Source organism: Chroicocephalus ridibundus, chromosome 2, assembly GCF_963924245.1.
Source record: "Chroicocephalus ridibundus chromosome 2, bChrRid1.1, whole genome shotgun sequence".
In the NCBI taxonomy this organism is placed as follows: Eukaryota; Metazoa; Chordata; class Aves; order Charadriiformes; family Laridae; genus Chroicocephalus; species Chroicocephalus ridibundus.
This window is the reverse complement of record NC_086285.1, coordinates 137,883,180-138,027,358: the sequence shown is the minus strand read 5'-3', so window position 1 is coordinate 138,027,358 and position 144,179 is coordinate 137,883,180. Positions and strand designations below refer to the sequence as shown.

The window sequence follows — 144,179 nt, the reverse complement described above, 5'->3', positions numbered from 1 at the left end:
TGGAATGACTATGAGAAAAGCAAGTGGGAAAAACACCTGTCCCGGTGGTCATCTCTCCCCATCAGAAAAGACTGACTACGTCTGAAGGCATAATTAAAAAACATCACATAACCAGCGAAGCCCTGAGGCTTGTCAGTATGAAGTGAAGTATCATTAATTGATACAAGTTGTTTGTTAAGGAGTGAGTCATTTGTCGTGGCTTGCACAGTGCTTTGGATGAAGAAAATCCTTAAAGACGGAATAAAGCCATTTGCTGTAGTTGTGGAGGAGTCTCTGGAAGAAGCTGCACATATGCTTTCTAGCTCTGCTTGATGCCTGCCAGAGCAAGGCTTTAATCATTCATTTTCTGGTACTAGTAGGGATCTGAAATGAGCAACCATCACAGTTGGTAACTGATGCCAGTTCCGGCTCTGGGAAGGATGCAAAGAGCTCTAGTAGCAGAATCAGGGGTGCATTTATTGAAGCCCTCTGAAATTGATAGTGACATAGGCCTTACTGGAGGGCAGCATCGACAGCGATCCTGCAGAGAAACAGAGGGAATGGCACTGCCCGGGTGCAGAGAGCTGGGGGCGACAGCCCAGCCAGCCGGGCAGTGTTGCACTGATGGGGTGCTGTCCCCCAGTGCCCAGAGAGGACCAGCATGGCCAGTCATGGTGAGCAGCTCAGATGCAACCCAGGGATCACCAGACACATCTGTATTGAGCAGGCGTGGGGGAAGCAAGGAAGTCACGCCAGGTAGAGGGCTGAGCACAGGCCCACCTCAGCTCAGGTATGAGCCTTGTACTGCTCAGAGACCCAGGGGAAGGCTGCCCTGGCTGCGAGTGCACAGGTTACATTCCTCATGTCAGCGCTTGAGTCGATGGTTAGTAGAGAAGTTAAGCAGCTGCGTCATAACCCGGTCTTGGCACGTGCAGGATTACACCAACGCATTGCCTCCTGCTGGGAGCAGGAAAGGTGTAATTTTATATCTATACCTTATTGCATGCTGTCCTACCAGCTGTAACTCTCTCTCTTTGCTTCGCAAAGAGCAGCCTTCACAACAGTCATCTTGGTTCTTCTTGCGCTGTGGTTGTTTTAAAAATTATTTTATCGAATTAAACAAACGGGAAATATTTCTTGATTGCTCGTGTAGAGCATGGCTGAAAGGCAAGAATATATCCTGGTCTTTGTCATCTGTAATAGAGAGTGAATGAATGGTCTTGAGGCTAATGCCTTGTCCTCAGCTGCTGTACCAATTCAACAAAACTTGTTCAGAAAATACTCCCCACAGGATGAGCCTGAAACGAACATCAAGAATTGGGTTTTCCCACAAATGGTTTTAAAACAGGGCAGAAGATTCTGTCACCGGGTTTTGAACCATCTGCCTCAGCTCCTATCTTCAGGACAGCACTTGCCTGCAGCCCTGTTTTGTGGCAGGAATCAGTACGGGAGTTGGGAGTGAAGAGTGAAGTGACATGGGGTGACATGGGAACACCTTCTGCAACAAGGGATGCAATAATCCAAAATAATCCCACTCCTCACTGCAGAGAGAGGAGACTTGCTAAGTACTTGCCAAGTAAGGAGGAATGTAGGATAGAGACTACTTTGGAAAATCATTCATTGCAGTCTGGCCGAAAACACCAAGGTTTTGAAGCAGTGAACTCGCTGGGCAGCCAGCCTTAGTCATAGGTGTTTGTTCACACAGGACAAAATACTGCCCCAGCACCTCATCCTGCTCTTCACCCTGAAAGGCAAGTCTGATACTGAGGGCAGTCATTTTTTTTCATGCAATTCTGCTTCAGCTTCCTCATCTGACAACCAGACGTGCATCCTGGAGGACTCTACTAACCAGCAATCTTTTATCATTTCAGCCATACACCTGGCATTTTTTGCAGGTGAGTCTTTCAGGTCTGCAATCCAGCCGCTTCGCTGGTTTGCGTTTGCGAGGCGCAGCCTGTCTCAGGTGGTGGGGGGTCTGTCTAGTCAGTCACCGCTTTCTGCTGGAAGCAGGCAATTTTACTTTGAAGACTGCTCCAAACACACAAAAAATGTTGAACTAGTGTAAAACTGGACGTTTTAAAATTTCTATCGGTACACTGGATAGAGGCAACTGGCAATGTAAGTTTTGTTACTGACTTAAGGAAGAGCAGGAGCAGGTATTTGCATGGGAGTCTGCTCTGTTATTGCCAGGTTGTCCCCGTGACAAACTTGCATGCATTTATGATTAATCTGGAACTTGCGGTTGCCCCTCTTTAGCTGCTAAGGAAGTTTCCAGAGCCATGTTTTCCCAGAAACTATTCTTTCTGCAACAGCTGTCTCTTTTTCTGTCTGTGAGGGATTGCTTTCAGTTTCCCATCAGTGTTATCTGGTTCTGAGTAAAGAGAATGGGGAAGAGCAGAATGACTGAGGATATGGTGTCCCAAACCATTTTCTCTGTGGCGAGGCTGTTGTAAGCAGTTCCTTCTTCTCCCTCTCAGTCTTAGCCACGCCATCCCCTCAGCAGTGTCACCACAGGTCTGTCTGGGTGGACCAGGCGGACAGATGGACCGGGGAAATGATCAGAATTAAAAATAGCCTTTTCCTAGTGAGACCGTTTCTGCCGCACCAGCTCACACTGTCCTGCCTGCCAGCGTGACCGAGGCTGCCTTTGCAGTCAGTGCACACCCACGCGTGCCTGCCCTGCTGCCACCAGCAGTTGTGACACCCCTCTCCCTGGTCTCTGCCCTGCATCCTCACCCCTTCCCTTCCCTCGTGTCAGGGGAGTGATGGGAAGGTGCGCACTGGGCTGAGCCAGCCCTGCTTTCCCATTCTCACAAAGAGGGATGGATGGGAAGTAGTGGTAAAGGCCAGGAGTGAAATGGAGGTTATGCTGATATTTGGTTTAGACCCCTCAGGTGAGAAAAGCATTCAAAGAACCGTAGAATCACAGAACAGTTCGGGTTGGAAGTGACCTTAAAGATCATCTAGTTCCCACCCCGCTGCCATGGGCAGGGACACCTCCCACTAGACCAGGCTGCTCAAAGCCCCATCCAGCCTGGCCTTGAACACTTCCAGCGGATGGGACATCCACAATTTCTCTGTGCAACCTGTTCCAGTGCCTCACCACCCTCCCCTCACTGTAAAGAATTTCTTCCTAATATCTCATCTAAATCTACCCTCTTCCAGTTTGAAGCCATTCTCCTTGTCCTGTCTCTACATGCCCTTGTAAAAAGTTCCTCTCCAGCTTTCTTGTAGGCCCCCTTTAGGTACAGGAAGGCTGCTATAAGCTCTCCCAGAGCCTTCTCTTCTCCAGGCTGAACAACCCCAACTCTCTCAGCCTGTCCTCATAGGAGAAGTGCTCCAGTCCTCTGATCTTTTTCGTGGCCCTCCTCTGGCTTTCTGGTCTGCGAGCGCATATTGCCGTTCTTCGGCAGTTTAGGGCAGAAGGTGTGAGTGATAGGTTTCCTCTCCCCTCGCTCACGGACTCTCCCTGTGTGTACCCACAAACCTGACACAGGAAAAAGAATTGCTTTTTGGGTGAGGCAGGCATTGCGCAGAATAACTGGGACTGTGCAATAAATGAGAGATTTCCATCACAGATCTGTTCTGCGTAACATGCATAACATACTGAAGTGTTTCTCAGATTTGTGCTTTGCTGGTTGTAGAAAATCAGAGATAACACACCAGGGTTCAATATATTCACTTGATCTTGTGTGGGTGAGGTCAAGCTTCCATTACTGGTCAGGAACAATTACCGCTGCAAAGATAAAACTCATTTCCATCTACGGAGCTCTCTGTTGTTGTAAGTTAAGATCGTGGTTTGGACTTAAATTGAGCACACCAGCAAGAAACACGCGTTGATATAAATCGGTCCTTATAAGCCAAATACAAATTATTACAACAATCATTAAAGTGACCGAGAGTAAGAAAATATTACAGCTATGAAACTGCATGTTGTAATTACTAGTGTTATCTCAGTGTTTTCTATTCAAAGTTCTTTGTTCTGTATACTATTAATGAATATTGATTTGGAGAACAGAAAAAGAACTTCTCAGTATTAGAAGCAGTTTATCTGTATTTAAACCAAGACAGTTCCTTTTTTTCTCTGCCTTGGCTGTATCTTTGGACCCCCATCTAACAGCAGCTGTGATTTATTTTTAGCTTTTTTTCTTTGCATATTTAAAAGGGTGTTTCCGTATGGTGTGAAGCATAAGCTAGTGTGGCAATTAACTGGCAAAGAGACTGAGCTTTACAATTCCAAGTAAGTCAGAAATTAATTTCTGCTGTGAATCAAAGACATCTACACAAAGTGAATAGTACGCCTCTACCGTACGCATATACTGTAGATCTGTCCATTCTAGGGACTCAGTGGAGTATACAAACCGAATTCAAAAGAAGACATCTAGCAGTGAGTCTAAATGCATATAACACCACAGTACTAGCTGAGTGTTGTAGGGTTGTCTTTTTCATTCATGTTATATAAATTGCATATTGCAGAAATCAGCAATATCCTTTCAGAAGCACTACCCTGTACATCTAATGGAGCATGATCCAAAGGCTACATTTGCATCTAAATACAATGATCCATGCAGAAAATATCTGGCTTTTATTTATAAATTACAGTGAGCTTTTCTTTTCCTACTCAGAATGGTTCTCTTTAAAGAAAAGGAAGCTCCATCTTCCAAGAGATGATGAACAACTGGTTTCATATTGTTTGGATAAGGTACAGTGATCTTGCCAGTTCAGACATGTTACACATAAGGAGTTATAAAACTGTGACTATATAAATGATTTTGCTCTGCCGTTTTTTGCTAGGGAAGCAGCCTTCAGTAAATAAATGATGTGGGTACAGAGCAAACTCTTTTTACAACGCATCTTAATTAAGAATTAATTAACAAGTCCTCATGAAGAAATAATTAATTTCCAGATCTTCTTGGCTTTTCTGTTTTGTTATTCAAAACAAATCTCTGGGGTTTCTGCCCTAAAAGACACAAAAAGCCCTCACAACTAGATAGCATCCTGCGTTCTTCTTTGTGGACATTAGAATCTTAACAATATAAATCAGTGTATTTTTTTTCATATGTATAAAAACCCTTGGGCTTCTCTGTCCAGTACAGTTCTCTTTTGGGTAGTTAGTTTCTGACCTCAGTGCCCTCATCAGCAGGGATGGGGAGGAAGGGCTTTGCTTCCCTATTCTGTTTTGCTCATTTATGGTGGTTTACAAGGCAGGTGCTTTAAATTAGTCAAGCATCTTCTCAAGGCAGACTAAGATGACCCGAGGTCTCCTTCAAGCCTTTCCAAAGAGGGCACCCCTTTACACAGCCAATTAATAACACAGCAGTGAAGCCTGCAGACACCCAGCCAGACACGGAAACCTGCCCTCTCAACGCGTGGTGCTCTTTCCACTCGAGTTCCCTGCGCCCTCCGCTGTCACTTCTGCTTGGCCCCTCTCCAGGCGGGATTATATGCACCCAGCGGAGACAGGCTGTACGCAGCCAGAGCCCCTCTGCTGCTGTCTAGCTCAGAAAAGAAGGGACAGAAAAGCCAGCTGCCTGCAGTGCTTAAAAATGAGGAACACGTTTGGGAAACACCTCAGAAAATACTGGGTTTTTAAGCAATTGCCTAGCGTCATAGCAAATCTCTGGCATGTGGGATAGACCCTAACTCCTCTTCGTCACCCGCAACCACTCCTTCTCCTGTTCCTTCAGAGTATGTCTGCATTGCAGTCGCTGTTGGCAGAAACACCGCCAGGCTGGGTTAACCTCGCTCAGCTCCTGCTAACTGCTGCTGTAGCAGCAAAAAGCCCTCTTACAAATTCTGTTTCAGCAGATTTTTGCATGCCTTTGAGTTTTGAACTATCCGCAATACAATTAGTCAGAACTTTTAAAAGTCAAGGTCTGACTGAGCACCCAGGAATTCAGAGGTTCAGTCATTTATTTAGGTGCAGGTATTTTGGCATCCACTTTAAAAAAAAAAAAAAAAAAAAAAAAAAAGGAAAGAAAAAACCAATACAATGTTGTGAATTTCTGGTTTTGATAAGGTAATAATTATAATTGGTAATTAAAGATTTCCTTTCTGCTTATCTCTGCTCAAATACATTTTTCTATACAAAACAAAGCTCACCAATCTTTGTCCTCTCAGTACTCAACAGTTTCTAGTATCCACTTTCAAGGATAAAGCTGAATTTGTACACAGCACTCTCCAAGGACTCTTTCTGTCGTTACCGCTGTGTTTATCCCAGGCTCTCCAGAGACCCCTTCCCTATTTTACTCCCAGAACTGCATCTCTGATAGTGTCAGGAATGGGAGAAACTCGAGGTAGGGAATTGGGATTTTCTACCCCAAAGCAAGGACAAGTTTTGATCAAGCTTAGACAACTCAGGACCAAAGCCTCTGTGCTCTGGCTACAATACGAGACACTTCCCTTACCACAGCAGAGGGATCCCTACACATTTCTCCAAGTTCTGCGGAGGATCAGGTTCCTACATACATACATCTCTGGCAGATTTATTGCATGCTGAAATTCCTGCACCAACACCCCACAATGCTGGGGCTGTGTTATGGGACACACAACCCAACCTCCATTCACAGTGCATCAGTGCCCTGACTCGCGTGCCTTAGCCTTTAATGCATTTGGTGTCTTCCTGACATTCATGCAGATATAAGGCATGAGTGTGTTGATCCTAAAGGCATGAATCTTCAGGCTGCCATGAGCCGAGGCCGCTCTGCATTTAGTATTCCGTTTGTTTGAATAGCTTCTCCTCCTCCCATCTTTCTCACTACATGTGGTCTTGAGAGAAGTCCTTCGGGCGAGCAACCAACCTGTGTAACAGCTGAAAAGTGCCACTGCTTTCTTCATCTTTTTGTGAAAACACGCAGCATTCAGGGCCAGACAAGGATGTGGAGGAGGAGGTTGCTACCACATTGCAGGATTAGGAGTACAGCATGTGACATGGGACAGGGGCTGGCAGGAGGACAAGGAGGAGAGGAATTCCACCTAGTTCCCTCGGTGAAGCCAAGTCAAGAGCACATGCATCTTCGTACCAAGGTGGGTGCTGCATACCAGCTACTTCAAGCATTCACATCATCAAATAATGATGGCCTGACATTAAAAATGTGTCTTCATAACATGGGTGTCTGGTAGCAACTTGTGTTGCATGGTGTAACTCACTCCTTCTGCTCCTTGATTCAGATGGCCAGAGCAGCGCAGACTGGAGTTTTTTGGAGAGCAAAGGAAGCCAAATTCCTCTGCTCTTCTACCAACCAGCGCCTCCCACACAATGTCTGTGGCACTGGTACTAATGCTGCTGTTGCTATGTACCGATGGGCTTGCTAGGGAAATGAAATCTCTGGACTTTTGGGAAAGCTTTCATTGTTCATTCATAGGTGATTAATTGTTTACATGGCCATCAAATTGCCCTCAGAGGGTTCAATGGGAAAATAAGTCCCGATGATAAAGTACACTGTCAAAATTGCCCTCATGTAGTTTTAATTACTTTGGGTGTTAGGCATAAACTCTACACCAGCAGATAATTATTCCACATATATTTTATTGTGGGTCTAGATATACATATAAAATTAATTGATTCAAAATGGAATACACTGTTTTGACAGCCAGCTTTTGTTAAGGCGTGTGCTTCTATCATTAAAAGAGGGAATATAGCTGAAGTAATTTATGAATGACAGCTGGAACGTAGTATTGAATAGCAATGTGCAGAGCAAGCTAGATATTGAAAATTAAAAATATATTTTTAATCATCTCTTTGCATATAGGTGGTGGCACTATCAGGAGCTATTCTTTCATCCTTGTAGGCACAAACTTAATATGTGAGAAATTAATTAATATGTTGCTACACAATTTCATCTGTGGGAGAACCATGCCTTTGCTAATATAGTAAGAAAAGCCTATCTTTCAGTGTTTTTATCCACAGCTTAGTCTGGGAAGGTGAAAATGACACTAGTTCTCTGTGAGCTATGCTCTCCTAAAAAAAAGAAGAGGTGCCAAAATATGTGTCCTTGTCAGAGTAGACACGTCCTGCCCATTCAGAATTTTACCAGCCACTACAGCATGGCTTCTCCTTGGTGAGGTGTAGGTTGTACCCAAGCTACTTCTGTCTTTGTTGGGTTTGTTGTCTTTCAGCCTCAAAATGAAAATTTGAAGGTAGCATCTTCCAGATGTCACCCTGGACATAAGAGTGACCATGTTGGGCCAGATCAAAGATTTGTCTAACCCAGCTTCTTCTCTCCTTAGGGACAAAGAGCAAATGCCAAAGGAAGGGCATGAGAGGACAAGCATGTAATGATATTTCTCTGAAAGTCTCTCCCAGCTTCCAGCGTGTTGTGGCTTGGGGACTTCCTTAGCTGGAGGTGGCATTTAATAGCCTATTAAAGGCACTCAATGGTAGGTACTTAATAGGTAGCATGTACTTAATAGCCCTCAATAGATTATTCTTCCATTAATTTATCCCAGTTGCTTTTTTAACCCATGAACATTTTTAGCATTTCACATACCCTGTGGCAAAGCATTTCATAGCTTAAACAGTACCCTGTATGAGAAATATTTCCTTTTGTTAGTTTTGAATTTGCTGCCTGCTACTTGCATTTGTTGCTGCTTCTTATACTGAAACAAAGAATGATCATTCCCTGTTCACTTTCTCTGTCACTCATGACTCTGTAGACTCCATTATGTTTCCCCTCAGTTCTTTCTTTTTTCTTTTTATCCTCTCTTTCTCCCTCTGTACATCATTTTTAGTTCTACTTTATACATATTGAGATAGGGAGACCAGAACTGCATACAGCATTCAAAGTGTGGATTAATATTCTGCATAATAATAATTTCTGATTTGTTCTTTATTCCTTTCCCTAGTAATTCCTAACATTAGACTTGCTTTTTTGACCACTGCTGTGTATTGAGCTGACATTTTTTGAGAATTATTTATTTTAAAAACTTATTCCTGCGTGGTTCAACTCATTCAGTACCCATCATTGCGTATATAGAGTTGTTTTTTCCCACGTTCATCACTCTACATTTACCTGCATTGAATTTCATCTTCCGTTTCATTGCCCAGCTTATTCATTCTGTATCTATTCAGAGCTGGCCTTTTCCTTTCCTACCTGAGGATCATCACACAACGATACCCTGCATTTCATCACTCAGATCAGTTATGAATATCTTGAACAGCACAAGCTCTCACAGAGATCTCTTCAGGGCTCTATCTCCTCAGTGACCTCTCCCGTCTGTGAAAACAAACCATTTATTCCTACCCTTTGCTTCTTATCTTTAAAATAGTCATTTATCCAGGGAAAACCAACTTTTTTCACCCCATAATAGCTTTGCTTTTTTAGGAGCTTTTGCTGAAAAGCTTTCAAATAGCTTTTGAAAGTCTAAGCAGAATATATCAACATGAGTTGTCCACATGCTTGTTGACTTATTCTCATTCTCTAGTACATTTTGGAGACACGATTTGCCTTGCCCAGAGAAGTGTTCACTCTGCTTAACGTATTAAACCTTTTGATGCAGCCACTGATTCTGTTCTTTAGAAAAGCTACCATAAATTCATTTTGTTGACCTCTTGTATAATCTCCTCCACAAGCCCAGCAGTGCCATCAGCATGAACTCCCTATCTGTGATTTTCCTTTGGGTCTCTTGCATGAGCAATGAAATATTTGTCAAAGCTGACAGTTAAGCATTGACCTGGACACCTGGATATCTCACTGAATGAATGGTCGTTTCTCAGACTGATTTTTCCAGGTTTAATGCAGATTTGCGCAAGAATCTGTGCAAAGACTGCAGCCACTTCACCCTCTTCAGATTTCTCTATGGCTCTAATAGACATACATCTTCTCCGACCTCTATCATCAGAGTGCTACTGGCATACCCTACTGCGTTCAGTCTGGGTCTGATTTATATAATTTCCTTCTTAACCTGTGTGTGGGTGTGCTAGCGGCGACGTGCTGGAGTGATTTCTGTTGTGGGCAGTGGCAGCTGAGGGCTTTGAACACACCTCACGCAAGTGACAGTGTCTCAAGGAGCCCACGCCGAAGCTGGGTTCACAGCGTTCTTCTGCTCCCATCTCTGCGAGAAGATTTTGGGACAGCAGCTTAGTTACTCCTGGCTCACTGGATCCTATCACAATTCTACAAAAAAGCAAGAATTGCTTTTCGGCTGCAAAAAGCAAGAAGGAGGTTAGGTCCCTGGAAAGTCCCATCCTGTGAGAAAGAGTACCAGGAGCTGTGGATAACGGTATTATGTTTGCTAGGCTTACCTCCATTTTCATTAATAGATCAAATATTATACCCCCTTCATCTCCATAACTGTAGACCTTACCAGAAGGAGGTGGTTTGTTTCTTCAGTCCTTTAAAAATAACCTTCTCCACAACTCTACTAGAAAGTTTGGTATGTTATAATGGTAGTGTCCACACATCTACATTACCATTTCAGTTCAGAAGTGGATCTTCTGATCGCACTCAGCCAGCTGGTTTGGTTATCATCCTGGAGCGGCCTTGGAGGGCATGAGGTGAACTCCTTTCAGTCGCAACTAAAACAGAAGACACCTACTGTGCTCCAACCACAAATGGGCATGCAAACCACAGGAGCAGACTAGACTGCCTGAAAGATGCAAACTTCTGGTTCCACTACGTAATCGTATGGCAAACCCTGTAAAAATGCAGCTTCCTCGTACGGTATGGACACTGGGTCTTCAGCGCACAGGTCACTCTTATTGACCGATACGACAGTCCGTAGCACATGGAGAAGTCAGCTGCAAAACACTAAAATCTGCTGTGCTCAAATGACTGAGAGGAGAGATGGAAGTAGATTAAAAGGAGCCCTTATATCCAGAGCTCTGAGAGAAAAACCACAAGCACCGTGTTCCCCAGTACGAGATCATCGGCCGTCACCCCCACCTGCCACCACCCCTGATGAAACCGCCTGTGCAGACTGCTTCTCTTACTTCGCTGGAGGTGTTTGTTTGTGGTTACACCCACCTGTACCTCTGCTATGAGAATCACACCAAAAGCATTAAAAGGAAGGAAGACAGAAGCGACACTGCTACTTCTAGACTAGGGATTCTAGTAACAGAGACCAGACAGCAGTGCTGCAATTAAATTTGACTGAACGTATCTCAAGATGAGGCGTCTTACAAGAATTAGTCCAGAAAACTCAACAGTAAATTTATTTAGCTGACAATCAGTTCCATTTATATGGTGAAATTATTGGTATATTCCTCTTCAGTAATCCATTTTTAGATTACTATCACTTTGAATTCTTTTGTACCTAAATTCATAAGAGCAAGTCAGAACATTAAGCCTTTCTTATACAGTTAGGCTATTGATTTGCATATAACCACAGCCATCCAGTTCCCTTGCTGCTTATTCTCAATTTTAAATGTTTGCAAAATTGCAGCCTGTTTTACTGCATTTTGAAGTAGCCGCAGCTGTGTAATTCAGCGACAAAACATGTTAGCAAAGGGCACCTCTAAAATAACCAAGTAAATTTTAAAAACATGCGCATCTTTCAAGCTTTTCCCGTTCCTCTCAGAAATCCCATGTGCCAGAGCCCCAAGTGGAAGGAGGCTCACTGGCGTCAGTAAAACCACCTTGATTTGCACCAGCTGTGAAGCTGCTCCGTCGGCACCCATCCTGAACTGCTCCCGGCCGGCTACTGGTTTCACATGCAACCGTCCGCTGCCAGCACACAGTCGCGTGGCGGTTGGTGTGGCAATACAGCTTTCTCCGACCCAATGCAAGCCTGCAGCGGTTGCTCAGTATACATTCACAATGCAGATGAGGTGTGGCAAAAGTGAATTACCAGTGACGCCGTGGAGGGGCTTATGTTCGCAGGCAGCGATCTGATGAAACTGTTAAGAAAAACAGGAAGCTCTGGTGAGCAGACAGCTGTTATGGTAAAAAAGACTTTTTAAAAACACACAGCCAAGGTAAAGATCAGTGAGATCCACTTCCTGGCGGCAAAGGCAAATCGTAGGCGTTGGCAGCCACCGGAGCGTTTGGTAACTGGGCAGAAATATGGAGAAAATCTCATATGTGAAGTAGACTTTCTTAGTGAATTGCTGCTGTGTGCAGATAGGCATTGTTTCCTGCTTGATACTTTGAATAGAGATGGGTGAAAGAGCAACAGCAATAACATTTACACAAATTCAGCCACAAGTTCAGAGCCCCATAAGAAGACTCCTACATTCTAACCTAAAGCCAGTAATGCTGTGTAACTGGTTGGATGCTTCGGCCAGCTGATGGTGTGACTGTACATGTAAAATCCCTCCAATAACACACAAAACCTCTTTGTCTGATGCTATTCATTCTGGTAACCATTCCCGGTCAACCAGACAGATGTCAATCAAACTAATGCCTCTCAACACAAAGCCAATCTATGGTTGCAGGGTTTGAGCCAATTTAATTTAATTTATTAGAGTTGAAAGGAACCTTTGCCTCTGTGACAATGGGTGAGACAGTTTGTAATGATTCTCATTTAATTGATGAATGTAGACTTGGCACTTGACAATTAACCAGATGCATTAAGACACTAGGGGTGAAATCCCGAGAGGATTTCACAAGCATCTACATGCTTCTAAGGTTTGCTTTCCTATAGCAAGCTCATCTGCATCCTCTCTCAGCTGGGCAAAGCTGGAGCCGTTCAGCAGTGTCCCACAGAAGGCGATATCCTCCACTCAGAGAAATAATCTTGCTGTGCAGGAGAAGGACCCAAGTCCCATCTCTGCTTCCACTGTGAGACTGTGCTCAAAATATACAGCCTAATGGCAATTCTGTAACCCTACGTAGCCCTACACTACATAGACCTTTTGGAATTTATGCACCTATGCACAAATGAGGAGCATTTTAAGTATGCATTAGCCACAAAAAGCCTACAGTAAATTAATCATCCTACACAAGGCTGTTTCAAAGCAGAAATGTTACTCTCTAGAAACACTTTTCTTTCCTATATATTTTCCTAGCACTGGTACTTAACTTGTTTCTATACTTTGTCCTTTATGGTTGCCTGATTCACCAACCCACTTTGATTAGCTTTTCAGTGTTAATTAATACACATTTTCAACCCTTCTAATCACATATTGCTCAAGGGTGATTATTCTAGAGTCACAGACTTTAAGTCCAGGGTGCATCATTGCAGGCTCCAGGATTTTACCCTTTTACCCCGGGAGCACAGTGCTGAATGCCTCTCGGCTGACCGAATGAGACCTTTTTTTATAGAAGGAAATCTAATCCTGATTTAAAGATTTAACGTGAGAGAGAAGCTAACCACATCCTGTCACAAGCTGTTTCACTGGTCAAGATCTACATTTTATTTTTAGCTTGAACTTACCCAGCTCCAGCTTCCATCCACTGAATCTTTGTTAAGACTTTGTTTTCTGAACCGTGTTATTTATAGGCTGTGACAGATAACTTCAGAATCCCCTTGTTTACAAGCTAATTAGATTTAAAAAAAAAAAAAATATAGATATTTCTATCTCCTTCACCAAAAGAGAAGCCCTGTCGAACAGCTTTGGTCCTCTTGCTCACACTTCTACCTCTCAGCAGTCTCCTCATCTGCACAGAACCTGCTCGTCGCCAGCGCAGTCGCCTCCTCATCAGAAAAAAACCTTTGGGGCCGTTGAACCATTGCTGCCTTCACCACTGCCCGCTCTGCCGATGGCCCCAGCAGCACCAGCACCAGCGCTGGTTGCTGCTGCCCTTCCCCGGTAACCTTTCTGATGCCTAGCCTTCGAAGCCTGGATGTTATCCGAGTGATGGCTCTGTCACTGTCATGTTTCTTCCTGTCCATCTCCTGCTTCTTCAAGCCCCCTGTTGGTCCTCTGAAGCCACGTGTCCCACCAGGAGCTCGTGTTCACCCATCACCTAGGAGGCCACCTAAATTCTTTGCACAATCCCTGATCTCCCCCCATCAGTCCCCATTTTAGTCAACCTATAGTTATTTGGATGTTTCTATTTTTATTTTTAGCTATTGACACATAATTTGTCTTTTTTTTTTCCTCACATTAGTCCAAGGGTTTATAATTCAATGGGAACTGTTCTGAGAGCACCTCCATGCCATACGTGCAAGCCTAGTTAGTGTGTTTGTCCCTGCTCTGTCCCCTGGTGTCTGCTCTGTCCAGAAGGGTTTTAATATTGTTTTTAAAAAGAGTTTACAAGTTACATTATGTAATGTAATGTTTATATTTGTTCTGATGTATTTCAGGTTTGCTCTCCCTCCTTCCCTCCTTTTCCCTACCCATCTCTCTCCCTGCAGCCTACGCTTTCTGCCTGCCAGCTATAAAGAGATTTCAGAATTTTAAAAATAGCTATTTAAAAGCAACAAACCAAGGCTGAAATGAAATACAGCAGGGAAGAATGGCTCTGGGGAAACTCAGTAAGTTAGAATTCGCCAGGGCTTTCCTGCAGGATATTAACGGTGACTTTGTATAGCTGCATATACCTAGATCTATACATTTCATTAGCTGACCCATCACTCTGAGAGGTCTGCCCTTTATCTGAGTATAGCTAATTGCAGATTTACTTTGGGAAGAGGAATTCCAGATACAAATTAATTTAAACTAAGTTTTATTACGTATTCTTCTGTTTCCACGAATTCTTGCTCTCCCGAGAGTTTACAGGCTAAATCTGGATTTAGATGCCTCTGTTCAAACAAACAAACTGAACAGGTTTTGCCCCGTGGTATTTAATGAAAAAGAAAATGTCATGAGGCCTTTCCCTTTAGAAGTAATCAGTTGAGAAAAGATTAGTGAAGATACATTTATGTTCAGACTGTCCCCTGCAGTGAGGTTAGGGGGTGTAGTCGTCGTATACATCAGGATTAACTCAGTTTCTGCTGTAGCACTGCAGTTCTCTTCAAAATGTATAGCCACTGACCTACTTTTCAGGTGGCTTGGTGAAAGTCACTCTGAATCCTTCTGGCGTTTCAGCACCATAAAATTGTGATGTTTTAGTGGGGCATAGCATCTTCCTGAAATGGCAAAAAATACAAAGGTGAGTCACAAAATGAAATTTGGAACCTTAATGTTAGGAAAACAATGATGGTTTTCATAACAAGCACACCCAGGAAGCGAGCTGACATGGAAGGTCCCTCCTAAAATGCCCTACGGGAGTTGGTCTCACAGGGCAGTCTCTGCGTCCCCAGAGATGTCATAATCTTTGATGACCACCTTCTTCTGCTCTTCTCATTTTTGTAAGAAAGTTACTGTAAGACTCTGGGGTGTTTTGTCCCCCATATTTATTTTCTTTCTTCCTTCATGCAAAATAGCAGCTTTGCTAAAACCAGGCTTATATGTATGTAGAATTACACCAGCTACATGCTGCACAGCACAGCCTGTCTCAGCGGAGGATACAAATTCTTGAGGTTGGAGTTAACACCAGCTTCCTCCATAGCCCTTGCTCCCTGCTAAGGCAGTTTCTCAGGAAGGCAGTGTTGGAATATTTACCAGCCCGAGAGGGAGGTGGTGAAAGCCCAGGACAGGCGTGTTTGGCACCTTCCAATGCTGTTCGCATTCGTGCTACTCAAGCTGTGCCCATGGTAGATGGAAGCTGTCAAACGAGGTGCTACAGAGCACCAGGCCAGGAGACATGGCACCAGGTCATAGAATCATAGAATGGCTCAGGTTGGAAGGGACCTCAAAGATCACCTAGTTCCAACCCCCCTGCCATGGGCAGGGACACCTCCCACTAGACCAGGCTGCTCAAAGCCCCATCCAACCTGGCCTTGAACACTTCCAAGGATGGGCCATCCACAACTTCCCTGGGCAACCTGTTCCAGTGCCTCACCACCCTCCCCTCACAGTAAAGAATTTCTTACTGATATCCAATCTAAATCTACCCTTGTTCAGTTTGAAACTGTTACCCCTCTTCCTATCATTATAATCCCTCATAAAAAGTCCCTCCCCATCTTTCCCATAGGCCCCCTTTATGTACTGGAAGGCTGCTATAGGTCTCCCCAGAGTCTTCTCTTCTCCAGGCTGAACAACTCCAAGTCTCTCAGCCTGTCCTCATAGCATAGGTGCTCCAGCCCTCTGATCATCTTCATGGCCCTCCTCTGGACCACCTCCAACAGGTCCATGTCCTTCCTGTGCTTAGGACTCCAGAGCTGGACACAGTACTCCAGGTGGGGTCTCACGAGAGCAGAGTAGAGGGGAAGAACCTCCCTTGATACACATGGACTCTTCACCCTAAAACAAAGACAAAGGAATACCCGACTCTGATGCCAACAGAGACGGGTAAGCTTATATGGAGCAAATCCTTAATCGCTCTCTCAAACACAAGAGAGACTTCTCATAAATTAAACCCAACCAGATTATTATCTTAAGCTCTTTAAGGATTTGCTTCTGATTTTATAATATCAGCCTCAGTAAAAAGTGGAGCAACACTTTCTGTAGCTGCGTTAGGAACTCCCGAAGTATGTTATTTTATAGCAGAAGCTGGGACTGACATTGTAACTGCTGTACCACTAGCACTAGAATGGTAAAATGATCTGCATCGCTTTAGTCCTTTTGAGGACTTGGTGAGGTTATTAGAGAGCATGTTTCTGCTTCCCTGCGCTGGCTGTACAAGGGCTGCCCCAGAAAAGAGGGCAGGAACATAACACCCAGGAAGTTCAAAACACACATTGATTTGTCTTGCCCAGTAATTACATTAATATCTCTGTGGTATGGTTACACAGTATAGCCAGTGGGGAAGGAAAGAAGAAGGACTTGGTGAAAGAAAAAAGGACACGAGTCAGCAAATTAGCTGTTACACTGTAGCTTGAAGGACATGTAGGGTATTGCATATTGTTTCTTCATCAGCTCTTTCAGATGTGGTCACCAGTTCAAGGAACTGAGAACAATATTCAAAGTAATCTGCATTTCTATAGATAATGCTGGGTGATAATTGATATAAATGCTACGATAAGTCAAAAAGTGATGGCACCAGCAAAGCACTGAATGAGGGAGCTGGGTGTTTCGGCACTGCTGTGGTACACTGGACAGTGTAACACACAGTCGGTGCATCCCTGTTGCTGTGTCCCCGTTGCTGTGGTGAGGACCACCAACTGTGTGAAGGAGGGAAGGATTTCTGCCCCTGTGGCACCATCCCCCCCACCCCCGCCCCATCATTCCCAGGCCCTGTCCAGGCTAATGCTGCGTGGGAATTCATCTGCCGGCGTAGGAAAGCTGTTTGTTAGGCGGAGAAGATAGAGGGGGACAACCATGGCAGATGCCAATCAGATCACCTGGTTTTATGAGCAGGTGCCCTACCATATAAGTTAGAGATGGGGAGATCAGCTTTTACTGGGGTTGAAACACCCACCTGACACCCCATGGAAGTATCCCAAAGGACAACTCACCATGGAGCGTGCAAGGTCGCAAAGGCAGGAATGGGCTGTGCAGCCAACAGCTTGACCGACCTGGGAGAAAAAGGTGTCTGAAGATGGCAAAAAAGGGTTTGCATCCCAGGATTGTTCCAGTCAGCATGGGACAACTGACCTGCCTTTTACAGGTAGGTCACTTGGAAGTGAACTAGTGCTTCCAACCAAGCTATGAATTTGGCTTATTTTCTTTTATACTTGCCTTGTTACAAATAAAATAAAAAAATAAAGTAGCAGACATTTTGGAGAGTGAATGTTGCATAGTAATATAGGGTAGTATCTGCCAGTAGTTTAAAGAGACTTCAGAAAATCAAGGATTAAATGTCTTTCCTAACATTAACACTGTACTAAATCAAAAGCTTTACTCTCCCTGAATTTGAAATAGATTTAGCTATATAACTGAGAAGATAGATAGCCTTTGAAACAGAAAGGCCTTTTTATCAAAAAGGAAATAGTTCCAGAGTATGCCTGGGGCATTTTTCCTTCCACGAGATTTGAAAAGGTGGGAAAAGAAAGTGGAAAAATCTTTCATCTAACTTATTTTAAAACACATACATTACATTTTTGCATTTCAAATAATGACTTGTTTAAATTTTATTCTGTCTGTAATTTTTCTCTATGTAATGGATTTTGTTTGCTTCTTATTTTAAATACATCCCTGTCTTTGGGCACCTGAAGTATGCATTTAGCTCCAAATTAATTTCTGCAGTTTTAATTAATTATGATGCCTGTATTAAAACTGAACTTCAAGGTTATTTTTAAAATCCTTTTTTCTATTTTGTAAGACACCAACAGAGAAGGGAGATATACATAGCCATAGAAATCATTCTTGAGGTTCAGAATGTATTTATTAATTAATTAAAAGAGAAGTCTTCCAGGCTTCTCTTCTCATTGCCTGACAACTCAAAGCCATCTGGAGAAGCCTGAAAGAAAAAAAAAAAAAAAACTGTTACAGAAGAAAAAGGTAAAAGGCTGCACGGGAGCTGGACTGCTTGGTGCCACAGCCCACCTCCCCTGGGCTGCTGCTGCTGCTGTCAGAGGAGCTGATGCCCCTCTGGTCATTTCCCCCACCTGTAGCCCTTGTGATGGCATTTCTTGTAAGGTGGACAAGCCTGTCCCCCACACTTGGCATTTAGCATGTGGTGCAACCCTAAACCTTTAATTTGACCTCCAGCTTCCTGGTAAGGGAGGTGGGAAAGGTCAACCGCTTTAGGCTGTAATCCTTCAAACCTCTTCCTAAATGCAGTCAGCTGTGAAAAAGTCATACATTGGTGAAGCATTTGTCATTCAAATCGAGCATTTGCCCAGACTCCTTCCACCCCCCAGGGCTGGACCCCTCCCTGTGGCGGAGCTCCTTGCCCAGACCATGAACCAGGGAGACAGACTTTACACTTTCCCATTTGAGGTGGGAATGGGCTGCAGTGCCTCCTCCACTCATTTCCGATCTCACAGCAGGACAATTTTCACCTTGAGAAATGTAATTCACCTCCTGCACCACCACAGCTCTCGCTCTGGACTCTGACTTCAGCCTTTCTCCTTCCTGCTCTCCGTATTTTTCTGGTGTCTTTGGGAGTAATAATTAATCACTCTCAGCCTAAAGGCAAAGACGTTTTTCTAGCCTTTATAAGAATCAACCTTTTACCGCAGCATGTGACAGAGTGGCAAAAGTACTGATTTTCCTTTCAATAATTTGTCTGTTGGGGTTTTTTTTTTGGCAAAAAACTACTTTTGAGCATTAATGGCCACAATATGTTCAGGTTCGTTACACTTGGCAGGTGGGCTATTAATTGAAATGAGCATTAGTGAATTCGGAAAATGTTTTTTACCCAGTTGCTCAGGCAGGTTTTGATTCGTTTCCAAACACTTGCTCTGTGGTCTGGCTAGGCGTTGGTAATGGGTTCCTCTATGGTAATGGCTTGGATTTCTTGATGTTTTTTTTTTTATGTGTGTGTGTTTTTAAGAATCACTTCAGCTTCTCTAGCCACGATGCAGCAGCATCTCTGTTCATATTTAGCAATCGGAAATCGATCCTTTATTCACCAAAGCCAACAGTGTGCCCTGAACTTTGCTGCAGCAAACTGAAATTGTGTGGTTATCACATTTTTAATACAAAGAGTGGGAGTTCAGTTAGACTAAGTAATTTGTAGATTCAAGCATGATGTCTGTGACTGTCATTAGAAGCCAGTCTGCATCCTAGTAATTACATTCAGATGGGTTTGGTTCAAACTCATTTACTATACTGTTTCTCCTAGAAAATGAACACTATGATCCTACATGTTCTTGAATGGCAGTTTAAAAATATTGATGGAGGATTATATATCACGGCAGCCTTAAAGATTTTATTTAAGGTAGTTATGCAAAAAAAGAAAAAGAAAGGACTTTGTAACTCTGAATGGAGATTGTCATTACTTTTAATACTGGCAACCAATTTTCTGACTGAATAATTCATACCCAGATTTCTAATACTTGTGGAAAAAAAAATGATTTTGCTGTGATTTTCTGAACCAAAATATTTTCTCAATCAGTTACGGCCATTAGTTTTAATTTACTATTTTTGTTCTCTTTCCCAACCATCATCTCCAATCAGTGCTGCAGACGAATCATTAGTACCATTTCTCCAGTTTCCTATCAGTATGCTGGAAGACTGATAGATGAAAGTCAGTTTAAGGGTGCAAGTGTTTTCCTTTGTCCCCCATTCAGGCCACTCCCAAAGCTAAAAACAAGTAAAGTGGTAAAAATAACCTTATTTTTCAGTAACAAGTTAGGATATAAAGAACAACCAAGTGCTCCTGAGGAGCAATACTGCAGCACTGTCAGCTAAAATGCTGCCATGGACACCTGCTCACTCCCTCTAAAAATAAATTGCTGGATTGTGTCACCAGAATTGATGAGCCTAAAAAAACCTAATGTCTCATGACAATAGGATTCCTGGGTGGAAAGCTGTGCGTGGAAAAGCGCCGGGCAGATGGGCCGCAGACCTGTAGCTGTGCTGCTGGAGAGTGATCACAGCCCAGTCAGGGCATTCCAACGCTGGCAAATGGAGTCAGAAGCCACAGACGGGCTCCCGGAGCCCACCTCGTGACGGAGAAGACTAGTCATTTGCTAAAGGTTGATCGCAGGTCCAGGTGCTGCACAGCAGGTACAGCAGCTCCTGTAGTCTTCTCTTCCTCCTTGGTGAGAAGCATGGAAGCATGGAAGTGGGCTTCCCCAGTGGTGGCGTCACAAGGAATGACTTAGTCCTTTTAATAAATTGCACTCCTTTGGAGGAAGCCTAGGCCCAATGCTTCTGTCAGAAGATAGCTTACTTGCCCACAAGGCCTCAGCATTAACCAGGAAGCAGAACGAACAATGACCGTCTCAGATAAACTGGCCACGCTAGAAGCCGTTTCTTTGACAGAACTATTTTACGCGCCTCAACCATAATGCGATTTGTCATTGATTTCAGAGATGCGGCATGTAGCCATCCAGGCTTTCACAGGATTTGTTTGGCCTGTAAGAAATTTCTATTAGATTATTTAATCTGTCCCCTTGCCGGTGGCAGCTTCTTACTGATGTGCTCCTTGAATGGAAGCAATGCTTTTCTACCAGCCCCCACGCCTCCTTTAAAGTCCCCTTCCTATCCCTAATGGCTTGATTTCCAGAGGTGATGGTACCCTCAGGTCCTTTTGCTCCTTAAAGAAGTAGGACTGCTCAGACCTTTTAAAAACCAGGCCAACAATGTACTTATACAGGGGTAATCGTTATCTTTGTGGGCAGCTCTGGGCAATTCCATAACACACTCTGCTAAGTGAGGCCAAAGTCCACACTAGATGGAGTGGCTGGACGAGAGGCTAGGAGTGAGGCAGGCCTGGCATGAAGAAAGAAACACACTTCAGCCCATTCGACTTATTTTTTTTTCAGTGCGTGGAGAGAGGGAACTGAGCGAGGAGGAGCCTCTCCCCTGTGGCAGGGCGGGTAGAGCACATTAAACCAGACAAGGTGGCATGGGTGAGGGACGCTGGAAGGGCTCGTTTAAACCCACGGTACTTCTCTGCATTAATCTCCCATGGGAAATTTACACCTGTGTAGTTTAAAGTTGCATTCTATTTATATTAGGTTTGCTTATACTATACACAAATGATAATTAGGGGATATACCTCTATGTATCTTCAAAAGATACTTCAGTTTCCTCAAACCACAGAACCCTGCAGGCTGAGAACTCAGATTTTCCCCCCAATTACTTACTAAAACTTCTTTAATGAGTATTTCTACATGAATAGGAGATATGGAACTAGGACCATGCTATATATTACATAAAATAGGAATGAATTTAGGGATTGCAGCAAACTGCAGAGCTGCCTGCTCCCGCAGAGTTTGCGCATTCCTGGGTTAACACCTGTAAATTGACTTCTAAAGCTGCATCTTTGGGCACCTAAGCCTATCTAATGGCTTGCTCTTGCCATAAGGGGGAAGTCTTGTTCCTTCTCCTCTTTTTCTTTCTCCTCTAACCCAGACCTCTCACCAGCCAAACACCCTGCATCCTCCCTTGTGGTGCCTCTGGAGCTTATTTGACTTGCCTGTGAGCTGATTCAACTCACTGACCCAGCAGAAAGCCAGGCACCTGCTTCTTTCTGGGTCACGTTTCTGCTTGGCTAGTGAAGAGCCCTGGTGAGTGAAGGGCTTCATTCATTCACAGGTAGCAGAGCTGATAAAAGACAAACAATGGGACGGCGCAGCTAGAAACAGGACCTCCTCATTTTGGTGAAGATGAACTGTTGGCTTCGTGCATCCTACGAAACTGAAACCTGAGGTGTCTAAATCTGAGCACCTAAATCCGCTTTAGACATCTGAAAATGCAGTTTGGTAAAACCACCTGCTTTGCACAAGCGCAGCTGAGGCCAGCACAGTGCATCTGGAGCGTAACACCTCCAGCAGCTCCGACCAGCCCCACCGCTCCTCCCCACACCGGGCGGCCAGGCTGTTTGTGTGCCTTCACCGGGAGCTGGGCTGGCAACTGCCCCAGCTGGAAAATAACTCCTGTATGCAGCTCACTTACAAAGAATTGGGCTGAACAAGGGACAGAGTGAACATGTTCATGTCCAGCTGCTCACCCAAAACATTACAAGCCAAGGGCTGTGACCTCCAGCAGCTCGTACGCCTTTTGCTTCAGCTCTGGCTGTGTTAGCCTGCTGCCCTAACTACTACCAACAGCAGCCGTTTGGGCAGAAGGTTAAATCAGGTGCTTGATTTTTCCTGGTTCTTGACTGGGAAAAAAAAAAGCAATGGAAGTGCCTGAGATGGAGGGTGGGTCTCTACTATGTATGCACATTATTCGTATAGTATTTACACAAGATTATAACCATGAAGTTGCGTAACATAGGCTGCTATGTAGGCTTGCAAGGTTTCAGCTGTCCTTCCCCTCCTGGTCCCTGATGCTGTTTTTCACATTCCTTTGTTGCCTTTTGGCTCGTGCTGAACTGTAGGGCCCTTGTGGCAGGGACCACGTCATTTATGTACCGGCGCAATGCCTCAGATAATGGAGCTCTAGCAGCGGCGGGGGCCTTTGGGAGCGCCTGTCACAGAAATTACAGGAGGGAATAGTTTCACTCTTGTGGAGTGCAGAATTAATCATGTCTAAGAGTGCTTGATTTTTGCTGGCCTTTTTGAAGGAGTTCATCTTCGCCTCTTGCCTACCCTGTTCATTTCCCTCCATCTCTGCCAGCTGCCCATTGCCTTTACGCCCCTCACATACCCCTCCGTTTTGACTCCATGGCCGATCTTTCCCTTTTGCCAAGAGATCCCAGGCTGCCTCCTTCCCTGCACTCTCTGCATCTCTCCTTTCCCTCCCGATCTTTGCCTGTGTGCTGAACGAGGGCTGCAAATACAGGTTAGTTAATGAGCAAACCCCCACTTCCCTAGGTTTGAGAGACACATGTAATAATTGTTTTCTTCCTAAATACAGAGGGAGATAAATGAAACCAAATGGTATTTGGAGCTGGAGGGCAAAGGGGAAAGAGGAGATGGGAGAGAAGAAAGGAAAAGGCAAAAGAGAGCCGCCCCTCTCCTTTGGAGCTGTCTTTGGCTTTGTTTACATTTCAACAGGAATATAGGTTAAGATGAGAATATAAATTGTTACAGTAATACCGTTTTTATACCATACACAGTGACTCTTGCTCAAAAGCAAGCATACAGTCTTGATTTAGCTTATGTTTTTTGGAAGGTTTTTCAACTAATTAAATCCAATTAAACTAAGTATCTGGAGGACCAGGAATGTCTACAGTAGGTTTAAAGAGATGGGAAGTTCCTGTGGGTTTCGGTGTACTGCCATGCTTTATACATCTCTTGTGAAGACTCGAAAACTGCATTTTGCTGATGACATCAACCTGTGCCAAAAGATACAGCTGAAGGGAAGTAGCTGCTAGAATATCGGTTCCCAGTCTTTTTGGACCTACACACTACTGTTAACCTTCAAAATTTCCTACAATCACAATGTGATTTTACATTTTAAACTGAAAACACTACGGAGGCTCTGATGGCCTACCATGGCTTTATAGGACATCTACAGTCCCTGAGCAGAGCTAGGGAACCACTGGTCTGGAATCAGGGAGGATGGAGGTAGAACAAAAGTGCTGATTAAAGACTCCACATGTACAAACCTTCATTGATTACACGAACAAGAAGCCAACACAATCAGAGGGGAAAGATTTAAAGTCTTTCACATAGTTGGGTTCATCGCAGAGTCACCAGGTGGGATGTGGATGCGGACGCTTGTTTGTGGTTTCACAAAGCCTGCTTGTTACTCATGGAGGGATTTGATGTGAAGTCTCCTCAAGAAGGACGAGCAAAGGAAACCAGAGAACAAAGTCTGAGAAAAACATCATTAGGTCAGCTACAATGTGCCAGTATAGTGGCATGTTTGGAACAGAGAAGAAAAGCAACACCAGATTGGTAAAATGACAACTATCAGCTGGATACTGTAGCTGGCAGGCTACGTAGAATAACATGAATAACATGCATTTTGTTGCAAGGGCCACGTGGATAAACTCAGATGGGCTGGACTCTGCTAGACATGGACTATGTTGTCCACTGAGGACAGAAGTTGTTGGACAAAGAGCTTAAAGAAGGCTCAGAAGAAAGAAAAAAAAAAAAAAAGGCAAACAAATCATCAGAGGAACCCAACAGCTGGCAATACTGAAAGATGATATGAAGAAAAGATCAGCTCTGAGGATGGATGGATGTGCATGGAGATAATAAACTGAGCTATAATCTTGCCAAAGATTAGGTGAAGATGAAAATGCTGATGGTACTGCTGTATTTGGATTATTAAAACAAACAAACACACAAACAAACAGAACCCCAACACTTTCCTGCATAGGTAAATGCTTGTGTGGTAAACACCAAATGCAGATTCAGGTGCAAACCTTGAGCCAGCCACGCGTCACATCAGTGTTACTCCAGAATGGACTATGAGGTTTGAACTTGTTCTCAGGAAGTAAGAACCTCACTGGGTGTTAGGTCAGTTCTTACATCTGGGTGGAAACTTATAGTAATTGTGCAATTTCCCTAAAAAATCCCCAGAGATCTAAGTTAGGCATTTTGCCTTTGCAGCCTTTCCTGCCTTTTACAGTGCTTTTCACTCCAAGTCCTTGCACTTCCCTGCATCATGTAAAATACGGTTCTAATTCTTCCACTTAAAGACCTTGGTACAACATTAAAAAGCCACCAATAACTATGCAGATGTCCCTTTTGTCGTAATACCTGTCTTTATTAGTCATGCTCGCTTAAGGGGGGGGGATATCAGGACGCCTGGATTCATCTTTTTTCCCCCCTCCTCTTCCACGTTCGCCACCGCAGCATCCTCCAGCCGAGCATCCCGCTGCTCGGGGGCGGCCCAGACTCCCCCCTCCTCCTGCTCCCGGGGCCACCGGCAGCGCGACAAGGTGGGCAGCCCGGCTCCGGCTGCCATGTCCGTGTGTCCGTCCCCCCCCTCCGCCTCCGCGGAGCGAGGGGATGCGGCGGCAGCCGTGCCCGCGCAGCCTCCGCAGAGGCGCGCTGCGGTGCGCGGGTGCGGGGGGGGTCGCACAGAGGGCGGCGTGATTGCGCTGCTTTGCACTGCCCGCCCGCCGCATCGGTCGCCTCTCGGCGCCGGGCGCGGAGACATGCGCGCTGCTGCGCGGCCGCGCTGCGTCCCTCTCCGCCGCCTCCCCCCGACCCTCCTGCCGGGCGGAGGAGGCGGAGGGAGGGAAGAAGAAGAAGGAGGAGGAGGAGGAGGAGGAGGAGGAGGGAGGGGAGAGAGACGCGCCGCAACTTGCCGCGGCTCCTCCCTCCCCTCCCCTCGCCGCGCCGCTGCCCGGCCCCTGCGGGCTGCGCTCCGCGGGCAGCGCTCCGCGGGAGGCGGCATCCCCGGGCGCGCCTCTCCGCGGGGCACGGCGGCTCCCGGTGAGTTGGGGGCGGTACGCGAAGTTGGCGTGTCTGTGGTGGGGTTTTTTTTGGGGGGGGGGCGGAGGGTCGGTGCGCTGTCGCTGCGCGGCTGCGGGAGGCTGGCGGCGGGGCCGCCGCAGGGCTGCGGGGCTGGGCACCGCCGGGCTGCCCCCTGTCCGGCCGCGGCGGCCATTTGGTTATTTGGGCGATAATTTGGGCAGGAGCGGTGACAGGTGTAGGGCAGGGTCCGGGCAGGATCCGTCCCCCGGTTGGGGTCATTGTGCGGATCGGGGCGGATGGGGGGGGAGGGGGGCATCGTGCCGGCACTCCGCGGCCGCGGGGCTCTCCGCTGCTGCCACTCGGCCCCTTAACTATATTTTCATTCAAATCCTATTACATGGTGCCGGTCTCCAGTTTGTTTCGCAGTGGCATCTGCTCTTGGTCTTGGAAACTCTTTAAGAGAAAGGGGGTGGCCGGGGGAGGGCAGGGGCTGCTTTTCAAAGCCTTGCGAAGGGAGCTGCGAGCACCAGTTTCTCCTAGCACATCATTTGCCGCCTGTGCTGCTTGGGGCATTTATTTCCCTTAGTGCTTCCAAGAGGGGACAGAAAAAAAAAACTGGCAAACGGTCATAGCAGAAAGTTGTGTGGCTCGAATGTTACATACGCTAATGGACCCAATTATCTAAATAAACAAAGGTAGTGATTTATAGGTGTCTGAACTATAATGCTTTGAATGATAGCGCTCTTTAACCTTTGGTTCTAATCTGTCCCTCAGAGATTTGGTTTTAAGGAGAGTAATATATCATCCGTGGTGCTGAATACTTGAGTTGATTACATTTGTAAAAGGAATGGCCTTTGAAATAATACTGTGCCATTAAGCAACAAATGCAGAAAAAGAGTGAGAGAGGGAAAGAGCAAAGATAAAATTTTGGCAGAAAATATTTTTCCCCTTCCTAGCAGACATGCTCGATTAACTTTTATCCAGAGTTCTTATTTTACTAAATTAAACTTCAAAAAAATAAGCGCGCTGTGTGAAACCAGAAGCAAATCCTCCTTAGTCCTCTTGAAGTCTGTCTGCGTTGTGGTTAAATGATGACTGGAGCAGTGTCTGTTAAGAGAATTTGCAGAAGCAAGCACTGCTAAAGATACCCAGTAGGTAAATGGAAGTACTTTGTTACCGTATTTGTTTCTTGTAGATAATACAGAAGTAGAAATTACAAGTTCTAGGGTTTCTTATTTTATGTCTTTAAAAATTTTGCCCTGATAAATGTACCTATATGTGAGGTGTGCAGCTTCAATATGGCAAAAGCGCCTTCCCTTAACTGGAAAAGTGATTATTTCAGGTCTTAGCTTATTTAGCAGCGGGCAAATTCTGCAGCCTGTGGAGCACCTCCTGTAAGGGATGAGTGTCTTCTGCCCTCATTGAAAAGAAATCGTACAGTATGCACAACATCTCGCGGGCCTGAAGTGCAAGAGCAATTTTATCTTTAACCAGTATTTCAACACAGGTTTTATTAACATAAAATCAATATTCAGGTCAGCAATGGGGATCTGCAACTTTCGAATGAGAAGCTGATCTGAAGGCAACACATTGCTCATATGAGTAAAGGTTGTGCGATATAACACTCAGCAAGCTCACCTGTCTTTTGTTCAGTTTCTTTTATGAAATGTCATTTAATGAGGAAAAGAAACAAGTAATCCATTGCATTTTAAGGCACCGTGCTCCTCATAAGCTTCATCGCCAGGCAGTTGAACATGAATGTGGCTTTAGATCATGTATTGTATACAAATGACTGCTACTAGATAACTTAAGCTCTAAATTTATCCTACTATTGAGGTTATATTGATCAGAAAGCAGCAACTGGATTTCAAGTCCTAAATAAGAAATGCTCAATAATCTAGAGCTAATTTATGTTTTAAGAAGCACTGCTCTGAGGAATCCACAAGAAATGCAGCTTACTGGCTGTGCAGTGGCATTTAGTTAAGGAACACTCTTTCCTGGGGACTTCATTGACATACAAAGGAGTTAAATCTGTTTATCAGCTCATTGATGATGATGGTAAAGGGCTGTAGAGTTCAATGGTGGGAACAGGACACAGTCTTTTTCCTTCCAGTAAGGATGGGGATGGAGAATGGAGGGGCTTTTTCAAAGTAGTTCCAACACTGTATCATTTGTAACTGCAAAATGTAATGTAAGAATAAGATTAGTAGACCAAGAAGGCTTGAAAACATTGTTTAACACTTAATTGAAACAATAAATCATTCAAATAACATTACCCAGGCTGGTATCGCGATGCCTCTGCTTCCAGGTGTTGAGAAGAGAGCAGATTTCGGGCACGAGGTGCGAGGGTAGCTCAGCCCCCGAGCGGCGGCCGGAAGGGCAGGCGCGTTGCAGCCTGGTGGTCATGCTGTGGCCAGGAGGGAGCCCAGGCGGGGTGAAGGGGCAGAGCATGCTGGGGCTCACCCTCACCCACATGCAAGTTGCCAGACTGGGGCTGTGGGAGCCCCCTCCCAAATTGGAGCGTCTGCTGGATGAATGGCAGCTGCTGGCCAGGGAAGATGTGGTGGATGAGGCCCTGATGGTAGAGCTGTAGCTTGCAGGCAGGCTGCCCTGGCTACTCCCTGCATCCCAAGGATGCTGTCAGTTGCAGGTCTTATGTTGTGTGTAACGATGCAAAAAAACTTCTGGTGAGTGAAGAAGTTCAGGACAGCTTCTTCCTTGGGAAAGTGGTGTGTTTCTAAACGTTCGTATCATCAGATGCTGCTTACATTGATTAAAACATGGAAACAGCAAGCAGTGCATGCTCATTTGTGTAAAACTGCTAGTAATAAACTCTAGATTTTGAAATCGCTGTGCATTCCTGCGGGCTCTTGGAGGCCCTGTAAAATCCTCCTGCGCATCTGAGGAAGCTGAAGCCTGAAGGTCCGGCTGCAAAGTTACTGAAGGGAGTTGAGATGTCTTTGGTTGCTGTTCCCACATCTCCATCCTGGTATCCCTCACGCTCTGAATTGCCGTGGCTTCTCCACAGGTGTCTCATGGGCGCATGCCATGTCTGACCCACCTTTCCCCAGCCCCTCACCTCCTGAAAACCCTGTGTGCCACGCAGGCAGCTCTGCCCGGCTCACAATACCACCATAAATACCACCCCGCAGGTGCTCGGTGACTCACTGGAGGCCCCAAGCTGCAAACCCCTCAGCAGTTTCACTGATTTTCTTCTGTGGGGAAGTGGTTTTTTTACAATGCTGTGCCCATGGTTACCTGGGCTGGGGAGGGCGAGCTGCAAGTGGTGGGACCCCCAAAAGTTGCTCCTGCAAAGGTGCACCAAGCACAGCTGTCAAGTGAAGATGATGAGTGACGGGATGGGTTCCTTCCCTTCGTGGATGCGATATAACCAAGTTTTAATTAAAGCAGCGGCGGTAGATTATTAGGGCAGATAAATACTGCCTTGTTACAGCCCTCTTGGGTCGTATGTAAGCAGTATTCGTTTTAGAAAGGATGAATGAACAGTCAGTGTGAAGGATAAAGATCAGCATTGTTAATCACTCTGGAAGTCTTCCGTGGGAAAGGGTAAACTCATGAGCAAAGATACTGTCCATAAATGTCATTCAAATATTTACATAACTTGGGGATAAAATTTTGATATTAAAGGCATGCAAGTACCAAATCATGTTTGGGTTCCTGTCGGCGATAACTAGGACCTGCACAGCTGGGGTTGGTCAGCGGTGGGCTGTATTCCTACGTCATGCTTTGCTAGCAGTTAACAAAGAGCTCTTCTTCAACATCACCTATGAAAAAAAAGTAATTGTTCTTGTCAAAGTGCAGATAAAAAAAATAGAAACTTGGGAGACCACACTTGGCGTAAACTCTCCTGCTTCAGGTGGGGCTGATTCTTCATTTCTGGTGTCCCTGGGTAAGCAGTGCGCCAGTGGCCACTATCTGGGCTAGGGCCATGGTGGTTGACCATCCACTTACAGTTTGTGGCTGTTGATAAGTCTGCGGAGTGAGAAAGAATGACTCCAAGTGGGAAGGGGTGGGTAAACTGGAAGTGGTAGGAAATGTTCCTGTGCAGATCCTTGATTTTGTAATTCTCGCAAAAGTTTCTTTTGTCCTTTTCCAGCTCTCAGAATGTGATGCAACCCTTGAAAAACAATCTGTGTGCTTTCATGTAAATGCAATGAGGATGAGCCTTTGAAAGCATATCTTAGCTGATGTTGATGAATAAACAAACTTGGCCACAGTAAATCTTTTCATCTAACTTCAAGAGCCACACTGTAATGAAGTAAATATAGATGTACTTAATGGGCTCCTTTCATCCAAATACATAACAAACCCTCCAAAGTAATGCAAACAAATCTAAAAGGGATTTCTAAGTGCCTTTTTTTTTTTTGGTACTGGAGCATTTTAGTCTAGCTGGGCTAGGAAGGGAGTGGAGCTTGCTCCCAGAGGTGTGGAGGGGCTGGAGTGTGTGCCAGACTAAATGGGAAGGGGCAGAGAATGTACCATAGACCCAGCTGTTCTCCTACAATTGTTCTGCAAAAAGGGCAGAACGTGCTTGTTCCACGTGAGGTTTAAAACACCTTATTTGATGAGCTTCTCCCTGAACTCATCCTTTGGAAGGCAGCTTGCAGATGAGGTTCTGAGAGGCAGTGGCACCTGAACTGGCTGCTGTCTGCTCCCCCTTGGCTGCAGCCCAGCTCTGTGCCCCATTGCTGCACCAAGAGAGCCCCTCCAAGTGCGAGACGGCTGCCAGCCCACCTTCGGGACAGCCTGCGTGTGATGTGCCACCACTTGGCCAGATGATAACCTGCCTGGGGGGCTTGCTCTACAGGGCACATCCTGGCTGTGCCCCAGTCTGGCTCCTGGGCTCACAGAGTGCTTGAATTCAGGGTTAGAGGTGGCCTCGAAGCCATCGTGATCGCTGCTGGAGACACAGTCATTGAAGCATGACTGCGGCAGTGGCGTGGACTTTGGCAGCATCTTGTTGGTTGGAAGCTGTGGGAAAGAGGAGCTCAAAGAACAGGTCTGCGGATCTGGACGTTCACTGCGTGACAGTGAATGTGGTTTCATTTCGAAACTTGCAGGATGGCTGTTTTCAATGACAGCGTTTGTAAATAGATTAACAACTTCTTGTTGAAAGCACGCTTAGCAAATACAACCGTCCGGTTTCACTGTCCTTGCTTCGTGAAGAAGGCCAACGTGTAACGTTTGTATTTTCCATGTCACAGAAAGTTTTTGGATCTTCTCTTTAAAAAGCACAGTTATAAAACAATTTAAAGATGGATGCTTTGCTTTGGAGAGGGTAAACCCTGTTTTGGAGAAAAAGACCTTAACTTGGTCTTTTCTGTTCTTAGTAGGGAAACTTCAGGTCCACTTCATTCCATTGTGGAATAAAATTCCATTCTAAGCTGGGTGATATGCTTCTAAGAGTTTGAATATTAAACTATTTGGACAACTTGTGATTAATGGGGTGAAATCCTCTTGGCAGCTGGTCACCGGTGGTGTCCCTCAGGGCTCTGTTTTGGGGCCAGTTTTGTTTAATATCTTTATCAATGATTTGGATGAGGGGATTGAGTGCACCCTCAGTAAGTTTGCAGATGACACCAAGCTAGGTGGGAGTGTTGATCTGCTTGAGGGTAGGAAGGCTCTACAGAGGGACCTGGACAGGCTGGATTGATGGGCCAAGGCCAACTGTATGAGGTTTAATAAGGCGAAGTGCTGGGTCCTGCATTTCAGTCACAACAACCCCAAGCAACGCTACAGGCTTGGGGAAGAGTGGCTGGAAAACTGCCCGGCAGAAAAGGACCTGGGGGTGCTGGTGGATGGCCAGCTTAACATGAGCCAGCAGTGTGCCCAGGTGGCCAAGACGGCCAACAGCATTCTGGCTTGTATCAGGAATAGCGTGGCCAGCAGGAGCAGGGAAGTGATCGTGCCTCTGTACTGGGCACTGGTGAGGCCTCACCTCGAGTACTGTGTTCAGTTCTGGGCCCCTCTGTATAAGAGGGACATTGAAGTGCTGGAGCGTGTCCAGAGGAGAGCTACCAGGCTGGTGAGGGGTCTGGAGACCAGGTCATATGAGGAGAGGCTGAGGAAGCTGGGCATGTTTAGCTTGGAGAAGAGGAGGCTGAGGGGAGATCTCATTGCCCTCTACAACTACCTGAAAGAAGGTTGTAGAGAGATGGGTGTTGGCCTCTTCTCCCAGGTGAATAATGACAGGACCAGAGGAAATGGTCTGAAGTTGCAGCAGGAGAGGTTTAGATTAGATATTAGGAAGAATTACTTTACTGAAAGAGTGGTCAGGCCCTGGAACAGCCTGCCCAGGGAGGTGGCTGAGTCACCATCCCTAGAGGTGTTTAAGAAACGTCTAGATGTGGCACTTCAGGGCATGCTCTAGTGGCAGAGATTGTAGGTTGTATGGTTGCGATGATCTCAAAGGTCCTTTCCAACCATGAAGATTCTATGATTCTAACTATGTCAGCATAATTACAGAAATTCTTCAATGTGAGCTTTCTCTTTGCTGAGATCTTGATGAGTGGGAAATACTATAAAGAATGACTTCTGTCAGCATTGGAGGAATTTTGTGAAGGAGCTTTAAATCTCGCAGACTCTTGTACTTTAAAAAAACGCAACAATGATTTACTGAAGTCCACATTCAACTCACTATTTGACACCACGGAGAGTCAGACATCCAATTTAGGTAGTGTCTGGTTGTGTTGTGCCATGTGTACAGGAGTGAAACGTATTAAAAACTGTTCAGCTTCGGATGTGTTCATCTGGGGATTTACTCATAAATAATTGATAACCCTCTGAAACAAAATCTCTTCATTACTCCACGGATTGCTCACCTCTTCCCTCCTGCGCTCATTGTTCTGGCAAGCGGGGGAAAGACGGAGGCGCTGCTTTAATGAAGGTGTACGTCAGCCTCCACTGCTCCTTTCAAAAGGTCACCCAACTAAACAGCGGCAATGAAATGCATGACAAAAGATAAACATTTTATTGTCCTACGGAGATCTGCGGCATTCCAGTGTTTTAGAGGAACCAATTAGCTGCTGTGTTTGAGATTTCTTCTCATCCTAGCATAGAAGCAGTGCTTATGATGAATTACAAAATCAATGAAATGTTCGCATCTAGTGCGCTGCAGGACAGGACGTCAAATTAAGGGCTGTTTGATGTGCGGTACCAATTACAACTGTGATATTTGGGCTTGATCTTTCAAGATTTGACTGCGGTTAAGTATCCTTGCTCAGACTGTTGACTGCAATGGGACAAGCCATCGTGAGCAGTGATTTCTCATTTGAGCATGGGTTTGCGTGATTGAGCTCCTATTTACCAGGCATTGAAGCCTCGTGATGAATTTCCTTTCCTGCAGAAAAGAAGAGCCATTCTGCTACCTACTGACTTAATAAAGTGTATTTGAGTTGATCTAACAAAATCTCATTTTAATGGAAGAAGTGTCTCAATGTAAGACCAGTTCATCTTTCTGATGACTTGATTGCTTTCGAGTTATTAGCCAAGTTCTGTAACAGTCTTTATAGGTGCTAATACTTGCTTGCAGTTTAATAGCCCTAACTATTGCTAATGTACAGAAAATGTTCAAATCACATCATTGAGAGAGATCCCTAACAAATTTTACAGCAATTTTAATGTGAGGTTTCAGATGTTACTCTTGTTTAATTGAAAGGTGAATGCTATAAAGGCTTTGTCAGTCTGCTGTTTCCAGATGACAGCACTTTCTATGGAATAACTGTAAGTCTCAGAGCACTGATCCCAGCTTTCAGCTTCAGGATTCATAGCTCAAACTCTTCCTTTTTGACCTGGGAGAAGTGTGCATCTGTGGTGTTGTCTGGATTTGTGTCTTCCAAAAAAACCAAACCTGTTTTCAATCAAATCAAATGAGAAAAATGTTCTGAAATAATAGTCACATTCTGCCCGATACTGGAGAAAAGGGGGCCTTTGCTCCTGCTTCTATAAACCAAAAGATTAAGCTTGCTTATAAAGGATTAACGGAGCTCTCTTCTGTTAATTCGTAGTGGTGTAGTCGAAATGCCCGATTCTACATCAGTGGAAAATTCATTATCAATCAATGGGAATTTTGCAGCTGAAGCCAAAGGGATTAGAGACTTGCTGTTGGAAGTGACTAAAGGAGAGAAAGACCTGGATATGCTTGTTGCCACATGGCTGTGGGCCACCAGGGGGGTGCGACCACAAAAAAATGGCAAAGGAGAATCTTCGCTTGCCTAAGGCAAGCTATTTCCAGAGATGTATGAAAAGGTTAGTGCGACTGCAAAGGGCTGTAGAGAAACCTTACCTGGCGTGCTGCTGATAGCCAGGTGTTACTTGTGTCCAAGCTCGAGGATTTCAAAGTGGAAGAGGTACACAGAGAAAGATGACCTGAAGTCCTCTTCAGGGATCGTGCCATGGTGAGAGAGAGTTGATGAGGAGGTCAGATGTGCAATGGGAGCAGGAGTTAGGAAGAGCAGTGGAAGAGGGGCACAGATTTGGGGGTGAGTGGTGCGGAGGCGCACTGGTGCCAACACCATGCTCTCATACCTGCTGCCCCTCAGGGAGGTTGGTTTGGGAGACTGGGGTATAAGGGAGGTGCAAAAATTTGCATGAAGAAATTGCTAAAAGAACTTGCTAAAGAATTTGCTACTGATGGTGTTGAGGGTGTCCTAACAAATTGCATTGCCCATAGAAGTTTCTTCCTTTAATAAGTAATAGCTATTTTTCCTTCTAGTAGAGTGTGTAGACCGGGGTTCAGACTATTAGAGCCTGCAAACTATAAGAAAACCTGCAGTTCCAGATTTACTTTAGAAAGGGATATTCACCCAGCACATTCCAAAATATAATTTCACTTCCTTTTGAAATGCTGTCATAGAGCTTAGTTTAAAACTAGCTCTGATCCAGAGCCTAGTTGGGGAGAAAAGCAAGGTCTCCGTGACCTCTGCTGCAACATTTGGTAGGTACTTTTCCAGGAATGGAAGCTAATAGATCATCACGGAAGACCTATCCAGAGTAAAAATTACACCCTTTACAGTGATTTGGTAAATGTAAATGTATTGTTTTGATCTATTATAATAGGCAAGATTGTGTCATTTAGTTTGGCAATTACAGAGATTAAATTAATTTAATTTTCCTTTACTCTTGTTAAATGCAAAATAATTGAGCCCACATCATGGAAGGTTGGGGCTCTCTTGTTTGTAGCTTCATCATTTATTAATCTCACACATTAGATGAGAGGCTTTATAGATTTGCTTGCCTAAGGAAAAAGAAGAAGAAAATACGCAGAGGCCAAACTAGATATGTGTATTCTGTCTCCCACTTTGAGGTATGTCAAATATTGCCTCATTTTTAGCGCATTTTGTGAAAGGAGACTGGTTTTCTCCCAGAACAATAAATTGTGACCTAATGCTTAAGTAGTCTGGATAAGCTCATATTTGGATAGGCAAGGTCGCTTCTGCAGTTCCTCCCCCTCACGCTCTTCACGTAGGGATATAATGTTGTAACCGGGCAGGCAGAATAAACTACAACTGAGCACGCCGTAAGAAAGCTATGTTTTGGCACTCTCTTGACCATCTTAATTGGCTGTCCTAGTTACGGGAGGAAGCCGTTTGTGATGTGTGCCTTCCTCTAATTTAGCCTTTTCAGAAAATGGTGTTGGCCTAATACAGGCAGCGGTGCAATAACAGCTCAGTGGTGGCAGAAGTGCTCTTCTTTCTTACCTTTACGTAGCTGGAGGGGATTTGAAAATTGGATATTTCTCTCCATCTCTGCAGCTCCAAGTAGCCCCGACGCTGCCAGACGTGGATTAGTGAAATAAATCCCTCACGTTCATAGTGAAGTGGAAAGTATAAAGAGCATTTTCTGCCTTTTTTTCCCCCTTTTTAATGTGTCATTTGCTAGCTGACACAGTGACCTCCATTTCGTGTCTCTTGTGATGTGACTTGTCACAGAGCTTTTCTGGGGGGATTAATTCATCACTCAAGGGAGTAGTAGCATGTGACATTATCCATGTGGACCTGAGGTAAACAGTAACTTACAGACCACCTATAATGAATCTGTACTTCAAATATTATCTGTTAATGCAGTTGGATTTTTCTAACGTGATTTTATTTCCTTTTTATTTTACCTGTTTTCTTAACTATGTGCTTGGTAGTCAAATAAGATGCATACATATAGTCACATTTTGGTGTTGCCAGTGTAGCTGAATTTGGAAAAAACTATTCCTGGCAATTTAGTGTATGAAATTTGCCAGTGCATTGGGAAGTGGTTTTATGCTAGTTATTTAGAAGTATGGTACAACAGTTCAGTTTTCCAGGCTATCTTGGTGGACAGTCTGTCAAATCTTTTAAATCGTTGTTTCAGTCAGTTTTATTGACTGAAGTGAAAGCAAGATTTAATCTTTTTTTTTTTTCCATTCTTAACATGAAGATTTAATTTCATACTCTTCACTTACATTTCAGTATCAATTGTGTATTTTAATCTGTGTGAGTGAACCCTGAAGGCCTTACTCACTTGTGACTCCGTCTTTAATTTTGCCTAACAAGTCCATCTCGTTTCTGGAAAGCACATACACCAGGAATTGATTAGTGTTAACAGTTCGGGAAATTGTAGGGAAAGAAGAGATGTCTGGGTCTGGTTATGGGAGTGTGCTATGGTGTCAGATATGACGAGTTACGATGAATTGATGGATGCTGGTTTCCAGGTGATTCCTGTTATCATCCTCCTCAACAGTTTTGGTTAAAAATAGCTCTAGAGAAGTATTGGAGAAATCAAACTAGCCCGGAAGCAGAGGATTGATTTCCGACCAAAATGGGAGGTCATTATTGCGAGGAAATTAGCTAAATTATTTACTTGCCAAAGCAGGCAGGTAGCCAATAACTCAGCATTTATTTGTTTCCCATTTATTCAGTGCTCAGGCACAGCGTGCACAAGTAATGCCGTGCAGCTTGTTCCTGACCAGCACATCGACACCCGTAGTTGCAGTCTGTGTTGTGCAGCCTCCAGAGGCAGCTTGGGTGGCCTGGGAGGAGAAGTCTGGTCTGTGAAAGAAGTGATGGGACCCCCAAACTCCCACGGGAGTGTGGGAGCCAGCCTTGCTGGAGCTGCCTGGCCGTGTCCTGGTTTCCAGAACCTGCAGAGATGTTGGCAGACCCTGCGCCATGGAGCAGCAGGAGTCCTCTCTTAGGGGTTTTCTGGAGACAGACAACCTGAGGGTTTCATCCGCAGCTGTGGACCACAGAGCCTGGAAGCGCCGGAGTCATCTGGCACCACAGGACATGGCTCCGTGCAGAAGCGAGGTGGCCCGAGGAGCTACTCTGGGATGCCAAAGCCCTGGAGGTTTGGACCTCATGGTCAGCAGTCTGGGAACCTGGAAACCCTTGGTTGGTTTTTGTCGCTTCTTTGCTTCTCCCAGCTGTGGGAATTACTGAAATATTAGTTCTTGGACAGTGGTAAAATTAGCATGAGCTGTCAGTTTTAATCAGCAGTAAATAATATTTTATTCAGGAAATGCAGTAACCAAGAAAACTTGTTTTCACTTGGTTTTCTGAACTAAGCAGAAGTTATACGTTGCAGTGCTGTGATTCCCTGGGAAGGAGAATTTCCAAGACACTGCGGTTTCCGTGTTCCACCCGGCACGATGTGAGCCCTGCTCCACACTGCAGTTGTCTTTTCTATATTAAGTATTAGCCTGTATAATTAATTACACTGATGCTTAAAAAAACCGTCAGCTTTAAACAGAAAGGCTTGCTTTCACTGGACTCCAGAGGAATAAATAAATAAAAAAAAACACCTTCAGGAATTTCTGTGCTTAATCTATCTGTCAATAGGTAGTAATAGATTTTCAGAGGTGTGACTCTGAAATGTTAGTGTTCATTATTTAACAAAAATCACCCTCCTGCAATTCATCAGCAGCTGGCACTTAGAAAGATTGAATTCAGAAAAAATAAGTGTGAAGATTGCTGTAGGAAAATGACCAGAAGCTGAGAGATTTATACCTTTTGAACACCTGGCTACCGGGTTTTATTAACACTCCCGGTACCTGTGGTGCGTATCGGCATCAGCCTGATTTTATGCAGCTAGGAGCAAGCTCTTGCAAAAAAAAAAAAAAAAAAAATTAGTGCTATTGAGTCAGTTGCATGCTAAAGAGCAAGGTTTCGGGTTTCGGTGTCAGGGAGAAGGGCAGTGCTGCTTTCTCTCGCTGTTTCAGTTTAGCGGCAGAGCGGCGTTGTGGCTGAAGGCACACACTGCAAACGTGAACCTTGCCTTTTCCTCACTCTCCTGCGTGATCCTCTAGCGGATTTTTGTCCCTCAGCCTTGGCAGTTCGATACAGGAAAGGGTTAACTTCCAAAAGCATGGTCTGGCAATTCGGTGTGTGTCGAGCTTTAAATTAGGGGATGCTGATACAGTGCGGGTTGTACAGTGGACCTTGCAGGAGGATGTAGCCAACATGGGATGGAGGACCACCGGCTGTTTATCTCCTGACAAGAGTCTGGCTTCTGGCGAGGCAGCTGTACCTGTGGCCAGCCCCAGCTGATCAGTGCTGTGTGCAGGGGATGTCACCTTCGGCCCTGCTACGGAGAGCAACTAGGAGTTATCCCACATCCCAGATCTGAACTTGTGAGTGGTAGGTACCATGAGCAAGGGGAAATGCAGAGTCCTGCCCCTGGGGGGCTGACTGGCTGGAAAGCACCTTCGCAGGAAAGGACTTGGGGTCCTGGTGGACACCAAGTCGAACATGAGCCAGCAGTACGCTCCTGTGGCAAAGGTGAATGCTACCCTGGACTGCACTAGGCAAAGCATTGCCAGAAGGTGGAGGGAGGTGATCCTGCCCCTCTGCTCACCACTGGTGAGGGCACACCTGGAGCGCTGGGTCCAGTTCTGGAATCCCCAGCACAGGAGAGAGACGGACATACTGGAGGGAGTCCCACAAAGGGCCAAGAAGGTGATTGAGGGACTGGGGCATCTTTCCTATGAGGAGAGGCTGAGAGAGCTGGGACTGTTCGGCCTGGAGAAGAAGGGGCTCAGGGAGAATCTCATCAGTGTGTAGAAATACCTAAAGGGAGGGTGGAAAGAGGATATAGCCAGACTCTTTTGAGGAGGCAAGGGGCAATGGGCACACACAGGAGGTTCCCTCTGAACATCAGGAAACACTTTTTCACTGTGAGGGTGACCGAGCGCTGGCACAGGTTTCCCAGGGAGGTTCTGGAGTCTCTCTTGTAGCAGATATTCAAAAGCCACCTGGACATGGTCCTGGGCAACCGGCTCTAGGTGGCCTTGCTTGAGCAGGTGTGTTGGACCAGATGACCTCCAGAGGTCTCTTCCAACATCAGCCCCTCTATAATTCTGTGACGGCACCAACTGCACTCTTAAGCAGCGGTGCTGGATAGGTGGTAGAACCACCTCTGTGCCATCTTCTTTACAGACAGGCTTTTTTTAAGAGAGCCTGTTCTAAAATAACAGTTCTCTAGTTTGTTCTTAAAAAACTTGAGAAAGGTTATCCATTCTCACTGAAAAAAGGGTACCGACATATTCTTGGTACCTTGCATCTGCTTCTCAGTTCACTCCCACTTTTTCACCTCCAGTTTTTAAAACAGAAAAATCTCTTATATGCTCCCTGGATTGTACAGCAGGGACGCAGTATCTGTCATTGTCTCCTGTTCCTGCAGGTTGTGTGTGAAAGAACAGTTACTTCATCCCAGTTCTGGCCACGTATGTGAAAAATAAGGAAAAATCTCATTCTTTGCAGTGACTTGAGCCTGTAAATATTGGACAAATAATATTTATTGTGCAAGCCTCTCGCCTTTTCTAAGTATTTCCTTTCCTATAAAGCCCGGTTCTTACTAGCTCCGTTTCCGAGCCATTGGTAGCTAGCGTTGTGTCCCATGTGCCTCCACGGAATAGCAGACGGGTGCTGAGTTTCACTGTCATACTAATAGGCCTTAAGCGGTATCATATCCAAGACTGAAGGCGGGAGGCTTTTATCAACACAAGCCTACAGAGGGGCCTTTTGTTGTAAACCACAACGGTACGGTGTGCCACTGCGTTTCCTCCTCCTGGCGAGTTAACAGCTGCCTGGAAACAAACCCCTCCAAATACGCTGCTTTTTATGCACGTGGGAGCAGTGGAGCTGTTATCGGTGACCTTAGCCTTCTTGTTTTGGCTTGCAAGCTGATTTTATATTAATTACAGGCATAGCTTTAATCTTTGTCCAATAGGGCAGCAACAGTAGAGTTATCCTTTGACTATTGATGTTCCGTTTGTTTTTATCCCGTGACTCTCTGTTTGCAAAATAAAGACTGAAGCATTTTTCATATAAATTTATTTCCTATTCATGTTTTTTAAAATAAACAAAGAGCCTGATCTTCGATATACTGATGCTGCTTTCTCAGTGTAAATACTGTTGCTGTGGTGCAGTCCTTGGAGACTGTAGGAGGTTTTCCAGGTCAGGGATAAAGTTTTTTGAGGTGAAAGAGGAGCAGTCTTTAAATAAGTTGTTCGATTTTTCCCAAAGGAGAGGGAGTGTTCCCATTTTAGGAGAGGGTGAAATTCAAGGCTTTACACAGGTCCTCCCCAATTAAAGGCATGCACGAGAGCTTAGGTACCGTTTAAGATTTGAGTAAACTTGCAATATCAGAGACTTCAAAAGAGAAACAGCTGCATGTGTGGTAGAGTGGCTAATACCTTAGAGAGCTGCAAAATAAACAAAAGTTTCCTCTTTTAAAATCTGACCTGGGAAGTGGTTGTAGGCTTAGGTAGGAACGAGTTTAACCAAGAGAGATATTCCTTCCTACAGAAAAGAGATTTTGTTCTTTGGTTTGGTCTGTGGTGTGGGAACAAAAAATGCTTGGGAGGATGGGAGTTCGTATGGCATTTTAATTAATTTTAAAAAATATTTAGGAAGGTTCAGAAACAAGCCTCATTGTTAACGAAAAGGTTGCAAAGGTTGACAGGTCACAGTGTACGTGAACAATAGCTATTGAGAAGATTTCCATGATAACAGAAAATGTAGATTTCTTGTCATTTTGGAATTTGCATGTTCGTACCCCGTTGTGGCTTCAGAGGGATTATACATGCAAACCCCTGGTGCAGAGAGAGATGACTGCATGGATAAAGTGACGGTGCTACATTTGCTCTTTATTAAACAAGAGGTATGTTTATTTCTAGTTTTGCTCATGTGAAAAATGTGACACTCCTAAAACTGAGGAGAAATATTCTGGTATTTCCGTCTTTTCATTGCAGCTAATTGATATGAGACAGTGATGCTAGTATCTGTAGCTAATAAGAAACCAAATCAGGTTTGGTTTTTTTTTTCTGTTGTACATTTTATTTGCCTTATACTGCACATGTGGCATGAGCACTGAACTCGAGAATTACACTCCGGTTGCATTTAGGCAAACTTACCATTTGTAATGCAAAGAAAATGCACATCAAGACTCTGAAGAATTTTAGAAAAGGTTTGAATTACGTGTGTACGTATCTATCTTTTAACTTTTAGGGATTTTTAGATACTGAAGTACCTTTCCCACACCTGAAGAATGGCAGACCAGTTGAAAACAGGAGAAAGTCAGGAGGGTGAAAATTAATATCCTTAGGCTCGGCATGGAAGGCTGCTTAAACACATTGTAAAAGTCACATAAGGCATCTGTATTTAAGCAAGCAGAAGCAGTGGTCTGCTGAATGCACAAATTTTAGGAGTTACTTGGACTACAAAGATATCCTTGAGCATATGGGTATCTGCCCCTAATGATTACAACAAAAATAAACCAACCAGACTATGTTGAATTGAATACAAACTGAGCGTGAAAATCTGAAAGGGACTTTGAAGAGCAAAGAGTCTGCAACATAAATGATGAACTGTGTATCTATCTATCAAAAGGTGGATACCTGTAAGAGCACTGGTGGTCACCAGGCAGGACGTTCAGGCAGGTTTTCAAGCCACTTAACAAAGTGGCAGAGCTCTGGCACGGGCTGCCCAGAGAGGTGGTGGAGTCTCCGTCTCTGGAGACATTCAAAACCCGCCTGGACGCATTCCTGTGCAACCTGTTCTTGGTGAACCTGCTCTGGCAGGGGGGTTGGACCAGATGATCTCCAGAGGTCCCTTCCAACCCCTGTCATTCTGTGGCTCTGTGTGATTCTATGACATCACAAAAATGAGAAATGAGATGAATTGTTGGAGAATTTGGGTTGGTGCTGTGTTGGGTAACGAAAATGAGAAGGCATCAGGCTGCTGAGGTACCACAACAGAAGTGCCGAAGGAAGCTGGAGAACTGAATACAGAGGTGTCCCCGTGTGCTGTACAGAGGCAGCGCTGCTGACAGAAAACACACCATGCACATGGATGCCACAGCTGTGATTTGTGAATCTGAGTGCTAGATTTCACTTTTTAAAAAAAAAAAAAAAAGAAATTTTTGGCGGAAAGCAAGTGATGATTTTGCAGAGGCTGTCAGTGACAGTCCTGGGAGGTTTGAGATCCCAGGGGGACAGTTGCCTCTCCTCAGCCCGCTCCAGCTCCCTCCTTTTGGCTTCTGCTGCTTTGCTCCCAGGTGGGTGGGCACAGCAGTCCTCCTGCCTTCCGTTCCTGCTGTCCTGTCTGCAAGCCCCTAACTCACTCCACCGTCTTAAGTCCATCCTCCCCCAAAACTAGCTCATTCTTGATAAGATATTCATCTTCCGCTTCCCTCTGATCTGTGAAAGTGGAGAAAAATAATGGGAGAAATGGGTGCTTGGCCTTTTGGATATTTCATGAGAAGGCTGTATTATTTATAAATAATTTATGACTTTGAAGCTACACACTTTCTCCCCAGGTTATATGTCTTGTATAACCGAACTGTATGATTTACCTTAAATTGCCCATCTGCCATGCATCGTGAATCTCCGTACAGCGCTGTTTCTCCTCTCCTGTACGGCCTTCACTCGTGGAGAAGAGATTTGCATAAAATGATTTCTTCATGTAAATGCGATGGGGCTGCGGCTCCAGCATCTTGTTATAACATATGTACCAATCCCCTTGAATTGGGCTATCGCCTGCCTCGGTAATTGAATCTATTTGTTTGTTGCTGTAGTTTTGGGAATTAGCGGGGAGCAGGATGCACGCACTGACGTGCTTTTATTGCAGTCTTGGTAGCCTTACTTTATCCTCAAGGCTTCCTGAGAAAAAACAACATGCAAGGGTGGGGATGGGGGTCGGTGGTGCTGAAGGGGGCTCCCCGGGGACACCCCGGCTATCTGCGCTGGCCCTGAGCCAGGCAGCCGGGTGTCCCCCCCGAGGGACAACCCGCCCAGGGCCCGCACAACCGGCGTAATTAAAAAGGTGTGTAAGCCAGAGAGATAAGGAGCCCTGCCGCTTGAGTCGGTGTCATTCAGGCTCTGACACGAGGCCTGCCGGGGGTCCGTGAGATGCCGGGGGCTGTGAAGCCCCTGCCCGAGAACGGAGCAACCAAAGCACCTCACAGGCCTTTCCTGCCGCTCTCCGCTCCCAGCAGTCTTAGCCTTGCATTTATACGACACGGAGTAGGTTTTTTTTACCACCAGTCACTGGTTTTGGCTGAACCTCTTCATTCATGGTCTCTCCTCCCTGGGCTCACTTTCAGTGCTCTGTTTGACTTCTCTTTCTATTCTTCCATCTCCTTTTGTAGCCGTCTTGTCCCGGCTTCTGTGATCTTCCCGGCACCTCCTTGTCTCCCTTTTACCTGAAGCATGAATAAATGAGGTAATGAGACACAGGCCGGCCATCCCAATTACTTTGTATACGTATGCATATGTATGCCCTAACCCGTTCCCTTGTCTCTCATTTTTCTGTCCTTTGCTACAGCAGCCTCTGGAGGATGGGATTATCTTTTGGTGTGTATATAGCACGTTGGTGCTGCCGCAGTATGAATAGCATTGACTAATGGTATACATATTTTGAAAAACTAAAGCTGTATTATAATGTGTTCATTTGGGCTAGTAACGCCCAACAGACTGCCATGTAGCCTAGCTTGTCATCACCGTCAATAAAATGTTTTCCTGCATTCAGGGTGTCGTTGCATAGTTTTATATTTTTGAAGTTGGAAGGGAAGATAAAATATAGCTGGTATGGCCTCTAATAATTACTTAATGCTTTTTATACGAATGTTAATGTGTCCTGACTAACGGTTTATAGGAAAGATCTGCTAATTTAGGTAATGGTGATAGTATTTTGATCAGGTGTGTAGTAAATGCAGAACTTGGAGGGTATTTTTTTGAAGGCTTCTCCATCTTTCTATAATTACCAGATAGATAATATGAACTTGCCAGATCCAACATGCTAATGATTGCCTTCCAGCTTTTAGAGAGACAGAAATTATACACTAGCAGTGTCTGAACGAGATTCTGCTTTGGTAGTGTAATAAAACCTACAATACTGTGCTCTCTTGCCATTGTGTAAACATCCATGAATTTGTCCCCAGTCTTTCAATACAGAAAATAATGAAGATGAAGCTAAATTTACCTCAGGAGTACTCAAACGGCTATTGATGGCTTGGGAATGCTGGGTTATCAATAGTAGATGAACTGCTTTGCTGTTGTCTGACACTTTGTAGGGGTGTCTCATGAATCATTTTCGTATAAAAGGTATATGCTCTTCCTGTCCAATTTTGCTCCTTTTAAATTGGTACATTTTTCAAGCTTCGTCTGCAGATTTCCTGAAGCAAGCTCTGTGTGGCTGAGATGCAGGGTATTTTCTTAGCGAGGCGCCTTTTTCTTGAACTGGCTCTGAACTGTGCTGCCTGATTAAAGGCGAGTTTGATAAGATCGTAGCGTGCGATGATCATCTGCTGTGCTCTCTGTTCCACAGGCAACTTAGCGCTGGTCTGTGCTGGGCCATTAGGAGGAAAGTGGAGAGCACTGTGTCTGGGTAATATTCTTAAATATGTCGCGTGCCCTTGGTGCCTTGCAGTTGGGCCTAGACTAATGGGGAAGAGAGCACTTCGCCTGTTGTGCCACTAGCCATTTTATTAGTTGCATCTTGCTGTATCTCACTTTTAAAGGAATAATTTGCAGCCCACGAATCCCTCTGTGGTGAAGAGGGTTCTTTCCAGTATTTATTTTCTTCTAAAATGCAGTCAGTATGGAGGATTACTGCAGAGGAACGTGGAGACCCTTAGTCTTTCATACTTGCTACCGTTACGTTGGGACAGTGTAGGCAAAGGAGCAGCCTGAGGATGAAGAAGGAAAAAAAGCAAAAAGTGGTAGAAGCTGTAGCAACAATATTCCTGAATCTGCAGGAAATCATCTAATTCCTAGTTAACATAAAGCACTCCTAAAATTAGCAGAGCTTTTGAAATCAGTTTCTTTGTTTCGGAAGTAAGCAGTGCAGCCCCAAGGCAAGGAGTGGTGTGAATTTACTGGGATACTGCTACAGAAAGGTCCCTGTAGATAGGAGACCGTAACCTCACCTCTTTGTTTGGCTCAAGAGCTGTGAACCAAATCACACGTTGTTGGAGAGTACGCTGCAGGATGTGGGGAAATTATGGGAGAAAGCTTTTATAAGCTTACTCTGTTTGATTTATTCTGAAAATTCATAAATGAGATATTGCTATTAATAGTGTGTATGTTATACTGTTCAGTGTTCTGAGTAAGAGCTGAGGCTCAAGTTCTACTGCACTTCTTTCAAGGTCCATATAGTAAACTCTTTCTGGATATCTTCTTGTATCATAAGTTTTAGAATCTGTAACAGTTGGACTTCTCTAGCTAAAAACATTGCCTGAGGCTTTAAGGGTGCTTTGGGCACAGAACCCCCAGATCATGGGTAGGTGGAATACCAGGAAATCATGTTTTATGGTTTTGGGTGACTGCTGCTTATTCTCTTGCCTTTCCTATCTCCCCACCATCCTAGACCTTCCCTTCAACTTGCTCTAGCCAATTATATGAAATTAGACTTTATTGGAATGCCCGCGTCAGGCAGCGGTGAAGTCTCCCACACATACTTTCTCCAGAAGCTAAGAGGCTGCTGTTGACATCTAAGTGTATTGCTGAGTTACTTTAAAAACTGCTTCCGTACTGGGTCATGGGAAAGGTTTTCAACGCAGTATTTTACCCTCATGCATCTATAACTCTAGCAGCAGCAGTACTTCTGCAGCTTTTTCAATAAAGAAATAAATCTCACAGTCATTTTTCCTGGGCTCTGCACACCAGTTCCATGAATTAAAATACACAAAGAGTGTACAGCGTAAGAGGGGTGGTTGTGTACCTACCAGTTACCATGGAAATAATTAAGGGCATGCTTAGACTAGTGGACTCAGCAGAGACTTGGGGTTGTTCAGCCTGGAGAAGAGAAGGCTCTGAGGAGACCTTATAGCAGCCTTCCAGTACCTGACGGGGGCCTACGGGAAGGATGGGGAGGGACTCTTTATCAGGGAGTGTAATGATAGGACGAGGGATAATGGTTTCAAACTGAAAGAGGGTAGATTTAGATTGGATATCAGGAAGAAATCCTTTACTGTGAGGGTGGTGAGGCACTGGAACAGGCTGCCCAGGGAGGTTGTGGATGCCCCATCCCTGAAGGTGTTCAAGGCCAGGCTGGATGGGGCTTTGAGCAGCCTGGTCTAGTGGGAGGTGTCCCTGCCCATGGCAGGGGGGTGGAACTAGGTGATCTTTACGGTCCCTTCCAACCCGAACCATTCTATGATTAGTGTCCCCCCTCTTCTTGTCTCTCTCTCTGTCCCTTGCAGCATGGTTTCTGCAGGAACAGCAGCTGGCTGTGGGGTTCAAGGGGAGCCCCCCACATCCCTGCTTTGCTTGGCAGCCCCTGGAAACCTGGGTGGGCTGTAGTGACAAGAACGCCTGAGTATTTCTGGCTGTTTTCGGACCTTTGTTTACTTCAGTGGGTGTTTTTTTTTTCTCCTTCCACCACAAGCACCAAAAAGATCTGGTCAACCATCTTGCTTGCCTCTCACGCAGTTTGCCAGCCTTGTCCCAGTCTCGTGCAGCAGAACCTGAGGGTCATTTATTCTACCCCCATGGTTATACCTGTTGAGGACTAGCCGTGCTGGAGGCAGTGCAAGGATGGGAGGCATCAACACCCTGCAGAGCTGTAGCTGACTCCTCACGGCCGCCGGCAGACACTGGGTGGGAGAGATTACAGGGCAGGCTTGTCTGATTTTCCACCAGGAGTATGGACTCCCTGTGGCAGACCCTTGAGCCACTGGCATGTCTACGAAAGACATTTTGAACAAAATCCACAGCTCGTGTGAATTGGTATAGTATCCTTAGCAGGTACAGAGCATTATCGTTTTATAGTTTGGAAGAACTATACTGTAGTATCAGTCCATTTTATCTCTCTCCTGTTTTGTGCTATTGGTGCCAGCAAAGCTGAGAAATGAGGTAAAGCAAAAGATATGTTCTGGCTAAATTGTTCACAAAGTGTATCTTTTATTGTGGCTATATACCTGCACTCCTTCATGGACTTGGCTCTGGAGGAGAGTATGCTTTAGTGGTACAGACTCTTCTGCATAGTTCTGCCAAATGATGGTTGCTTTTGGCCTTCTCCTTTTGACTAGACCCGTTTCTTCCTTCTCCTACGTTGTTTGTCTTTTCTTAAGCTTTTTCTTGCCTCTTTTCCTCACTTTTACAGCTCTCCTAGATATATTTCCCTCCACAGCCACTCTTCCTATCTAGCAATCTGTCCATTTTCTCTTTTTGCCCGAATGGACATACATTTCTTTCCTTTCACTTGACACCCCATTGTTGCCAGCGTCCCATGCAACTCTTGGGTCTCTGTTACTGCAGTCTCAGTGCTGTGAACTCCTCTCTCTGCCAAGCCACCGCTGCTCTCCCTTTACACCAGCTGCATGTTGGATGGATCTCAGATCACCCTGTTCTCATCTAAATAGTGCCTGATCTCACTCTCCATTTTCACCCTTTTTTTTTCCTCCTTAGCTTTTGCTTGGAGCCACTGACTCTGTCACCCTCCTTCCTCACTACTCTCTGGCCCTCCTTCACCCTGCTTTTCTCTCTGACTTCCCAGCCAAATTTCCTTGCCTGTGCTCATCCCTCATCTTCCCCACCTATCTCTCAGTCCCAGTTTTCCTCTCTTTCTTACTCTTCTGTTTCCTTACTTTTGTTCCCCTTTTCACAGGATTACGCCTTTCCCATTTCAGAAGGCAGTAAAAAGCATCTCTCAGACATGAAGTTTTTTCCTAGATCGTGGCAAGTCCCTGCTTCAAAGAGTAGAGATACTAGAGCTTCTCAGAGAAAAAGGATGCCAAGACCTTTTAACTTGGGCCGTGACACGTACTTTTCTTTGGCTTTATTTTCAGCAACATGTGCATCGTTTTAATGGAGATAGATACCCAAAATGACATTTAGCAAGAGGCTGTGTTTTTTAAACAGTTGAAAGTGGCTCTGGAAAGGGGGATGTGCCAGACAGCTGTAATAAGCAGCACTGCTGCCGGCCTCACCTCTGGTACTTACCATCAGGAAATGCCATTACAGTCCTCCAAATCCTTTTTCTCAATGTGTTGGCAAATATGTAGTCTTGGGATGATTAAATGTGATTCTGCAAATTTTACAAAGCTCCCAGCAGAGTCAGTTGCCCGAGGAGGAGGATGCGTGAGTAGTGAACTGCCGCCGGCCTTGGTGGCTTGTAAGAGTCAGTTGGGGAGTGAGCGCCCCACTTTGGAGTTGGACATTGTTTGGGAGTCCCTTGATGGTAGGACTGCATGTGTGGGTGTACATATAAATATTTATTTATTTATTTATTTATTTTATATATATATCTCCTAATCATCCTTGCTCCAAGACTAGTTCTATATATGTAAATAACAAAAAATAAAAGAAACCTCACAAATTACAGGAGCCTGTATCACCGTAGCCTTCCCATTTTATGGAAGGGTCAGACCGGGATGCTGATATCCAGAAGAGGGTTGGCAATACTGAAAAAAAAAATCACAATTCAGCATTCACAATGTTGAAATTGATTTTTGGATTTTTAATGGATAAACTCCGTCAACCTTGGATTGTACAAGGTCTGTCTATCTGTCATGTTGTACTTTTTCTGAGATTGTAAAAGGAAGACATGATCCCCAGTGAGTTAATAAGAATAATTCTTTCATGCTGGGGGAAAAAAAAGTGAAAAGAAAAATGAGCTGCATAAGATTTGCATGTGACATTTAAAGTCTAAATCTGAGTTTGTCTGAGTAATTTATCTTTAGGTATTTGCAGGAGGGAGAGTAGGAGAATATGAATGAGTGCATCTCAGTTATGTTTGAGCTTTCTGATAGATGAAGAGAATTTTTGGTGACTCCATCTGGCTGGAAGGTCTATCTGTGTGATCTCTTCTCCAGCAGATGGAAGATAACACTAGGAGGAGTCCTTTGATTATCAAAGCATGGGAATTACTCCAGTGCAGTATCACCCTGAGACACCACTTTCTTTCAGAGTGACAGGTGATGTTTCTGGGATGTTAGAGAGAGATGATTTCCCCCTGCTGCACTGAACATGTGTACACCAGATTTTCTTTGGCAATATTAAACCTATCCACCTTCTGTATCTGTTGCTGGTGAGGAGAGAAATGAAAATACAGAGTATCCGTGTAGAGAACATAGCAAGTACAAAGGGATCAAAGGAAAAGGATGTGTTTATCAACTTCATTAATATTTCTTTTACAATCTGCTTGGATTCTTGGAGTTGTTATGAACTACTTTTTGAAACATGTAAAAGATGATTAGGCTGACATTACTTGAAGTCATCCCTGAATGTAGAGGTCCTTTTTCAAAGAGCATAGCAATTTTTATTTCCCCTACTGTTGGCTTTGTGCTTGCACATGTTTGCAGTATCCCATTGAGCAACCTCACATTTCTGTCAAGACTTCCCTTTGCAACCTGCAGCGTTGCATGTGAATCTACCAGCAGTCCTGCATCCAGACCTTCCTTTAATTTCTAGGAATAAGATTCGGCTTATTCTTGTGAGTATGAGAAGTTAACTAGTGGAGCCAACATCAGCCTTCTGTGAATTACCTACTCCTTTGGCATGGTACCTGTTGTGTAACCATCAGAAAGCAGCTACGCGTGCCAGTCCTCGCTCGGAGGGAGAACAAGAAAGGACCGTGCAGCCATGGGCATCGTGGTTCAGCGGGGTTTCCTCTGGAGTCTGGGGAAATGTGGGCCAGGGTAGACAGTCTCTACCCTTTTCTGCACTGGAGCATGTTCTAGTCCATAGGAGGAGGATCCACCTGCCGCATGGCACTTTTGGGGGATTGCTGCGTTTCCAACAGGCGAGACTGGAGCACTGTGTTTATTCTTTAGCTCGTGCTTGTTTCTCATCTGCTTTTCCCCACAGTTGCACATCACATAGAGTCACTCGAAATACAGCTGTTTTCACCAGCTGCTTGCTGGTGAAAAGGCTGAAAGGAATGTCCTCCCCGGAGTGGCTAAGGACTTTAGGCTTGTCTGGTTTGGAGAAAAGGAGGCTGAGGGGCGACCTCATTTCTTTACATTTCTTTACAGAGGAGTTGGTCAAACACTGGAACAGGCTTCCTAGAGAGGTGATTGATGCCCCAAGCTTGTCAGTGATTAGGGCATTTGGACAATGCCCTTAATAACATGTTTTAACTTGGGGTCAACCCTGAAGTGGTCAGGCAGTTGGACTAGATGATTGTTGTAGGTCCTTTCCAACTGAACTAATATTTTACAGCCTAGACATTGGCTGTGTAGTGGAATTCACCTGTGCTAATGATACACAGAAGATCATGAGATTAACAAAAGCCGCGCATCTGAGAGCACATTTGCCTCGGTCACCACTCGCCTTGCTCTGGAGGAGGTTAGGAGAAAGTCATTTGAGCCCTTTCTTACATGCAGACTGTGCCTTTCCCAGTTTATCCATGCTTATCGTTGCAGATCAGGATAGAGGGTTAGTGGTCTAAGTTACACCTCCGTCCAAATTCATCAAGATGGGTAGACGTCATCTTTGTTTATAGGAAATACTTATGGTAGGGTGTCTCACTGTCTATCCATATGGGTCGTTTTGTATGAACCTGCCCCTTTTACCATATAACTACTGCAGCTTCGCCTGTCACGTTAACTTATGTTTGTACAAGCAGTTAGTGCTTTGTTCTTCAGAAACTAGGGTCAGATGAGGAATAGTCAGGTTTTGGGCAGGGTTTCTAAAGTGAGATGAAGAATTACTTTCTGTGGAGCTTCCCTGCATAGTTCACAGGTACATAGAACCATAGAATGCTTTGGGTTGGAAGGGACCTGAAAGATCATCTGGTTCCAACCCCTCTGGCATGGGCAGGGACACCTCCCACTAGACCAGGTTGCTCGAAGCCCCATCCAATGTGGCCTTGAACACTTCCAGGGAAGTGTGTCTTTCTGTCTGTCCTGTCATCGCCTCTTTCGTTTCACCTCTTGCTCAATTCTGGTTTTCAACATGAAATTCTTAATCATAGCTCATATCATATCTTCAGGAAATGCCATTATAGTAATCTCACTGTTGGTGTTTTTGCTGTCTTTTGGTGCTCGCCAGCACGAAACAATACGGAGAGGACACTGTAAACATCTGAGGTTCCAAATGTCAAACCTCAAGGTCCTGTTACAAAGAAGTTAGGAGAATAGCTGGGTTACTCTACAAGCTTTGAATAAAGTGAACATGTTTACTGCTTCTGAAATATTTTCTTTGTTTTAATTTAATATTTATAAAACTTTTCCTGCCTTAAGTAACTTTTGTAAACTTAGTTTTCTATTAATACCCTATCATGGCTGTTAGTAATTGGCATGTGATTAACACATTTAATGGAGTTTCAGTCTTGAATGTGATTCCTTTGGCACTCTTTCTGATTTTTTCTCTTTGCTATTCATGTTGGCCACCTGAGACACTTTCTGATTTTTTTTTGGCATAGCATTAATTTTGATTTCATAGTTGATAGCATTATTATTTTATCAAATAACTGGATAAATTGTTATAGCAAGACTGCAGCAGCAGCCAAAGCACTGGTGCTTTCTAATGGCGCACTTTACCTCTGCTCTATTATCACTGCCCATTTCATTATTTGCAAGTTGATTACAGCTGCATTTCTCAAGGGCTATGAAATATTCAGCAGCCCGGACTAGCCTGGGGAGAATCGCAGTCTTTGCAGCCGAACACCTGCCCTCAAAGGCAAAGAGGAACCAAAAAGTTCTTGCGTTTTAGAACTGATGGGGAAATTCCTTCTCGGCTTTAGCTTTCCCACAGCGCTGACCTAGAGGTGCACGGTAATTCAAAAATGCCACTTTACTTATGCTTTTCATTGGATGGGGGTAAGAATAAGAATAAAAATAAATATACAACTAATGCATTTCTGCTACACTTGCCTGGCTGCAGCAAAGAAGGCAAGAAATGTTGGTATAATTGGTTGCCTGTGTGTCAGTGTGAAGCAATTGGCATTCTGGGTGGAGTTGGGAAAAGAGCTCTCCGTTAAGGGCGAAAATTAACACTACCGGTTATGTTCTCACACTTTCTCTCTGGAGGACTAGCCAGCAATGATTGACTGAAATCTGCAATATTTTACCAAGCAGGAAACAGATAAGATTTTTATAAACAGGATACTTCATCATTAAAGTAAAGAAACAATTGCTTTGACCTTGACACTGAATGAGTAAGGCCAGCATTGTGATAATTGAGAATGTAGCTAAGCAACAGTTCTCCAGGAGCTTGCACTGCTTTATTTTTAGTAGACTACACCAGTAAGGGGGGGGGGGGGGTGGTGAATGAGCAAAGCAACTGGTTAATGCTTACAAAAAAGAAATTATTTCTGTCTTTGTGCAAAAAGTTTGAGTTGTAATATGCGCTTATACCGATTTTAATTTCGGTTTATGTCAAAAGAAAGTAATTGAATCAGTATATCCTTCTGTGGTCTGAGCCGGCAGATAGCCTGACAGTATTCCTGATTTCTTAAGCTGCTTTAGAGACTTGAGTCTCTTCTGAAAATTAATGGTGTAGAAGAAATGGCATATTCCTTCAGAATTACCATATTTTATATCTATTTCTGCTTACTTTGGCAGTAATTAGGTTTCCTAATTTTACTGGTTAGCAGTGTACAGCCTAATTTATTTGACAAGTTGGACAGTAATTTTAACTAAATTAATTTGGAAAGTCCTTTAAATAAGTTCTTGCAACCATTTTCTGTAGATATGCTCTAACTTTGGTTTAAACTAGTCTTACAATAGTATAGGAGGCCTGTTCCCTACAAAGTTAATGATGTAAGACCCTCTAAATCTGAAATAAACATTCAGGTAAAGGAAAGCACTTTGTCCTAGCTAAGTCAATTTACAAACCAAGTTAGTTTAATTTTTCACTTGGGCAATCTTAAAAAAAAAAGTCAGTCTGAGAAATTCAACATTTTTATTATGTAGGCATTGCAGGATTGATTGCAATCACATGGCCACTTCGTTATCCCATAACCAAAAGTATATGTTGGAAGGCTGGTGCTAACGGAAAGTTTGCAACCTCCTTACCTCTCTCTGTTCCTGGTAAATCTCTCATCGCTGACTTGGATGCTCTTTCTTTAGATACCAAACCAATACAATTACTAAGTAACAATGAGTTTCTGCTCATAAAACTTGAGCAGTTGCAGAAATCTCTCTAAAGCTACTGTCGCTGCACGGGTATAAAGTACCCTAACTTAACATACAGGAGCCTTTAATTCTGATTTGATCTATGAAATCCATATTATGGCGACATTACATAGGTTGAGAATAAAAATGCCCTAATTCTCAGCCTAACTTCTTTATCAGATCTTTGAAAGTCAGAAGATAGTAAACAGACAAAAATAATAGAAAGAGGTTTAAAAACGGTATTAGTTACTCTCAAGTCTTTTAAATACAGGAAGGAAACCTTTTTCTGAAGTACTTTTCTCTGGATATGATTTTAAATTTGAAGAAACAGTAGATAATGTATATTGTCTGTTATATTCTCATAGTGTGGCATCATTGAATTCAGAATTGTGAATTCTTCTTTCTTTCTTTTTTTTTTTTTTTTTTTCCTAGGAGGAAACGTTTGTCAATACTGTATATCACTTGAACATCAGTCTCTCCAGAGACTCCAAGGTAATTATTTATGCAACTGCTTTTTGTTTCCTGTTGTGGTCAGCTTGGCTTTAGTTCAGTTTCGTGAAGACCCCTGTAATTTATGAAAATGCCAGTGCTAAGCAATTAAACCGGGTAGCAGTAGTGTTACAAGTAGCTTTTACAGAAGCTGTTGTTTACAGCTTCATGATCCATGATGTACTGTGTGAGGTGCCTCTGTGTGTGTGTGTATGTGTCTAAAATAAAGACGTGATAAATTTTGAAAATGCAGTTGTTGTTCTCATGTCCTAAAAAGCAGCAGTACCAGTGCCAGCTGAAAGGTGAAGTCAGCCGAATATGGGTTTGTGTGTGGTCATTCAGAAAGCCTTTCCTTACCCATCAGCATCCCAGTCTTCTAGCTGGTTGTCTTCCTGGAGCTGTGTGAGAGGCACCACGTGCTCTGCTCTGCAGCGCTGGCACAGGCTTCCTTGATGGGAATTTTGGTCGGTGGGTCTGTTTTGGTCAAGCAGAGCAATGACTGCCTCATTGGAAATTGCTGTCTTTGCTCACTTTGCCAAGTTCTTAAAAGCCGGTTCTGCTCTTGCAATTTCTGTAGATGCTGCAGATCTATACATTGCATTTGCTTGTTTCAAAGCCTGTTTTGAAAGCATAGCGAATGAGGTCTCCATTGGTATGGACAGAAAATAAATAACAAAACAGACAGCTGGTGGTTCATATTTCACGTTCAAATTACAAAGCTATCCCACTGCGGAGGGTACGGGAAAGCATACTGTGGTTAGGAAGTTAGTCCAGGCATGCAGACTGCAAGGCGTATCGGGTACCTCTGCATGGAGACCGGTGAGATCCAGTCTTCAGTACGTAGGCTGGTACTGCTTGCATTCATTTCGGTCTGAAGAGATTTGAGGAACATCAAGTTTATATTGAGTTGCCACTTAAATAATTAACATCTCCCAACACCTGGCAGATGTGAATTTTCAAACACTGCAGTTCTTTTCTGTTCCAAGGATCCCAGCCCTTGCTGGGTGGCTGTTTCTAATACGTGATGATATGGGACTGGACCGGATTTGGTTGTATGTAATGCACTCAATTTGTGGCTGAGTTGAGAAATACTGGGAAGATTCCAAGCCCCTTCCTTAGCGCAGATAAAGCTTTGAAACTTTCTATGGAATCAGTACTTCGCGAATGCATACCATCTTTACATACGACGTGTTGCTAAGACAAGTGAAGAAGCTCGAAGGTCACCGCATTGTACTAGCTGACCTGGTCCATGTTCCTAGTTTTTCCTAAAGGAAAGTTGGTTTGCTCAGACAAGCTTACTGGTTTAACTTTGCTTTTGCAGAAGCTGAGAGCACACCTCTGGTAACATACTCGGTTACCATAACTCGTCTGACCAGTTACCTCCTAAACTACAGTGACTGGTTGTACCAGTTTGTGTGAATATACTCCGAGTCCCTCTCTCAGTCTCTTTTTGGTATCTGTACATAGTACAAGAGATACTTCAAGCCCAAATCTTGAGCCCATGAGAAGTGCATAAATATAACTGACATATGATTGATGGAAACATTGCTTCTTGGTAGTATTTATCTTTAAAATGAATCTAGAAATCAATGAGCTTTACCAGACCCTTTAAAGATAGAATTAATGTAAAATCAATTTAATACCACACATGCTTATGAAGTCTTACCTTGTGGAAACCAGAGGATTATGATAGTTGTCTTTAAATCTGTCAAAGATGAAGCGGTTTAGTTCTGAACTCTCATTCTCTGTAAGAGATACTCAGATCTGGAAATGAAACACCTCTGAAAGGTGGGAGTTTTTTCACTCTCTTCCTTGTTGAATAGCTCATCATTTTGGAAATTTTGTTTGCAATAAGAGTGTGTTGATGACTCTGCTGCGTGTTTAAAGGACCTGGATAATGTGAATTCTTGCACAGGAAATCAGAATTTATGAACTGCTTATCATGCCATGTAATCCTCCATCAGCATTAGGCAGCCACATGGTGCTGAGTACAGCTGAAGGTCCAGTGAATTTTCCTTCCAGTTCAAAAAAGTTGGGAATCTCAGAGCGGGAAAAAAAAAGAAAAAAAAAGGAAAACAAAAAAAAAAAGATGGTTTTATGGGGGTTTTTAGTGTCTTTTAAAAATCTGGATTTACTTCTCTGATCCCATTTATGGTACAACCCAGAAACAGTTATTTGGCCTTGAGTGAGGCTGGAAGGTGAAGACAGGATGCTTTCAACCAGCCTCTGTGGAGGAGAAATAGTATTGGACTTTAGCCTGGCAGCGTGGGATTTTTAACCATGTTAAAAAATGACCAAGCTCCCCGTGGATCACCTTACAGCTCTGGTTCAGAGAGTGGCTGAAAGAAATACTTTCAGATGGAGGTGGGGAAGGCAAGCGTGGCCAGTGACAATGGAGGTGGGTGGACTGAGGACTTCTTTCAGCCAGCCAGGCTGCCGAGGGTCTCTCAGTGTGGAACCACATCTCCAGGTGCTGCATGAATACAATGGTCTGGGTATTTCACTGAGGGCTTCCTCCCCTGAGGTTGGTATGGCTCTGGCACATCAAGGGCAAAAGGTTAAGGCCAGTCTCAGTTTTAGGAAGCATAATTATTCGATTAAATAGCATAAAATGCGTAAGAAAGCGTGGGTCAAGTAGTCGTTGGTGAAGTGTCCAAGGTGAAGTGTTCCTGTCCCCCAAGGGTTAGCAGAAATACCTGTTTGTGCAGTCGCTTTGTTACATGTGGAGGAAGGCGGTTTCCTGTGGTAGGTGTTGTGGGGCCAGGGACCTGTGAGGGGTGAAGTGCAGGGCCAGGGTCTCTTGTGTGGGTCTCTGTAAGAGGATGGCTGAGGTGTTTGCAGGCTCTCCCCTGCAAACCTGCGTCTTCTGCAGGACACGCAGGCCTGGTGTGACACGTATGGTGGTCATGGCTGGGCTTCGCAGTGGTCTGCCATGTTCCCTGTGTCTCTGCTCTGGGTTGTCTGGCGTGGTGTCTGGGCGTCTCAGTGGTCTGCCATGTTCCCTGTGTCCTTGCTCTGGGTTGTCTGGCCTGGTGTTGGCATGGTGGGGGTACAAGGCGTGTGGCAGAACGAAAGGGTGCGAGCCGGTGAGCCAGGTGCTGGTAGGAGAGGGCTTGCTGGCATCTGGGTGCTCACCAAGAACGGGGCAGCGCCGTCAGCAGCCCGGCCATACTGGCTGCTGGAAAGGTATTGAGAAGAGGTGAGGAGGTGCTTCTCTCGGAGCTGTGGGGGCACATGGATCATGTGGTTTGGTGCTTAAAATTAACAGCTTGCCTATGTGGGGAGTTACTGAGGGAGAGCTGCTCTGCTTTCAATTTCCATCCTACCTGTTTCCTTAATAACGTTCGCCGGCAGACAGTCTCCTACCTAGGGGTTGGGGTTTGCGTATATTCAGCATAAATACAGAACCATACGAGCCTGAGCCTTCTCCTTTTTGCTTGTGTGGGTTTGGGGGTGGGTTGGTTGGGTTTTTTTTTTTGTTGCATGGGGTTTTGTTTCTTGTTTTTTCTGGAAAGCCCCCTCTCCTTGTCTTTAGCGTTTCACTTTCTTTGAGTCGATAAAAGCATTTTCTATCTGTGTTGACGCTAAGGGGCTCCACCATGTTGGCTAGTGTACGCCTGAAGACATCTCTTATCTCCACTGCTGTCGGTGGTAGCTTCTGCACGTCTGTAGGTTTCCTTCCCCGAGACGTCAGGTTTTCCCTCTGCTGTCTTTCGCTTGCCCTTCCAGATGGCCGGCTCTCCTGCAGGAGTGAGCACCCTCGGGCAAGGGCACTCAGCTGCAGCTCCTCAGTCTGAAAGGGTCATAAATACATGAAGTTTGTGCTTTTCATTACACTGAACGTAACAGGAGGAGCCACCTTGTCAGCATGCTCCCAAGGGGAGGATCTGCACTAAAAGGTCTGCGTAACAGCAGCGGGGGGGGGGGCGAAAAAAAGCCCTTTGAGAGCAGTGTCCCTGGGCTGGATGTTGGCGGCTCGGAGTCAGGGATCTCAGAGGTCATTTGTGGGCCTGACTTGCAGCTCACCGTCTTGCCTTTACCTCTTCGTTTTCTTCCTCCTTTGCTGTTTGCGTGGCCGCGCTGCTGATGCTGGACGCCTGTGGCTGTTGTGAGGGCTGCTGGCAGCGAGCACCGGCGGCTTGTCCCTTGTTCCAAAATAACCCAGCCACCTCCTCACGGGTTTCTAGCATGAGGTCGATGTTTGCGAGGAACGTGGTGGGATGGTGGTGGTTTTGAGGAGGTGAGGATCCGTGAGGTTTTGGCCTTGGTGAGCGGGGAAGGGAGGTGGCACCAACCATCAGCAGAGGCTGAATGCTGCTGCCTGGCACAATGTAGGCTTTCCTGATGCTGGAGGACACGGAGGTGGAAGGAAGGAGGTGTAGGAGTTGCACTTGTGCAGGTCCACCTTCAGTCAGGCGCAGAAAGCGAGCAAGCAGTGATTCTTGCCCATGCTGCTCGCCCTATGGCATGTTTAACAAAACCCACCCTTCTCAGATGTAATGGAAAGGAATTAAAGAAACACCTCGCAACAGGAGTTAAGTTCATTTTGTGTAGACCCGTCTCGTAGAAGTGGAGCGATTCAAACACTCCTGTGGCAGGTTTGCATCTGCAGGGCTACGGTGGCAGATGTCAGACCCACAAACCGCGCTGACAGCAAAAATACGGTGCAGGAGTGACTAAGGTGATTATGGAGCTGCATGAATGATTAATTTACTCTGCTTTTGTTTCATTTTTGATCCCAGGCCTTGTGCAAAAAAAAAAAAAAAAAGAAAAAAGGCAATTTTGGAAGAAGATTTTTTTTAAAATGAAAAATAAGGCAGTTGTAATAACAGCTTTACTATGCAGATGTGCACCGAAACTACTCCAAGAGGAACAGAGTAGAAAATCAGTTGCTACTGTATCTCTGTAACATGAATATTTGAAATTTGTAGAGAAGTATTCACCAAACACTTTGCGATCAGAATATCTGTTCACATTTTAAGAGGACAATATTATTATTCTTCAAATAGGATATGCAGTGACATAGTAGTAGTGCTTTCTTAATAACCCTCCTTTAAGCTCAGTTTAGAAAGCATTTGTTTTGTTATTAAAATTACTCCACATATTTGAGACAGACTTCAGCTGATCAACTACATAACACGTGCTAGACACGTATTGATTTTTTTGTCTTAGGCCAGCGTTTCCCCTGGGCACCATATTATTTATTCATAAAGCAGAAATGATGTCTGACAGGCAGTTAGAGGGGTGTAGAGCTGTAGCCCAGAAACAATGTGAAAAGCTTTGCCAGGACCCCAAGAAATCAATGTGCTGATGCTAAAGAGCGGCCTTTTAATTCTGAGCACACGTTCTTGCAACCGTTCAGTGTGGAAAAGGAAATTTAAATAACAAATAGTTACTATTAAAACTGCAGGCCTAAATTTTCATTCATCGTTATTCCAATTATCTGAGGCAAGGTGGAAATAGGCAGAGAAGGCAGCTAGCCAAGCCCAGACACCTCTCAGCCATAAAGCAGGCTTGCTGCTTTAGCCCTAATTTGTACATTTGTATCTAGATTTCTGTTGGAAGTAAGACATTTTTATCAATAAAGATTTTAAACCTGAGTGTTATTCAGAGAGCCAGATATTCCTAAAACGCGCATGATTCATAACCGCTTACTCTAATTGAGTGTTAGACTGATGTCTGTACAGCAGGTTAAAATAATAAATAGATGGTATTTTTAGACTGTGAGTTGAAATATTTTGATAAGGTAGTCATTGTGATAGACCTGTTTGAAAAGAACTAGGCAGAAGATGATCTGCTCTGGTTTTGTTAATTCAAAATTAGATCACAGCATACTATCAAGTAGTATTTGCTGGTAGAAGATACATTTTATTTCCAAAAATGTTTTGTCTAATGAGAAAAAAAAAATTGAACTCACAGGTGGTATTAGGAAAATTTTTATCTGACCTTATACTTCTCTCAACAAGATAAGTAATTTTAATTATTGAAGTATTATATTTGAAATGAGTAGACCTCTGAATATCTTGTCAAATCAGGCCACTATGGAATTCATTTCTTGTTATTTAAAACACAGATAATGCAGTCAAAAAAAATAGCACGTCATCATGTAATTAAGTATTTCATCTTAATGTATAAACACAAGGGAGCTGAACTAAATTTGTTCTGGCATTTCTCGACTTTCTAGTATTTGACTTTGAACCTGAATGTTCTTTGATATATAGGGTTGGGAATTTCAAAATTTGCTTTGCATATTTTAAGGGGGGAGGGGAAGTCTATGAAAAGAATTCATTTCTACTCTATTGATGTGAAAGTTACTGCCTTTCTCTTGGTTAATAAGATGATCGTGTTATTTACAGTGAAACCAGGGCACATGTTAACCTTCTGAAGCTAAGAAGTTAACATGTATTCCTTAAATTGGTCTGCAGAACACCTTATAGTTGTTTTCCCCAGGGGAGGCTTTGACCTCTTCAATCACGAAACATCACAATAAATGCAATTTTAAATCACTCAACTGGGACAGCATAATCTGCGTCCATCCAGAATAAGTAAGAGTGTCTGAAGCATGCACACATCTTTTTATTATTTTTTTTTTTTACCCAGGAAGTGGTCTTTAAAAAGAAGAGGAAAATATGATACCTCATTGGTATCTTCTAGGAAATCAAATGTATGAACCTTCACATTTAGTGTTCTGACATATGACGACGGCATGGGGAAGCACTACAGTGTTTTCATATGCCTGTCTTTCATGGATTTGAAAATCTAATTTCATTTGACTCAATCTGAAGAAAGTGTAGGAAAAAATGACATTTTCCTGGGCTATTGTACATGTTGCAATAGGCATATTTTTTGTGGTTGCTATCTGATGAGAACATGAAGTCATGAAAAGACTTCATTTCTCAAAAAAGGATGTATTTTGATTTGCTCTTGCCAATAGTTTTAGATGCTGCTGTTAACTCGCAAGAGTTACCATGTACAAGGAGGTTTTAAATAACAAATTTACTGCAGAGCGTTAAGGATGTCTGTATGTTAAGTAGCGACCCTAAATGTCACTTTTCCAAACTGTTAAACTAGAGCTGTAATAATAACTCTTTTAATCTATTTAGATAACCAGTAGCCGGTCAGTTAATAAGGTTTCTTTGTCCAAAGCTCAACTGCATCTCTCTGCCTCTCTGAACTCTGTTTTCTTAATGGAGTTCTGTCATTACTGTTGTCAGGAACATAACTCTGTTCTTTTGACAGCAGAAGAATACCCAGCCCCAGATAAAGCACTAAAGTGCGGATACGTGCATTTTCCGCTTCAGCAGCCTGGAGTGCTCTTCAGGACACTCAGACAGAGGAGGTCTACACCAGAGCTGGTCACCCGAGGTTTCCTCTAGTCAGGGGAGGGAAGTAGCTATTTTCAGGACATGGCCCATTTAACTTATTTTGGAGGCTTATTTTATTGTACAGTAAGTTGCATCTTGTAAGAGCCTTACAGAATGCTGTGGTGTGAAGGGAGTGTAGGCACCCAGTTGTGGGGTGGAATTCAGCTTCAGGCTGACACACATGTTGAGTTACTTCTGAGCATCTGGGTCCTTGTGTGAGCGCAGCATCTCCCTTCGAGTCAGTGGAGGTGTTATCCCTGTAGCTGGGGGAGCCTGGAAAGCAATGCCACTCTCCCTGAGCCAGATCCTGCTCTGTGGGACCACTCGCTACGGATGACTTAACTGGGCTGGACTGGTTGCAATGTTCTTGTTACCAGGATGCTGGGACTTGGTGTGCTCTTCCAACCCACAGTTAGTTAGGACAGTGATACATTAGCAAGCTAGTGTGTTACTTACTGGCTTTCCCTTGGGCGTTGATTTTTATTAGCTTGTACAAGGCACAGTGAAGAGCACTAAGCAAAAAAAAATGAAACCCCAGCCATATTTTTTAATGGGCATTTTCATTGTTAAGGTTTATCTGAAAACAGTGCAAGGAAGCAAAAGGAGCTTCCTTAATTTTGTGATGTTGTTGTGTTCCTAAAATTGCTTTCTTCTGGTGCTTTACTGGAACTTTGGATGAAAAGTGATTGATTGGGAAACCACCATTAAAAAGGTCATGTATTGGAAGAAGATATCTGTTACGTTTTTCTATTTTTACCTTTTTTTTCCCCTTAAACAGTAATTTACCTAATGTCAACATGTCTTTAGTGAAACAACTTGCCTTAGCGAACAAACAGATGTTTTCTGAGGCTTAGTAAGAGGCTGGTAGACACTAGTCCATCTCACAGGTCAGCTGGATAAAAGGCAGTACTGCTGTTGAGACCGTCATCTACTGAAAGGCAAATGTGTTTGAAGACCAGGGTTTGTTACTGAGCTCCAACGGACCCCAGGTACTTCTGTGCTCTGAACTTTGTAAAATGGCTGAGCTAAGGAGATGGCAGGAAAAGTGTTATCTGAAATATTTTCTAACAGAATTATATAGCAGGTACACGTGTAAATCAATTTATAAAAGACCAAATTATTTGTGGAACACGGAAGTTTCCAACTGTTGCATACAGATATTTTAGGAGTCATTAGAAGATAGTAACTCCTGAAAACAACCAACTTAGCTAATGATGTCCTGGGCTTAAAAAAAAAAATCAGTTGTGAAGGATGTTGAATAAGGCATGTTTCTTCCTCCAGAGATGTCTGTGGACTGAGAGTTGTTTAGGAGCCAGCCCTAGGGATGCCTTTGGTCATGAAGCAATGCCACCTCTCAGGCCACTGCCAAGCATGGTCCACATATAGCTTGTGTAGCTTTTACCTTGTTCAAACCTGCTGTAAAAAGAAATTTGTTTTCTTGTGAGCATTTCTGTAATATTCATCTCTCTCTCTCTATCATAATGGTAGTAAGAAGCAGCCTGATTTCATACCCAAAGCGTTTCTGGCACATCCATCCACACATCCCTCCAGTTCATCAGCTTCATCACTGACCTGCCATGTATCCAAACCAGCATCTGTGGGCTTTATTCATTGCTGCTGCTGAAGTTAAAGATGAGCTGTGGGCAGACAACAACACACTTAACCTCATTTTCCCCTTTTAAATCCTTTAAAATCTCCTCTGCTGTAATCCCTGAAAAAAAAAAAAAAAGTAGGTTAACAATGTGTTACAGCCATTGCCTCTTGTTTTGGCTGATGCTGTCTCTGTTTCCTCCTCCTTCCATGTCAACATCCGTATCCACTTACTGGCCTCTTCTTTTTTTTTTTATGTTTAAATGTAACTCTCAGAGGTAAGAACCATCTTTTTTGTTCTCTCAGAGCACAGTCTCCAGCATGCCTGTGTCCTGGCCTGGGACTCCTAGATGCTTCCGTAACAGAAGGAAGAGAGAAAATAACTGTGATGGCTCAGTGCTTCACAACTTTCATAGGCTTTTTCACAGCACAACGTGAGGAAAATGAATGTTGTTATCATATGGCAAAGGTAAAAAATTAAGGCATATGCCTTTAATAAGGAATGATCTTAACATATTTCTGTTAATTTTGAATGTCTGATCTGAAATACATATATCTTTTTTTCTTAAGGGCTTGTGGCATTTTTTAGTATTCAATATCAGATCTTCCAGCACTTCCATTTGCAGGTGTCCGGAGCTTGGGAAATCGGAGGTTTGAGTGTGGACAGGGTGTTTGTTCAGTGTTTTCCCAAGTATCCATAGCCTGGAGAAGAGAAGGCTCCAGGGACACCTTATAGCAGCCTTCCAGTACCTAAAGGGGGCCTACAGGAGAGATGGGGAGGGACTCTTAAAGAGGGAGTGGAGCAATAGGACATGGGATAATGGTTTCAAACTAAAAAACAGTAGATTTCGATTGGGTATTAGGAAGAAATTCTTTACTGTGAGGGTGGTGAGGCACTGGAACAGGTTGCCCAGGGAACTTGTTGATGCCCCATCCCTGGAATTGTTCAAGGCCAGGCTGGATGGGGCTTTGAGCAACCTGGTCTAGTGGGAGGTGTCCCTGCCCATGGCAGGGGGGTGGGAACTAGATGATCTTTAAGGTCCCTTCCAACCCAAACCATTCTATGGTTCTATGATAGGAACTCTTTGCCAAAACCTATGTCACCAGGTTAATCATAACACTTCCTCAGGTCTCCTGCCACGATGACTTTATGCCTTCCAGATTATGGAACAAAGGCAACACAATCCTATGGCTGGCAGTACTCAGAAAATCAGCAATATAGGAGCCTCCCCCTGCGCCTGTGTTCATATGCCCCTACTCAGCGTTCACATGAGGGCATGAAGTGTGCCTGGGCCACAGGGATGGGCTGAGGCAGGACCGCAGGCTCTGGGAGCTGTGCTTTTGGGGCAGCGTGTGTTTTGCCGCAGGCAGAGTTGCCGGCTCCACATGCTGCTGCAGCGCTCGGCTGAGCGCGGGTGTTGGGAGAGCACCAGCCTGGGCAGATCTGACTGGGTTTGGGCTGGGACCACAAAAGGTTCCTCCACACTTGTAACAGGCATGCAGTATTTTTACACCAGTGCTATTAAAATATAAATATTATAATAAATACAAACATCAAAGATATTTTTACATAAAATAACCTTACTGCTGTTACTACTCAGTAGTTTTCTTAAAATTTAAGTTAAACTTCAGTATCTTTTATCATTTCAATAAGGGTTATGTTAATTGAAATAGCACATTTAGTCAACAAATATTTATTGAGGGACAATAGTGTTCCTGTAGATCGCATATCTCATAAAAACTCTCCAGTGTGCTGTTAAAAGCATTTGCTTCCTTTTATTGAAACGTAGGGCCTACACACAATACATGCCAGTATAGGGTGGGATAAAGTTTTAGCTGCCATTTGGGATAGGAATATTGTAATTGCCATTGAATCTATTATTCAATGTCTCTGTTGGCAAATCTGGGCGTCGTACTCTTATTATACAGTGTTTGATGGTGTTCCCTTCCTGAAATCATGCTAAATCTCAATTTATTGCCTTTTTTTTGGTGCGTAGGAAAATCATGATTTTAACTGTCACTGTCTATGACGCTTTTGAGACAAGTTGCACATACCAAGGAGAAATTAAACTTTATTTTCAGTGGTGTAAATCCTCTTTGTGATGTCTTTAGGTGAGCCATTGCGCTCTCTCAGCAAAGCAGGTAGTGTTGGGGGTCCAGGTACTTTGCACTTTTGGCTCAGAGGATATCTCCACAGTGCACGATAGACAAGGGGAATGCATCCATGACAGGTTAAATCATTTGATGATGGTGGATTGGGGTTGCTGGCATATGCTGCCAGAAAAGGTAGTGAATAGGAGAAGTACATAAACGTTATTTACGTGCCTTCTGTGTTTGCAGGGCATTTGTCTGTATGTGTATGCGTAATTAATTTCTAATTGATGCTTGAACAAACATAGACGGGGCTACACTACAACAATTTTTACTGGTGTGAAAGAGGTTGTCAGGTGAAAAGTCGAAATATACAAAGCTCAGTCTCTAAAAATAGATGAAATAATATAATACTTGCTTATTGGGAAATCATATAGTGCATCTGATAATATAAATAATTTAAAACCACAGACCATCCATTCAGTTTAAGCAGCCATCAAATGGTATCAGCTTGGCTCAGTAGTGACTTGACCCCTCAATTGTGTTCAGTATTGTGCCTGAAACCTGCTATATTATCTTCCGGGTATTTTATATATGGCATAACTTAACTCCTACTTGGGAGTTTAGATTGACTATTGTTAATCAGTTTAATCAGTGAAATATCCACGTAATACTTATCTAGTTCTTCTAAAGAAAGTAAGGAGCTGGCTCTGCCTTGGCATCACCAGGAATGGATGTGGGCTTGAGCTTTCAGCCTTACCTCTGCATGTTCTTATGTTTGTGTATATCTTGTCTCAAACCATCAAAACTCTTAAACATACTTTATGGCCATCCGTTGAACAAAGCAAGCTGCAAACATCCCATCAACTTCTGATGGACATTTTTCAGAGCCAGCAGAGCTGTAGTCTGCAACTTGCTTTGAGGTAGCTGAAAAAGAAAATGGGAAGAATCACTCTGATCAATACATCATCGCTATGTTTCTATTTAGGGGCCTTTTAAGCATGCCTTTGCAAATGATTGCCTTAAAGCTTTTAATGTTCTTGCACTGCAAGAAGCTGAGCAACATTTTCAGTGCTTATTCACAGCATATAATCTTGGCATATATTCCTGCAGTCCACATTAGGCAGAAATCCCCCTCGAATTAAATGGGCTTTTTGCCTGACACAGTCCCTCATTCTAACTAAATTAGCAGTAACAGACTTAACTATAAATTATTTTTTGCTCTGGGCACATTCCCTAATAATTACCCTCCACTAGTAAATACTTCACCATATCGGTGAGATACAAGAGCTTTTAGTTCTTTAAACTCAGCAACAGTCTTGTATTTCAGGACTGGTTCTGTTGGAAGAGGAGTTTGACTGTTTTTTTTATGGTAAGAGAGATCACTCTAAAAAACAACCCTGAGCATATAATTAGGATATTGCCTTATGAAATTATTACCTTATAATATCCGAAGTTTGAAGTTCTTCCCCACTGAGCACCTTCTGCATTACAGATTGGGGTGGCCAGGTCTAGGAGACCTGGGTTCTTTTTTCAAAGATTTTATTTTCCAGGTATGCATTAATATTGAGAAGAGATTGATTCATGCTAGACTACATTTTTAGTACGGATTTAATTCCACTAGGAGTCAGGGTAGTGAAACGTGCTGCATGGCAGCTGGCACAACAGCATTTTTAATCAAATAATAGATTCCAGCTGGTGGGGAGTCAAGTGAGTTCTGAAGCAGACGTGACTTAATGCAGATTTTCCTTATTTCTTCAATAAAACGTATTACCTTTGCATATTAAGCAAGTGTAAATGGAGGAGGGGAAGTGAAGGAAAGCAAATTTGTAGATTTGCTAGAAATAAAACTAGTCATTATAACCTCATAAAGTGAGTTAAACAAGGGAGAATATGGGGGGTTGTGTTCTGAGTGATGAATTATCTTGGACTCCTCTCACATATCATGAAATGATTTCTGGTTTGCAGGTGTGCTTGTGATTACAGGATTCATTTTCTATACTCTGTCCTTGAATATTGCATTTGGTGCTCTTTAGCTACCTACTACTGTCACTGTCACCAGGAGTTGTCCTCACGTTAGTCGTCAGTCTCTGTGCTGTACTCCCCCGGCTAGGTTACAGCACGGTGGTGGGAACAATTAACCCCAGCAGCAAAGTGGGGGGCTTTCTGGTGTCACTGAACTGACGCTTTTTTTTCAGAGGGTCCTTTTTCAGTAATGTCTGTTTCTCTGCTCTCACTAAAAGCGTAAAGATTTTGATAGGATTCAGCTAATGAGGATCGTATAGATAGGTAGAGCTGAAACTACGTAATTGTGCTGCGGAGCCAAACGTAATGGTGCTGGAAAGGTCAGTGCATGTTGGAAAATGTCAACAGGTGCTGCATTTTCTATGATTTTTCTTGTTAGCTTCTATCCCATGATCTAAGCTCAGCACTTAGCCAGGACAAGCAACTCATTCATCACTTGATGCTTACCGGGGCTTAGTTCATGCTGTTAAAAGAAATGGCAAATGCCACAAAAATAACATATATTGGCTGAGGCTTTTTCTTACTGTTTTCTCCCCATCGGGAAGCTGAAAGCGATATGCTGGCTAGTTGCCTTTCTGTTATTTTGCTGTTGGGTGTTCCTCGCAGAACCAAGGTGCAGTTCAGCAGCCCCCACCAGAATCAGCAGGGTCTCGGTGGGAGCAGGTATCCTGCTGTCCTGTCGGCAGCCGAGAAGCGTGAACCTTTGAAGGAGCTGATAACTCCCATCCCATTAGCTGGAGCTGCAGAGATTTGATATTTCACAGAGTCCAGCCTGGAAGTAAATAGAGTATGGAAAAGCATGTCTGATGTGAGGAGACCCTTTCTGAGCTGAGTGATCCCTGTTCCCTCCCCCTGAGGGTCACTTGTTTCAATCAGGAGCCGCTGCATGATAGCGAGATCAAAGCCACTGGAAGCACTCAGACCTCTTCGTGACATTTGCTGGAAGTGTGCCACAAGGTAAGTTTTCTCTTTAAAAAAATCATTTATTTTCACTTTATCTGTGCGTTCAGAACTTCAGCCTCAGTAAAAGTCCTATGGAAGAAGAATACTAAGGAGTATCTTTATGTAGATTGCTGCAATTAACATAAATCTATTAATCCAGACTATCAAGCGAGTATTGATTGCAGCGTTTTTGCGCTACCTTCTGACAGGATGGAAAAGTGATGAGAGAAAAACAAGGCCAAATTGATCTCATAATTTCAGGAGTTGTCTTGAAAATAAAAATAAATATTCACATGGCTTCAATTTATTGCCTGTATTATTTCCATGATGTTTTGGTAGTTATTGTCAGTTTCTGACAACATCACAGTATATATTTGAGACCTTTTGTGTTAGGTTTGGTTTTGCCAGCTCAGTCGCCTTATTCCTCACGTAGCTTATTAATGCCGTAAGTAAGTTAAAAATGGTTCTGAATGTGGAAAATGCAAAGAAAAAGAAAAGAGTAATCTGAGCTGTGGCAGATAGTAACAGGAGTTTGAAGGAGATACTTAGGTAAGCTTTTCTGTTGAACGTTATGAAAAGCTCTTATTAAGCTTCTGCTGTGCATTGGTAGTTCAGGAGATGCACTGGAAGCCTGGTTGCTTGTGCCTGTGACTTGTCAAAACGCCAAATTAATTTTGGTGCAAGATGCTAGATTTGAAACTTGCTTTTTTTTTCTTTTTTTCCCCCCATACAGAAGCAAAACTAGGCCTTTTGGAAACATTAATGAAACGGTCTGGAGAAATATTCATCCCAGAGCAGACAAGCGTATTTTGGCCAGACACTTTGCTGTAGCACTGAGAGCCCACCCTCAGATCTCTTATCTGACGCATCCTGGACAAATGCTGTTCAATGCAGACAGTCGGTGGCTTTTGGTTGGGAACATGGATTGCCCACTTTCTCCTGTTCTCTCTATTCGTCTGGAAATATTAACCCACATCTGGGACATACTTCTAACATCAGCTTTCTTAAGAAGTGACATATTACTGCAAAATATTTCCGTTTCAAACCAAATTTGATAAATTTAGATCCAGCTTTGGTAGTTTAAACTACCCTGGGTGAGCAGCGGATGTGTTCTCGTTTTCAGAAGGACCCTATGAGTTAGCAGGCTGTACGTGCTCTAAGGTGTACGCTCATGCTCATCAGTTCAGGTCGTGATGACCCGGTTTGTCCACAGCCCTATTGACTGGAAGGGCAGTACGCTGGTTTTCATTTGGGTGTATTGAGTTTCGTGCACCACCTGCAAGATTTGACCAACGATCTGGTGGTTTTAACGCAGTTGTGTCAGATGATTGGCAGGATTCTTTTCAATGAAAGCTGATAAATGAAGGCTAACATATTACATATTGGTCATGTAGTTTAAGAAAGCAGCTATTTCAGAACTAATTAGTCTATTTATGAAATAATCTAATAAATATTTAATGACTGGTTTGATTCTTATAAACAAATACTTGTGCTTGTAGATGCTAATTACATGAGCAGAGCCCTTCACTTTGCATGGGCAGAGTTATATTTGTGTTGAAGTGTTTGTTGTATTCGTGCCAAAAACCAACCCAAAAACCTCATTAAGATCTGATCCTTCAAACGTGCATGTGCTTAACTTGACTGCTCAAATAATGTTGCTTTGGCAGTGTTGATTTCAATACTTTGATCACGAAATATCTTGTGTAAGGGGAGGGGGGGGAGGGGGGAATTAATACAGCAGTAGTGTTGATCTGTATAAACAGTCATTAATGAGTACATGTTGCACCCTTCCCTGGAGGCAGAAAACCATGTTTCTGCCGAGTTGACGAGTGACATGAAGTTGCTCACCAAAGATACTTATTGTCTTGAGATCCCTTTTGCTGCTGCTATCTTAGCCCCAACTCAGAGTGACAGTTTCTCTATTTTCCTGTGCATGGACTTCGCTGGGGGCTGCCCGCCAGCGTTTAGGCTCTTACTCCTGTTCACCATGTTATCTGCAGCACCTTCGGCTCGGTTCCCTGAGCTAGACTAGGGATAGCACAAAGACATTTATAAAGGTAAACAAGAACATTACTTGAGTGTCTTTACAAATAACAGAAGCTAATTTGTTTACCCCGTGGAAGAGGAATGTTTACTATCTAGCAAGCAAGGAAAAGTACTTTCCCTCCAGGCTTTACTAAGTAGAAAATATTACTGCAACCTAAAGCTGACTGGAGCCCCTCAACCTCTCATGTTAGATACCAGCAAATCCTCAACTGAGGTTTTTGGGATACAAAAGAAGAGCCCTGGGATCTAGCAGGTGATGGGCTAAGGCAAGATTAAGAGAGAAGTTTGGGAATAAAAATCAAAAGCAATATAAAATTCATGAAGGGTGGGGAAAGGAGATCAACAACAAGATGACGAGGGTGGATTTCTGTGATTGTTGCTCCTGAAGGATGGCTGGCGAATGCTCCCACCTGACAGCATTTCATATGCATTTCTGCCTGGCCAAGATCTCATTTATAATTATAAGAAGGTTTTTGAATTTATTCTGCGCTGCTCCTGTGTGGCGTTCTTCCTGCATTGGTTTTCATGTTTATTTTCTCAAAGGAGAAAAAAATTTGCAGACTGCCCAAATATTCTAAGAAGAAAAGCCAGCCGTTTATTTAAGCTGGCTCTCAATATGCAGAAAGTTGCCTCCAAAAGAAAATGCTAATGTTTGGCTTTAGGCTTTCCTGGGAACACAAATAAACTGTTGTTTATTTTTTTGTCTTTGGAGATTTTGTAGGTGTTTTTATTTCTTCCTTGTTCTTTTAAACCTTTTTTGTTACTTATCCAGCATCTCACATAACTTTGATATTTATCTTTGTAATGTAGTAATTTACATGAAGATATACAGCGTTTTGAGAATGTTTTCTTTACCAGTAGACAGAATAGGAAGTTAAAAATCATCTGTTTTCCATTCTGTATCTCTTTTGCAGCGCATGTTGAAAGAGACATATGCTGCTGCATGCGTGATGAGCCTAATTCTGCCTTTGCCTTAATGGAGTCATTCACACTGAGCTTCCATTCTAATGAATTAAATGAGAAACTGGGAATTTAGGCTCACAGTGGGCTCTCCTGAGGTTGCTTTGTTAGAGCACTGACTCCTCGCGCAAAGCTCTGTGAAACTCACCCAGTCCCAGGTCCAACCCAGCCTGCGGCTGCCACTGTGCTCTGTTTCTTGAGGGTCATCCAAGGGAAGCCTGAGGTAATTGAAGGCTTCAGGAGGCTCCAGCACTGTTTTGGGTGCAGCCTTGCTGGGAAATTCAAGTGGAGTCTTAGTAAACCAACAATAAGTGACATAGGTCACACTATCCCAGTCTAGCCAAAGTTCTGTTTTCTGAGGCTCATGATGGCTGTTCCAGCACCTTTGTGCACCAGAGACTCATGGAAACACCTGTAATGGTGAATTTTTGAGTCAGTAGGTTCAGCAGATGGTCTGAGTCAGGGATATTGCTGAGGGTGGGCTGTGGCCAACCACACGGTCATTTTGTCTGTCCGCATCTGAGCCGCAGTGAATGGCATTGAAGGATTTCTTTTTAATGGGCATGTTAAACATGGGACAAATTTAATTTTAGTGTTGTCATTTAAAGTCATTCCTGATATAAATGATTTGCTGGCAAATGAGACGTTAGGTCTACCATAATTTGGGGCTCATCCAAGTTTCTGTTCCTCTGAATGCTCCAAGTGGTGGTTCAGCTGTGCACAGGGCTTTTCAGTACGTTAATGTAGACGAGTTGTTCTGACCGCGATGAAGAGTGCAACAGCTAAAACCCCTACACATTAATAACAAAATGTGCCAGCCATAACCTCCTTAAAAAAACTTGAAACCCCGATGTGATCAGCTGTTACTTTCATCCACTGCAAGTGGAATCTGCTTTAAACAAACACCTATCTCAAAGTTCCCTGTGAGCATTTTTAGTGCAGAGTATAGTGTCACTGTTGAAGATCTGAAAATATCACAAAAAATTGTATTTAAAAGAATAATGAAAATTTAGCAAAAAAACCCTAAGTTGGCATCAAATAAAAGAAACTAAAGCTTAGAATAAAAAAACTCTATAATGAGGCCTATCATATTTTATACAGCAATCTCAGTGTATAAAATGTTCTGGCAAAATTTCCCAGTTCAGATAGTTCACTGTGCACTGGTATGTTTACAAAGATACTCGTCCCAGCTTTACTAAAATGAGGACAGTGGAATTCTTGTAGAACCTAAATGTGTTGTGCATATATAGTAGAAATGACTGTCATGAGATTACGTTACATTCAGGTTCATGATGACCTGTCTTTTCTTTTTACTTTGATTTTCCCCTGACTTGTAGTTACTGAAGTCCCCAAAGATTACAGGGGCAGAGTGTCTAAAAGTGCTCTTTAACACTTGACAGCAAGGCTCTGACAGTGTTATATACGCATTTTAAGCACGCTAACAACTGAAGGATAACGCTCTGTGCAATATAGAGGGTAAATAGGGATTTTGTGGCTTACGATGGAGAGTCTTTGATATCACAGTTTCAAAAATTAGATTAGAGTGTATATCATTTGAAACTCTTTTTCAGTTGTGCTGTAAATTTAACGGCAAGGTTTGGTTGGAATGAGCTCTTGTGGTCTGCAAGGAAGAAAATCAATCAGCGTGCACCTTATCATTTTTCTATATCCTTGGTAGGGATGCAATTAAATTCAGTCTGAAAGGTCACAGTGTGGGGTATACATTAACCTCGCGCTAACCCTGTGTACGATACTGCCACTGAGAATGAGTTAATAAAGATACCAGTTGGAGCTGTACGTTTGTTCTCCCTTTTCTTCGAATGTATCTGCATACATACCCACTTCTAATTACATCTTTGTGCATAGTATTAGTAGATATCTAGGATATTTGCGGTGCGGCTAATTAGGTTGTGGGCTGGTGTATAGTGGAATATGCAGCGGAGTTCCACAGTTGGTGGCCGAAAACATTTAAACTCATTTGTTGAAGTTAATGCAGGGATATGTCAATGAGACGAGGCTTTGGTGATTTTTAAAACAGCAGCTGCAGAAAGTGAGTTTAATTACAAAGTGCAGTAGAGTTTCTGAATGCCGTTTGCATTATATACATTTGCTCCAGATGAAAGAAATTCAATTTCTTATTGAGAATTGGAGAAGTACTTTGGTGGTGAAGAGAATCTTGACCTTTTCTAACCTTTTAAATTAAGTTATGGGGAGGTATTTGATTTTAGGTTTGATTTGGGAGGCCTCTTTAAAGAGGAACCGTGTTTCCTGTATTAGCTATTAAAAAACCCCACAGTACAGTGTATCATTAAGAACAGCAATGCAGTTTCAGGGACAAGTTAGAGAAACATAATATCCAGCGCTTCTTTTCCAGAGACTGGCAGTAAGAGGTCATAAAATTTTACTTCTAAAAACATTTCTGCTCGTCCCTGGAAAGACATTTATTGTTATATAAGATTGCAGAGTTTCTAATGAATATATTGAACAATGGGGCATGAGAATGAGAAACATAAAATTTATACTTCAAATTATGAGATGGATCCAGATGAAGTGGATTTGGGCAAATAACAGCCTGTTAGGCCAACCTCTAGACTATGTAATATTTTAGAGCAAATTTTGAAAAAGATAATAAAGTCAGGGAAGCAAACAGAAAATGGGATAAAATAAAAAATATTAATAAATATTTTGTGACAAGGGTAGCTGTTTCATCTTCTTCAGTTCTGTCGTTGAAGAAAGGCAATAGATATAATCCATCTCCATTTTGATAAAGAATTTGAATATGGTACCCATGTGGAGATTTATCAGTATGGTAAGAGAAAAAGGAGATTTATAGAAGACATTTTACATAGGTGGAGAATTGAATAAAGAGGAGGTGGCAACATTAGTCTTGAAAGGGAAGTGTTGAGCCAAAGGGAGGCTGCTAATTAAGTTCCTCAAAGGAGATGAAACATATTTAATATCTTCCTATCTTTGTCACAAATAAGCAATAGTGTGGTTATGAGTTTACAGATGACTCAAAGGTAAGAGTCACTGACATTTCAGAAGAGGATCATAACATCATACAAGAAGGATTAGGGGTTTTTTCCAAGTTAGTGTAATAGATATGGCATGAAATGTAATTGTGCAAAGTGCAAGGTCGTGCTTTTCAGGGAATAATCATCTGAATTTAATCTGTGAGCTGGGAGCTCATCAGCTGGAAAACAGGAAAAAAATAAATACAGCTATACTAGGTCATCTAGGACCAGGATCTTAGATCTACGGCCTGTTGTAGATCTAGGATTCTAAGACCTATCCTATCTAGGATCAAGCTACCAGTATGATACTGCTGTTAATAAGATAAATGCATGCCAAGAGGATAGTGGGTGAGGTATTTCTAGCAGGGAAAGAAAGTATTAATAACATATTTTGAAGTGTTGACTAAAGCACAGCAAGAAGTGCGCACACCATTCACCTTAGAGAAAGACAAGTCCAACCTGGAGCGGGCTCACAGAGGGGCTGTCAGGACAACTGGGGGGGACATGATGGATCGTGTGTTGTACGAGAACGCACTGTAAAAACCTCGGCTTGTTCAGATAGTAAAGCGGAGGCTGAGATACTGCTGTCTTCAGGAGGGTAAATATACAGGATGAGGGTAAACACCGGGGAGTGAAAAGAGCTAAATTTTAGCTGAAATGACAGAGTGGGCACAAGGGAAGTAAATGGACCATGGGTGAGGCGAGACCAGGCAATAGCAGACAGTCCCCAGTTATCTCTGAGGTTCGTGAACAGCCTTTTCCTGGTGCAGCAGAGGTAATAACAGAGATCAGTTCTAGGATGAAGTTTCTTCTGTTAATGGAATGGACTCAGGAGTTTTCTTGCATTCCTGGGCTCTTGTACTTATTTAAGGTGTTTCTCTTGAGGAATGGGACGTGCACGTGCCTCTCCGTGTGTGAATGTTTTAATTAAATTGCTAGCTGCTTCCGCGTGTTTGAAGCGTTCCCCGGTGGTGTATGTGTCTGTGCACCGCAGGCGGCGTAAAAGAAGATGTGGTGTTGTGCACGCAGCTGCAGCGCAGCAGAAAAGGGGAACACTTAAGAGATCTCAAATTCTGCATCTCCTGAAAGGACAGTCGTCAGTTGCATCAGCTCATCCCGCGTCCTTTGCTGTTGTGGGAATGTGCTGAGGTTTTGCTCCTTTCTTGATAATCAGTGATCACTGCTCATGACCACAACCCAAATATTGACCTGCCCACAGAGAAATAGAAAAGCAGGGATATAGGTACCGTTAGATACTGTGGTTGTGCCATCAGTGCTCTGAGCAAAGCATGGCTCTTCTGCTGCTTAAACACATAGATTTCCCTCTTGGAAGACTACTTGTGCTGTGAAGGAAACTTCATCAGTTTCACGGAATCACAGGAGGGTTAAGGTAGGAAGGGACCTCTGGAGGTCATTTAGTCCAACCCCCTCCCTGCTTAGGCAGAGCCACCTAGAGCAGGTTGCCCAGGACTGTGTCCAGATGGCTTTTGAATATCTCCAAGGATGAAGACTTCACCACTTGTAGAAGTTTCCCTGTGGAACTGGGTTGAAATCATGCAGGCAGGCATTAGACGGGAAGACTCCTGTCAGTTACAGGGAGTTTTGGCATTGGATTGAGGTTTAGGTAGCTAAGATGCAGGAGATGAGAGAGAGATGAGTCCTGAGGCAGTGCAGTAAGTGCTATGTCCTGTATTTACCTGGTGGCCTTCCCAAAGGCAGGCTGGAGCTCTTAAACTGACTCTTTGGTTGTGTCGACTTCCCACTCCAGGCACGCTATGGGTAAGTTCCAGCTTTGCTGTGCCACCTTCCAGCAGCGGGTGCTGCCAAAAGCAGGGATATAGGTACCCTTAGATACTGTGGTTGTGCCATCAGCGCTCTGAGCAAAGCATGGCTTTTCTGCTGCTTAAACACTGCCATTGGGAGAGGATCTTGGACATGTGAAAGAAGGAGCTTGGGTGTGAGAGGAGGACATAGCGAGTGGTTTGCTGGGCCCCGCACTCAGATGGCAGTTGTATGGGCAGGCCCAGGGGGTGGCAGCTCTGTGCCAGGACCACACTTGTGATGCTCAGGTCACCACTGGTGCTGTTTCTTCTCCGCTCTTGTCACTGCTTTTCTTCCCTCCTTGTATGGGGTCCTCTGAGGTTTGTAGGGCTCTGTGGATTTTGGGAGAAAGCATGCATCACAATTTCTCTTCTCCCTAATCTTGAAAAAGCAGAAGTTAAGATTTAACAGGAAATCCAGCCATTTGTTTCATCCATTCATATGCTAATGAGAGTGGAGATGACAGTTTGTTCCACTTAAGGCACATGAAGCTTGCTTTTTGGATCAGCCATAACAATGGTTATCCTTAGTGGGGTTGTGTCCTAAAGCATCTGTTTAATTATTTTTTTTCTTAAAATTATTCTTTCCCAGTTTCCATGTTTACATTGTTTACCCTTGCCATGAATGACTTTCTTACAAATATATTAAACACATTAATCAAGTTTTCATGGCTAAAGCAGGTTTAATGTGCATTTTTAGGCAAGTGTGGGACAGATTTCACTGTTGTTATTCCAAGAATTTTACTTGCTGATTTACTCCGCTTTGAGAGTAAGATTGTCTTTTGTGTCAGACGTGCAGCATGGCAAGCCAACAAACGTGAGAATCGAGAGCGACTTGATGCTACAAACAAGAATGTGCGATTTTCCTCTTTCTTTCCTTCATCTAGTGCTGCTCAGTCCCAGCAGAAATGGCACATCTCCCACCTTTGTGTGAGTACAGCCTCTGCATTTCTGCAGTGAATCCAGAAAAGTTTGATCCAGGCTTTACCCAAGGGCACAGAGGAAGTTGTGACACTGGCCACCAAACCCACCACTTCTCTGAGAGAAAGCTGCATCACAGACCAAATGGGTGAATGGGTGCAATTTTATTTTTTGTGGCTTAAAGACCTATGAATGTCCTCAGGAACTATACGCCTCGCTGTATAGTTTTCGTGTTGATGATGCCTTAAAATTGTGGAGCAGTAGTAATAATTTTTGTACAACAGTATGGTTAGGGTTCAAGAATTACTACTTAACTGGTATTGAACTTGAACACTGAGGTTCATGGGTTTATTCACTTAGTATGTCTTGAATTTAGTACAGGTGATAATCACCCACAGCCTTATCATTGCCTCTTGTTGAGGAAAACAGAAAGAAATACAAACAACTAGCTTGTTCAAACACAAGAGTTGAAGTGATGATGGTCCTCATAAACTCCTTGCACAACATAAAGAAAGCTGGCCCAAAAGTTCACATCCTAATTATTGTCCAGTTATAATGTTGTGTGGGAACTATTCTGTTCCAGGGAATAAGGGAATACTTGCTCTTTCAGTCAGAGGCCTTATAATTTTTGTGTTGTTACTATCAGCATCGTGATTCTGCCAAATGAAAGTATGTATCCAGACGTTACATGATCTTCTGCTTTTCACAGTTCATTTTTTCTGTCTGCCGATGAGTGCAAGTTCCTTCAGCATGATTTGGAACTTCTTAATGGTGGCGACAGAGAAATGTCCATTCCCACACTGTTAGAAGAAAAATTTGTGGCTGTTCTTACCCTTGGGGTGGGAGAGGGTCTAAGAAGATTACGTTACAGAAGATTGATTCCTGCTTTTCATGTATAAGGGAAATCTGTTTCTAATCTGGTTTGAGATCAGAATTCATAGTGACCATCTGCGTGAAAATCTTAGCTGTGGTAATTTATTTTAAAAAAATCAGGCTCAAAATCTCAGCTTTTTTTTTTTTTTTTTTTCTCTGTGAATAAACTTTCCTAGTCTGGCATCTTAGGGAAGAGCATCTGCTTCAAAGATGTCTTTGGAGGTTCTGAGTTATTACTCTTTACCTTTTTAAACAATTTTTTTCCATCATGCTGCCTTCTACAGCCAGTAAGAAGTCTCCAGCTGTTGTGGGCAAGCTCTATAGTATAGACATTGTCTGGTTTGGTCTAACTTCATTAAAGATTAGAGATTTAACCACATATGAATGTCTTTGTTCATCATTTTCCCTAAAAAAAAATAAATTTGATGTTCTGATTTTCTTTCATTATTAAATTTTTACAGATTGATTCTGCTAAAAGTGGTCATGTCTCACATTTCAGCCTATTAAAAAGAAAACTCCAGCAGAGTCAGACAGAGGGCTAATAATATTTAGAAAGTCCAGCCTGCGCTTAGGTTTTTCATTATCTTTTATGACCTCTTTAGAAATCCTGTGTTTGTAAGTTCCAGTCCAGATGTTCAGTAGGTCTCAATGAATATATTTATTGGGGTTTGCAAATACTTCGTACTTAGGCTGTCTTCTGTCCCCACAGGAACTTTTTTCTGCCAGACATTCAAATAATTATCCTTTATTCACGTAAATACTTACGCAAATCTTTAACATTCACATTACATTAAATAATGTACTTAAGTTAATATATATATTGACATTAATCTCGATACAAATGTAAAATGTTAATTGCGCATGCTTGGATATTCTCACTGCAGCTCTGTGTTAGATTAAGGATGCTACTGGGTGTCAGAGGGGAGCAGTGTTCCCAAAACTCTTTGACCTGGTTCACTGCAAGAAAACAGTTAAAAGCCAAACGAGGAGATGAAAATATCTTTCACAGCTGTGACAGCACAACATATGTTACTACTTTGTGTGAAAACGAGCAGAGACAATTTAAACTCTGCATTTGGACGATTAGTCTTATGGTGTCTTTTCTTTGACAATAAAGATGCCGTTGGCAAAACCTATCCAGAAAAGACGGAGTGGGTATTCCTGCAGAGACTGCCTAGTAGATTGGGATGCTTCTGGCATACAGATATTTGTAGCAGATGTTTCCAATTAACTGTAATAATGCTGGAAAATAAATGAACTTTCTTCAGGATCTCCTCTGCGAATATTGATGTGGCAGTGGTCTGCACAGCCTGGAGGGCTCACGGTGTCAGCGCTCAGGGTGGAGAGGACAAAAAACACTGAAAAGCACTGATTTGGCTCAAAAAGATCCAGGTCCTTGCGTGAAGGGGAGTTGAGAAGACAACTTTTGTCTCACTTTCACTGTATTTCCTGGCTTTTCTCCCCTGGCGAGCCCTCTGCCACGGTCAGCCCCAAGTGCCTGCCAAGGGACAGCAGCAATGCCACCGCCTGTCCACGATGCACCCCACTGGGGTGTCACGCCCAGAAGAGACATTAATTTCTGTTGTGTTAAGCCCCTAGGTGAGCTTAGTTCCAAAACTGAAGGATCTTTTCCTTTGGGTGCTGGCACTTCTGAAGAGCACTCTGTCTGTAGAGGCTTGTGAGCTCCTCAAGGGCCCAGCAGCTCTCCACCTGGAGCTTGGACACAAAAAGTTCTCGGACACATTTTCAGCGACATATGGAAGGCCCAAGCTTGATGTGGTTGTGGTATGGGAGACCAGAGTGAGCATGGATTCTGGTATGGATCATGGCCTTGGGACCCTTGTTTGTTCTCCACAAGCAGATGGGAAGCTGTACTATTTAAAAAAAAAAAAAAAAAAAAAAGACAAACAGTCTTTCTCAACATGTACAGTTTCATGTGGCTTTATCTTAGCATAGTAACATTTCTTGCTAGGTCCATATTGTTTTATTTTCTTCCTTGCAAGTATGTATCTTTTCATACCTGTAGCTAAGTCTAAGTAGTTTTAATTTCAACTTGATTTAAAGAATTTTTATTGTTTTTTATTTTTTTAAAGTGCAGCCGTGTTTTTGCCAGTTCTATTTACTGTTCTGTTGTAAGACGTGTCTTTGCTCTGATTTCACCTGCGCTCTTAAATTCTTATGTTATATATTTAATTTTTCAGCTCATATGGTAGATTCTGCTTTTTGGCAGTGATTGCAAGCATCACTAGTGTCAGTTCTTTGTTTTTATTTTTGCTCCTTTCAAAAGTTAGAGCCATGACTGAAATTACTTGAACTCAGCATCCCGCTGCTTTAAGATTCCCAACCCAGGCTCAGTGAGAGAACGATAAAGCTTTGGCCGCGTGCAGCTCCTGAGCATTTGCCAGACAGAAGCTGGATCTCACTGGAAAAAGGAAGCTGGTGCAAGGTTATCTTGAGGTTTCTGAACTTTTGTTCCAGTGGAAAGATTAAATCTTGTTTCAGGGAACTTTTTCCTAAACTGTGTCTGGAAGGCTGTGGACATAGAGCTCCAGCCTGGTGAATCTCAGGTGGCCATCCAGCCTAGCCACCAAGCACATTGAGCTCGCTGATTGTCGATTTAGCACAGATGATACCTGCTTATCCTGAGTTTCTTCTATCTTTTCAGAGGCTTGAAGATCCATCTTTCTCTTTCCCAGCTGCCAGACCCTCCTGCAATGCTCCGGGGAGCATGAGCCTGCAGGAAGTGTTTCCACACTAATGATGGAGAAATGATGGGCTGGCCCAGTGGCCAAAATCAGGTATCCTCAAGCAACAAGGAGAGTGCTCATCCCTATATATATTTTCCACATTCATCTCTCTGAAACCTCCTGATCTGTAGCATGTGCAAGCTGTCCTGCTTGCCATGCCACAGAGTCAAGGTCCCAGTTCAGAGCAGGGACCAACCTTGCTGAGAGGAACAAAACTTCCTGGCTGGTGTTGCTGCCCCGGTGGTATGGATGTTAGCTGTAAAAGCCACCAGGAATTAATCTTCCCATTCATTTCCCATTTATCGCTCCTGCCCTTTTATGTGACGAGGGTATTAGTGCGGTTGCAATGCAAACCCATTATGCGGGGTCCTGCCTGCTGCTGTCCTTTGACATGAGCCTGCAGTTACTCCACGCTGCTTCTTTCGGCTTCTAGAAACTCAGCTTTGCAAGCTGTAAAGGGTCCGTGTAATGGTTCTTTAGAGAAAGTCCAACTGACTGTGTATAATCTCAAATCGCTTCATTTTCCGGTACTTTATTTCACATTATCCGCTTTCAGTAGAGAATTGCATGTTTAAGGGACAAAAAGTTTAATGCTGCCAAATAGTTCCTTACGAGGCGTTTTTAAAGGGAATTGTTTGCAAAGCAAACTTCCTCGCTAGTTTTCACCATTTGGGAGTGTCTCTAATTTACTGTACAGTCAGGAAAACCTAGAAGATAAGGTCTCTGCAGCGATAGGAATCCTTCATGTTGCACGTGTGCGGCTCTGTGTTGTTTTCATGCGTTCATCCGCCCTTTGGACACTATTAGTAAGAACATAAAATTGTACGGAGGGGTAGGGCATTGGCTTTTGTCTTTTTTAAATTAAGGCAGAATTGAGGGTAGGAAGATGATGCTGGGTCAAAATAACCATGTGTGTAACTCTCTTAGGGCTGGAGCCAAAGAATGAGACATGACAAGGGGTCTTGAGCAAATGGAAACGATAAAGCTGAAAATAAAAATGTGAAGGATAAATGGTTCCTATGAACTCCATCTCTATTGAAAAAGACTGTGTCAAGAGCGGGGTTTAAATTTTTTTGGCTGCGTGCTTGCACAGGACAGAATGTAGTTAAAACAATTCCTGTAAAAGCTTCATCCTAAGCAGGCGGATGTCTGGAGAAATAAATGACTGACGCGGCACCGCAGGCTCGTGGCAGGTGAAGCGGTGGCACTCCTGCATGCTGGGTCAGGGTCTGGGCTTTTCCACCTCCACGAAGCCAAAGTGCTTCTAATGATTTCAACAGAACAGCGTTGCGCTAAGGTTTATGTAGGTAAAAATAGGATTTAAAGTGGCAAACATGATGGGAATGCAGTCTTTCAGATTACTTGCAGTGGTTTTCACCATCCATTTTAACCACTTCTTGACCAGTGTGCAGCGAGAACAAAGCCATGGTCATCTGAAACAATTTTCTAGGCGTTTTGAGAGATGCTCTTGCAGCGTAGCTGGAGCATTAGTGTAGTGTTGCTTTGGCGTGCCTGGGGGATTTATGTTGTGTTGATTTAGTGATGAATCAAGTAGGCAATATCCAGTGCTGTGAGCGGTACTGCTAACGCTGCCGGCAGGAGAGGGCTGGAGCAGCTCATGAAACACAAGCAAAATAAGTTGTTTGGTTTTTTTAATCATGATTTGGAATTAATGGAAATTCAGTGTTAAAAAAACCCACTCTAAAACTAGAGCAAACCCAACACCCCCTCACCCAAAAAGCAGCTTCATAAAGAGAGGCAAGGTAATTTCTCAGAGCATGTACAAGACATGTAATTTTTTCAGGCGTATCTGCCAGCTCAGTTATATCTCTGTGCTAATAGAATCTCTTGGAGAAGATTTGTGTATGGCTGGTATTTCACATTCTTGATGTCTGTGGTTTAGTTTTGAGGGGGCTACACATGTGAGATAACCTGCCCTTATTTGAGTTTATTTTCTCTATGTTCCATAAAATTAGGAAAGTAAAAAAATCAAGAGACCCGCATTAGTTGGCCTGACTGGGATTATTGGCTGTGATGTTTCCAGTGGCAGGGAATAGGCATTGGTTTCCCAGGGGATGCTTTCCAAGCTGGTGTTCCTAGAAGATTTGTCTGAGCAAAGATTCAGGCTTTGACTCCCTGTGACTTCTGGTGTCTAGTACGGAGAGGATGCTAACAGCCACCCTGAAAATCTGATTTTAAAACTGATGGAAAAAGAGAAGAAATATTTTGTCTTTCCCCTCCTCAGACAGTAAAAGCAAAGGCGGGGAGGGTACAATTACCATTTGTTGAACATTTTTCCTGAAACACTTCAGAAATGGTGGGGCTTTCCTAAATATATTGCAGGATTAATTTTTCCTCTGCCCCACTGATTTCAGAGGAAATGTTTCTCTTGCTTGCACTGTGTAAAGCACACTCATCTCCCCATGGAAGTTGAGGAGCACTTTACTGCCCGGACTCCCACAGCAGCGCCAAGTGATCCTGTCTGAAGTTAAGATGCTCTCCATCATGGCAGGACTGTCGCTGGTGTCCCAGAGGCAGCAGTCAGGGTCCCCATGGGAAAGTTCACAGCTGGCTGCAGCTGCTCCGGCGCCTTCCTCGCAAAGGGAGGAATGCGGATTAAAAAGGAGAAAAACTGTAATGAAATCCATTAACAACTGTTAGGAGGGAAACAAGCTAAGGAAGATGAATTTTAGTAGAACAACAACTATTGATACAAAGCCACCTTCTGTGTTGCAGTGACTGACAGCTACGAAACAGGGTGACCTCTCTTCCCATGGCTGTGCTGGGTGGCAGGGTGGTGGAGGTGGGGAGCCCCAGGCTTGCTCCTCGCTCCGGCACAGCGCGGGGCACCCCAGGAACGCTTCCCGGTTGCGGTGGAAGTGCTGGCAGGAGTACACCCCTCTGGCTGCCCAGCCGCTGCTTTCTCTGTCCTCAAGGGAAGAGAGCTCTGGGAAGGCCAGTCTCTGAGTTACAGGGGGGTGTGCGTGCTTGGAGTGTGGGGGGTGGATGTACGTGGGGGCTTCTTTACTTGTTCATCTCCCCTCAGGCTTGACAGAAAATGTTTTTCTCACATCCCTGTCTGTCCATCTGGCTGCTTTGGTGTGGGAGAAAACACATGCTGAAGCCCGTACAATTCCCATAGATTTAATGCAAATACTGAACAAGAATTTCAGGATTTGGTGAAGCGTGTTTTTTTTTCTAAAGGTAGGCTAATGGCATCCTCTGCGGTGTTCAATTACATCTCCTGGCAAAGCTTGCTCGATTAAGCAAGTCCCCCCTCTAAAACTCTGGTTTAGGGTTTTATGCTAGCATCTCTCCCTGTTCGGTAAGCTGGCATAGCTAATACTGTTTACTGTCTTGTCCAGTACGGAGTCTGGAGGTGGTGAGCAGGGTTCTGCTAACCCGTTGGTTGTCTCAGTAACTTATGTAAAAATGACAGAGGTCACATTCAAAGGTTAAAAAAAAATCTTGTCATCCACAAGCTATTGCAGGATTCCTTAAGCATTGTGTTCAGTTCCTGCTGGCAGAGTGATTTAAAAGGTTATTTTCCAAAGGAAGAGACATACAAGTGTTCTGGGAAGTCCTTCTTGTCTGGGTGCTGGTCATGGCGGTGATGCTCTGCATTCTCTGTCCATCAGTCCACTCTGTCTGCCACCTTCGATGCACGGGAGGGAGATGGCAGGTGATGGCACACAAATGACAGGTAGCTGCAAAACGCATCTACTGACATTTCTCCGGTTCTACAGCTTTTTTTATCTTTTCGGTAGTTTTTATTTCTTGTCAGTGGTGGGCTATCTCAGCAGCTTCCAATTGGCATCACCGTCTGTATTGAGCCGTGGTCCCGTAGAGACTTACTTAATAATTATAGGGTAAAGTCTCTATCGCAGATACTGGCTTTTGTATACCAAAGGCTGGTGGAGTGGAGCATGCCGGAGGCTCAGCCCCTGCTTGCTGGCTGTGATTGACTCTTGATGCTTGAGATAGTTTTCATGATGTTGTTATTAGTTATAAAAAACAAAAACAAAACCAGCTTCTGTCACAACCATGCTGTATGATCAGGGCAAAACTTTTATGAACAGATACGAGAAAGGAAGAATTGGCAATTTTGTTTTATTTTCATTGTTGTACTACCCACATTAATTACTGCTGCTAGAAGCAAGTGGAAAACTGGTTGAATATTCTTCTTCGGTGGCTTTCTGCGGTGGGGATGAGTGTTTCTGGACTGAAACTTCTCTGAATAGTTCAGGTGTATTTCTAGCTGCTCAATTTAACAAAAGAAAAAGAGAGCCTTCAGAGAGCTCCCGTGGTGGTCAGGCACCTCTGGCTTACTGGGCCACTTCACCCTGAGACATGTTTGCTTCAGATGTGCCATGGAGTTGAAGGTATACTGGAAAATCAGGGCAGGGTCCAGTTTCTCAGCACCCTTGCGTAAGCCTGGCTTTATCAGACACTTGTGAGATTTGCTCTTTTAAGTTTCCTTTTCAATTACTCTCTAAATTCTTTCAGTCCAACCTCAAGAACCAAGTTTGGGTGAGACTTCCAGATAGATGCCAATCCATCCATGGCAAATTTGTCCAAGGGAGAACAAAGTATCAAAGAACAATATAATAGTAGATATAAAACCAGGTCTAATCTCTCACAGGTAGTGTGGGGTTCAGGCAAAAAGCATAAAATAGCAAGACAATAGTACCAGAAAGAAGCTGGGAACGCCTTCTCTTACTGATCTGTTGTTCATCTGCTCCATAAGGTCTACGAATTTGAGGTGCCAGCAGCTTCTTTAGGCTGTTTTTTTTTTCTTTTATACCTGTAACATAGGTCAAACTTCAGGCAATACTGCTAGATTTCAAGCTAGTGCCACATGAAGTGAGTGCATGGGCAGCCAGGTCTCTGCTCTGTCCTGCAGGTAACTAGGAGAACAGCACAAACAGCCCAGGTTGCATTAAAAAATGTTTGACATAATTAACCAAGTTTATATTTGTGTTTTGAAGGGAATTAAGCTTGTTCATCTTGTTTTTCCTGATTTTTAAACGAGTTTTCACTGTGAGGGATATAGTGATGATAATCAGAGAGACCAAGAACTGTTAACTGACAGTCTACATCCCATCCAGTTTTTCCTGAAATCATAGAATCATAGAATCTTATAATGTTTTGGGTTGGCAGGGACCTCAGGAGGTCATCTAGTCCAACCCCCCTGCAGTAAGCAGGGACATCTTTAACTAAATCAGATTGCTCAGAGCCTCATCAAGCCTGGCCTTGAATGTCTCCAGGGATGGGGCCTCCACCACCTCTCTGGGCAACCTGTTCCAGTGTTTCACCACCCTCATTGTAAAGAACTTCTTCCTAATCTCTAATCTAAACCTGCCCTGTTCTAGTTTAAAACCATTGCCCCTCACCCTATCGCTACATGTCCTTGCAAACAGCCCCTCCCCAGCTTCCCTGTAGGTCCCCTTTAGGTACTGGAAGGCTGCTATAAGGTCTCCCCGGAGCCTTCTCTTCTCCAGGCTGAACAACCCCAACTCTCTCAGCTCATCTTCATAGGAGAGATGCTCCAGCCCTCGGATCATCTTCGTGGCCCTCCTCTGGACCCGCTCCAAGAGGTCCATGTCCTTCTTGTGCTGAGGTTCCAGTATTGTGCTGAATCTTCCAGTAGTAAAGGCTATCTCAATTTGCTGTGGTTAAATCAAAGCTTCTAAGAATGGTTTGCTTTTCTCTCTCTCTTTTTTTTTTTTTAATATCCCTGGTTTTATGACTAAATAAATGCTACTGACATCTTTATCACTGATTCAGTACTTAAATGTGCGTCCAACAGTTCCTACAGAGCAGTAGCTCTGGTAAGAAGACTTGCATAGTTTGTGCAAGTACTTGCTTGTACAGAGAGAACGACATCTTAATAATTACTTTTCATATAAATGCAATCTGCTGAATACAAACAGTTTTATCTTCTATGCTTTTGCTGTGTATTATATGATGCCACCAATCCTGTCAGCAAAACCGGGATAATTCAAACAGGTCTGACAAGATCAGGACTGGGAAATGCAAGTTGGCCGTGGGAGGCAGGATGCGGAGCAGTCATGGCTGGGTAGGAAGTAGTGACACAGGTGTCCTGCTTCTCAGCTGCTCTGTCGCAACTTGTCAGCAAATGACTGGCAGATGTCATTCTTTGTCTCTTGCATTTTTAATCTCCAAGTGAAATCCTCAAATCGTAAATAGATTTATATCTTCTGGTGGCCGTTTTGCCAATTATCATGGTGTCACTTCCATTTCCAGAACCTCTGCCCACTAGCATCCAATAGTCTGGCCAATTATTTTGAGCACACTTTAATCTGATTTGACATTAAGAAAAAAAAAAATTATTATTCCCTTGTGCATTTAGAGTTTAGCAATTTGATTTAGATAATCAGATCTTGTACATATATCCAAATAATTCAGGAGAGTTTCTCCGGGTTCACTATGACAATATAGGATAATGGATTTGCATGATTTTTTAACCAAATCTGAAAACAGTTGAATGTCGTGAGTCAGAAAGAGCTTTGACCTGAAATTTAATTAAGGAGTGGAAAATAGGAAAAGTAGGAGGATGCAGGAGAGGATTAAACAAAAAAGAAAGTCCCTGGTCATTCAAGACTTTGCTCCTGTTAAATGGTCTAAAGAACTCTTGTCATAGAATATTTGGGCCTTATAAATGGGATAAATCTGAAGATTAGGAAGAGTGAAAAATGAAAACTTAGTAATGTGATTTTTTTCTTCATTTTTAATAAAAATGAGCAAGCTGCAGGGAAGAATAAAAGGCAAGCTGAAGTCGAAGGAAGCAAATTTGTACCCATCCATGTCCTAATGAGTAGCATTAGGAAACCATATGTAAGTATTTAGTCTTGAATGTAGCAGATTTAATGCATTAAGTCTTGTCTGGACAAAGCAAGCCCAAATCTATCAAGTATTTGGGTGAAAAAACAGTTGGAAATTCTGGTTACTACAAATGGAAAGCAAAGAGCTGTGCTCAAAAGCTTGATAGAATCATAGAATTATAGATTCATTTAGGTTGGAAAAGACCCTTGGGATCATCGAGTCCAACCATCATATCCACTCTACAACGTTCTCCCCTACGCCATATCCCTTAACACCACATCTAAACGAGTCTCAAACACATTCAGGGATGGTGACTCCACCACCTCCCTGGGCAGCCTATTCCAGTGTCTGACCACTCTTTCTGTGAAGAATTTTTTCCTAATGTCCAGTCTAAACCTACCCTCTTGTAGCTTGAAGCCATTCCCTCTTGTTCTATCACTAATTACCTGTGAGAAGAGACCAGCACCAACCTCTCTACAATGTCCTTGCAAGTAGTTGTAGAGAGTGATGAGGTCTCCCCTCAGCCTCCTCTTCCTCAAACTAAACAGTCCCAGCTCCTTCAATCGCTCCTCATAGGATTTATTCTGCAGGCCCTTCACCAGCTTCGTTGCCCTCCTCTGCACTCGCTCCAGCACCTCGATATCTCTCTCATATTGAGGTGCCCAGAACTGGACACAGTACTCAAGGTGTGGCCTCACCAGTGCTGAGTACAGGGGGACAATCACCTCCCTGCTTCTGCTGGTCACACTATTTCTAATACAAGCCAGGATGGCATTGGCTTTCTTGGCCACCTGGGCACACTGCTGGCTCATGTTCAGCCACTTGTCAATTAGAACCCCCAGGTCCTTTTCTGCCAGGCACCTCTCCAGCCACACTTCCCCAGGCCTGTAGCGATGCATGGGGTTGTTGTGGCCCAAGTGCAGGACCCGGCACTTGGCCTTGTTGAAGCTCATTCCATTAGCGTTGGCCTATCGATCCAATCTATCCAAGTCTCTCTGTAGAGGCTCCCTATCCTCATGCAGATCAACACTCCTGCTTAACTTGGTGTCATCTGCAAACTTACTGATGATACACTCTATGTCCTTATCAAGGTCATCAATAAAGATGTTAAACAGAAATGGCCCCAACACTGAGCCCTGAGGGACACCACTTGTGACCGGCCACCAGCTGGATTTAACTCCATTGACCACCACTCTTTGGGACCGTCCATCCAGCCAGTGCTTGATCCAGCAAATCGTACGCTCATCCAGGCCATGAGCTGCCAGTTTTTCCATGAGAATTCTATGGTGGACAGTGTCAAATGCTTTTCGAAAGTCTAGGTAGACAATGTCCACAGCCTTTCCCTTATCCAATAATTGGGTCATCTTGTCATAGAAGGAGATCAGGTTCGTCAGGCAGGACCTGCCTTTCCTAAACCCGTGCTGACTAGGCCTGATCCCCTGTTTGTCCATTATATGACTTGTAATGGCACTCAAGATGATCTGCTCTATGACCTTCCCTGCTACCGAGGTCAGACTGACAGGTCTATAGTTTCCCGGATCCTCCTTTCTGCCTTTGTTGTAGATGGGCGCTGCATTTGCTACCCTCCAGTCCATTGGGACCTCCCCAGTTAGCCATGACTTCAGGTAGATCATGGAAAGTGGCTTGGCGAGCACGTCTGCCAACTCTTTCAGCACTCCTGGATGTAACCCAGCCAGTCCCATAGACTTGTGTGCATTATTGTGATAAATACTGGAAGCAGAAAAGATGAAAGTTTCAGTTCTGTTATCAGTGCTAATCTGACAGAGAAAGAAATTTGTGAACGGCATTATAAAAATGCTTCATTGAATGTATAGTAGTTCATAATTTCTATAATGCTGCAAACCAACTTCCATTAAAAAAAAAAAAAGATTTAAGAAAATTATCTATATTCTTGTATTACACAATATTAAACTTAGATTGTGTTGGTATACTTTAAATCTTTATGAGGCTTTGACTTGACTGCTCTAAGAAGGGACTTTAGACACACGCTAAATATGCCAAATGAAAGTCCATATGGCCATAAGTCTTGTGTAACTTGTATAGACGACATATTCACCTGAGTAAGTCAAGAGCTTTTAGCAGAGAACAGGCCGTAGACCCAAATGATCTGTGTCCAAGTAAAATACTTCATTAAGATAGATAGCTCAAAATTAAATACAGCCCTCTTCAGCAGTGGAGGCAGCCTGGCATGTGCGTGTCTTCAGCATCCATAGGAGATGTGCAGGTACTTCCTAGGATTGACAAGCTCCCAGCCAGAGCAAAAGGTGGTGCTTGATGAAGTGTAATTATGTGTTTAGTCCCTAGATCTCCCGTAGATGGAGAGAACCTGGTACAGTCCAGCATTGGGCTCAGGCAGGTGGAAGGACCTGATGAGATGCACGTACCGATGCCCTGCAGTGCCTCAAATAAAACTGTCATTGGAAGTAATGCTCTAACAAAGTTAATGCGGGAAGGAATAGCAGTGACAAGTTTGACTGGAAAAACGGTAATTCAGGGAAGCCTAGAATAAGCAGTGTTATCAAATTGGTTTTCATCAACAGCTAATGCAAATTTAACTAAGATCTCTAGAGTTAAGGCTTCATTATCACCTACTGCAGCCTGAACACATCTATCTTTGTCTAGTTGAAGATTTGATGTAACACCTATTTAGAGAAGTAATTTACAAGTGCAACTCTTATCTGTATGGACAGAGATGTTCATAATTTGCTTAAAGATGTTTGCTTTGTATTTGTAAGGACTGAATTTGATATCAGGGTGTTCGAGTGGCAGTGACTAAGTCTTGGCATTCTTTGTTGGAGAAAGAAACTCCCTATTGTGTCTTCTGAAACTGAATGTTGTATCCCTCTGTCTCTTAGCTGTAGATGTAAAGTGGGAGTATGAACGTGTGTGTGTGTTATAAAAGCCTGTGAGCAACCCAGATTTTTCACAGTAGCAGTACACTAAGAAATCTAATAATCCTCCTGCAACACCAAAGACACAGACTGCACCTTACTGTCCCTGCTAGAGTGTGCACCACGCTCCTTCCTCTTGCGTGTTTTTATGGAAAAAAGATCTTCTCTGAAACTTCCGTCCTGTGGTTCCTTGATCCATCCCTCCACTGAATGACAAAACTCTTTTGCCACCTAAACTGAGGATTTATTTTTTTTTTTGTGGGTTTTTCTACTCTTTGAGAGCTAAGGATGTGAGAGATAGAGGAGAGGGACATCTCAGATGAATGGTGTACATCCAAAGATACTGGAAGTTAATTGAATTACTGTGGAGTTACACCAGTGAAAATGAGGTTGTCTTCTGTACTTTTAAAATAATTGTGAGAATAGTCTGAAAGTATTCATTTTTCATGTGACACTAAAAAATAATGGCTGGATCTTTACATACCATAAAAGTGGAAATAAAAAGGGCGATGCGATAAGGACTTTAAAAAATCAGAATCAAATAGGATCACAAAGATCCAGAGAGAGAAGGTCTCCAAGGAAAAAAATGGATAAACTCTGTCATATAAACCACATACCTGTAAATGATAAATCTCTATACATCTGCTGACCAATGTAAATACTATGAATTTTGATTTTCACATTTGAGTTTGTGTACCCTAAGTACAACATGAGCCCTTAAGTAAAATCTAGAGGTGCAAATTGTTAGAGACAAAGTGAGACGGCACAGGGCAGGCTGTAGCACTCTGCTCCAGCCCCAAGATTTCCAAGAGAAGTAACCATCATTAATGTTCTCGACTGCCTTCAAGCCATAGTATACCATGTATTAGACATTTTGCATGAGGCAAACTATGGATGCTATGTTGCGGTTCCCAAACATTGCACTATAAAGGAGGAAAATGGTATGAGCAGAGTAATGCTGAGGACCACTGATTCATGTGGACTAGAAACAGGAGTGGCTGAAAAGGGAGGAGGAATAAAGCTGGCCTGTAGGACGTTGCTCTTGATTATACTTGACCTGTTTTAGTTGAAGTAATTCTGCTTGCCTCTAGCGACAAGCCTTGCCTAATGTATTTTACCATTAGATGTTGGCATCCTTTAGTAGTTATTGAATGGCGCATGTAGGCTGGCCTCCCTGCACTTCTCATTTAGGGCATCTTTTTGACTCTAAATAATTGCCTCAGCACTTTTTTCTTAAAGAAGTATATGAATTTTTGAGATTACTTATGTAATTCTGCAGGGCAAAAAGAGATCACGTTTGAGATCCATCAGCTGTAATACAGACCCAGGAAGCTACTCTGAAATACATTTTAGATATTTACGATGTTGTGTCAAAGAGCATCTGATTTTGTTTATTGCTATGGGGCTCTGCTGGTATAAAGCAATCCTGATCCTGCTTAAGTCCATATGGCAAGATGCTTAACACAAATAACTTGATCTCATTAATAGATAAAACGAAAAAGTTTCCTTAAGAACTGATATTAAAGAATAACAGTAGAAGAGGTCGTTGCTCATTTACAGCTCTCCTTTCTCAGCTTAATTTTGAGCATGAAATGCAGAGTTTTACTGGGCTGTTACTAGCTACTGGCACTGCTGCTCCGTTCTCCTGAAAAACGGTGTTGGAGTTTGGCCTTTGTGAAATGCTTTGAAACAAGTTCTTTTCCAAAAAAGAGCTTATAAATTCCCTCTAGATATCTCCCTCTTATTTTACTGTCTCACGTTACAAACTCATACGCATTAATTTGGAAGCGGCAAAGCTGTGATTGTTCGTCACTCAAGATAACCCTTGCCGGTTCCCCAAAAATTTTAACAGCAAAAACGAGCCCCGAGAACTGGGGCACCAGTGATGCCAGCCTGGCCCTGCTGATGATCCTCAAGCCTGAGCTGGTAGGACCTGCTAAAAGGGTGAGATAGGGCCCCTGGGGGATTGCCAGCAAGTCACCAATTAATACTAATTGCATGGGAAATTATTGTAACGCTGTGATGGTTCATCAGGGACCTGAAATGAGTTCATAGCTGTGCTGCACCCCAGGGCTGTGTGTCCCTTGGTGTCTGCTTCTGGGAGAAAACACATTGTTGCTTGATGCTCTGTTCAGCTGCAGTGTTTGGAGATCGGAACTATAATTAATGTGGAGGAATCTGAAACAGTGACTATCTATCGTGGCGCCTGGCTTGGGAATATTTGAGTTAAACTGTAAAATTCCAATTGGTTTCAGCAGGGATCATCAACGACTTCTCTGGAGCTGGGCCAGATCACTTCTTGTTTTCTGATAGGAAAGAAAACTAACCTGAAGTTGCGTGAAATGTGTGCAACCTGCACACGATAGTCCTTTCAAAACAAGAAAAATGCAGGCGTCTGATTCTGAAAGGGCTTTCTGCTTTGCCTCTCTGATTTCCAAGGGGAGCTTTGCAGAAAACTGGGATTTGAAATGCTGCCGTCTTCCTCCCTTCCCAGTGACAGCTGTAAACATCTGCTGAGGATGTCATTCATTGTCTCATCCTACAGTGGCTCGTTAAGACTGTGAAGCATCGTGCCTTCTTGAAAATTAAACTGGCAATGCCGCGGGGAGGGGGAGAACAGCCAGCGTGCTCCGGGGCTCTCCGGAGTGTGGCTTCTGAGCGGTGCAAGAGCATCCGCCGCATCCCTGCTCCATCCCGGGGATAACACCTCAGCAGGGAGGGGACCTGTCCCGGGCAGTTTGGGAGGGCGGGCGGAGGCAGGTGGGATGTGGAAGGCACGCTGGCTGTGTCATCGCCTGGCCATTTCACCTCTTGCCGTCCTGCTCTCGAAAAGGCAGACAAGGCTCCAAGTCATAAAATTGCATTTCGTGTTAACTCCTCCCCTGTTTCGGCTGCTTGCTCACGCCGCCACCCACGGATCTGAAACAAAAATGTGCGAAGTGAGGCAGGGAGCACTCTCGCCAGCGCAGATTTCATCTCCCTTCCAGGCGCCGGGGTGCCCGTCCTGCACCAGCACCCTCTTACTCCTCCTGAAGCTTTGGCTAATCACAAATACATTAAGCGTTTTTCTCCTGTACGTTCTCATCAGCCCCGTACTACAAGAAAGGGGTGGGGGGGGAAAGTAAGTCCGGGGCTGTACATGAGCGTGTCTTTGTGCCAGCGTTCGTTCGGCGGGCTGACAGAGGCGGCATTGTTCCCAAGCTGTGGCCGGGTTGGCAGCCGGGGAAGGTGGGGATCGGCGCCGTGCATACGGAATCGGCCAGCGGCCGAGGACGGGGCTCGAGAAACTCCTAGAGCTGCCTGAACGACCAGAGGGAGTTTTCAGAGCACCTCGCTACGGGCTTCTCCTGGTGTCTTCTGCACAATGCAAACAGGGTCTGGCCCCAGCAGTCCTTGTTAATCGAAGGTAAGGGTTTTATCTTTACAGTACCACGGTGGCGATTGATGCTGTTCGGTTATTAATTGAAATATGGGTGATATGACCAGGGGAGAAGTTGAGAAGTCCACCCTACTCCTTAGGAGAATAAAGCTTCATGGTGGCATCGTGCTGCTGCTGAGGGTTATTGAAGTTTGTCTGTTCTCCTTTATGTGGGCTCAGTTCGCATTACCAGTAATGAGAAAATCTGCATCAGTTCCCATCAGAGGAAGAAAAGACCATTTAGTCTCATTCTCCAGCTTTCTTACTTTTTAAGCCAGAAGCTCTTACGAATATGCAATATTAAGTGGATTTTACTAATAGAAATACATTAACATATAGCCATTAGGCAAGGTAAATACTTCTTCCTATTACCAAGACAGTTCCTCCCCCCTGCAGGTAGTCCCTGGGGTAGAAAACATCCTGTACAGTGGTAAAAAATTAACATTTGTTCCACACACCTCAGCAGAAAGAAAAATCGTTGTTGCATGTATTTTTTCGATCTCTTTGTAGTAACTAAGATTACACGGACTGTGCTAAACAGATTTTACGTTATTGTGCAGATATTTCTCCTGTGTTCTTACTGCTTCGATGGAATTTTTAGTAGTTTTTAAATTACTATTATTTTTCTAGTTTTAAAGTGAAGGTACATTTTGTCTGAGCACTTCTCCAGGTCTTATTGCTGTCTGTCCCTTGTAATTGTCAGCTGTGTTTTTGAGAGTGTGTACTGCTATTTGGGGATGATAAAGAACGTGATCTTAAAAGTGCCTGCCTTGATGCTGCGGCTGTTTTTCATTTTGTGTGCCCGGGTTGGCGTGCTTTCGGGGTGAACGGGCTCAGCTGCGGTGGGGACCCCCCAGCACAACTCCAGATCTGGAGCTCTTAATGTCACAAGTGGCGTTTGAAAGATATTTTTTCTAAGGGGGGGGGCGGGTAAAAAAGAGGAGAGTGTAATCTATGTGTTGAAGGACTTCGCTCTTTCCTGCCAGTCCAGCACCGTGCGTTGCGTGTCGTTCTGGATAACACAGCTCGTCCCTCCTGTTTGCCCGATGGCACATAGCAGCCCCGGAGGACACACGCTGCTTTTGTGCTCTTGTTCGGTTTTAATCTTTAGGGAGCAACTGTTCCAAAGAATAAACACATTGCCTTGCAGGAGAAACTCCGGAAAACATCCTGCTAGTGACAGCGGCAGCCGCTGCCCATCAGGCTGGACGTCCCTCTGCCAAAACCGGTGGGGCTTTGCTAGCCGGCCAGCCAAAGGCTGGGAGCTGCAAGCTGTGTATCCGCGAGGTGCTCGGCACAGGGGGCCAGCGAGCGAGGATGGCCGGAGGAAAGAACGTTTATCCATGGGAAACTGCGAGACTGCTAACTGCTCGCTCAAAACGCTGTACCTGGGTTTATCCTGACCCTCGGCCTGGGGGGTTGCGGCATCCCCTTCATGTGAGCCCTGATAATCCACACGCAGCCCCCCAGGATGCTCAGTGGTGGGGCCACACCAGGCACCGGGCAGGTGGGTAATAAGCCTCCTCCCTGCCTCCACGGGGGCTTTCCCTGGGCGCCCCCCTCGCAGAGGGAGAGGGCTCCGCACCACAGGCTGGAGGTCTTGCCGTTTGGACATCAGCATCTTAACGATGCCCTTCTCGTCAGTGAGACAAGTTCCAGACAACACCTGCTACAGTAAAAAAGGACATTTTAAAGTAATAATAGGCATATTTAGACCCTTTTTTTTTTTTTTTAATCTATCAGAGATATGTGTGGTCATTACCTCCAGGAGGGAGGGAAGTGAGACCCTAGGTTAGATTCTGTTCTTCTGAGTGATTTTCTCGCGCTTGTCAGGGACCAGCGTGTGTGGAAATCCTAAATCAGAGCTTGTCTGCACAAGCGACAAAATGGAACCAGAATAATTAAAGGGGTTGCAATTCACACCCGGTTTTCAGTGGCTGTTTTTCTATAGGCACTCTTATAGGGAAATAAAAATATATGTGGATAAATTTCAAAATTGGTCATTTATCATTGTGAATATGCTGGCTTATACTGGTGTAGAGCCTGTTACTTTACTTTTACTGCTGTGTTTTAACTGACAAACACAAAGTTTCATTTGCTGTTAGTTTAAAAAAGTGGAGCAAATGCGTTTCCCACACATAAAATCACCCTGCTTAAAGTTCGTTTGCTAAATGTTGCATGCCTCATTTGTACAGTGACTTTTATAACCCATTTCCTCCAGGGTATATGACAGTAAGCAGGCAGGGCCAATTTAAAATAGATAGCTTATGCTTACACAGTCAACTTTCATCTATTGAATATGTTCCTGTAAACAAAAAGATGCAGCAGAGTTTGTGATGGGTGTAAGCGCAGGCAGGGCCTCTTCGGTAACTTCTTAACGGGCACTCCATCGTTTTTTTCAGCACAGAAGCTTTTGCTTCCTCACTGGGAGAGCCTGTATGAAGACCTGCGTGGACGGTGTTGTAAGGTAAGGATTACCCCCACTGACAGTTTTTTAAGTTCTTCTTCCTAATTTTGCATTGCTGTGGAGTTCCCACATGAGAAGTTGCTTCACTCTGCATCTGATTTCTTCTCAGAAGGACGTGCATATGGTGGTCCTTCATTGTTCAGTAATGACAAATATATGAGCAAAATTAAGTGTTTACTGTGTAGATGATAATATGTCTTAAATGATGTTGAATTTCACTGTTCTGTGAAGTTTTATGTGCATACTCTTTCTCTCCTGTGAGCCTCAGACCACCCCCTTGAGGACGGATCATGCTGTGTGTCCGCTGTACCTCTTGGTACAGCAGGTCCCAGTGCAGCATCACTTGCAGTATGTAATTCAACTTCAAAGTGTTAAATTAAAACAGGGGAGTCCTGAGTGTTTTCTGATTCCCAGAAATTCCATCGCTTTGTGGCCTTCCTCTGCCACCTTTAGTGTTCCCTTTCCTTTTCCACTCCTCCCTTCTCCTGCTGGGTGGCAGCTCCCATCGTCTCCGCACCCCTTCAGGCACGGTGTGCTCCAGGCTTTTATCCGCAGGCAGGCTGATGGCCAGCAAACAGCATCATCCTTACCTCCTCTCCCAGCACCTCCTTCTGTCGTGTTTTACTCTGCCTCACGCGCTGAGCGAACAAATAAATGGTCAATAAATGAAGAATCTATTTGAAATACAATGACTGGAAATCGTGTAGCTCTTCCGATTTGGGGACCTAAAAGACGGGCTTTCATGCAGTGCTCGGCAGATTACACAGCCCCCATGGATATTAGAAAGTCCAGCAGCGTTAGTATAGTATAGCTGTGCTGCTTGTTTCCTTAATCTGCTTGTTTAGAGACACCCGGAATATTCATCTTAATCATCTGTTTCCGCTGCATAGTAGGTACAGGAGGAAATACCACAGAGAGCCCTGTCACTGGGAAAACGCATCATTTGAATGTGCAATGTAAATATTTTAACTAACCAAACGTAAACACTGTTTTGCCTTCAGGATGGGAAAAGACTGTCACAGTCAAAAACGAGCTGACATAAGAGTGACCCTGTATAGATGAGATACAAAATTGCATTCACACATTTTGGTAATCAAAACAGAGCCCTTAATGAATTGCCTGGTGTGAAAGGAATTACAAACACAAATGTGCCTGACACACGACGATCGGAAGTCACTGCTGCATTAACGTTAGAAGGAAGGACTTACAGGATTCATGGGGATCTGAGGTCCATGGGAGGGATGAGGTGAGATGAGAGAGATGAGATGAGGAAAGACATGAGATGGTAAGAGCTAGATAGAGGCTGGAGACCCTGGAGGAGAATCTAAACTGTAAGTATACTCTGAATATCCATGCTTCTCCATGCCTTTGGCTATGACTTGTGTTCACCATGCCAGGATAGTTAATTCAGAAGTTTCCAAGGGCTAGAAGATGGTAGAAGCAACAAAGATAACTAGATACAGCAAGAAGAGCCTTACTTCATTCACAGGCATGCTGTGGGTTATTCAGTTGGTGGATTCAAGGGAAAGCAGAGTTCTTAGGGAGCTCAGAGCGGTTGCTCGTTAGCTCTGCCTACACTGGCTTCATAGGGGCTTCAAGACTCATAGTCAAGTGGTACCTGATAGAAACCAATTGTGGGATTTAACTTTTGATGCTGAATATGGCCCTGAAAAATGGTGCTGTAGCATAGGATACAGAATCTTTCAGATACCACTTGACTTTATCAGACAGTAGATGCTAAGAGGTAGAGACCCTACATGGTTTTTGGATGTTCATCAGATTGCTAAGCAGAATGAACACCTGGAGATTATTCCATTGGCTATATGTTCTAGCCCATGGATTGTTAATATCAGAAGAGGAAGAAAAAACACAGTGGATTTGACTAGATTCCATAGATTGCGAGAAACTAGTTACATCTTATTTCTGTAGGCATAGGTCTATATAAATGGCCAAGCGAGTAAGCTTTCATTACTGGAATAACTGGGGGATTTTTTTTTAAGTTGATTTTTGCTTGTATTACCAACAATGGGTAATATATTAACATCTGCCTCACATTTGCTATTTCTTTGTTCTAACAGCTGGAAATTTACATTTACACATAGGCCTCAGAGCTAAAAATGTCATTCCCTCGGTTAAAAAGCCATACTGATTTTTGTCATTCTCCTTGTTAGGAAAGGAGAACTGGAAACACGGGGAAAAGACAAATGGGAAGGGTAGCCCCCAGATGATAAATGCTTTCAGTTGGAGCACAGATTAATCATGTAGAGTGTAGCCTAAGAGTTTCATTGTCTGCCATTACTATGGCAATTTAGCTGTAGCCAAATGACCGAATCTATTAGGAGTACAAATTATCCAAAGAAAGTAGAAGAAACAAATACTTAAGTCATCAGTGAAGAGAAAATTACAAAGGCATTTTTTTCAGTATAGAGGAAATTAAGGGCCTTTTTTATGTTGATGAGAAGTGTTTTGCATAGATGAGGATAACTTTGATGTTATCCTTGAAGAAAACTTCTGTTGCTAGAAAATCAAACATTTTATGCAATAACTTCTTGTAACTATTCTCTCGAATATAGATAACCTGAATCTTCTTTACCTCCCAGGCAGATGTATGAATTTTCATGGGAAAGCGTGAATACATTCAAAAGTAAGAACTTCATCTTTTCCCTTTAGGAGCAGGAAGCTCATACACTTTACCAAAACTGCTGTATTGTGCTTTTTTTTTTTTGAAAAAAAGGGTCTAAAATGGCTTGTTTTGGCACAGGAGAAAAGGTAGGAACAGATTACTTTGTAGTGCTGAATCCATAGTGTCATTTTTCTAAAAGAAAATAGCATTATTTGAAGAAGGGTTTTAGATGGCTGATGAGAGATAGGGAATTTAAGAGGAGGGAAGAGAAGTGCAGTTGAAAAATGTTTGGAATGACAGTGTAAACTTCAGGGAGAAAGGGAATTAGATAAAAGAATCTGTGAGAGTGGGAATAATAATGTGAAGGGGAACAGACTGTGCTGGTGAGGTCTTTTGGCCTAGGTTTTGAAAAGAATTCAGAATATGATCTGCAATCTCTGTCTTTGTTTGGGAGGGGGAATGGGAGTTTTTCCATTTACGGTAAAGTGGAGTAATAATGTCATTGCCCCAGCTGTTTAAATATTTTAAAATCTACTTCAAACTGATTATTTATTGCAGTGTTAAAGTATAGACCGTTGTGGTCAGAAGAGAGAAATTGGAATCGATCCCAAAAAGCGGGGTGAAAGCATAATTTATGCTTCTCCGAGAGGGGATGGGGCCACTGTTCCAGTCCCGCTCATTCTCGCTCAGTTCGGTAAGGGACTGCTTTTTAGGAAGGCTCTTTGGATATAGCTGTAAGTGAACAAAGCTCAAGGTTCAAATCTGCCTCGGGAGCTTGGAAGCCTCTATCAAAGCCAGGGATAAATAGGATGCATATTTTGAGTCCAAAAGTGCCACCTGAGAGTGGCTTTGCAAAGCACGTGAGGACCGTGGCATCCCAAGCATCTCTGGCATACGCTTGAGAGCTGACCTGTGTGAGGCCGTGTTTCTGCAGAAGGCAGACAGGCTGCGCGGGAGCTCCCATGGCTACAGCTGCTTCAGAAGCTGCTTTTTCATCGTGGTACGGAGTAATCTGTGATCTTTGCCTACTTAGTCATTTCTCTGTAACACAGTCTTCGAATTCGTATCTATGTATCACCTATTCCAAATGAACAGCAATGACTTTCAGCGTTAGATAAATCTGTCTGCGAGATGAATTTATACTCGCGCTGTTGTAGGCTGTCAGTAGCCTCAGACAATCCGCTGTCATCAGACTAACTCGGTTTCTTGGTTCTGCTCTTACGGCACAGGCAATTCCATTTCAGTGTATGTCAATTAAGGAGAGTGTGCTCTAATAATATTTTACATTTACACAGCACCTCTCATCCCAGAGTACTTTATTAATCATGTATATTCAACAACACTGACCTTTCACAGTCCCTTGAGAGCAGGAGAGCAACTGTTTTACAAAAGCAATGCAAACCGTAGGAATTTTTGCTCTATAATACTGGGGGGAACCCATTAATTACAGAATGAATTTTATGTTCCCTAAGCTACAGCTTCAGTCTGTAAAGACCTTTATTGAAAATGTCCTCAAGATAAGATGCATGATGCTACATTTTGTGTACGCCATGAACAAAGAGCTAATCCATCTTTCCAAGACTGGGCCCCTGGAAACATTTCACTCGGCTCTAAATGAACATAAAAGCATCACCACCTCTATACCTTGTCTGTCATTTTATCTGTAAATTGTCACCTTTTCAGGTGATCTGCCCAAAATTCCCCCTCAGCTGCTGAGGATCTTCCCATCTCAGCGTGAGAGATACAGCAAGATAGATAGATAGATAGGTAGGTAGGTAGGTAGGTAGGTAGGTAGGTAGGTAGGTAGATAGATAGATAGATAGATAGATAGATAGATAGATAGATAGATAGATAGCAAAAATTAAATAGAAAAAAATATTTAATTGCTTTCAAGGGATTCAAATGTAATTGATCTTCTGAGGTACCAAGCTGAAGAAACTCAGTGTGGCTACGCATTGAGCCAGCGTATGCAGAGGAGAGATGAGCAAGGCCAAAGGAACAAGGAGGAGGAGAAGGACAGCGATGAATTAATCTTCCTGGCATTCGGTGCCCCTTCCTGTAAGCATTAAGAAGACGATCCGAAGCCTACTGAGATCATTCAGTGTGTGTCCCTGCAGCACTGGAGCCGTGGGGAGTGGCAGTGGTTGGTGAGGGAGCGTGCGAGGCCCTTGGTCTGCCGGGACATCCTTCTTGTGATGTGCAGAGGCTCGGTTTATGTGCAGCACTACCTCGGTGGGGACAGATTCCTTCTATTTACTTTAGGAAAAAACTCCAGGAGAATGGCTTTCCGTGTTTTTAAAGAAGAAAATAGATACACAGCCTGTTCTAGTACAGTATTTGCCAAACCAGCCATTCTGGAGGTTAATTTGGGCCTTATTTAATCTGTTGTTTTAAACAGAAGGACAGCAACATTTCTGTTTTAGTTGTACAATTCAGCAAATGGATTACAAAACCACAGTTAACTGTGAATGCCATGGATGGTAACTCAGTTAATAGTATATTAAAAGAATCTTTAGGTTTTCAGTGTGTTGTTTTGCCATTTATCTCTCTTCGTAGCTTGTCTGGATTTAATGTAGTTGATTCCATTTAGAAGCATTACTGAGACAAACCCCATTAAAGCAGGCATTATAGTCCTTGTTTTGATTAGCACTCAAGGCCACTGGATAATGATGCCTAAAAAAAAAATCTCATGTTTCTCTCATGGTCATTAGCACTCTGATCACCACCAACCTTCCTACCACAGTGTAAGTCTTTTGTTTTTTTTTTTTCTCTTTAAATCCCAGAGCCAATTTTGAATGCCTTTAATATGGTTTGTGACGTTTGAACTGTAACATTTATCTCAAAAATAACAAATCTTGCTCTTTCGGTTCTCATACTTGCAAGATATCGGATCTTTGTATGTAAGCCTTGTGGTCAACAGCTATCATTAGTAGCTAATATTTTGCAAAGCTATTTTATTGGGGCAATTTTCTTTCACTGTATTTTGTGGTGAGGCTTTCTAGAAACTCAGGTACGTACACATTCTTCTCAAACAACACCCTGACCAGAGAAAGACATTTGCACTGCTCCTACCAAAATAGCGACTGATATAGGACCATTTCAGTCCCGCACTGATAAGGGCAATTAAAATAATTTCCTCACATAATGTTTAAACCAGTGACATGTAATTCTAGGAGAAAGCCTCTCAGCACCTCTTTCCAGCACTCATCTGCGCTCAGAGGATGAGCAGCTGCTATTACATGCTAATGTGTTTTGAGGGTGAATGGCCACTTCAGGACATCTGATTAACTCAGTGCGAATGGGTGCCTTTTCCATCCCAGTGTACAGAGTTGACCTCACGTGCTGTTCCTTGTACAGGTTTTAGTTTTGTTAAGCAAAAAGAAAAATGAGAAAAATTATGAGTTCGACAAGTTGGGCTTGGCACCTTGAAGGACTGGGAATGTCCAGCTGTAATTACACGTTCCGACCATAGGGACCAAACCCTATGGACAATTAACATTTGTAATAACACAGCCAACTCATTTCACCAGTATTGCTGTATTTTACCTACTGTAGATGAACACTGGTGTACCTGAAAAGAGGCACTCACCCTAGTTTTCATCCTTTATTCTTACAGACGAAAGTTGCCCTGTGTTTTCACTAAGTTGCCAGCTCCAGGTGCCAGCCCAGCAGTCTCCTGAGGTCCTTTGAGCTGCTTATCAAAGCCTCAGAGCAGGCTGAACACTTGTTTTCATGAACATATTTCCATATAGAGACAAAAATTGTCACTGTTTTTTTCTCTCTTCCTCCTGAAGAGGAAAAAAAAGTGTGTGTGCACAAAAAATGTAGCATACGGAGCCTTATCATAGACTTGCTTTGGCTTATGACTCTCCCGTATTACTACCGACAGCGTGTTTCTGGCTGTGGCAGTGATCCCCCAAGCCCCCTGCGTCTGGGGGCCAAATGGCCAGGAATGCCAAATGTAGAAAATGTTAATAATCTTTGTTGGACTGTTTCTCCATTCTTTCCACCAATATAAATAATATAAATAAAACTTTCTGAGCACAGAAGCCCTTTTTGTCCTTTTATCATATTGCAGGCCAGGCCACCTAATCTGTACGGCTTTGGTTTGGGTGGTTTTTGACGAATTTTGCTCACTAGAGCATCCAGTTCTGCTCTGCTCCTACTATTTGTTTTGTCTAGCCTTGCTCAGAGTAGATAACTAATGCAGTAGTTAAAATACCGTCATCTTAATACTCTCTACCAGGGATGGAAACCTGCTTATCTCAGCAGCAGTTACACATGAACCAGGCTGAAGAACGAACTTCAGAGTGGAGTAACACTGGATTGCGTATTCAGCCAGTCACCACACTAACTTGATTTGGCCTGTTATTATTTTTACCTCGATAGTTGCTGCAGTTAAATTAAAAGCCATTTCCCAATTTCTAAACAACAGAAGTGAACCAGATCTCTGGAAGACCCTATCTTCATAAAACCCATTTAAAAATATGTAAATCCTCACTTGTGAATTCCTGATAAATGGAGAATAAATTCCCGCAGTTCCTTATTTATTTAATTTATATGCCATTATAACTGTGAATGGGGCTTTACAAAACCACAGGGACACAATCTTTGCCCTAAAGAGATTGTAGCTGAAATTAGACACAACATATAACCATGGCTTCAATAGACAAAGCAGGATTACACCAAATAAAAATGATTCATATTCTGTATGTATATTGTATACATTGTAAGCTTGTGATAATACAACCATTTGGAAGAGACCTGTTTGTCACCTCTGACTGTCGTGATTAATAACAAAGCTCTGGAATAAAGCCATCATTAGCGTTTGCTGGTTTAAACCAGAAAACCTGAGACACTAATGACTAATCATTGCTTTCCTAAGGGCAATTTAATTGAAGAGCTGGATTTAATGGAGGCAGTATTCAGTGGCATATTTGACTTTCTAGATGCTGTAGCCTCCAAGGATCTTCACTCTGTTTTTAGGCCCTTCTTCTAGACTAATGACTTTGCTTGCCTTCTGTGTTTTATTCCGTGATGAAGGGAGAGCCTCTTGGAGGCTCTAACAGGGATTTCCACGCTTTCTTCACCCTTCATTGTGGGTACACAGTGGGTAGTAAGATTTCTCTGAATTTTTAGTAAAGGAGTGTCTCACTCCATACATGTAGAGCTCTTTTTCTACTATTTAGTTACAAGTACCTATGTAATATTTTTTTTCTGGGAATAAGCCATAATTGTGCAGTACATTTTTTAAATGTTCCTCAGCAGAAGAGGCTACCAGCCTCCTGTAAATACTGCATGTACTTGTATCAGATCCTCAGGCTTTATTCTGACATTTGAATATCTAGACCTTTTGTTTAACGGGAATTCAGATAACAAACTGAGGTTTGGCCGCTGTTTCCAGAGCTCTGCTAAAATAGAGCTCATCTCATGCGCTCTCTGGAAGAGAGGAGCAGGTAACATTCCAGCAGTCGGAGCAACACGGGCTGGACGAGGGGCTTGGGGCTGGAAACCTCCCCAGTTCCTCAGCCCCTTCGGCGGGCAAGGGTTGGGACGTTTCTCCCCAGCAATTTTCTCTGCTGCACAAGGGGCTTAGCGTAGCTGCTCACCTACCCCACAGGATTCTGGTGTGGCTAATTAGTCAATATTTGCACAGCTCTGTGAAAACGCTTTAGAAGTGCCAATTATGAATTGTAATTATCTCGTGAAGATGATTGGGAGTCCGCGTTTGCATGTTGATTCAGGCCACAGGAGTAAGCCTTTCAAATACTGGCTCTTATTTAAATGCCTTACCTATTCCTTATCTCTTGGTGTATGGGGTTTTTTTAAGGATGATGAGAAACATTAGTTTACCCTCAGGAAAGACCAGGTCTGACTGTTTTTAATAATGAGTTATGTACTTAGTCACAGTAGGTAAATTTACAAACTAAGCAGGACACACTCGGAGATCGATTCTGTCTGTTTGGCAGATGGTTTTACACAATAGGCATCAGGACGAGCCTGCTGAGACTTTAAAACAAATACTTCTAAGTAACATTGCCATAAGCCTGTTAATACAGTGGCAATTGCTGTTTTAAACTCTGCAGAGCTCCTACTTTATTTATATCCCATCTATTTACTGAAGTATAATAGATTTACTCCGGGAAGAGACTAAATCTCAGCAGATTTACACTGAAGGCTGACATTTAAGTTTCAGCGTACTTTCACAAAACAGTAACTAACGCTTAGCACCAACTGCAGGACACTTAGCTATTTTATTCATAGCAGCACACCAGTATTAAAGACAAAGCAAGGATAGCCTACAAAAGAAGTTTATGACTTGACTTAAAGTTTTTGGTATTCCTGGAAACGTTCTGTAGCAGCAAGAATGCTGTTGTAGTTTTCTCTGCGTTTTGTGATAACTTTATAAATGTTGCTGGTCTCTTTAACTGGATCAGAAAAGGTTTTATTATTTATTCTACTTTTATGTAAATTAGTTGGGCAAATAGTTGCCTGTAATGCAGGTTTAATATTTTAGCGTGTAGACGTGTATGTTAACATTGTATTAAATAAAGAGAACCCTAGAGTTGCACATAATTCCACAGAGGGGACACAGTTCTGCCTGCAGTTATTATACGAGAGCGACTGGGAATAGAACTGGGCCAGAAGTTCCCTGCATACCTGTCTCTTTGCAGTAACGTAAAATTTTAATGGGGAAAAATTACAGGGAAATGAACGCTTTGTTTAAATGTGTTCATGAAGGGAGAAGAACTTTTCTGGTTTTTTTTTCCCAAATATGGGTCTTTTGACGTTTTTTTGCTAATCTTATGCTTACACATACATTCTGTAGCTGCATCGGGATGTTTAATGCAATGTTGATATGAGCCCACACATTGACGCTCCAGCAGAGGGGTCTTAAATATTCATATGATGACTAGATTCGTGTGGTTTTATTTGCTTCTTTTCTTCTCTACCCGGAGTCCTAAGCACCATCAGATAATTAAATGTTATAGGGTCTGTGGTGGTGAGTGTTTCTGAAAATCTGGACATGCATTTTTTTGCCCTGCCAGCTGGAAGGAGCGTGGTGCTCTGGCGTTGTTCTGCTTGGAGAAAAGCATTCTTCTGATATTAGACTAAAATGTTTCAACCCTACATAAATCCTTCCAGCTTTCTGAGAAGGATTTAGTGCTAAGAGCATTCAGCCTTTTGTAGGAGATGATTGCAGAGGAAGATGCTTGTATCTTTGTAACAATTAAGCTAAGCATGACATTACTGGTATGAGATTTAAGTGTAAATGAAAACTCGTAGATTTAGGCAAGTACCTGTAAGGCACCTTCAGGCCCTGTTGCAGTCAGTGGTGATCCCGGCCCCTTTCAGTTGCCCACCCAGAAGCAGCTGGTGCCATTTGAGATGCCCTGGGACATTGTTCATGTCTCTAATCGCTATTTGAGAAGCACGAGAGTTTTCTGTAGGTCCTGTGCCACATCTGCCAACCACATCCAGATGCAGATTTCATCTGCCTAAAGAGAGGGCATTGAATGCTGTTTTAAATGCCATGGGCTATGCCCCTTGGCCTCCAGCTGCCAGTCCAGAAGGGCACAAATCTCCCGCAGTTCCTGCATCAAGTTGTCCATCTCCGTGGACATATCTGCATAGACATCCAGACAGCTTGGATGTCCTCAGGCAACTCAAGTGGTCCTAGCTGCTTACCGTTAGGCAACTAAATTGTATCCCCGGGGGCTGGTCAGCTGCATCCCTCACCAGGCTCCATTGCCTGGTAGCCCCTGGGAATGCAGGAGGCTCAGACACATCATTCACACATAGACACAGCTGGGCATCTCACGCGTCTCATGATGGGTGGCTGACTCCCACCCATCACGTCACACGTGTGACACTTTGCTGAGCCTGCAGCGCCACCTGGGACTTTGTTGATAGGACATGAAAAAATTCTGGAAGGGCTGAGAGGAAGAAAGGAGAGGAAACAGTAGTTGCTGCCCACGTTACTGCTCTGCTGTGGTCTGTAACTCAGCCGGTGAGACACACTGTGGATTTGACCCATGGTCTCCCAATCCTCCAGTCTCATCTGCAGAGTCACAGAACAGCAACACGAGGGATCCAGCCAAGTCAGAAAGCTGTGCCAGGAGGAAATCTGTGGCCCTGAGGCTTGATCACTGGGCAGTGGAATAAATTAGGCATCCTGAAATGGGTCAAATGACAGTCCTTCTAAGACAGCAGTAGGTGTTCTATGGCAACTGGCTTGTTTTCTCCATCCGTTTGGGCTGACCTTTGAATTTTCCATCATTGTTTTGCCTTTTCCTTGCCTTCACTTCACCTGTGTTTGCCAGCAGTGCTGTCTTTGCCTATTATAAGCAGTTGTGCGCCAGCTGCTGTGCATTTTCTTTTTTTGGCAGTTTCCGTGCAGATTTTGCTTGCTTTTTTGCCCCAAACCTTTTTGGTGCACGTCAGCATTTTATCTGTGTGCATGCACTAGGGAATGATAGGAGCCATGATCTATCTGGGTCAGTGCATGCCTGTGTGTTGCCATTCCAAAATGAGGGATTTTCTAAGAATAAATTCTCACTCACCAATCTGGTTCTCATTCTTGCCCACGTAATATCTGTTAGCTCCCTTCTGCTATTTTTAGAATTGTGAAACTGGGGTAAAGAGCGTGATGAGTTTTTCTGTTGTTTTTGCTTTCTTCCAGCCGAACTCAAGTCTTGCATTTCTCCTGTTAGTTGAATAACTCGTGGAGATACGTAGCAAAGTAAGTAGTTTAGCAGCTGCCCCAAACTAAGGTCTACGGTCACGTGTTACAAGACAGCTGAAAATTCAAAAAGGGTTCTCTAAAAGGAGATGGCACTGTTGTTTTTCTGAAAGTAGCACATCAATTTGGTATTGTGTCTAAGTAAATGCAGAGCTGGACGACCTCTGCTCTTCAGGCAGTTCGCCAGCTGTGCCTTGTTGTCGAGAAAAATCTTTCGAGAAAGGGAAAAATTAATTTACTGTTTCTGCCATCAAATTAACCTGTAAGTGTTTCAACTTCCAATAACTAATGGTCACCCTCTTGATTTATGAATGGTTTCTTTGAAAACTTTGAAATTTGTTTCTGTCCGCAGAATCTGATTGCTTTACAATAAAACTGTCTCCCTAAGCGATGGAAAAGGATTAAAAAAAGGGTTTGTTCACCATGTAGTGTTATCTTTTAAAACGAGCCACGTTCAGGAGGGTATTACAGCAGGCCTGAGCATGGCAAATTTCTCAAAGAATAAAGATAAAGCGGGTGAAATCCAGACTGCTTGGTGAAGGAAAATCAGACCTGAACAGGGTATTATAACAGTGATGCAATGGTAAATTGTAAAAGATAACTAGCCGTTGAAATCGCTGGGGGGCTGTGTGCATTGTAGCTGCACGTATTCTTGAGCTGACTTCTCATTAGCATGTATATGTTTGTGTCTCGTATGTTACTTAATGTTATTTACCACATTTTAGGTAAGCAGTCCTATTACTTAATTGCTATCATTTCATTCTCTTTTTGAGAGGGTGTTTTCATGTATTTCTTGTCACCTGCCCTTTGTATTTCTGACATGCCCTGCCTTTTCACATCACTTGGGCATCCTAATATTAATAGGCCATAACCACAGTAATCAATAGATGTTGGTATCAGTACCGGTAATTTTAGAAGGAGTTTGTGTGAGTATGTTTGACTGATATATTATTATAGCAAAATAATTCAGGGAGCAAGAAGTGCTAAAACAAAGATGTTGCCCAGGGTGAGAAATACTCCGCTAATGGCAAGGATGGCAGTGCCCTGCTAGAAGGACCAAGCCTGGAGGTGGGGGGAGAACTGATGGCAGCTCATGGAGCCGTGAGGCACAGGTGAACTGTGGCCTCTTGGGACTGTGGAGGAGGCGGCGGCTGTGGAAGGAGGAGTGAGGCTCTGTGGGTGGCAGAGGGTGGCTGAAGGTACCAGAAGGAGGCAAGACGACAGAGGTGGAGGAGGCTTCCTGGCCGTGGTGTGCGTGCATGTGGACACGGGCTCAGGACTCTGGTGCGTGTGCATGCGGTGGTCACATCTGCACAGCTGAAAGACTCTTCTAAGCTGCTGTGTGAATGAGATGTGCTTACTACTGACCGGCCGTACAGAAGTTTTGAGCTTGCTGTCTGCTCTTCCCCTCGTACATCACCAGTCTAAAACTGTTCGTCTCCTTACCTGCTCTGTCTTGACTGTTTCTGCTGTCCCTGGAGAGCAATTATCCTGTATCCAGTATGGGTTTTCATCAAACTCCACTCTTACTCTTCTGCTTTGAAACCTTAAATGAGATCAAGTTCAGTGGGGAAAAAGTAATGATTTGGGTCAGTGCAAACCCGAAACCTGGAAGAAGAAAAGCCAAGCTGGTTATCGATTGCGTGAGGTGAAGCGATGCTCTGCTAGTCCTGCCTACCAGCAATTGCTTCTCTGCCATCGTGCTTTGGCAGCTCTTTACTCAAAGTAGTAGCAGAACTTTTTGCAGCAGGCAAATGATGATGCATTTATCCTTCTCTCTGCAGTGCTACCCATATTGTAGCGCTTCCTGCTAAAATAGTGCCAATGATAGTAACATGGGGAAGCACAGAGGCAGGGGAAGTCTCGCAGCATTAGTGATGCTTAAATTGCAGAAAAACTGATGCCAACAGGCAGCAAAAAGAACAGACTGGAGGAAGGGGAAAAAATGATATCTTTTTTTAGTCATTTGTTATTCAACAAGCTTTACAAGCTACAGGCCAACTGCTGTCTTCTGATTCTTGCTTAGGTGCAAGAGGAGTGTGTTTTTATTAGGGATCATGATTTATTCATGTTGAGGAAATGTTCTGTTTATACCAAGTTCAGATTGCAAAGCGGTAGTTAGTAGATGACATTCAGACTGGAGATTTCCCTTGAAACAACATGAGAAAGTATTTCTTTTCTGAAGGCCGTTTCCCTTCACAGATAGTTTCCTACCATTAAATATCCAGTCCTCAGAAGAAAGAGCCCAAAACTGTGACAGGCAACTGCATTTGCTGGCTATGTAAATGCAATATTCATACATAGCTTTACGGAGGATTTATTTTCCACAGTGCATGAAGCAAACATCTCAATTAAATTGAGCAGGGGAAGACCTGGTTTTCATTAGCTGTGAAGACTTTCAGAATTACATTAGTTGCAGTTCATTAGATCTTATAATTGTATTTGCTGTGTGTCATGATGAGGGAGTGAGGGGTTTGGGTGTGCGTGGGGGGAACCCAGCTCGTAGATCAATCCCGCAGGACCCATGATTAGCATCTACTGCCTCAGTCCCTCGGGATCAAGCCCAGAGCTTTGTATTTCCCCCTCCACAGCAGGAGAGCAAGTGGGTAAAATGCACCCTGTGACAGGACGTTGGTGTGGGGGACAGGAAACAATGGGGTTTATTTTGCCTCGCTACCCCAGGCTGCTCCAGCTGGAAAGTGGGGCAGCACCAGTGCCTCGATGGGGAGGTGAAGCCGCAGGATATGCTGGACTGTCACAAGCAAGCGGTGGTCTTCATTTGCCCCAGCTCTGCTTCCAGTCAAAAGGACAGAATGGCATGATAATGCTAGTCTTGGAGAGAAAGTGCAATGAAATGGGGCAACCAGGTGAGGCCATGAAAAGACCTGGTGTGTCAGTGCTGCTCCCACTGTGCAAAGGTTTAGCCATGTGTTCGGTTCTCATGTGTCAACCAAGAAAGTCAACTCAAAGGAGTGTGTCTGAAGTCAAGAATTCAAACCATGTCTGCTGTACATAGCCTTTTCCAGAGGGTCACCACACATTAACCTCCTCTGCTTTTGTCCGTGATTTATAGACATGCCCTCTCTGAATTCTGGGTGTCTGAAAGGAAGAGACTAGGTATGACCAGCTTTGATGGTTATACCTAGTCTCCTATCTTTGAAGGTACTCCTGTCTTCACAGGTAGAAGTCAGTCTGCACTGACCACGCAGAGCACACAGGCAGCCAGTTTAGATTATTTTTACATGACTGAAGTTAAGGCAGCACCTTCCATCAAGGATCACGTGGCTGTGTTTGCAGCTCAAAGGAAAAAAGGAAGATCGTGTAGATGCAGCACCACCTGAGGACACCCGGCATCTGGGATCAGTTCTCATCTCTGCCAAAGAGCTCTTCAAAACCCACCAAATCCTTCTTTGTCTTGGACGTTTTTTTCATGAAAATGGAGTTATTTACACAGTGTTCTCTCATGTTCTGCCTTGGTCTTACCTAGGTAAAATGTAAACTCTTCAGGACGGGGACCTCCAGCAGTGAAGAAGGCTCTGCATATATGCACCAAATATTTAAGAAAAGCTGACATTCCTAATGAAATACAAACGCTAAAAAGTTACAAATCACTTTATTGACTCAATTAGAGTGAATAACGAGAAATTTGAACTTGAAATAGCTCTTCACCTTTACAAAGCACATCGCAAGGTGAACACCGTTTTCTTAAAATTGGCCTGTCGCTAAGTTAAATGACTGAGCGCTGCCTCTCTTGCTGTGGGATATTACACAGCTCATTTCTCACTAATTCCTTTTGCTTCAAGATTATTTAATCTTAACTATAACAAACCCTTCAGATGTAATTTGTGCTCTACCTCCAAGGACCATCGCTTTAGCTTCCCTGGAACACTCCTGTCTTGCAGAATTTAGTATCTATAGATATACGCTAGTGTTGGCACTCAGTAATCTGGGCTTTTTAGATTTAAAACTCTTTTTGCTTTGGATTTTCAAAATTAGAATTATTTTAGTGTGCTTCATTTTGGTGGGATCTCAAGGCATGTTAAAAGGCTGTAATGTCCTGACAGTTGGATACGAAGCATTTTTTTAAATTTCTCAGTTTAGGTAGAGCTAATCTCACTTTGACTACTAAAATGTTATCAGTCTAGAAGTTAAGTATCAGTGGAAGTCATTTAGCCTTCTCCTGTGATGAGATCTCTCAGGTGGGATCCCGTAGATAGCATCCGGGTGAGTAAAAGCCTGTTTTTAGAGGTGTAAACATACAGAAGTTGGATCCCACTCTAAGTAGTAGTCTTGTTTTTTGTAAAAAAGTCCCACTTCTTCCTCAGCAGCATTTCACTGGAGACAAGCAGAGCATTGTGTTTTGCTGCTGCATATTTTGCAATCTTCTGTATTTTTATAAATTCAGGGTCCCTTGGAAACTGGAAGTAGCCTCTAGAAACGTACTATCTATCTATCTGTTGTGTTTCACGGGCCTGATTCAAACACCAGTTTGAGAACAAGTATATTGCCATGGATTTTACAGGACTTTTAGGTCAGATGACAGAGCCAATCTCTGTGTGTGCCCACTTCCCAGGCTGGGGGGAATTTCTCCGCTTCCATTATTATTACTTGAGTTTGCAAAAGGGTTGCTCAAAATGTTGTTGCACTGCAAAGACTGAAAGGGGACTTGGCGTGGTAGAATTACATAAACAGCAAAATGCAATTATTAACAGGCTGTGTTTAATATGAAATAGCATCTAGTTCCAGGAAAAGCAAAGCTATCAGGAGTAGTTGTGTCAGAGCTAGAAAACACTTCACAAAGACAGCTTTCATTTCTATATGCTCTAAAGTATGCAGTAATCGTGGTCTAATTACTTCACTGCAGCCAGAAAGCAATATGGGACATTGTGGGGGTGTGGGAAAGAGAATAATACGCTACAATTAAGCTGTAATCTTTGGCATGGTCACTCGTCAGATAAAGCTTTTTCTGCTCTCGCGTTCGAGACAGTCATGATTTGGCTGCTGAAGCCTGGGGAAAATATGTGGTGGTGTTCCTGGGAGCTGTTTCACAGAGGCTTCATTATCGGTTTCTTCCTCAGCAGCTGGCCAAGCCCAGCCGACGCTCCGCGTTTGCAGGCTGTGTCCGCAGCCCTCCGCTTTCCCCTGCTTGTGCTGGGGGGTTTTGTCCTGCTGGTAGTGAAACGGGGGGTGATGGTATTACCCACCGTGGGATGAATTTGTGAGCTTTAAGTTACCAATTTAAAAACCCGTTTGCTCAGGACTTGATTTATAATGGAAGATACCTTTGGCGTATGGTTTATACACAGAAAGACCTTGTGAATGTGGCAAATAAATGTGCTAGCTACATGACAAGTTAGATGGATAATTATGCACATGCATTAACCCCAGGATGCAGACTGTGTTTCACTGGGACATAGTCACGTTCACGTGCAATTATGCTCACCTTCCTTTGAAAATCCAGTTTTACGGTCTGCTAAGAAAACCTCACTCGTGACATCTCTTATTTTCTAAAATTCTCCGCCATTTTAATAGAAACTATTCCACTGCCTTGAAGCGAGCTCTTGGATTTCTCCGCTTAATTGTTCTTACTGCTGTCTGGATTCTTTCCACTTTCCCAAATGTCTTTCTGAGGAGGAGAGGCAGCCTACGATGCAGGCTTGTGCGGAATTGCTAAAATTCTAGAAGGAGTAGAGAGGAGAGCATAGAAGGAGAAGTCGGGTCAAGTTTGAATATGTTGACCTGGAGGTGACGTGGTCTGACAAGGCATGAATGAGTTGATTGGAATATGAATGCAGACTGCGGTGTAAATCAGCGTTTACTGCTGCAAAGGCCTTTTTAAATTTTTCTGCAATGCCACAGATGGATGGTTTCAGAGAGATTTGGCTTCTCTTTCAGAGATGTTAAGACTTAGAAGGGGTTAAAAGTGACCAGTGGTTTGGGACTGTTCAGTTTTGGTTTTAGATCTGTTCAGTTTTAGATCTGTTTTTGAATTATAGAGCACACACATCCTTTGATAAGCCAGCTATGATTTCTGTAAAAGTAGATACAGTGGGGAATTAGATCAGAACCTCATTATTCTGCTGCTTCATAAAGCAGAAACATGAACTATTTTGAAGGCTTATGGCACACACGGTCTCTGCAAAGCTCGTCTGACAGCCTGCAACAGCAGCACAGTCCATGTCAGTAATTCCTTCCAGAATCAGGCTTCCAGGACCAGGCTTTAATTATGTGCACATCTGGTCTCCTGCAGCAGTTCTTCACTGCTTGGAGTAGGACGTGTCTGTCTTCAACTGTTCTTGTTAAATGCGTACTGCCAAACCAAGCAGCTCAAAACACAACTGCACCAGAAGAGCTTTAATCTGGTCTTCTGGTCCTAGGAGAACCAGAAGGTCTCCTAGGAAAGGATTTGTCCTCATATAGTGCGCAGGAACCCCAAAAGTGAAATGCAGGAGGTAGTGCATGAGAAAGGTGATCTTGGTCTCAGGTTTTGTGTAGCTCAGTACTGGATTTACAAACAGCTGCAAGCTGAAACAAGGCAATGCAGATGCAGAAACAGTAACATAGATCAGTCTTGCAACGTTTTTTTTTTTTGCAGGGCATTTGGAGAAACTTCACAAGCGATGATCTGACTGATCTGGTTTTGCCGTTCAGCAGCGGGTAACTGAGAGCACTGGGAGCAGGAGGGGTGGGAAGAAGAGGAGGGTGGTAGGAGATGGAGTGGCCCGAGAAGGAGCCCTGTAACCAAAGCCCAGCACAGAGGCGAGCACGTGAAGCTCCCGGGCAGTGTCCCTTTTAGCCGAATCCAGCCTGACAGCCCAGGACAGGGAGTCGCGATCCCGCAGCCCTCCCCGAAACTCTCCTGTCCTGTCGCGTTTGGCTTCTCACATTCAAAGTCGCTCAGTTGTCAAAACAATTTCTTCCCTTGTCTACGCTCCATCTATAATTCATTAAGAAAAGCGGAGAGGTGAAGCTGTTGGCCTTTCCCACTCTTTCCCCTCTGGAAAGTGTGGGCCGAGTGTGGTTTGCAGCAGGACATGAATGAGCGGTTGTGAAACCCAGAAGCCGGGAGGAAGGCAGTGGGAGAGGGACACGCTGCCATCTCCTGCCCGGCCTCCCTGATCACCAGGCCATGGCGTCCGCCTCTCGCCAAGTACATCCCGTACGTGTTTCTTGCGAAGCACATCCTGTGCATGTTTCACTGTAATCTTGGGCAGATCTTTGCTCAGAAAATCCAGCTCAGACCCGAAACTCACTGGATCTGTCCGCTGCCGGGCTTCAGAGGAGTTCAGGTCTCAATCCAAGCTTTTCCTCACTAGTTGAAATTGTCGCTCCATGTGCTCCCTAAAATTGCAGCCTATATCTTACACTCAAAACTGCTTCACCCCCAATACATCTTTTTTATTCTTCAGTTTGGCAACAAATCTGCACTTGCACATCCTAAACTCCCCTTGTCACCAGCTCAGGCTGAACTGCCTCGGCTCTGCTTTATCCCTGCAACAGCTGCAAGGAAAAATAACACATTATTCACCATGAAAGCGCGGGTCATGCAATGAAATATCCGTCTTTCTGAAACCTCAAATGTAATTGGGCATTTAAGTGCAATTTTGAGGAAATGGCTACGGGCAGTATTTGTCATATAGGTTCCACTAATGGCAAATATTGATGTCTGAAAAGCAAGAGAAAGTTCCCACAAGGAGGAGAAATTTTATTCAATATAGTGTAAGGATTAGTTTTCTGAACTGACAGTGGCTTTGAAATGTGAACGCAAACTGTGGTTTGCATTTTGCCTTAGATGAAATAACCCGTTTTTTTACCCAGGTGTTCCAGGCCTGTCTCTGTGACTGTTTTTTAGAGTTCAGCATCACCAGCAGCTTGTGTGGAGATTTCTGTGGAAAGGGGACAATAAAAGAAATCTTCATCTTAAAAGATCTTCACGTACGAAAAAAAAAAAAGCACTTTTCAAATGACTGTTGTTCTGTCTCAGCGATGTCTCTCTGCAAGGTTAAACTGTTCGAGTCTGGCAGTCACTCAGGCGTGGTGGGAGGACTTTTTTCAAGCCCAGCAGATGAAAGGCCCCGGGTCAGCTCCAGCAGCAGCAGCAGGGCTTGCATTTAGCTCTGAAGCACCCTCACAAGAGCCACAAGTCCCTGTCCCCAAACAGAGAGCTTCACCAGAGGGCAGCACAATATCGCTTTTTATTGTAAAAGCAGACTTTAACCATTTCAGCTAAGAGCTTTTTGACGTTAGCTGCTTGTTGTTCCATAGTTATGATTGCAAATAAGTTTCTCTCTAAAGCTATCCGCTGACGCAGCTCTAAAATCCATTCTATTAGTCATACGTTAACATTTGAGTGCCCAGGCATTCACCAAGTGGCAGCAGAGGGAGTCCAGACCGTTGTACTTCCAGTGTAGCTCTGTGCCAGGTTTCTGCCCAGGGCTGGTCCAGCTGGGTGTTTGTCCAGCTTCAAGTATTTCAGAAGATCTCCTGTGTTAAAGGCACCATCCTGAGTGAATAGGATTTCAGCCGCATCGTTTGGGAGGCATTAAGCAGTAAGAGTAAGCCCTCAGATGGCATTTTGTGAGAAGGATTCACAGAGGGTGAATGTAGGCATGCATTTTTGGTATTATATTTATGTCTGGTTGTCCTGTATGCTGAGCAGCTTCTAGGTCCTCAAGCACTTATGCCAAGCTTTCGCTGTTCAAGGAGCTAAGAGGAGTCACTGGTCACACCTTGCCTGCTCAGCTTCCCTCATGCAGGGCTTGATCTGTCATCAATCTGTTCCAATTTGTTACTCTGTTCTGCTTGCACAGGTAACTGGTGTCTCCTGCAGTTGCCTCGCCTGGTTGAATGCCACTGTACTTTTCTGACCTTTTCTGACACTTCTCTCTCTCTCAACTTACAGTCAAAGCTTTGGTATCTGAATTCTTGCTCTTTTGCTGTAAATTAACTACATTTTCTGTCCTTGCTCATTCTCTTTGCTCCGTTTGGCTTCTGCCTGGTGGGATGTCTCATGTCTAGCTTCAATCTTGCACTTCACTCCTGCCATTGAGACGTAGGTCTCCCTTGGCTCACTCCCTCTGATCTCGCTCCTTTTTAAGCCCAGGCTCAACTCCATCCACTCCTGCTCATCCCAGCACTTCCTAACTCTGTACTGAAGTCTTCAAAGACCCAGCTTTTCCATGGGACTGCTTCCCATGCACCTTTAGCTTTCCTTAGCTCAAGTATTATCTTTATTTAAAGGCCAGCAGCCTTAAGAATATATGTGTAGAATAAAAGAACAACTTTTCCTACTGCATTAGCTTTTGGTACATTACTTAGTCTTCTGAGAGGAGAGTAGTATTGCTCTTCAGAGTAGCTATAAAATCATGAACTTAGTAGTATAAATAAATTATATCTTTCAAGACAATCTTGTGTCTGCTTTAAAACTAACTCACATGTGATTCTGTTCTAAGAAAAACGAAAAATATTTTTAAATCCCTATTCTTTTTCTTATATTTTTCTTTGCCCAATATTTGGAAAAAGAAAAAAAAAGAAAAGAGCTTTCTTTTTCATTTGCATTCTCTCTTTTTATTTCTTAGGAAAACTAGAGAAGACAACAAAAACACTGAAAAAAGATTTGATTCAGTTTTCATTTTTTTCACATTTCATTTTCAATTCATCCTTTTTTTCCAAGGAAGGAAGAAAATTATTATTTTTTAAAGGCAAAAGGATGGGGGAAAAAGAAGGCAAAAGATCTTTTAAGGACAATTTTAAAAGCTTTAGCAGGGCAGAAAAGGTCTTTGAAAATTCAAAGAAAATAAAAGTTGAAAAGAAAAATACTTTCTATTCAAAACAGTTAACAAAGGTTTGGAGCTAGTTAAGGCAGCCGGTGGGGTGTGCTTTGTAGTGTTTTCTGAATGAGGACAGTCCATCCCCTTTACAGGAATCCATCCCACTGCTTGGTGCCCTTGCACCTCATCAGAGAGCTCTTTGCGGGCATTACACCAAGTTTTCTTCTGACTAAATCTGACTCCAGTTCTCTTAAGGCCTCTCCATTTCAGTCAGTGATGTGACTATGACTCAGCGTAGAAATAACCCGAGTTTTGCTTTAAAATAGGGACGAGGAGAGCTGTATCAGATTCACACCTGGAAAATACATCATTTTTAGAGTGGTCTGCCATGGTTTTTAAAGGTTTAATTTTTCATGCTCTACCAAGATAACCACAGAAGCACATTGCTCGGCAGTGGTTGTCCCCAAAGAGCGATGGCTTTTTGGTGTCGGTGCTCAAGGCTACCAGTAAGATGTATCTGTGCTTTGGCGAGGTGCGTGACACCTACTCTTCCTATCCGCTGGATTTATGGGTTTGAGGTTTGTCTTTCCAGGATTGGCAACTTTTTCCATCTTTTGTGTGTTTCTTCCCATTTCAAGTTATTGCAATGCCATTAATATCTAAAAGGAAAAAAAAAAAAAAAAAACCTTTTATCCACCATGGATAAGTTAGTAAGAATTGGTTCTTCTTGGAAGGTGTCCAGAAGTCTGATCCTGCTGCATGGTAGCACGCAATGAGCCTATTTTATGTAGGAACAGAAATGTTACTTGTAAGAGCTACCCAGTCGCAGAGTTAGGTTTCTTCTGCTGACTCACCAGATCTCCTTTGACGTGAGTGGCCTTTTTCTGGAAATTAATCCTTTTTCTCGTAAGATTTTAATAACAAAATGCTGACATTGTGGTTTTTGATACAGATATGATATTAGTACCTCATTTAATTTGCTATTTCAAAGTGTGCTTCTGCTGCAAAGAAAAAAAATAAATACGTACATACATATTTCATATATAAAAATATATATGTGAAAATATATGTATAAAATTAAAGTAAGTCTTAGTGGCTTTAGACATTATTCAATCTTATTTTTCTGCTACGTTTTTGTTCCCAAAAGATGACTGCTCATTTCTTAGCTATTGTATTCCATTTCAGTGCTTATCAATCTTGAAGTCTGGCTGAAAGTCTGTAAATAGACTCTGCGTAACCTATCCCTAAATTATGGAGAAATTGATATCTTCAGCAGTGCAGAATGAAAGACTTCTTTTTAATTTTGCCATGTCAAAAAATACGTATAAAATTTTAGAATATATTGAATACCAAAACTGATCTATTGTAAATGCCGTTTCCCCGGCATGTTTCTCCAGGGGCTGCTGTGCTGTAGCCAAAGTTGTGTTTATTCAAGTTCTTAAAAACCACTCTGTCTACTTTTCTCATGAGTTGTTTTCTTAGACTCAGGTGGGGAGAAGCAAAAAAAGAAAGTTCAGTAGTATTACTCTCCAGACATGCTATTAAGAAAATAAGCGTTTCACAAAGAAATGATATTAGATCTGATCTGCTGCGAGAAAGGGTTTTGTGGTATTACTTTCAAAGATTTACCTACTTTTTTTGTCACTGTACTTTAATCACCGAATCATGTGGAGGCAGGAGACGTTGAGAGGGAGGGAGGTAAACGTCTCCTGCATCTCTGGTTTTGGCTTCCCAACCTTGCAGAAGTTGGTTTGGAAAGCTCACTTTTCAATGCAGTTAACAAATATCACTGCAAACCAGACTGCTCTGTGCTTCAAAGTGGATTTATAAACTTTTTCCTCAAAACACAAGTACAGAGATACTGAGCTACATTTTCTTTGTGTTGAGATTGTAGATCGGTAACAGCTTGCATTAACATTTGACAAGGTTTGTTCTATGTCACCGTCAGAAATGTAGCTGAAAATCTCTTTGGCTGGCTGGCTGGTACTGGAAACTGGTTTTTTGCCAGATCTGGATTTGAGAATCTATCCTGACAGATTTGTAGTTGTCAGATTCATTCTCTTCAAAATTTATAATCACCTCTCATGGTGGTTTTTCTTTTTGCAGAAACAGAAGGTGCATGCAGCACAGATGCCAGCCTTCTCCAAGGAATAACCTCTTCATCCCCAAGTGACGCCAGCTCCTGCCAGTACCATGGGGCCAGAGGGTGGTTTCGTAGGCAGCGGCCAGGTCCACGTCGTCCTGTGGGGAAGTTTGGCAGCCATGACAACGCTCTTGTTCCTCACCTTCCTCATCTTCCTCTGCTCCAGCTGCAACAGGTAAGGCTCAGGAGCTCAGCAGGCAGCAATGGTTCTTCAGTCAAGTAGGGTGGGGATTGAAATAGCTTTGCTAATAACTAGTTAGCAAGAAATACTGAGGACTTAGGCACACAAATAAAAAAAGTACAGTACAAATTCTGCTTTCAGAGCAAACTTGAATTTGCACAGTTCTGTTCATTCTAAAATCTAAAATTTATTATTTTTTTCTTTTGCTGTGAAGGAAAAACACTTGTGTTTGTTTGCTAGGTGCTTGCTCCTCAGCTGAAGCCTGGAGCGCGGGGGACACTGGCTGTGAGCAGATCACACCACTAACCTCAAACTGAGAAAAGTGGGCCAAACAGGACCAAAAAAGTTTAGGTAAAAAGGAAAGGAAAACAATTTCTATATACGTCAGCTTAGCTTTGGCCATTCCTGAAAACCAGGGAATTGATCCTGCTGTTCAAGCCAAAATGAGTAAGAATCAGTGATACTAATCAATGTCTTGTACTCATACCTTATGCTTACTTTCTTCTCCATAAGAGGGTTCAATTTCACCAACACAGGCACTTCTACCGACTTGATTTATTCACATTTCAAGGCCGCTTCATGGCACATAAGCTGAGCCCCGCTGGTTCCACAGGGGAGCTGGGCAGCTTGCCCTCAGTCCAGGTCACCCTTCCACCAGCTCAGACCAGTCAGGTCCTTCACTATGAGGAGCAGCACAGTTCAATCAGCCAAGCGTAAGGCAGAAGAAACACCTATAACACATAACTCAAAAAACACCTATCCATAACTCAGTACAGCAGCAAAATATTTGGTTTGGGCCCCTATGCCTGTAGGAGCATGTTCTTGCATCTGTTCAGCGCTATGGGCATCGAGGAAGTTCTGCGGACATAAAATACACTACACTGGCATAAGATGTGTCTACAGTGGAAGGCCCTGGTTTTCAGCAGGATTTCTCCAATGCTCACATTGCAAAAAAAATGCTGTGGGCAAGACCAGACCCCCAAAGTTAGTTGGAACGCTAAAAAGCATAAGTTGGAACTTGTAATTTCATGTGTTTCAGGAGAAATGCCTTTTTAAGCTGTTAGGTGACATGTCAGCATCTTCCTATTCATCAGTTTCCTGTGATACCTGTGTAAAAATAGTAGAAATATGTATTTTTTTATTTATTTAAAAGCATAAAAGCTATTTTAAAAATCCTTAAGCCCACAAACATGCCAGATGGTTTTTGTCAGAGTTAGGCTGACGGTTGGACTAGATGATGATCTGAAAGGTCCCTTCCAACCTAGGCGATTCTATGGTTCTATCGTTCTATGTTTTGTCTCGTAACACTCCAGTCCTTGAAACACCTCTAGCAAGGTGTTTTTAAAACAGACTCCAACCACTGAATACGTCTTTGCCATTACAAAGCTACATTGTCAGAAAGTGTCTGGTGATGCTTTTAAATAAATTCTTGTGTTGCTAGTCTGGATGCAGTATCTTTTCATTTCAGGTCATTCTGTAGGGCAGGTTGTTTATGCATAAATGCAATTATGTAAAACTTCTTCCTAGCTTACTCTTCAAAAATGGTTGAGGACACAGAAAACTGAACAAAATCGGTTCTTTCTGAAATGTCAGAGTCAGAAAAACTTCCAGAGAGGAAATTAAGTATTTGTAAACTTTAACCCTTCTCTGCATTGGTGCAGCCTTACTTAGCTCTGTTTTCTTATTTCCTAATTAGGCAGAATTTTAACAGTTGCTAATGTAGGAAGTGCGCTGCATCGCAGACTTTAGAAGAAGCACAGATTTCATATTGTCAAAGTTTTCTCACCTTTTTACTTGCCCTTTCATCTAGGGGAAGGACTATTATTATAGTAAGCTCGTAGTTTATTACAGTATTTCAGAGTACGAGCTGTATTGCCAAAATGGTAAAAACTGGAAACGTGATCCATACTTTGAGTCCTGTGAAGTACCCAGTGAAGCAGGATTCATTTTAAAATGAAGGCCTCTGCTGCTATGAAATTTGTAGGCCTTCTTAAACTGCTCATGCTTACTATTAATTATATTTAGCATCCTGAGTGGGAGTAGGCTGGATTTTGTGGGGCTTAATTCTTCATAGGATGAACACCTGTTACTGACGCAGTTTAAGGAACTCTCCGGGTAGTCTGTCACCAAAACATGTATTTCATCATATATCTCTGAGCATTTCAGATATGAATAAGTTGAGGACAATAGTATTTTTATTATCATCAGTTACTCCTTACTGTGATCTCACGCTGACGGAGACAAGGGTTCGTGTGTGTTTGTTGTACCTCTTCAGGTATGTTTATCACCACCCTGCCTCGGTGGTGACTGTACACAGAGGTCATACCAGTCCCTGTAATAATTTTCAGTTATTCTGTTTTCAATATTATTCTGAATCACAGTTCTGTTCCCTGCAGGTGTGTAAGGCCTATTAATGACTGGCATTTGTATATTAGCATAATCTGTAGTAACAGTTCATACGTCTTTTTCATTAAGGGAAAAGAAGGCCAAACATCAGAACGGAGATCATGAAAATCTGATGAATGTGGTAAGTATTTATTTCTGGCAGCTTGTGTCTGTCTTGTGGTTGGTTTGTACCAAGCTCCTTGCAAAATACCGCAGATTGGAAAATAGCTCAGGAATTTGGAGATGGCTGCACAAAGGAAACTTTAAAAGCAGCAGAATAGGAAGAAGAGGAGAACTTGTGTAGACCCCGATAATCTGCACTTTCTCAGTGCTCTTCCTGCCACCGTTGTACTGCAGATCTCCTGCCTTTCTTTCACTCCCTTTGCAGCGCGGTGTCCCCTTTGTCAGCTGCTGTCTTCTCACGGGTCATGGCCACGGTATATGTCTATTACCATAAAGGTTGGAAGGGAGATCACTCTGGGCATATTTGTATTTATTTGTTTTAACTTCTGTAAACACAGGCACCTAAATCTTTGAATATAGCTGTCACGGTTTGACTCTTCTGCCAATAATACCAGTGAGTCAGAGCTCCCGAGAGCAGAATGGAATTCATCGCCTACCTATTTATGCAAATGTTTATTCTGATCCAACAGTGATTAGATCTTACTAATTTGTGTTGCAGCCTTCCGACAAGGAGGTGTTCAGCCACTCCATCACAAGTTCGGCTACAGAGCCCCCTCCGAGCAGCGACCAGAACGGGGCACTCAGCAATGGCGAGGGTGAGCACTGCAGCCCCTGGGAGCAGGGGGGTGAACCAGCGGCGCCGTCCCCTTGCTCACAGCTCCCGCATTACCTGCACAGTGGCGGTCCCTCGAGTCGGAGGTTTCTAGCCGTCATTGGCTTTCCAAGCACGCAGTCACGCCATTTGTCTGAACACCCTGCGTTCCCCTCTGCTCATCTCTGGAGGTCTGACGCCAGATCAGCTGCCGCATCCCAGGGCAGTGGTCAGGCACGCAGCTCTCTGGAGGGCAGTTAGTCCTCTTCGCACAGGACATCTTTCGCACCAAACTTAATGATCAAGTTAAAAAAAGCAGTAAGCACGTTTGCCTTGCTCGGCAGTCAGTAGCCCATCCCATGGAGATGTTGGCGTTTTAGGCTGCATCTCCACTTCCCTGCCGGGTGTTCTTTGGCACAGCCCTGCACCCCGGCTCCCAGTTCTCCCCACCAGCCAACACTGGGAAGGTGCTAAGGTCCTCCTCTGGGCCACCAAGCTACACCTGCAGATTGACCAGGCCACAGAATCATAGAATGGTTTGGGTTAGAAAGGACCTTAATGCTCATCTAGTTCCAACCCCCCTGCCATGGGCAGGGACACCTCCCATTAGACCAGGTTGCTCAAAGCCCCATCCAGCCTGGTCTTGGACACTTCCAGGAATGGTATCCATAGCTTCCCTCGGTAGCCTGTTCCAGGGTGTCACCACCCTCACAGTAAAGAATTTCTTTTTAATATCTAATCTAAATCTCCCCTCTTTTAGTTTAAAACCGTTACCCCTCATCCTATTGCACCACTCCCTGATAAAGAGTCCTTCCTCATCTTTCCTGTAGGCCCCATTTAGGTACAGGAAAAGACTGCGGCGTTCCCTAATCTCGGCCAGCTACCGAGTTGGGATGTGACCAGAAGATGCAGTTGTACCTTGGAGCTTCACTCCTGGAGGCTGTGGAAATATTTCAGGTCCTCCTCCGGGGACTACAGCTTTGGATCAGTCCCATGATGTGTGAGGCTGTCGCTTGTATTTTTGTATTTTAGAAAACAGGCAACATAAATAGGCTTCCTTTATTTTCCTTAATCTTTGCTTTGCTGAATGCTCAAAATGATTCACAGTGAAGTATCACTGGAAAATATCTTACTCAGCTGCACCTAAAAATAAACTCAGTCTTAGCTCAGAGCCGCCAGGAGCCAACTGTTGTCTCCACACCAACACCATGGGCTGCTCTCCTCATCGCCTACCTCCTCATCTCACTGTGCAGCCAGAGGCTAAGCTGCTCAATATTTACCCCTCAGAGACAAGCATCCAAAGGGATTTTTAAACTTTTTTTTTGCAGGTAATCGCTGCTCCCGTCCGTGGGCTTGTTGCGCATGTAGGCATGTGGGTCACGAAGGGACTCGATGCGCAAATCCCTTCATAAGGGAAGCATTTCTCTTTGCCACAAGTCACCATACGCGCAGCTGTCAAAGCTGCTACTAAAAGGCGCGCTGTCAACCAGCAGATACTGTCTGATATTACTCAGCTTACACTCTGCACAACAACCCTTCTGAATAGCAGGCACCAATGTGCGTTAATTTCTTATTTATACTTTGGGCGTTCTTTTTGTTAATAGTTCTGTCTTTTGCTGTTTCTGCTAGTCTTTTGAGCAGGGGCAGGGCTATGGAAGCAGCACCATCAAATGGCGGTGGTTTTTTTCCTTTACCCAGCCTGCCAGCGTTGTGTTTATCTGTGCCAACCCCTTATCTACACCAACCCCTTCTGTGTCACTACCCATAACCACAGCAGCATGGAACTGTGAGCTCTCATCACTTTTGATTATCCCTCCCCAAGGCGGAATGGGGTGGGTGCTCTCTGGGGCCTGTGGCGGTGCTCTGCACAGCACAGAAATCCCTGAGAGCAAGCACCAGAAGGTGAAAATATGTTCCAGCTTCTCCAGGCTTGTTCCTGATGTTCCTCAGGAAGTCTGCAGGCATCCTGGGTAGTGACTAGGACACCTCGAGTCCTAGGACACTTCAATAGGGCACTTCCTCCTATTCCATCTATTCCTCCCCAGTTTTATGCAGGAGCCAAGTGAATGGAGAAGGATGTTTTCCTTTTCTTCTCCTCCCGTCTCCCATTCAGGCAGGGATTACCAACTCACACCTCCAGGTCCATCCTGAGTTTTGCTGTCAGGGAAAGGCTCCCTCGGGGTGCTGACTGCAGGAGTCTGCATGCCCTGAGCACAGGAGAAAGAGACGTCCATGACAACGACCAAATCGAGGGTAGTGATTGCTTCGGCAACGCTTTATGTCATCATGTCAAACACACAGAAAAAAATGGAAGAATGGGTTGATTTTGCTGAGAGAGTACCATAGGAACTAAGAAAAGTAAAGCTATTCAGAAGTGATTTTTCAAAGAAATGGTGTCACATAAAGTTACATACAATATACTACCTGAAACATGCCTGTATGTGCCCATGTATACATCCCTGAATGCAGGCAAATGGTGCACTTTACAATGAGAAGTCCCATACATTTCAGTCCCCTCTAGAGACACTGATACGTGACCCGCTTCTGGGCCTGAAAACAACATGTTCTGCCTAACACTACTTTCTGAAGTCTAGTCTTCTCTTTTGTGCATATGGCTGGCTCGTTAGTAGGTTGTCAACCTACATTATGTGCTGCGAGACTAAGAGAAGTATGGCATAGCCTCCCAGCGAGGAGCTTCTGGCGTAGCCTGCAGTGAGGCTGACTGCGGCAGGGCTGAGCGAGGTGCGATTCAGACAAGAATTTGGCCAGCCTGTTAAAACGAGGTGAGGGCTGGGTAGGGACGAAGCAAGAACACTCTCCTTTTTGATTCCAAAGGACAGGGAAATGGAAAGAGGAAAGAAAATGTAACAAGGCTGTTTTTAAAGGCACTTGGTTCAAGGCCTCCCACCAGCGTCGCCCATCTGAGAGTACTGAGCAGCCTGTAAGCATTCAGTATAACCGAGTACAGCTGAACATCAACACACACCTGCACCTACCCACGCATCCCTTGTTCTCACTGTGAAAGCTGTTGCTATATAATGTGACTTGGGGGTGCACAGAGTATTTAAGGTGTTGTGAGAAAGATATTTTAACAGTAGAGCGCAGAAATCTCTGTAACTGAAACCTTGAGGCTACAAAGACGATTAGGGGACTGGAACACCTCTCTTATGAAGAAAGGCTGAGGGATTTGGGTCTCTTCAGTTTGGAAAAAAGAAGACTGAGGGGGGATCTTATCAATGCTTATAAATACTTAAAGGGTGGGTGTCAGGAGGATGGGGCCAGGCTCTTTTCAGTGGTGCCCGGGGACAGGACAAGAGGTAACGGGCACAAACTTGAGCATAGGAAGTTCCCCCTGAACATGAGGAGGAACTTCTTTACTTTGAGGGTGGCAGAGCACTGGAACAGGCTGCCCAGAGAGGTGGTGGAGTCTCCGTCTCTGGAGACATTCAAAATCTGCCTGGATGTGTTCCTCCCCAACCTGCTGTAGGTGACCCTGCTCTGGCAGGGGGGTTGGACTAGATGACCTCCAGAGGTCCCTTCCAACCCCTGCCATTCTGATGATTCTGTGATAAACAAAAAGCATGATGACCACTAGACACTTATGGGCATTCGTATAGTTTATAATTTTCAATGAGACACAAAACCAAAGTGATGTAGAGAGTACCAAATCGCATTGACCTTATAGTTACGCATTTGTTTTAAATACTTATTTATAATTTTCTCTAGTACTCTCAGAGGACAGCACAACTGCCTGTATCCAGCCTTATGAAGAAGTACAGACATCCGTCTCTGATCTGCTAGATCCACAGGATAGTCTTGGAAAGTCTATAAAATGTCACCAGAGCCGGGAATTACCCAGTATTCCGCCTAACACCACCATGGAAACCATCATCTCAGCTAGAAATGCAGAAAATGATCAAGGTCTTGGAATGGAAGGGCCTTACGAAGTCTTGAAAGACAGTTCCTCTCAGGAGAACATAGTTGAAGACTGCTTGTATGAAACTGTGAAGGAAATTAAAGATGTTGGAGCAGTAGCCAGCATGGAAGGGAGCTGTAACAGCAAATCAAAGGCTTCGCTGATGGTTTCTGAAGGTCAGAATCAGATTCCTGAGTGCAGAATTGAATCAGCAGAATACGCATCTGTTGACCGAAATAAAAAAAGTCGCCAAAGTGCTAATTCAGAAAGCCCTCTTGACAACACACCAGATGTAGAGGATGAGCTTCCCCCTCCAGTACCCATGAAACTTCTTGATGAAAATGAAAATGTGCAAGAAAAAGAAGTGGAAGAAGAAGAAGTGACAGAAGGAGCAAGTAAACCAGAGAAGGTAAATACTGCAAATACTTGTCCTTGTCAAACAGCCAAATAATGATAGAGAACATATGGGTGAGAGAGGATGGTTTTTTTAATAACAAAAAAATGGCAAAAAACCCCATCAAACACTCAAGGTGATGCAAGACTGTGAAATATGAAAATGTACAGTATAGAATTTGCATTATAGGCATGTACTCACTCTATTGCAGCCTGTATTTTGGATTGCTGCAGCATGCACTTCATAAGGTTTCCCCCAAATATTATGCAGAAATTGCACAGGAGGCCTCTGCTTCTTCGTTTAATGGTATTACACTTGTGGAAGCTATTGAAAGAGGTATCCAGTATCTCTGTCAGCGTCTGTATCTTGTTCAGAATCCCCCCCCTTGCGTTTTTGCTAATGAAACCTCAATTTACAAAAAGAAGGGCCCATTCTTGGTGGGTGCCCTAACCTCAGATGTGCCTCCTTTGTTGGGACACCTTGATTTAGCTGTGCAAGTGTTAGGCATCTGTTCAAAGCCCCTCGTCTCGTCTCTCTCTGTAGGGGAGAAGGACAGAAAGAGAGAGATTGCAGCTGTAGGCTTTTATATTTGTCATATTCTGTGTGTCCCACATAAACAGAGTAATGGATTTCTGCCTGCTGAAATCACGGCCAAAAGTTATGTTTTCTCAGCAGCTTGTTCTTTCTCCCAGCCTAGGGACAAGTTAGTGTGGAACTCCTTGAAAAATAGCATGACATTTTCAACAAGTGATTTTCCCGTTTTCAGTTTTTCACCAGAATTAATTTTAAGGATGCTTTCGCGTCATTGCACAGAGTTTTCATAAACCGTTGAGTTTGCATTTTTCAGAACTAGTTTAGATAGCTTATTTTTAATTGCGAATGAACTGTGATTTTAGCAGGTTAATATAATTTTTGTGTCTGAGTCATCAAGTAATATTAGTTATGGATGAAAATTTCAAAAAAAAACCCCTTCAGATGCGATGTGACGTTTTAATGTAAACATTTACCTGAAAAGTCATAGCAGAGCTGAGGTGTCGTTACTTGTTTCTGCTTGTTCTTTTATTTGAAGTATTTCAGTAATCCAGGCAAAGGGCAGAAAAATACCTTGTTAAATAACTGCCTAACCGTGTAACCTATAAAGCACAATAAAGTCAAAATGAATAAACTGACGACTCCTCATAATATAAAAATTGTTTCTCATCTGGACTCTTCAGTGCACATTCTCACAAATAACGAGCTCGTTAAGTAAAAAATTAAGATGTGATTGTCAGCAATAATCCACCAACACTCCCCCTTCCCAAATTCAGGCCATATGTAATTTCTAATTAAACTTTTAGCGAAACAGCTTTCTGTAACAGTGACATTTTTCCTACCAGGTGTGAAAAGACTTGCAGAAAATCATTGTATTTCCCAGGCAGCGATACAAAGGAAGAGCGTTTGCTGCTCTGTAGCTCCCCAGCACACCGTGTACATAGTGCCAGTGACTGCAAGGAGTGGGAATTGATTAAAATGGTTCAGGTTTTGAAGGATTAATCAAGAGATGACACATGCAGTCCCCTAAGTGCCAGAAAAAAAAAGGTGTTTGTCTAATTAAAATTTATTCAGAGCTAAAGCCATCCCGAGTTAAAGCTTTCCGCAGCATCAGATCATTCCCGCGTTGGCTGCTAGGTACATGCATTATGCATGGAAGCGTGCGCCTGTCCTGTCCTTGAGAGCTACAGCTGCAGCAGAGTTGGAAATGGTAATTGATGGAATATATAAATGTCATTATTGTTGGCATTGTGCGGGGAGGGGGTTGCAGGATTGTTTTTCTGTTGTGATGATGATAATTTTCCCCTCTGTTTTGCTGCTTCAAACAATGCAGAGCAATGCCTGTTTTTTTCCAATGTAGCAAGCAAACCCAAGAAGTTTATGGAAATGTATGTTATATTGATAACTCTTTCGGTTAAACAGACTCCATAGGTGTCTCTTTTCGCTTCCTCTCTTGTGAGGCTCTTTAGCTGCCTTGCTTAACATGACATCCCTATCCCAAACTTTTCAACCTTCAGCCCTGACCCTGATGAAGAGGGAGGTTCGGCATTAAGTTGCGCCAAGTCTCTCTCGCTACAATTAGGCTTTGCTTTAGTAGGGCACAAAGAAGGGGGCTGCTTGTGTTACTGACACTTGTACCTGCCAACAGACAGAGAACAGACCATGTCCACCCTGTAGAAGAGGCTGGCCAGAATGATCGCCAGCCCCTGGCAGTTCCTGAAGCACACTCATTTGGGAGAGGGCGAGGTGGACCAAGCCAGAGATGGTTCTAGTACATAACAGTATGAAAAGGATAAAGGATCCTTTCAAGAGCCAGACATGCAATAAACGGGTGAAAATTAATTATCTAAATTGGTTGTTGGCCATGACCCAGCCAAATCCTTTGGAAGGTTTTGGTGAAGAAAGACACCGTGATTAGAGCTTGGGCATAGTTCTCCTAATAAAACTGAAGAAGCAGAATAGCTTTTCTTTAGCTCTTCCTTTTTAATTAAAAAAAAAGGAAGCATGGATCTCCTTTTTCACCCAGGTCTTTCCAGAGTGAGCGCTGGTGGTAGAAATGCTCTCTCTGTGTACATTTGGCTGCTGCCATCTGATTTCAGATTTGGGCAGCCTGAGGATGGGCAAAGAATCTCTTAGAAATGCACCAGAGGAGAATGGTCGTCTTGTTCTGGTACCCGAGTCAGGAGCAGCAGCTGAGCCAAAGAGCAAAAAATCAAATGCTGTCAAAGAACAAAAGGGAAGTGGAAGGCAAGTAGGGACGCATGCTGTTTGTTTTGCTGCTGTCGAGGTTTCGAGAATAATTTATAATATTGCTAGGTACGAAATGTTTAGGAGCAAGTATTTTTTTTCAGTTTCCAAGATGACAATATCCTTCAAAATTGATATGGTGCAGGTTTCACATTTAGAAGAAAGAACGCTAGGTCCCAGGGAAACAAGAACCGGATTGCCAACACCCTGGGGTATTCGTCAATACTCGAGTGGGAAACTGTAGCAGGGGTCCTGCCACGCAGTGCTTACAGGCACGCTGATGACAAAATAACTTCACAGAAGAGTTCTGCAAGCACGTGTTTGTTTTAATGTGTGAGGATGAAATTAATAACTTACTCCTCAACACGAAAAATATCCTGCAAATAAGAAAGACTAAACTGAGCTGCTGTAGTGAAACAGATCTAAAGATCTAATAAAGAGCCAAAATACGTTTGAACTTTGCCTTTTCCCTTTTTTAATATTTATTTTTTTGGTGAGTAAACAAACCACAAGTTAAAGAGCACATTCTCCATCGGGTGAGAAAGAAGCAAGGGGGTTGTTAGGTGCGAGAGAAGCCCCTTGGGGAGCAGCAAGGGGACTTCAGTGCGCTTTGGGTCAGGGTCTTCATCAGATGTGCCCCAGGGGTTTGAAGCTTGGTATTTACCAGAAGTAAAAACACCAAGAAAAATGGAAGTAGGAAAAAATCTGTTGTAATGAGGCTCTGTGGAAAAAAAAGTCTTGTGTGTCTAGTATGTGCCTGGAAGCAATTTTTGATTGACTGTGATAAAAATAGGTCTACTGCTCCACCTTGGTCTGCACTGGAGGAAGTCTGAAGTATTTTAGGTGGAGAATTTGCATGAAACTCCAAAATATGGCCCGTTACAAACGCTGCTGGAAGTCTCCCTCTGAATCACTGTGGAGCAGGAGTCCAGCACAACCTTCTCGCCCCATGGCGGGGAGGAGTCACACGGCCGCTGTGAGGCAGACAGGGTCTGTGTTGCCATAAAGGCCCTAAGACGTTTTTCATAAGAGCAAAATGCTTTTCCCCTCGTGTTTCATGACCAAATTTCAACATGACGCTTTACATGCTTGAAGTTAAGACCTGATACCAAACCAAGCCCTCCATCCTTTAGTAACTTTGCTATGTGAACGAGATCCAGCCGGATGCTTTGAGGGCCGAGCTGCCCGTCTCAGGGTGGGCTGCATCAGGTCTTTTCCATGTTGGTGGTCTCAGCAGTTGTGTGGCACCTCTGCAGAGCTGCTGCGTTGCATGGGGGACCAAGACACAGCACCTCCCTTGCAGCACTTCCATGACCACTGAATGAAGGATAACAATCGTCAGGAAGGTGCCAGTTGAGTACTGTTCTTTTGTCATCTAAAAGCATATCTGAAAATCACATGGAAGGCCAACTAGTGCATCACAGCAGCTGACTTTTAATTGTTCAGAAGCCTTTGCAGACTCATTCTTGCTTCATTAGAAGTGTAAAGGCAGGGATACAGCAAAGCAGAGTTTGTTTTAAGCATTATATCATTTTTACCCTTTTCAGGTCAGGACAAGAGCAGATACATTAAAAAGCTCTACTAACCTCAGGGCTGTTATCTCCAGAGATGTACTCTGGGTATTAGGGATATTAGCTACGTAAAATGGGACTAGTGAGCAAATGACCATAAAATGTAACGTATTGATTGTAATGGGAGGGTTTTATTATAGGTTTCACACTGTTGACTGGTAATGAGACTTTTTTTTTCCTTCTTCCTTTCTTCCTTTTTTACAGAGGCTTAGTTCGATGTCTTACAAGTCTCGAGAGGAAGATCCATCTCTTACAGAAGATGAGGTAGGTTTCTTGCCTGAAATTCAATAAGTAACTAGAGACCTTTTTTCAGGCAGAAATTAGCATAAGCTCTGCATGACTAAGCAGGATCTAAGAAAGGTGAAATTTGTCTGAAGGGAAAATGAAAGCCAAAGGTTCTCTGCACAGAATTTGTACTGCCACATTCCTAAAATTAGAAGTATTCTAGCACATGGCTGTATCAGGCCAATAGGTTAAAAAATGGTGTCAGAAAATAATGGGAGGCCACAATTAACTGATCGTTAGGGCAGCTTCTTGATTTGGCTGACGAGCTAATCAGCAGCCTTTTGAAACATGCTCCACCTTCCCCATGCAACAAAGTGTTCCGGGCTCCAGGAAATAAATGGAAGCACAAAAAAAGTGCTACAACATAAACTGTCCCTTAAAATGTCTTTAGTCAAATAAATTGAGGAGACTGAAACAAAGACAGAAAAGTTAAACAGAAATAAGGTTGCTTGTGATCATCTCCAATACACCCGTGCAATTTATAAATACATTCCCCAGACATAAAAGTAAACACAAACTTGGCAATGAGCTGTGTGAGCTAATGCTTTCTGCTGGGAGAAGCGCTCCCAGTCATTAATGAATAAATCGATCCTTGAACTGGGTTCACGTAATTTAATGCTGGAAAGGGTTGAGTATGGCTGAGCAGAAAAGCCACTGTTTGGTTGGTTGGCTGAAATCAATAAAAAGTAACACGTATTGCCATCTGCGATTGGATGTCTCTCTTTATTAAAAAAAAAAAACCAAAAGCCAACAACCAAACAGAATTTACAGAAGCAATTTGGTTCATCTACATCAGTCAGTGTTGCTTAATGGCAATGGACATTTTCATGCCAATCTAGTATTTTAATTGGGTTGATATAGATCCAGAGTGGCCTTGCGTGCTTGGGAAAGACTTCAAATGTAACGGAAGAGCTATGGTGCAATTGCAATATTAGGTACCAGAGAAGCAGTGCAGGGAATTTCAGCCCTGTGCAAGGGGTAGTATCCACTCGGACTGGAAAAGGGAGTCACGAGCGGCCCCCTGTGCTCGGCACCAGCCCCGGCGAGCCCTGAGCGGAGGGGACGTGTGTGGACGTGGGCTTCTCCTTCTCCTCTTCATTGAGGGCCACCTTCATACACTTGTTTAAGCATAGCACCTCCTCAGAGGGGATTTTTAGAGGTAGGATGGAGACTCCAGCTCCCTCTTTTGTCTTTATAGTAAGCTGAGCCTTCAGTTCTGATACGCTGTGACTGAGATGCAGCTCCTCTTTTTAGGCAGAGTTCAGTCAACACAACAGACCTCGCATCGCAAGATTGGCACTGATTATTTGATATTTTCTGGTGTGGGTAATTTACCTCCTGATTTTTAATGTTCTCTTCACGTGACTTGGTGCTTCCTTGGTCCTGCCTATAAATAAAACAAATAACTACTCTCCTATTGGGATGTCTCTAAAAGCAGAAAAGTAGCCACTGCCATTAAAAATAATAATTTTAAATACCCCAAGGATCAAATAGCATCCTTCTCCTACATTACAGCAGCTAAACCTGATCATCCCTTTGACGCCTGTCTCCCCATTGAGCCCAAGCTGGCTCCAGGACCGCAGCAAAACCTGCAAGAGCTCCTGCTCACAAAGCCATTCCCTTTTGTCACGGGTCAAATTTGCCTGCGGGGGATTTATGTTCAAAGAATTTTTACATTTATAAACTCCTTTTATAAAGCATTCTTTTTTGAAAGAAAATCAATTTATAAATGCATGTCAGAAAGACATGGTTTTTTGTAAGAAAGCATATGTGTTTAATTAGAAGATCCTGTCTTTTCTCGAGTAACTTTTCTTGAGTGGAAGGGGCACAAAGTGGCACACAAGCTTTATGCCATACTTAAATGCTCAGCAGGTATCTCCTTTTCCTAGATCTCAGCCATGTACTCGTCGGTGAGTAAGCCGGGGCAGGCCATGAAGGCACTGGATTCTCCTTACACCTGTATTCAAGAAATTGTATCCCAGAGGTCCCCGTCTATTTGCAGCGGCCTCTATGCAAGTGTGAAGGACTTTGAAAACACCCTAAATACTACCACTGTGCCTCAGTCAGCAGACAGACCAAACGGGGAGCTGGAGCCTGACTACGAAGCTATCCAGTCTGTGAGCCAAGAAGAAGACAGGACCTTGTCTGTGCCTAACACAAACCACGCTGCTCTTTCAGGAGAGAATGACTATGAGAGCATAGGGGACTTGCAGCACCACAGGGAATTCACCAGACTTTAACCACTCCGGCAGGCAGATTTCTCCGCTGGTATTTTCCAAGGAACATGTGAAACAATGGAGAGGGGAAGTGCTTCTCCTTTTGAGGAACAAAGCTAAGTAGAGAACAAAAGTTGCGAAGAAGCAGCGTACGTTTCAGCCAGGGTGTGATACCCACTAGGTTATTCTCGGTGGCGGATGGAGGCTCACGGGGAAGGGTAGGTCAAGTCAGTCAGAATGACGACCAGGACAACGTAAAGGCTTCTTAACTGTTAGCACCAAGACAACCAGAATATGGGAAGGAGTGCCATGCTTGTCGTCCCAATAGGAATACATACCAAAAAGACTGCCTTTACACAAAGCTAGCTTTTGATATTAAGAGATTATTTTATGTCATTTGCTTCAAAGTGTTCTTCAAGCATCATTTTTCATTCAAGTTTGAGCACCCACAACGTTGAGCAAATCACGGATCATCGTACCTCGACTCAGACTCACTTTGCAGGGCTGGAGAAGGCGTGCTCACCTCCGTCTTTTTGGGGAGCTCTGCCCACATCCATTGCAACTAAAGTGCAACAGCACTTCACAAGGGACCTACTCCAAATGTACTTGAATTAATTCTGTCAGCTTTTTCTTTTTTTTTAACGTCAAGGGCTGTAGAATGTGACTTGCAATATTTGAGATGTGTACTGGTATTTGTAGGTTTTTTGTTTGATTATTTGTGAAATACTGCTTTAAAGTGTCAAATGACACCCTCAGCGTTCTTGCTCTGTTCCCCTCATGTGCATACATAGACCTACACATACACACACCAGACAATTGTCATGTTGCAGAAAGTTATGCAAATGAATGCACTGGCATAATGTTTAGTCTAACCTTAATAGTGTTGAGTCATTTTTTGAAGAATTTTGCCCTTTTTTTAAACTTCGAATATTTTAATATGTTTGTCTAGTTTATTATATAGGAAAATTTATGTACTGTGTTGAGTGGGTGATATTTTTTATTTTTACAACATATTTTTCCTCTTCAAAGTTTTTGTAGATTAATTTACTGGTTTACGTAACAGGAGGAATCCCATTCTTTGTTTGGGCTTTATTTGGTTCTCCTTTAAATTTTTTTCCTATTTCATAAGTATGTAAATGAACAATTGGTTTGTTGGTTTGGGGTTTTTTGGTCTTCTTGAGCAGGGCTGTGGAACATGCCTTGCTGTTTTTAAGCTCAAAATAATGGAGACTGTGTAAAAAGAACACTGCCAACGGGCAAACAAGAGGCAGAAGAGACAGTGGGCTTCAGTCTGGGATTGCTACTGGTCCTCCTTGTTCCTCTGCCAAAAGGAGCAGGAGGGCGACCAAGAACTTCTTAGGGCTCTGACAAGCAGTTTGAAAGCCACTGGCTTTTCAAAGATACCAAGTTATTCTGTTACTGTTAAAAACAAAGTACAGTGCTTGGATGAAATAAGTAGGTACTGGGTTGATACTTTTGTTTTCTTCAAGAATAGTCCAATGACTAGTGCAATAGTACAAGAACAGTCCAACGGTGGAGAACTGGCATTGTGTGATACACATTCGTACGCATGTGCATACATCCCCATGTATATATAAGCATACACATGTAATTTGGACACAAGTATAAATTATAGTCCAAACTTGGAAACAATCAAAAACATTCACATACATGGTATCTGGCACGTGCTCGAAGAGTAGTTTATTTTTAATTCAAAATAAACAGTACATAAACTGAGGTTGGCTTATTCTACAGTAGCCAAAACAGATTTAGTTTCAGCTCAGTTGGTACTGGGTTCTGATACGCCAGACTGAGGAGTTCTTACATCACTGGCCAGCGCTTAACATTACTTGGTACTATAAAGAGCAAACACAGATGTGGTTACACAGATCTATTAGAAATAACTTTGTAACTGAAAAAAGCGTACTGATTTATGGGCTTCGCCTGCAAGTAGTACAGCTCTGAGGAGCAGTGCAAGTGTGCAGTCAAACTCCGCCCGCAGGGGGATTCAAACTTCATGGATCCTGACCTCATGCGAAAGTGCCCCACACTTGATCTGTGACTCCCTTCCTTTGAGGAGCAGCAGTTCAGACCAGTCTACATCCGTCTTGTTCTTGACCTTGCTGCCATGCTTCCACAGCCGCAGCAAACCCTTTGCTTCCACTTCATTGCAGCGCTTTTTAAAGCTGACTTCGGTCTTCCTTTCTGGAGTTTTTCCCTCAAAAAACATTTCCATTTCTGTTCCCTTGAATGTGAATTCATGAATTTCGCCTTTGACTGTTCTCTCCTTCTACTTCACACTCTTTAAGGCCAAAGATACGATGCACCATGTTTCAGAAGATCTGTTGTGCTAAGTCTGGAGAATTTCTGAAGTCTTTAACTATGTGTTTGCTGTTTCTTGCTTAGGGGTCGGGTTTATAAATGTGGTCCTCAGTCTGACTCCTGCAACTTAGTGGCAGGCATACCTCAACTCCTGAAATCCCCAAACACCTCTCAAGATGCAGTTATCCCTTAAGGATTGTCTTACTCGTTACATGGATGACTGCTTCTGGAGAAACAGTAGCAACATGAGGTTTTTCAGGTTGACCAGATTCAATTTCAAGACCAGTTTAAAGATAAGAGATAATGCCAGTTAACAATAGCAAAGAATAAAACTGAACTTGTGACTGTAAAATTTTACAGTGCAAAAGAAGAAAATCAGACATCACTCTAGAAGTGCCCCCGTCGAGATCAGCAAGTCAAGGGAAGGAGGGGAGCTGCCCGGTCGCTCTTTGCGGTCTTTCAGAGCAGGATCAAGAATGTTGGTTTGGAGGAAGGGACAGGAGACTCAGCTCCTTCCTTCCTTTCTTTCCCCCATTCTGACAGCTGCTCCTTGAGACCCCCAGACTTCCCTTTTCCCCAGTGAAATCCCTCCCTCTCTCTTTTTTCCTTTTGTTTCTATTTTTAACCTGCTTCATACAGCCTCGAATCAGGAGCTGATACTACATCGCAGTTCTGTAGTGCTGGCCAGTTTAAATGACTCTCAGGCTGGTCACAACCTTTTCATTGTCCACCAGACCCTCAGCCTGGTGGGGAAGGAGTTCAGCATTTGGATTGCTGCTTGCGGGACGTGTACTGGCCCTCAGCTGTTGAGACCCTGCATATTGGACTCTTGAGGGCTGCGAAAAGAAATTACCCTCCTGAACAAGGATGCCAGGGCAGTCCATAACTCCCCTCCGATCTCTGTTATATAGTTTCATGCTAAAAAAAATTGTTTCAGAATGCAGTCCAAGGTTCTTAAGTGAATAATTACATCTCTTGACAGAGAATCAAGCTTCTGTTTAGTTCCCTCTTCCCAGAACTAAGATCTGCTCCTTTACGTCTGTTGCCAATTCTTCCTTTTCACTAATATATCGGATAGAAAGATTTTTCCAACAGTAATCCCCAAATAGATTAATCTGACTGTAAAGAAAAGGGAGTCTCTTCTGCTTGTCTCTTCATTGTTATTTTTTCCTCTTTCACCATATCCCCAAATAAAATCTCGGCATCCAAAATGAAGTATTTGTTACCTGATGATCTTTCCTGGGGAAGCTTCACAGTCTATTTTTTTGCCTCCATTTTTTAGCACAACTATATAACAAGATCTCCCAGGAAATTGGCACAGTAAGGCCAAGACAAGCTGTAATGTGTGTGTAATTGCACTAGTGAAAAGGTCTTCTGATTTCCTTCTGGGAACCGGTAGAAATAGGAAATGCAGTTTGCATGTCTCTGCCATGTACCTGTGTCTCCTGTGGGAGTTGTTCTCACCACAAACCTAAACCAGTGCTAACCCCATACATAAACCAGTCACCCCTTTCTACCGTGATGAGTGCAGAATTGCCTTCTCACTCACAGAGAGAAACTGATTCTTTACAGGTATCTGTAGCACAGGCGTCTACCTAATTACCACGATTAGATCAGTTATAGTGCCTTTTTTACTAAGTAGCTAGTACTTCCATACTCCTCTCCATACTGCGTTTAACTCAAAAGTACAAAGGGACAACCCCAACATTTACTTGTCTAAGTTGGAAACAGCTTTATAGAGACACGTTAAATGTACTGGACCTCAATTAGCCCTACAATAGCAATAGTCTCTCACAAACATCCTCTACAAAGCCCAGTAATGTAGCTATGATGACTAAGCTTTGCAATAAGAATTATCAGGCTTCTTTTGAAGAACCTAAGTTTTTCAACAGTGAGCATTCAGGGAGGTGGTGGTCTTTGTCCATGTTAACTGTGAACAATTAGTTGCTTCACTCTTTCTATTATTATCAATTGCAGGCTTGCTTACACGTAGCAGGATTCATGAGGTGAGGGATGAGTAGGTGTGGGGATTCATATTCGTGAGTCACCCAGAGCTGGACCATCCCCACAGCACCAACTGGCTGAGGACCAGCTGCCTCGTTCTCTAAGCCCTCGTCTCTCTCGTGCCTTCAGGGAATCCATCCTGCAGGGATTCTTCTGGGCTGTGTGCTTCTCCTTGGCTCCCTGAACAGCTCCTGTCCGCTGTCTTGATCACAATTCTGTATATGTGGTGCTTTCAACCTGTCAATGGTGCTTTTATAAGATGCTGGATAAATGGTTTCAATGTGCTTTCTGAAAGCTGATGTGTAAAGCTGTGACGCAGAGTGCTCTCTCTAGTATTGTCTGCTTCCCAGAACTTAGCGTTAACTGTGTTACTCTGACTACAAAAGGCTGACAGTGCTGCCCTGTCTCTTGTTCATCCCACACCAGACTGGAGTCGTCACGCCTAACAAGCCTAGGTTGGGCCACAGGTTTAAAGGCAGCCATTCAGACCTTGCCTTGAAAGCAGTTAAGAGACATGACTCTCGTGTGCACCGTGGGATTGGAAACACCATAGAGCCCAGCTCGAGGACGTTTTTCTCTGTCCTATTGTGCATATACATTTGTTTGCAATATGACTGTAAGAAATCTGTTTCTTCCACAAACATTTTAATTTGGGCCACACTCCAATGAGGGACTTCTGCTGTTAGGCAAATTACCAGTTATTTCAGACGAGCGGTAACTATTTAGGTTGGAACATGCCTGAGTAAGGCTGTTATGTGCCTCACAAGTAACTCGGTGTGTGTAGTGTACTGCAAAACAGGAGAACGCAGAAAGATGCTCAGACTGACAGATGCTCCTGTGGTGGTGTGCTGAAGACTTTCGAGGGCAGGTCTCTTCCTGCAGGGATGCAAAATTGCTGTTAATACCATTTCATACCCTGGTGCTGAAGTTGATTTCTAGCATCTCTTTTTAGGATGGTCGTGGCTAAAGACATTGATAGTGCATATCTTAGCCTAAAAGAAAACCAACCAAACCTCAAAAAAAGTATTTTTATATCCCTTGCTGGCTAGCAACTTATGTTGAGGATTATGCTAAAGATAAATGCTACGGATGGAACATCACAGAGATAAAACACGGGGTTCCCTTTCTTCAAAGAGAGAGAACCCCCTTTGGCTGGGTCAGTATGAAAGATCCCAGGCTTACAAAAAGTATTAAACAACAAAAGTATTAAATTAATGTCTATGTGGTAATTTCCCAGGAGTGCATTAGGGTACCACATACACTAGACACTGTTCTTTCCCTGTGGGCAGCAGAAAGATGAAAGCTTATTTGTAATACAAGGTTCCCATTGATTAATTGACAACACTTACTTGTAAGTTACTTACAAGTGACTTACATGTAAGTAACTGAAGTGTAATCCAAAGGTCAGCGAGTGTCTACACAATGTAGATATATTTAAGCTAACTCTAAATGATCCAGCTCAGGTGTTGTAAACAGAATCACTAGAACAATTTAATGCTCTACTTGGTCTGACCTGCTCACAGAGCTAACTCCAGCACCCCAATTTCCACAGCAAATGCATGGATTATCTTTGCATTATATACCCATTGGCCTGCGCCCAGTCTATAGACAACATAAAATTTACAGTTTTGTTTCTGGAGGTCTTCGATTTCAAAGTGGCCAGAAGGACAGTCACTGCAAACATGATAGCAAAGTGCCTAAACATAAAGATGTTTCTAAAAAGGTAAAAGATGCTCACTGTTACTGCGCAGCAACTTGTCTACTGTATGTGGTACTCTCTTGCCATACACATTCATCTGCGATGTTCATTTATTGTTACAATAGCACAGTCTGACAAGGTTTCTGTCTCTGCAAATTCATTGTCTAATTTTAACTAGCATATGTTTGTTATGGAAAATATAAAATGAGATTCTTTGTTCAGTTTAGAGGGCAGCTGTGTTATTTCTTACAGTTTATAATGATGCAACAATCTGCTTAGATGATTTACAAAGTATGTAAGTATCACTTGACTTCAAAATGCTTCACTTGAGACTTCAAAATGCCTCCCGTTGACTACAAGACAGTTACCAACTCTTGTCATCTTCATCTTGTAATATTGGGGAAGAAGTTTTAAGCTTTACAAATCTTACTACTTAAAAAAAAGACAGTGCTGATGTTTTGACTTCCTAATGTCTACAAAGAGACCAATTTTAACTTTCAGCATAGGTTGGATTTGGACTACCCTCTTATTTATGGAAGTGCTCCTCCCCGCCACGTTCAGCCGTCACCATCTGAGTATCTCTTTTGTCCTTGATGAAATATGACAACTGTCCAGAGGGCACAGAAACTGCATCACATAACACTTCCGAATGAGACCTTTTTAGTGTGCCTGTGAGATTTAGGAGCCTGGACTCAAGTCAGATGTCTTCGGGAAATCACATCCTATCTTGCAGACTTCTGTGGATGTCTTCACTTTCTTTCTAGGCAAGAAGTTCTGTAGCTTGCAAGCACTCAACTGACAGGGAAAGAGGTATGTAAGAGGTGAACTGGTACAATGTTTAAATGTATTAGTAAAAAAAACACCCAAGAGCACATGAACCTTCTTTCTCACGTCTGAAGATACTGGAATTTGGTCTTTATCTTTGAGGCTATTCGAGAACAGTTTCCTCAGAACGTCCTACCAGCAGACAAGTGTTTGAATGAGTATCTGGATCATTCTGGTGGCTCCTGAGGTTCCACACATACCACCTTCATGATTTCCAGCTGGGCCTGTCTCATCTCTGTGGCGATGACTATGTACGAATGGCCCTTTGCTTCACAGTCCTGACACCTTTAACTTCAGGAAGGGGGATGAGAGCTGCCTCTCCTCAGTCTGACTAGTTTTTCTAGATGAAAGTGTGCTAAGAGCCCACCTGCAAACCCAGAAAAGAGCATTTACTGTTTGGGGCAAGGCAGGTATAGCCCCCTGCAGCAGCTAGGAAGAGAATGGTAAAAGGAACAATAGTTAAATTTCATGTGCACTTCACCCATGTCACAGACTACCTGTTTAGAAAGATTTTTACAGTAGAAAAGGTTACAGTTAAGGGATGAGTTGCCAAGAATCTCACAGGAGACGGGTGGATTTGTTTATTCTTCTCAGTATTCCCTATACCCAAAGAGGCAGGGGCAAGTCCTCTCTGCCCCACCATGATGCAGTTTGCTGATCTTTTATCAAGCCTCCACATCAACAGAAATGAAATGAGTAAATAAATTCTAAATACATGATTTTGTTCCGTCATAAACCCAAAATGGACAAAAGTAGATGCACTAATGTAAGTACCATGTGCACATCCGGACTTGCCCGGGTGGTTTTTAGCAAAAAAAAAAAAAAAACCAACACAAACACCTGTATTACTTTATTTAAATAGAATTATTTGCATGAGACAAGGGTGCAGGATTGGACCCTATGAGTTTAGAAGAAGTTTGGTTTGGTGCTAGGTATTTTTGTTTGTATTTTCAGTGAAATATATTTTCTTTCTTTTATGTTAGTGAATTGATATGACTTCCATAGGAACAACAAAAAATAGTCTGGTATATGGATAATTATCTCTAATAGCTATTATTAAAGTCATGCCTCAGTAAATTGGGTGCTATAGGAGCTTCTGCATAAAATTGCTTTGTATATGGAACACTGCATTCTTAGAACATAGTGGATAAATACTTGTAATTACAGACACTTTCATTTATTTTATCCATTGTTTTATAATGGAAAAAATATTTATTACTGGAATGGTTTTCCAGCAATGTCTTCTTGCAGAATATTCTAGCAACAAACTATGTTTTCTGGACAACCATTTGATCCTCTCGTCACTGACGCAGAACTGCAAAACATCCTTAAAGCAGTATGAGCTTCGGAAAAGAGAGGATTAGAACTGGGTTTGGCCACCTTAGCCTGGATACAGTTAAATATACAGCGTAGTTCCGATCTGTAGGCAGTGAGAGCAGTTCGAAGAAATGAGTATACTACATAAACCTGGAGTCGGTGCATGCAGACTTCCGAGATGGCACTAGCTGAGGCTTGTTTGCTACGTGATGGGTTATTTGGCTTGCTACCTGTTTGAAATCAATATAGTTTTATTAACACCACTGCAGACACTGAAATACTGTAGTTTTGCAGAATGTATGTTCCATAAATTGTAGCTTGACTGTAATTGCAGTCTGCTCTGTTAGAGCAGTTCAGATCCAACACTAAGTTGCATTTTGTAAATTGATAAATGCCGCAAAATTCCTCTCAACATTTTGTAGTAGTATACATGAGTTGACGTAATTTAGTCAAACCATTGTTCCAAGAATCTTCATCTGATGTTTCTAGCCAATTCAGCTTTTGGCTGCTGAAAGCACAGTAGGTAATTATGGTTATTTACTGTAAATGTAGACAAGTTTTATGTAAATATTTCAGGGGAAAAAATGCTACATAAACATATGAGGCAGTTATCTAAAAGTAAGAACATAGGTCAATAATATAAAATACAGGTTTTATTTATGTACAGTAGTATCCTAATATTTACTTGTTTATATGCAGAAAAAAATCTTAAGATTCTGTACTATATTCTCTGAAAGCTTTTAAAAGAGGCTCTGCCATTTTCTCTGGTTAATATATTTGCAAATAACTTTTGAATTTATTGGAAATCCATGTAAATCATGTCAAATGGGAAACATATTATGTTGCAATGAAATGAGTTTAATTCAAAACTCCTGGCAAAATTCATTGGATTGAAATCTATATATAAATTCAATAGCCAGACAGAATAAAACACAATAAATAAGGATTGTCTTTTGGGGTTTTTTAATCTGTGCCTCTTTTTGTTGTTTTCTTAGCAAATATTTTACTCAGTCCTTGTAGTCACTTCCTCCTGTGCAGATCCTAAAATCTGCAGTATTTGATAGAATTTTGTTTGCTCCAGGCATTTTGTGCTGATTTCATTATCTGACAAGAACTATTACGTCTTCTTTGTGTTATAAAGCACATTACTCCTCCCAAAGCCACAATCCTGTCAAGACTCAAGCGTGCACGCAACAGCACCAATTTTAAGTTGTCTCCAGACTAGAGCAGAAATTCCCATGAATATAGGGGCACTATGCCCTTTAATGCAGGTAACAATATTGGATTTGAGCCTTTGAAAGTTGCGCAGCTTTCAGCATTTTTAAAGAGCTGCAATTACCAGCCTTATGGATTATCTTCTGAAATTCCCACGGCATTCAGTTCCTTTTTCTTTGCAAAAGATGCTGTCCAGGTAACGCTCCACAGCCATTTGCTCCACTGCTCTGTCAATGGCCAGACTCTAATTTGTGTAGAAATTCTTTGAGAACATCCTGAAACGTTACAGAGGCAGCTGAATTAGGACCGCAGCTGAGTATGTAACACAGATTCTGCACAGAAATCTAACAGAAGGACCTGTTTTAAGCATGCCACTGGAGCAAGGCTTCTTTGTACACGAGAGCATGAGGCTGAAATGGTACCTCGCCTGCTGGGACTTGCATTCTTCATGAGTTGCACCTTCCCCCTCATTATCTTTAATTACAGATAAGAGAAGAGCAGCTTTATCCATTTAATTTCAAGTAGTTACTGATAAACAGGTTCCTAGAAAATTCACAGTGCAGCCATGGATCAGTTATGCTGAGCTGGGAGGCTGAAAAATTAGACTGGTGCAGAAAAGTAGTATTTGTTCACTGTCGGGGCTCTTAATGTTTAATTTGGGTAAGTATATTTTAATACTGAAAGATACAGGGTTATAGGTCAAATAGAGGACTGTAAAAATAAGGAATATTGCATGTGAAAAATAATTCAGGATCTGATAGTTTAAAAGAAGATTGCTTTTTACTGAACATTTGTTCATGGACTAAGAAGCTGCAAACAAGGTAATTTGATATAATATTTTTATGAAGTAACTTCATGTATATTACCCAATACAGGCTGTTCTTCTGAAAAAGGCATGCATTATTATTATCAAGAGAACTGTATCACAGATACTAATTTTTTTTCATTCTTCATTCCAAACAGTTGCCATCAGCCATAAAATAGTTCTATTGCAATATCTAGCTTCAGGTTTGAGGTGAACTGTGCAGTACTATAAATGTGGCTGCTTGAAATATTGAATAATTTGCCCAGATTCTGGCTAATCATGTAGCTGCATGCACACACTTGGGAATAGAAAGTGTGAGCATCTTTGTTCTCTGCTGATCTTTGACATCATTTAGAAGTAAAGCTTTAACCTAACGGGAGCTTGGTATGCAATCAGGAGTATACTGCAGTGACACC

General features: G+C 43.3%; 1 protein-coding gene across 9 annotated transcripts; it reads left to right on the top strand.

Moving 5' to 3' along the window:
- The first annotated feature begins 25,577 nt into the window (after nt 1-25,577).
- On the top strand, nt 25,578-142,688 carry PAG1 (phosphoprotein membrane anchor with glycosphingolipid microdomains 1). 9 transcript variants are annotated; one of them, XM_063327111.1, is made up of 10 exons: nt 25,578-25,740; nt 53,704-53,763; nt 95,732-95,796; nt 107,103-107,162; nt 119,039-119,250; nt 121,732-121,783; nt 122,324-122,420; nt 126,143-126,741; nt 131,280-131,339; nt 133,250-142,688. In XM_063327111.1, the coding sequence occupies exons 5-10, from the start codon at nt 119,126-119,128 to the stop codon at nt 133,598-133,600; spliced, it is 1,284 nt and encodes a 427-aa protein (XP_063183181.1). In that variant the 5' UTR covers nt 25,578-25,740; nt 53,704-53,763; nt 95,732-95,796; nt 107,103-107,162; nt 119,039-119,125; the 3' UTR covers nt 133,601-142,688. The 9 variants fall into 9 exon arrangements, with proteins under 9 accessions (XP_063183181.1, XP_063183182.1, XP_063183177.1 ...); XM_063327112.1 differs by lacking the exon at nt 107,103-107,162 and having other exon boundaries at nt 95,737-95,796; XM_063327107.1 differs by lacking the exon at nt 107,103-107,162.
- The last annotated feature ends 1,491 nt before the right edge of the window (nt 142,689-144,179 follow it).

Bases quoted from the DNA above. Each gene is read 5' to 3' on its own strand.
- PAG1 (XM_063327112.1), top strand. From the start codon at position 119,126: ATGGGGCCAGAGGGTGGTTTCGTAGGCAGCGGCCAGGTCCACGTCGTC. The intron at 119,251-121,731 runs GTAAGGCTCAGG...TTTTTCATTAAG, and splicing joins CTCTGCTCCAGCTGCAACAG to GGAAAAGAAGGCCAAACATC. The intron at 122,421-126,142 runs GTGAGCACTGCA...AATTTTCTCTAG, and splicing joins GGCACTCAGCAATGGCGAGG to TACTCTCAGAGGACAGCACA.